Below are 133,944 nucleotides of genomic sequence, written 5' to 3' on the forward strand. Positions count from 1 at the left end.
GGACCCCCAAGCCTCTTGGAAGGGGTGAGGAAAAAAAGCAGTGCTGGAAAGCAATCTATTTTGCTGGTGTTGGGGGTTAATGACTATTGCCAAAGATAAGTGAATTATCACAGCTGTTGCGCCAGTCCCATCTCAAAATCCATTCCGGTGCCGGCCGTCTAATTAAATACGTAAGTATAATAAAATCATATTTTATGACTATTTGAGGGTAATGAGATTAGTCTTTAGAAGCGATCGCCACATATTAAAGATGCCACTGTCTATAGAATGTTAATAACCTTAAATCAAAGTGTATGGAAACTATTCACGATAAATTAAATGAAAATTTCTGTATTCCTAATAAGCCCAGTGCTTTCCACCCACAGCCGACCCAGTGGAAGAGGGAACACTTTCCTCGTGGAGGGACAACGCAAAATAAAGTTAGTCAACGGTGGAGGGTCGGGTTGAGAAATCGCTTTGTCTCTGCGTATTTAGCTGCTTCTGGGGCTCACCGCAAGGCGAGCGGCCAGGCAAGCGTTATTGTCAGATTATGCAAAGTGCCTTTTCGGAAAAGATGAAGTTGGAAAGGGGAAACAATGTTCCCTTTGTAGCACACTTCCTAAAATGCCCAGCCCACGCTGGAGGTACCCCCTTCCTTGCTCTAACGAAAGTATCATGCTTAAAATCATTTACAGTATCTTTAATTCAGATTACACGCGCCAAGGCGATTTAAATCTGATTACCAAATTAGAAGGTTTTAAAACAAATCCTTCTAAATCTGATACTGTTGACTAAAGAGGGAAAAAAAGTTCTATAAGCCCATCACATAAGGTAACGATCCTGCCCCAGAAAGAAAAGGGGTTTTAAACCTTTTTGACAACAAATGCAGCTGCCCCACTATTTTGGATGATATTAAGCGAAAATGAATGCAAATCTGTGTTCAGCAGCCATCTGGCCCGAAATGGGGGAATCAGCTGCTCTCACAACAGGCTCGGAGGCTGAATCCATTTCAGCTCATTTTCTAGATCATCTGGTCCCGCACCCAAAGCGTGGAAAATACGGTCTTTATCATTCACCAACTTTATCTTTTTTGTCACTCCACTGCTGGCTCCGAGCTGCGGGCACAAGGACTCGCCAGCCGGGCAGGGTCTCCACACGGGCCTGCTGGGGAGCGGCCTGGCAGGGCAGCCCCTCAGCCCCCACACCTCACCCCACCCCAGATTTTCCCCTTGACGGGGCGGGAGCGGCAGCGGAGAGGAGCGAGGGGCCCAGCGCCCAGGCCGGGGACGGCGGAGGGGGCCGCAGGTCAATTCCTGGATGTGCAGAGAGATGCTGGGAGCGCATCCCCGCGCCCGCCGCCTCTAGCAGGAGCCCTGCCCCCGCCCCTCTCGCTCTCTGGGGATCTAGGGGAGCCCAGTACCCAGGCGGGGGAAGCCGAGGGGGGGCGCGTGCCGGCTGACTCTTTGGAAGTTGAGCAGGCCCGCCGCGACCGCTGGTCCAGCCTCCGCGCACAGACCGCTCCCAGGGGCCAGACAGACGCCCAGGGGCCGGGCCGGGCGGGGCCTGACCTTCGCTGGAAACCTCGCGGGCCGCGACGGCGGCGACGACAGCTCAGGGCGCCGCGCTCAACGCGATTTGCACGGGTGGCCCTCGCGCCACTGCCTCCTCCTCCTCCCCCTCGGAGGTTGGGAAGTATTCCTTTTGTGCGGATTTACGGGGAGAGGCTTCAATGAGCCCCCTCACATTTGCATTTAAATAGCGGCATCAAGCGCTTCGCGTGCCACACACCAGTGGGCTCCCAGATGTCACGCCGGAGTCAGTCAGATGGCCAGTGCCCAGCTGTCCTCCCCACGTCGTGCCGGAGCAGGCAGTGACCTTAAAGAGACAGCGCCCGCAGCCCCTGGAGCCCCGCTCGGGGAGCGGCGTGCAGGGCGCAGGGCCGCGGCCGCGCTTGGCCACTGACCTGCGGCACCACCCGAGGCTGGGCCGGGCGGTACAAGCGCGCAGCGCCCGCGCCCAGGCCCAGCCCGGCCTTCCTGCCTGCCGCGCAGTGTCCAGGCCGCCGCGCGCACCAAGCCCTCCGCCCGCGCCCACTACCCACCCACGGGAGGAGGGGAGGACTGCTCCGCGCGCGCCAGGCGTTGAACTTCCCCCTCGCGCCTCCCAGTCACGGGTCCTCCACTGCCGCGTGGTGCAAGGCCTGGAGAGCGGGAGTCGGGCTGGTGCCGGCCTCCGAGCCATCCAGAAACTTCGGCCAAGTTGGGGTCCCAGGACGCAAGGCCGGCCGCGGCGTCAGCGCCGGCCCAACGCCCAGAGCACTCTGTGAATGCCCCTTCCTGCTCGCGGCCGAGCCCGGGGAGCCAGCCGCCCTCTCTCCCAGCCTTCCGAAGAGTAATAAACTGCATTTCCGGCGTTGAGAAGCCCGGGCCGGGGGTTCCTGGAAGCCAATCCCCAGGAGGCATCCGGGGTGCGCGAGCGCGGCCGGGTGCGGCTCCGTCGTAGCGCCAGTGTCCTCAGGCCCAGGCTGCGCGGCCATGTCCCTCAGAGCCCTCGGGAAAGGGTGGGAGCCAACGCGCCGAAGGCCAGCGGTTCGCTTTCCCGCCGCCAGTGCTGAGTTGCAGGCACGGCCCGCCCCACGTCCTCCGCGCCCGGGGGTCACGCTCAGACAGCGCCGGTGACCCGGCCTCCAGCCCGGCTCCGGCCCCGAGTCTGGGCCCGGCGCCGCGCACAGGCACGGCTCGGGAAAAGAACCCGAAAGCGGAGGGCCAGACTGACCTTGGGCCCCGGCGAGAAGGAGGTCGCAGGGGCTGGGGGAGCCGGAGAATAGAGTAATCCCGAGAGGGCGCACCTAGAAAGTCCCGTGAACTGCGGGGTGGGGTGGAACAGCCAGGCACTCGCAAACTCTGCCCCTCGGGGGTCAGTGACGCGGCCACTGAGCGCGCCCGGGCTTTGCCTTGCGCCGCGGGGGCACGCTCGCCCGTGGGCCTGGGGAGACCGGGGAAGCCAGGGCTCCGCACTCAGGCCACCCCAACCTGTTAAGCTGCGTACCAAGGGGGCCGGGCCAGAGTCTGGGGAGTTTTCCAGGCCCAGAGAACGCGCCTTCGCCCTCTCAGTACAGAGACGGAAGCTGCGGGGCCCTCAGGAGGCCTGTGGCGACGGAATCCAAGCCGGGACGCGCGTCCCGCCTGCCCTCAGAGGCAATCAACCGGGCATCTCGCCCTGGACACACGGGGCGCTTCTACGGGCTCCTCTCCCCTGCGCTGGAAGGCGGGAGGCCTGGCTGGATTTACAGCTAACAGAGCACCGAAGGGTCTCAGACCCCTGTTCTCTGCACCGCCGCCCCCCGCCCCAACACCGGTCACTCTGTAGGCCCACCCCTGAGTACCGAAAAGAGCTCAATTCTCCAAGTGAGAACGTGCAGGCGCCTCCTGCCAAGGCGGCCAAGTTTGATAAACAGCGCCTCCTGGGGTGAGGAGAGCGGAGTGCCGCAGCGCAGCCGAGAGCCGAGCCGCCCAGGCTCCCACCCACCCCCGGGCAGGTGGCCGCCGCGGCTCCCCGCCCAGCTTCACCAGCTGGGCCGCGGCTTCTGCGCGTCGGGCGCACCTAGGCCTCGCTGACCCCGTGACCTCAGGAGCGCGAAGAAACGTCCACCCGCCGCCCGGTCCTAATTGCCGCTCACGTATGTTTGCAAGAGTCAGGCCGAGCCGGGCACCGGGAACAAGGCCCAGGCGGCGAACACCGCGCTCACGCCCTTGTTGGAGAGAAGCGCGCGCTCCAAGTGCCCGGCCCTGTGGGGGGCAGCGGACGCCACCGGAACGCGCTCGACCGTCTCCTTGGAAAACCTAGCTCCAAGCGGGGCCGAAAATGCCGGGGCGCACCTCGGCTCCTGCAGCGTGCGAAATTAGAAAGGAAACAGTTAATTACTGTCTCCTTGTCCTAACTTTTCTCTGGTCCTTTCAGTTACTTTGTCTAACCCCATATTCTGAGTCAGCCCTGGGAGCTCTTCAGCCAGAGCGAGAATCCAAAATCAAACACTCGCCTTCTGCCAGCCGGGCTTCTCCCAGTGCACCTTGCAACCTTAAAGGTTGCCTCTCCGCAACAAGCTCGGAAGGCGCACCGGTGCTGCGAAAGACAGCTGAAGCGTGGCGGGGTCCCTCGGATCCGAAAAGGCACAGTGGTTTCGCAACGAGCTGGGATTTCCCGAGCTGCGTTCAGCGGCGCCCCAAGGCAGTCGGGCAGGCTGAGCCAGAGCCGGCGCCCCGGACGCGGGTTCCGCGCGCGCACGCCCGCCCCCGCCAGTTTACAAAGCAAACTTTCCCCAGAGTAGCTTCTACATGGAACGGCGCGCGAAGTACGCCAATCAACACCTAATCACACCCAAACTGTAGAAACACGGATCGATCAGATAATTTCAAATATTATAATTGGCTTTAATTAAACACACTGCGTTCTAATTAACTCTGAAATTTTAGCATGCTTTGGGACACTGGTGTCTGATTTGATATTGTCAGTCCAGATGTCCTAATAAAATTCAATCCTCCACTCAAGACTTCAATATTCACTAAGAACAAAATGCAAATTAAATGCAAAACCTAAAGTATCGCCAGAGGTATAATCAAGAAAGGTGTCTCAAAACTTCTCACTTTTTATTACGCAGTAGTTTAAAAATGCAGATTACATCCTAACAAGACCTCTCCAGTACACCATAAATCTTAACTCTTTCCTGGACGGGGATGGAGTGCCCTGCCACTGGCTTAAAGGTAAAGGAGGGGGAGAGCCAGATCCCATGATGGAACTGAACAATCTCCTGTGGAAGCCAACGGAGCGCAAAAGTTTGCCAGTGAGATTCTGGTTTGAAACACGGGTTTGCCAACCCGGGCAAAGGAGTTGGGGTGGTAGAGAGCCAAGGGGTGGAGGTGAACGGGATGGCACGGGACTGACGCCCTCCTCTGCCGCCACCTTCGCCCACTCCTTGGCCACACCTTAACGGAGCGTGTACACATCCCTTCTCCTGCGCAAAGGTGGGGGAGGTGGGTGACCGCGGCCGGGCCCGGTCAGTCCGCTCGCGTAATTATCTCGGCTGCGGGGACCGGGAGGACGAGGCTGGGAGGGAAGGGAGAGCACACTGCCCTTGGACAGAAATGTGTCAAGCCCTCCTCCTTTCCCTCTTGCACAAATCCTTTCGCCACATTCTCCCGACTTCTAAGGGATCCGAGCCAGCGGACGGGGTCCAGCGGCACGCGGCGTCGGGACGGCCTCTCCTGGGAAGCCCGGCGCAGGCCACACCGGGGGTGCGCCTCTGGCGACACGTTTAGCCGCGACTTGATTCTTCACCAATGCGGGGGTCTGCTAAATTTACAGTCCAGAATGAGCCCCGTTAAGAGGAAGCTATTCTCACATTAAAAATGTGTATGTTTTCCATACTAATGGAGTCACTTAAAGCTGCTGCTAATTTAACTTTTTAAAAAGGCCACACTGGAAATTTGCATTTTCTTTAGGATATTGAAATGAAGAGAAAACTGCTGGGCGGCGAGGCTGCCCAGGGCATAGCTGGGGGCCATGCAGAAATAAAAACAGATAAAGGAAAGAAGAAAGAAAGAAACCCGCTTCCCTTCTAGACTATTAATAAGCAATTTGTCCCGCTGAAATTTACATTGCAAAGCGCAGTGCACAGGCAGCCACGGCGGCGGAGCGGGCTCGGGCTCGGGCGGCGCATCCCGCGCGGGGTGCGGGCGGCCTCTGGGCAGTCCGGGCCACCCTCGGGAGTGATCAGTGCGCAGCTTTGAACTTGGTGTCCTTGCCGACGCATGGCCGACCCTCGCCCGCACCCAGGCGTATCTGCACCCCAGTGCCCCGCCTGGGCCGAGCGCCCGGGCAGCCGGCACTGGAGCTGCGCGGTCACCACCAGGGGGCCGCAGCCAGTTGGGGTCTCTCCCGGGGAGCCCCTAGGCTCCCACGGACATCCCAGACTCACGGACCCCCATCCGCCCCGCAACACTGCACTGCCCCGGCCTTAAATTAAAAATGCCAACAATACGCTTAATATTTTTCCCGCTGAGCCGTGCGGCCCTGGTCCAGGCCCACTGCCGGTGCGGAGCCTCGCGCTCGGCGCCCGCCAGCGCCCCCGCCAGCGCCCCCGCCCGCGCGCGGCCCGGCGGAGCGCAGCTCCGGAGCCTAGCGTGGGACCAGGGCGCCATCTACGGGCGCCGCGCGGCTCCGGGCGCCGCCGCCTCCTCCCTCTCCCCTTCCGGAACCCGCTCCTCCTCCCGCAGCCGCCGCCCGCGCTCGCCCCGCGTCCGCACAGCGACGCCTGCCACTTACCACAATTGCAAGGCCCTCCCCATGCCATTTTGCTTATGAAACATTGATTGCTAGATAGTCGAACTTTTAAGCGCTGTATTAAAACTTTCGAAATGAAGGCGCTCTCCTGCTTGCAATTTTGGGGCACACGGTTAAAAGACATGAAATGTAAAAATAATGCAATTTGATTTGTTAGTCCAACTCTGCGATTTGAGACTTGATGTCCCCAAAGACCTGGCGAGCTTTTCGCCTTTATTTATTTTTATTAAAACATCAATCTACGCTGGAGCTGGGTGAACTCGGTTTCACCTGGAGAACATAAAATTCTCCATACCAGAGAAATAAGCACCTTTCATAAATCAGCGGTATTCCTGACACATCGATCAATTTTTGGTTGTTAATCCGAAAGGAGGAGTTTTAATTGCTTCCTGCGTTCTCTACCAGGCATCTCAGCGTTTCGACCCCTCCCTCCTGCCCTCCAGGGATCTCACTTTGTATTGGGGGGAGGGGCGGGGATTGAAAAATCCCGGGTCGTTCCACTAAATCCCAGAACCCCCTATCTCCGCCCGCGCCCGTGCGCGCCTCCTCCGCGCCGAGGGCGCTCTGCACGCGCTCACCTCTCAGCAGCCCAGCCGGGAAGGCCTCGAGGAGAGGCTACCCGGAACCCGCGAGGCCGCCCAGGCGTGCTCGCCAGCCGCCAAGACGCTGCCAGGGCCCGGCGCAAAAGTTCACTGCGAGGCCAGGCCCGAAGTGCCGCCCACGGCCCCGGGCTCCCGCGTTCCCAAGCCCCGCCGCGCTCCTTCGCCGCAGCCCCGACCCGCGCTCCCGCAGGCGAGGAGAGCGCACCCCGGCTCGGGGACCCCTCAGTGCGAGCAGCCCGGCCCCCCCCCACCACTCCGCCCAGCGCCCCACCCGCGACGCGCGAAGTTCAACTTTGAGGGCCCGTGGCCTCCGGTGGGCCGCGGGCCGGGGCGGGGACCACCCCCACGACGGGATCGCGAGCAGCCACCACGCGCTTACCTGCGCCGCTCATTCGACGGGAGTTGCGGGGCGCCCTTGCCGCGAGGTGACAGCGGCGCAGGCTTTGGGCCGGGACGGTGTGCTGCCAGGCGCCTGCCCACCTTCCCACCTCCCGCCCTCCCTGGAGAGCCCACGGGCCGGGCCGCGAGCGCACCAGTGCGCACGCGCCGCGCCGTCTTCCACCGCGGGAGGTGGCGGCGCGGTGGGCGCTGTGGGTGCGGTGGGTGGGCGGGCGAGAAGGTACCCGCGGGCGCCCGGCAGCCTGCCCGCCGCCGTGCCCCGGGGCCGCAGCTGCACCCCGCGCTGACCGCGGGCGGGGGAGGACTTGCGGGACATCCCCTAGCCGGACGCGGGGTTCTCCGTGGGGAGGCCCTTTTGCCAGGACCTGAGCCACGCTCCTTCCTCTGAGGGCCTGAGGGCGTTCGCAACCTGCTTTGGACAAGACAGCGCGCCAGGCCCCGGACGGGACGGCACGGCCAGTACACCTGTCCGGAAGGGGGGTCCCAAGCCCGGGAGGCCTGAAGCCGTCGGTGTGGATGCGTGCACCCTCGCAAGCTGAAGACGCCCCGCGCCTTTTTGGTAATGTTGGGGAGGGGGCCGCTTCCTTGGAGACTAGATGCTACTAAGCTAGTGAGAAACATTCTTCCGCCCGGAGGTCTCAGTGAAATGGGGGAGGGAAGAGATCTCCCACAAACAGGAGAGGGACCAGGATTCTCCCCTGAGAATTTGTTTGCAGGTGGCTTTAGCCACCTGGCCCGCTCCAAGCGGAGCTCTGCGCTCGGGGCGTCGTCAGCTCACGCGCCTCCGTAACTCTTGGAGAACGAGGCCAGGCAGCCCTGACCACGCTACCCCTGCCTTTGGTGTCACCTGGCAAATGACCGGATGTGGAACCTTTGCCATAAGCATCTGGAGCTGCTCTGTAGGAAAGAAAGGGCGTCAGGAGCTCTGGCATCCCGCACCCTCTGACTGACGCTGGGCCTGGCGGGAGCTGACCGGGCCTGCCCTCCCTACCCCCGTCTGCTCAGTTTTCTAATACCTCCCTTTGACGAAAGCCTGGGGCTATCTCCTACCGATTCTTATCTACATGCTTTCTTAAAACCTAAGTGCGATGCAGATACCTAAACAAATACAACTTTCGTATCACCAAGGTTTGTTTCAGAAAGCACCAGTGTGTTGAAATGTGACCCTCACCCTCCACCTTCTCGGTTTTTCTCCCCTGTTTCTGGCTCCTAGACTTGTTTTGTACTCTTTATTTCAGCCTTTTACAGTGAAAGTTGAATGTGCTGAATCATGAAATCTTACCGGAAGGAGAAAGTTATTTTTGGCCATTTATTTAGTAAAAAGCACTCTAGAGAATGCAACCCAGAAATGTACTTTATTATGATAGCTTAATGTAAGAAAAGAACTAAATAACGAGTATTTCCCCCTTGTCATCTTCACTTGGGAATCATTTTTAATGTGAGCCAGCATGAAACTATTTAAGCAGTATGCAATATTTTAGGACATAAAATTACCCATGTTTTTAAAAGCAGCTCACATGTATTGGATGTTATGTGCCAGCACCCCAAGATAGGCACATGCACAGAAAAGACGGAGGACATGTCCTGGTCACACTGCCAGGAGGCTGCGACTCCAGCCCCAGCGCTGGACTCCAGAGCTCTGGTCCTTACAAGGTGCAGCCACGTGTGCCTTCAGAGGCAAAGGGGGAAGCGGGATGGGGGGGGGGGGGGTCAGGGGGTCCAATGTCTTGAAGTCACTTTGCATGCATGGAGCCTTAAAACTGCCTCTGCTCAATCAGTTCGGTCAGGTCGGCTGTGGAATGACGGGGTTGGGGTGCTGACAGGGGGGCGCTGAAGGGAGGGGTTCCATCCTCTAGTGATGGCTTGGTGACCCTTTGTTGTCCAACCTTCCTTCTTGCTGTTTAACCCCAAGTTCCCACACCACGCCCTACAGTCTTGCCTGCTCCCCTGTCCCCCAAAGGCTGCTGTCGCCAGGGCTCCTTCTCCAAATGTGCCCGTGAACCTGTGCCGCCCTGCAGGTGCCTGCCCACTGCTCTGTGGCATCTCTCTTCCTGAGCCGCCACTCGACTAAGGAGCCTGGTCTCACCCTTGGTAGGTCCTCAAGGGAGATATAAATGTGTGTATACATATCTATATATGTATGTACATATATACGAATATATATATACATGAATGAGGAATGGATGGAGAACATTTAGCCACGTAGGTAGTCATTCAGGGGTCAGGGGCCTGGGAGAGGAATGGTGTAGGTCTGGTGGGTGCGTGAGGGAAATGACATGATCTGATGGGGTGCTTGGAGCAAACCTGTCATTTTTATGGGAGAGAAACTCAGAGAGCTCAGCCGTTGAGAGGAGGCCCCCCATGGCCTCATTTTTACACACCAGTATCGGCACAGAGGTATCCTTAAGTAGAAGCCATTGACTTTCTCTGTGCCTCGCTTACTGGATACAGTGACTGCTGCCCCTCCACTGCCCTCCCTTCCCCCCACCCCCGAACATTCATGTAGGCCAGGCTCAGCTGTGTGTGAGGTGTGGTGAGGAAGCCCTGCCCGCGTGCAGCGGGAGACGTAGTGTCACAGCCAGACACGCGAAAGAAACAGGAGACAGCTTGGTGATGTTCGCATTGGGAAAGCCTTCCATGGATCTCACAGGTTAAGCCCAGTTCTCTCAGCCACATAAAAATCAGCGTCCATTTCATCTGTCACGGTCCACATCTGGGTGCTCTCATTGGCCACTGTACCTGGAAACATAAATTCACAAACATCAATATTCAAACCTGTTTCAATATTTACTTTAATCATTTTACCCGGAACAAGCACTGTGCCCAGTGGCCACTACTAAGCAGCTAACATTGCGAGTGTGAGGACTGCAAGGTGGGGACTTAACTGCCCCCAAATAGCACAGGCTAGTCCAGGGTGCTGGAGGCGCAGGGGCCCCGTCCTGGAAACTTGGCCGAGGTGAAACTCGGCCACTGAACCCAGAAGTCAGAACTTGATCGTGGGCATTTTCAGAGCACAAATAGTTTCAAGGATTGTTTGTTTTATTTGCAGGTCTCTCATTCTGGTGTGAAACGTGTCTCTACATGGATTTCTCCTACGAGAAGCTCCTGGAGTCAGGACCGTCCCCGTCATCTGGTTTATTCGTTCTTAGCACAGAGCTGGCACGACGAGGGGGCTCAGCAAATACTTCCTGAATTAATACAGATGTGATTCTGTTTTAGAGACTCTGTATCATGGGAAGATTCAAACACACCCACACCTTGATAGAATGGAAGATGGAAACCGCTCTCCTGCTCAGAACATTTTTGTTTGTCCATCTCTCTTCCCGTCCTGCAGGGGAAAAAAAATGTTAGTTAAAACGGCACCTGACTTGGTCAAATATGCCATGATGCTTGGGGACACCTTTGCTCTTGCCTCCCACTGGAGTAACCCGGGCGAGAGTAACAAAGAAAACAACCCACTGTCCACGTCGGACAGCCAGGAAAAGGGCCCCTTGTGGGAGGCGGGGGCGGGGGAAGTGAGGACCCTCACGGTCGAGTCCCGCCTGGGAAGCAGTGAACACCGCCCACAGGGCTATAAGCCAGGCCAGGGATGACGGGAACCGGCTTCCCAATGCCCTTCCTGCCTGGGATGTTGATTTCACATTGAGACCCACTCCTCCAAATTGTGGAGATGGACTTGGGGCTCTCGGGGCAGAAGACTTGCCCAAGGGACTTGTGAACGGACGCAATCAGATGCCCCTTCCCAAGACATCTCTGCCCCTACCTGGCCCTCCACTGTCTGAGTCTAAAGGAACACGACGGATGCTTCTGTCTTAAAATCATTCCTGGGGAAATCCCAGGGTGGGAAGCCCTCTGGCCAGGAGGCAAAGTTCTCAGTGAAAGGTGTGAGGACGGCAGAGGGTTCCCTCATCAGCTGTCCCCACCCCGCAAGCTCTGGGGCCACCAGAAATGCAGCCGTGGGGTGAGAGGTCGCACTCAGAGATGGAAAGTTGGAGCAAGGAAGTGGCAGCTGCCCTCCCAGGGACTGAGCAGGTCTGAATCACAGAATCCCGTCAAGCCCACAGTAAAGAGCGCCTTTTTGCCTTGTGGTGGAACAAAGGAATCGTGTACAAGTGCGAGGGCACCTGCCCGGTAGCTTGGGGCTGGCAGGGTGTCTCGGCTGGCCTTGGCCATGGGGCGTGGTAATTATAAATTACAAGATATTGAGTAGAGTTCCCTGTGCTGTACAGTGGGTCCTTGTTGCTCATCTATTTTATATATAGTTGTGTGTATCTGCTAATCCCAAACTCCTAATTTATCCCTCCCCCGCTTTCCCCTTTGGTAACCCTAAGTTCATTTTCTATATCTGTGAGCCTGTTTCTGTTTTGTAAATAACTTCATTTGTGTCATTTTTTAGATTCTACACATAAGTGATATCATGTGATATTTGTCTTTATCTGTCTGACTTACTTCACTTGGTATGACAATCTCTAGGTGCATTCATGTTGCTGCAAATTGCATTATTTCACTCTTTCTTTACAGCTGAGTAGTATTCCATAGTGTGTATACGTATGTATATACTATACCTTCTTTATCCATTCATCTGTTGATGGACACTTAGGCTGCTTCCATAACCTGGCTATTGTAAACAGTGCTGCAGTGAACATTGGGGTGCATGTGTCTTTTCGAATTAGAGTTTTCATTTTTTCCAGGAGTGGGATTGCTGGGTCATATGATAATTCTATTTTTAGTTTTTTAAGGAACCTCCATACTGTTCTGCATAGTGGCTGCACCAATTTACATTCCCACCGACGGTGTAAGAAGGTTCCCGTTTCTCCACACCCTCCCCAGCATTTACTAGAGAAGACCTCTTACTAAAATCCAGAGTCTCCACTGTGCATATTCTAGGACAGGGCGACTGCCAAGGAGCAACACACAGGCAAGGAGACCCCTGCATGTGATCACAGCAGACATAAACCTGAGGATATTTTCTATGCATACACTAACTGTTTTGCTTGTCTACTAAGAGTTATCTCCTCAACCTGAAACAAGGTACTTTCGTACCGCAAATTCTACTAAAGAGAAAACAAGCCATTTTTAAAAATGTAAATCATAACAGTTCTTTGCATTCAACTTTCAGAAGAGATTCCTAATGAATTCTTTCCAACCCTGCGTTCTAATCTCTGATCCGGTGCTGACAGGTGTGAGATAATACAGAAGTCCGTTCCTCAGCCAGCTGGCCATGGCATGGCCCTGGTGCAGGGCCGGAATTCTAAAGACGTCCCCGAGATTTCTGTCCTCCGGTTGTTCAATCAAACCATAATCCAGGTACTGCTGGGAAGGAACTTGGCAGATGGAATTAAGGTTACCAATCAGCCGACTTTAAAATTGGGAGATTATCCTGGACTCTCTGGACATGAGCCCTTAAGAGCAGATGAGGAAGGAAGAAGAGTCAGTGAGATGTAGCAGGAAAGGGAGCCAGAGGAGAGGCCAGAGAGAGTCAAAGCATGAGAGAAACTGGGCCTGCCATTGTCGGAGGGGCCACACAGAAAGCACAAGGAGGACACAGGCAGCCGCTATGAACAAAGACTGGACCCAGCTGTCAGCCAGGAAGGAAACAGGACTTCAGTCCTACAACCACAGGAACCGAATTTAGCCAAAGATCAGAATCATCTTGGATGAGGACCCCAAGCTCCCGATGAGAACACAGCCAGGCTGACAGCTTGATTTCAGCCTTGCAAGACCCCCAGCAGAGGACCCAACTGAGACCATCCAGGCAGCTGACCTTCAGAACTATAAGACAGTGAATGGTGCTGTTTTAAGCTACCAAACTGGTGGCAATTTGTTACCCCAACAACAGACAATGAAAACACCCACCTTTGAAGCCTGGAGGCAGATGCTCCTTGCTTACACTGTGTATCAGTCAGTTGTTGCCATGGTAATGCTGCTAACAGACCTTCCCCAATGCAGAGGCTTAAACAACAGCCACGCCCCTCACACATGCCCCTGCAGGGCAGCTGGCACAGCTGTGCTGATCTCGGCCTGGTGGATTGTGTCTGGCCAATGGTGGCTTCACTACACAAGGTGAGAGCTGTGGACTCTCCCAGCAACTCTGCGGACAGGCTGGCTTTTTCCCTGGGGGCCCCTGGCTCCAGGGTGGCCACAGGCTGGAGCAGACCTGTTCTGAGGGGTGGAGGCCAGGTGGGCATCTCCAGTGCCTCGGAAGAAGGCTAACCCAGCCTCTGAGCCATAGAGTGTGGAGAAAATGCACATCGGTCCCATTGGGAAGCTATAGGTGATGGGGAGGAGGGTCAGGAGAAAAGAGCACATGGCACTCACCTCCCATCTGTCCCTCCTGTTGTATGGAGACCAGCTCCAACAGGCCTGTGGGTCTGCCTCCCACCCCCCAGCACCTAGAACAGTGCCGTCAGCCTTCAACCATATACTTTCAATTTACCAGCCCCGGCTTAACATAAAAACCGAAAGCAGAGCCCACATTGGTCTGGGTTGGATCACATACATGATCATCCATAAACCAAGTACGGTGGCCCCAGGAGGATGGGGCCCTTTGATAGGCAAGCATCCATCCCGAAACTGCCTATTGAGGAGTGGTCCCATGTGAAAGAATGCAGGGTGACAAGATGCATCCAACACAGCAACCATAGAAGCCAGAATGAAAATGGCAAAAAATTATTTTTAAGTGTTGAAAGAAAAGAACTGTCCATACAGAATCCTATATTCAGAAAACAATGTCCTTCAGGAATAAAAGGGAGATCAAGCCATTCTCAGATGAAAGACAACTAAGAGACTTTCTTGCTTGTATACCTACCCCCAAAAAATGGCTAAAGGAAGTTCTTTAAACAATAAAGAAACAATAAGAGAAAGAACTTTGGAACATACAAAGAGATAAACATAGAAACACAATAGTTAACTCAAAATGGAATTCTAAAAAAAGTGTTTAAGTCTCAGCAAACGAAAGTCCAAATCCAGACAGCTTCACAGGTGAATTCTACAAAACATTTAAAAAAGAGTTAACACTGATCCTTCTTAAACGATCCCCAAAAAATTGAAGAGGAAGGAATGCTTCTGAACACATTCTACGAGGCCAGCATCACCCTGATACCAAAACCAGACAAAGACACCACAACAAAAGAAAATTACAGGCCAATATCACTGATGAACATAGACACAAAAATCCTCAACAAAATATTAGCAAACTGAATTCAAAAATACATTGAAAGGATCATACCCATGCTCAGGTAGGATTTGTCCTAGAGATGCAAAGATGGTTCAGTATATCCACAAAGCAGTCAACGTGACACACCACATTCACAAGTTGAAGAATAAAATCATCTGATCATCTCAATAGATGCATAAAAAGCTTTAGACACCACAATTCAACATCCACTTATCATAAAAACTCTCAACAAAGTGGACATAGAGGGAACATACCTCAACATAAAAAAGCCCACATATGACAAACCTACAGCCAACATCATACTCAACTGTGAAAATCTGAAAGCATTTCCTCTAAGATCAGAAACAATACAAGTATGCCCACTCTCAACACTTTTATTTGACATAGCGTTGGAATTCCTAGCCACAGTAATCAGGCAAGAAAAGAAATAAAAGAAGTACAAATTTGAAAAAAGAAGTAAAACTGTCACTGTTTGCAGATGACATGATACTATATATAGAAAATTCTAAAGACACTACCAAAAAAATTTAGAATAAATGAATTCAGCAAAGTTGCAGGATACAAAATTAATACACAGAAATTTGTTGCATTTTTATACACTAATAATGAACTATCAGAAAGAGAAATTAAGAAAAATTCTCATTTACATTTTCATCAAAAAGAATAAAATCTGTCAGAGTAAATCTAACCAAAGAGGTAAAGGACTCTGAAAACTATAAGACACTGATGAAAGAAATTGAAGATGACACAAATGGAAAGATATACCATGCTCATGGATTGAAAGAATTAATATTGTTAAAATAACCACATTACCCAAGGCAATCTACAGATTCAAAGCAATCCCTATCAAAATACCAATGGCAATTTTCACAGAACTAGAACAAATAATTCTAAAATTTATATGAAAACACAAAAGACCCCAAATAGCCAAAGCAGTCTTGAGAAAGAAGAACAAAGCTGGAGGTATCATAGTCCCTTCCTGATCTCAAACTATACTACAAAGCTACAGTAATCAAAACCATATAACCGGCACAAAAACAAGCACATAGATCAATGGTACAGAATAGATAGCCCAGAAATAAACCCACGCAATTATGGTCAATTAATCTACAACAAAGGAGGTAAAAATATACAGTGAAGAAAAGATAGTCTCTTCAATAAATGGCACCAGGAAAACCAGATAGCTACATGCAAAAGAATCAAACTGGACTACCTTCTCACACCATATACAAAAATAAACTCAAAATAGATTAAAGACTTAAACGTAAGACCTAAAACCATAAAACTCCTAGAAGAAAACATAGGCAGTATGCTCTTTGACATGGATCTTAGCAATAATTTTTTGGATCTGTCTCTACAGGCAAGGGAACAAAATCAAAAATAAACAAATGAGACTAAACTAAAAAGCTTTTTCACAGGGAAGGAAACAACCAGCAAAACAAAAAGGCAGCCCACTGAATGGGAGAAGATATTTGTAAACAATATATCCAATAAGGGGTTAATGTACAAAATTACAATGAACTCATACAACTAAACATCAAAAAACACAACCTGATTAAAAAATGGGCAGAGGATCTGAATAGACATTTTTCCAAAGAAGACATACAGATGGCCAACCAACACGTGAAAAGATGCTCAACATCTCTAATTATCAGGGAAATGCAAATCAAAACCACATTGCAATACCACCTCATACCTCTCAGAGTGGCTATTGTCAAAAACACAACAAAATGGCAAGTGCTGGAGAGGATGTAGAGAAAAGGGAACACTTGTGCACTGCTGGTGGAAATGTAAATTTGTGCAACCACTAGGGAAAACAGTATGGAGTTTCCTCAAAAAATTAAAACTAGAACTTCCATGTGATCCAGCAATTTTACTACTGGGTATTTACCAGAAGAAAACAAAAACACTAATTCAAAAAGATATATGCACACCAATGTTCACGGCAACATTATTTACAATAGCCAAGACATGAAATCAACATAAGTGTCCTCTGGTAGATGAATGGATAAAGAAGATGTGGGGTGTGTATGTGTGTGTGTGTGTGTGTGTATGTGTGTATACATATATATGTTTACACATACATATATATGTACATACGCACACACAATGGAATATTGCTTGGTCATAAAAAATGAAATCTTGTCATTTGCAGCAAATGGATGGTTTTAGAGGGTATTACGTTAAATGAAATAAGTCAGAGAAAGAAAATTCCATAGGATCTCTTGTGTATGTGGAATCTAAAATACAAAACAAAATTAAAACAGACTCATAGATACAGAGAACAAAAAGGTGGTTGTCAGAGGGGAGAGAAGTGGGGAGGGCAAAATAGGTGAAAGAGGTACAAACTTCCAGTTATAAAATAAATAAGCCACAAGGATGTAATATACAGCATATTACATAAGTAATACGGTCAATAGTACTGTAATATTCTAACAATTTTGTATGAGGACAGTTACTTGAGTTACCATGGTGATCATTTCATGATGTATGCAAATGTCAAATCGCTATGCAGTACACCTGAAACTAACATAATATTGTACATCAACTGTATTTCAATAAAAATAAAAATTAATTAACCTAATAATTAAAAGTGTTTAAGTAACCCACAGAAAGGTAAAATAAAAAGCAGAGGGAATACACTTAAAACAAAAAGGAAATGGCAAACCTAAGCCCTAACATATCAAAAAACTACATTAAATGTAAATAGTCTAAATACTCCATTAAAAAGGCAGAGATTAGAAAACATGATTCAACAATATATTCAATATACTCAACAATATACTCAGTATACTCAACAATATACAGTCTACAGGAAACTCACTTCAAATATAATGCTATAGGCAGGTTGAAAGCAAAGAGATGGAAAAAGATATATTGTGTGAACATTAATCAAAAAGAAAGGAGTACTGCCGGTATTAATATCAGAAAAAGTATACTTTAGAGCAAAGAAAATCACCAGAGACAGAGAATGACATTATATAATGATAAAAGAAGACATAGCAATTGATAAAAGAAAACACAGCAATGCTAAATGTGTTTGTACCACAGAAACAGCTACAAAACATGTGAAGCAAAGACTGATAGAATTGAAAGAAGAAATAGACAAATCTATAATTATACATGGAGTTTCTCTGTGATTGATAGAACACATTTACAAAAAATCAGCAGACATAGAAGAACTCAACCACACCATCAACCAACAACTCAATCCAATTAGGATCTAATTGACATTTATAGAACATGCCTCTCAACAACGGCATTATACACATTCTTTCCAAGTATCCATGAAACATATAACAGTATTGACCATACAACCTAGGACATAAGACAGATCTCAACAAATTTAAAAGAATCAAAATCATACAGAGTGTGTTGTCTGACCACAATAGAATAAAACTAATATTCAGTAAGAAAAAAAATCTTCAAACACTTAGAAACTAAGCAAGGCACTTCTAAATAATCCCATGAGCCAAAGAAGAAGTCCTTAGTGAAATAAAAAAATAAATCCATTGAACTAAATAAAAAGACATATCAAAATGATGGAGCACAGCTAAAGCAGTGCTGAGGGAAAAATGTAGAGCATTAAATGCATTCATTAGAAAAGATGCTGAACCAAGTAGACATTCACCGGCAAACGTGAACCTCCACCAAAGTCTCAAACCTTATACAAAGAGTAATTCAAAATGGATCATGGACTTAAATGAAAAATTACAAAACTTTTTGAAACAAACATGGGAGAAAATCTTGGGAATTTAGGGTAGTAAAATAGTTCTCAGACTTGTAACAAAAACACAAGCCAAAAATAGAAAAGAAAATGGATAAATTGGATTTAATCAAAATATGTTGGGACGAGCCTCTTAGATATCCTCATCTGCCAGAGGGCAGACAGCAGAAGCAAGAAGAACTATAATCCTGCAACCTGTGGAAGGAAAACCACAATCACAGAAAGATAGACAAGATGAAAAGGCAGAGGACTATGTCCCAGATGAAGGAACAAGGTAAAACCCCAAAAAAACAACTAAATGAAGTGGAGATAGGCAACCTTCCAGAAAAAGAATTCAGAATAATGATAGTGAAGATGATCCAGGACCTTGGAAAAAGAACGGAGGCAAAGATCGAGAAGATGCAAGAGATGTTTAACAAAGACCTGGAAGAATTAAAGAACAAACACCTAGAGGAATTAAAGAACAAACAGAGATGAACAATACAATAACTGAAATGAAAAATACACTAGAAGGAATCAATAGTAGAATAACTGAGGCAGGAGAACAGATAAGTGACCTGGAAGACAGAATGGTGGACATCACTGCCACAGAACAGAATAAGGAAAAAAGAATGAAAAGAAATGAAGACAGCCTAAGAGACCTCTGGGACAACATTAAACACACCAACATTCGCATTATAGGGGTCCCAGAAGGAGAAGAGAGAGAGAAAGGACCCAAGGAAATATTTGAAGAGATTATAGTCGAAAATTTCCCTAACATGGGAAAGGAAATAGCCACCCAAGTCCAGGAAGTGCAGAGAGTCCCAGGCAGGATAAACCCAAGGAGAAACACGTCAAGACACACAGTAATCAAACTGACAAAAATTAAAGACAAAGAAAAATTATTGAATGCAACAAGGGGAAAATGACAAATAACATAAAAGGGAACTCCCATAAGGTTAACAGCTGATTTCTCAGCAGAAACTCTACAAGCTACAAGCCAGAAGGGAGTGGCAAAACATATTTAAAGTGATGAAAGGGAAGAACCTACAACCAAGATTACTCTACCCAGCAAGGATCTCATTCATATTTGATGGAGAAATCAACAGCTTTACAAACAAGCAAAAGCTAAGAGAATTCAGCACCACCAAACCAGCTCTACAACAAATGCTAAAGGGACTTCTCTAAGTGGGAAACACAAAAGAAGAAAACAATCTACAAAAACAAACCCCAAACAATTAAGAAAATGGTAATAGGAACATACATATCAATAATTACCTTAAATGTGAATGGATTAAACACTCCAACGAAAAGACACAAACTGGCTGAATGTATACAAAAACAAGATCCATATATATGCTGTCTACAAGAGACCCACTTCAGACCTAGGGACACATACAGATTGAAAGTGAAGGGATGGAAAAAGATATTCCATGCAAATTGAAATCAAAAGAAAGCTGGAGTAGCGATACTCATATCAGATAAAGTAGACTTTAAATTAAAGAATGTTGCAAAAGACAAGGAAGGACACTACATAATGATCAAGGGATCAATCCAAGAAGAAGATATAACAGTTGTAAATATATACACACCCAGCATAGGAGCACCTCAATACATAAGGCAAATGCTAACAGCTATAAAAGAGGAAACTGACAGTAATACAGTAACAGTGAGGGACTTTAACACCTCACTTTCACCAATGGACAGATCATCCAGACAGAAAATTAATAAAGAAACACAAGCTTTAAATGACACAATAGACCAGATAGATTTAATTGATCTTTATAGGACATTCCATCTGAAAACAGCAGATTGTACTTTCTTCTCAAGCACTCATGGAACATTCTCCAGGATAGATCACATCTTGGGTCACAAATCAAGCCTTGGTAAATTTAAGAAACTTGAAATCATATCAAGCATCTTTTATGACCACAATGCTATGAGACTAGAAGTCAATTACAGGAAAAAAATGTAAGAAACACAAATATATGGAGGCTAAACAATGCACTACTAAACAACCAAGAGATCACTGAAGAAATCAAAAAGGAAATCAAAAAATACCTAGAGACAAATGACAATGAAAACACGACAATCCAAAAATTATGGGACACAGCAAAAGCCGTTCTAAGAGGGAAGTTTATAGCAATACAATCCTACCTCAAGAAACAAGAAAAATCTCAAATCAACAATCTAACCTTACACCTAAAGGAAGTAGAGAAAGAAGAACAAACAAAACCCAAAGTTAGTAGAAGGAAAGAAATCATAAAGGTCAGAGCAGAAATAACTGAAATAGAAACAAAGAAAACAATAGCAAAGATAAAACTAAATAAAAATAAAACTAAAAGCTGGTGCTTTGAGAAGATAAACAAGATTGATAAACCTTTAGCCAGACTCATCAAGAAAAAGAGGGAGAGGACTCAAATCAATAAAATTAGAAATGAAAAAGGAGAAGTTTCAATGGACACCACAGAAATACAAAGCATCATAAGAGACTACTATAAGCAACTGTATGCCAATAAAATGGACAACCTGGAAGAAATGGGCCAATTCTTAGAAAGGTATAACGTTCCAGGACTGAACCAGGAAGAAATAGAAATTATGAACAGACCAATCACAAGTAATGAAATTGAAACTGTGATTAAAAACCTTCCAACAAACAAAAGTCCAGAACCAGATGGCTTCACAGATGAATTCTATCAAACATTTAGAGAAGAGCTAACACTCATCCTTCTCAAACTCTTCAAAAAATTGCAGAGGAAGGAACACTCCCAAACCCTTTCTACGAGGCCACCATCACCCTGATACCAAAACCAGAAAAAGATACTACACCAAAAAAAAAGAAAATTAGAGACCAATATCACTGATGAATATAGATTCAAAAATCCTCAACAAAATACTAGAAAACAGAGCCCAACAACACATTAAAAGGATCATACACCATGATGAAGTGTGATTTATCCCAGGGATGCAAGGATTCTTCAATATATGAAAATCAATCAGTGTGATACACCATATTAACAAACTGAAGAATGAAAACCATATGATCATCTCAATAGATGCAGAAAAAGCTTTTGACAAAATTCAATACCCATTTATGATAAAAACTCTCCAGAAAGTGGGCATAGAGGGAACCTACCTCAACATAATAAAGGCCTTATATGACAAACCCACAGCAAATATCATTCTTAATGGTGAAAAACTGAAACCATTTCCTCTAAGATCAGGAAGAGACAAGGATGTCCACTCTCACCACTATTATTCAACATAGTTTTGGAAGTCCTAGCCACAGCAATCAGAGAAGAAAAAGAAATAAAAGGAATACCAATTGGAAAGAAGAAGTACAACTGTCACTGTTCGCAGATGACATGATACTATACATAGAAAATCCTAAAGATGCCACCAGAAAACTACTAGAGCTAATCAATGAGTTTGGTGAAGTTGCAGGATACAAAATTCATGCACAGAAATCTCTTGCATTCCTATATACTAACAACGAAAGATCAGAAAAAGAAATTAAGGAAACAATCCCATTCACCATTGCAACAAAAAGAATAAAATACCTAGGAATAAACCTACCTAAGGAGGTAAAAGACCTGTACTCAGAAAACTCTAATACACTGATGAAAGAAATCAAAGATGACACAAACAGATAAAGAGATATACCATGTTCTTGGATTGGAAAAATCAATATTGTGAAAATGACTATACTACCCAAAGCAATCTACAGATTCAATGCAATCCCTATCAAGCTACCAGTGGCATTTTTTACAGAACTAGAACAAAAAACTTTAAAATTTGTATGGAGACACAAAAGACCCCAAATAGCCAAAGCAATCTTGAGAAAAAAAAAAACTGGAGCTGGAGGAATCAGACTCCCTGACTTCAGACTATACTACAAAGCTACAGTAATCAAGACAATATGGTATTGGCACAAAAACAGAAATATAGATCAATGGAACAGGATAGAAAGCCCAGAGATAACCCCACGCATGTATGGTCAACTAATCTATGACAAGCATATACAATGGAGAAAAGACAGTCTCTTCAATAAGCAGTGCTGGGAAGACTGGACAGCTACTTGTAAAAGAATGAAATTAGAACACTCCCTAACACCATACACAAAAATAAACTCAAAATGAATTAGAGACCTAAATGTAAGACCGGATGCTATAAAACTCTTATAGGAAAACATAGGAAGAACACTCTTTGACATAAATCACAGCAAGATCTTTTTTGACCCACCTCCTAGAGTAATGGAAATAAAAACAAAAATAAACAAATGGGACCTAATGAAACTTAAAAGCTTTTGCACAGCAAAGGAAACTATAAACAAGACAAAAAGACAACCCTCAGAATGAGGGAAAATATTTGCAAACAAATCAATGCACAAAGGATTAATATCCAAAATACATAAACAGCTCATGCAGCTCAATATCAAAAAAACAAACAACCCAATCCAAAAATGGGCAGAAGACCTAAATAGACATTTCTCCAAAGAAGATATACAGATGGCCAACAAACACATGAAAGGATGCTCAACATCACTAATCATTAGAGAAATGCAAATCAAAACTACAATGAGGTATCACCTCACACCAGTCAGAATGGCCATCATCAGAAAATCTACAAACAACAAATGCTGGAGATGGTGTGGAGAAAAGGGAACCCTCTTGCACTGTTGGTAGGAATGTAAATTGATACAGCCACTCTGGAGAACAGTACGGAGGTTCCTTAAAAAACAAAAAATAGATTTACCATATGACCCAGCAATCCCACTACTGGGCATATACCCAGAAAAAACTATAATTCAAAAAGACACATGGGGCTTCCCTGGTGGCACAGTGGTTGAGAGTCCGCCTGCTGATACAGGGGACACAGGTTCGTGCCCTGGTCCGGGAGGATCCCACATGCCATGGAGCGGCTGGTCCTGTGAGCCATGGCTGCTGAACCTGAGTGTCCGGAGCCTGTGCTCCACAATGGGAGAGGCCACAACAGTGAGAGGCCTGTGTACCACAAAAAAAAAAAAAAAAAAAGACACATGTACCACAATGTTCATTGCAGATCTATTTACAACAGCCAGGTCATGGAAGCAACCTAAATGTCCACAGACAGACGAATGGATCAAGAAGATGTGGTACATATATACAATGGAATATTACTCAGCCGTAAAAAGGAATGAAATTGGGTCATTTGTAGAGACATGGATGGACCTAGAGATTTTGTCATACAGAGTGAAGTAAGTCAGAAAGAGAAATACAAATATCGCATATTAATGCATATGTGTGGAATCTAGAAAAATGGTACAGACGAACCAGTTTGCAAGGCAGAAATAAAGACACAGATGTAGAGAACAAACGCGTGGACTCCAAGGGGCAAAAGCAGGGGTGGGGAGTGGAATGAATTGGGAGATTGGGGTTGACATATATACACTAACATGTATAAAATAGATAACTAATAAGAACTTGCTGTACAGCACAGGTAACTCCACTTTGCTGTACAGTAGAAACTAACACAACATTGTAAAACAACTGTACCCCAATGAAAAAATTAATTAATTAAATTAAATTTTAAAATTAATCAATTAATTAAATATGTTGGGAAAGGAAATCTCCCGCTTATAGTCTTTCAATACCCCACTCAGCCGCGTAAGAATGGGCCTTGGGCCTGGACAATTCCTCATCAAGAGATAAAGGGCCCACGCAGCCCTGCTGGACTTGCCAGGCTCAGTGTGTGCTCCTCTGCTCTGCTTAGCTACATGCATCACACAGCACCTGGCCAACCCCTCTGCTGTATCTGTCCCCTGCGGGGGGTGGGGGGGGACAGTGTTCTTCCGATGCAGCACAGGAGGGCTGCGTGCAACCCATGGCCCTGCAGCAGCTGCCGGGAGGAGCCCCCTGGCGCGGAGACCGATGCCCACTCTTGAAGCAGAACCGGCTAAGTCTCTTCTCTGCGTCAGGAGAGACTTGTTCCATGCAGTGCTTGTTTGTGTTGTTTCCCTTGGTACCTCTGAGTGCAAATTGCTTGACACAATTTTTTTTAAACTTCGTTTAAGCACTCACCTATTGAAGTCGGCATCTGGGCTGATTCCTGGTTTAGGCTGTTACGAAGAAAGCAGCTACCAACATTCATGTACAGGGTTTCGTGTGAACATAAGATGTTGCTCTGCAAAACATCCTGGGAAGAAGATGAAAAGACAAGTCACAGACCAGGAGAAAATATTTGTAAATTGAAAATCTGACAAAGGATTAGTATCTAGAACATATAAAGAATTCTCAAAACTCAACAGTAAAAACACAAAAAATCTAATAAGGTAAGTTAAAGACATGAAGAAACATTTCATTAAAGAGGGTCTACAGATGGCAAATCATCACATGAAAAACATGTAAAACACCATTGTCACTAGGGAAATGCAAATTAAAACCAATGAAATACCATAACTTCCTATCAAAATAGCTAAAATGAAAAATAGTAACGCATCAAATCCTGGTGTGGATGTGGGGAAACCGAATCCCTCACACACAGCCAGGGATGGGAAGGTAACACGGTGCAGCCGTTTGGGAAGACAGCTTGGTGGTTTCTTTAGAAACTGAACATGCAACCACTATACAAGCCGGCAACTGCACCCCGGGCCTTATCCCAGGGAAAGGGAAACTGACGTTCGCACAAAAATCTGAACACGAATGTTGGTAGCAGCTCTATTCATAACAGCCAAACCCGGGGAACAGCCCAGATGACCTTAAACCAGCTGCGGCCGTGCACACCACACAAAACTACCCAGCCATGGAAAGGAGAGAAGAACCCAAAGTTCACACACCGTACGATTCCATGTATATGGCATTCTTGATGTGACAAAGTTATAGAATGAGGTGACATGTCAGTGGCTCCCAGGGGTAAGGAGGGGCGGGGGCAGGACAGAAGTGTGGCTCCTTGGGCTGGTGGGAACGCACTGTGCCCGGTCTCCATCGCCACGGGTTTCCTGGCAGTGATGCTCACCACAGTTGTGTAAGACGTCGTCATGAGGAGAGACCAGGTAGAGCGGACACAGGGTCTCTCTGTACTATTCTTTACAACCGCATGTGAACCTACACTGATCTCAACACAGAAAACCAAGTTAAAATTCATAAGGATCAGTAATGTTTTCTGGGCACGTGCTGTGTGCCTTCCGGTCCCCATAGAAGCCCTGCAGGGTGGACGTCCTTGTTGTCCCATTTTAGATGAGGACACTAGGCTGAACAAGGACAGACTGCTCCCCCAGGGTCACCAGCCAGTGGTGTGGAAGCTGGGATTCTGGCACAGGGAGCTGGCCCAGCTCTTTGGACCCGCCCCCCTCCACCACCTCTGCAGGCCCTTCAGTCTGGGCCCCATGAGGGACGTGCCCCCCCTCCCTCCCTGGCCGGGCTCCCGGGCCCTCTTTGTCTGAAAGGGCAGTGTCCACTGCACCCAGTGCCCCATGCCCTCCTCCCACCCGGGCAGAGCCGTTCCTGCCCGTGCACATCTCTCAGCACTGCTGGGCCAGCCCCCCCGGATGACCCCGGCCACAGGCACCACCTGGCCTGCACGTGGGACAGACCAGAGGACCAACTCCCAGGAGGCAGCTTCGGCCAGTGGCAGTCTTCAGGGAGACACCCGCTTCCTGTGCAGCTCTGAGGCCCAGTGGTCACTGCACACTCAGGCCTCCTGTGCTGACGCCCTGCTCTTCCCACCTGGCTTCCCCACTCCCCTATGCTGTATCGCAGGTAGACCCCTGTCCCCATCCATTCTTGGGAGACGCACCCTAAGATGTGCTCCCAGGAGATTCTGTGCCTCATCCACGTCCAGCAGCCCCTAGTCTGGAAGGCTACCGCGTGAGCGTCCTGGGGCGGCTGCCACACATCACCACAAACTGGGTGGCTAAAAACAACAGGAATTTGTTCCCTTACAGTTTGGGAGGCCAGAAGTAGGAAATCAGTACCACCGGGCTGAAGTCAGGTGTCAGCAGGGCCGAGCTCCCTCTGGAATCTCGAGGGGAAAATCCATTATCCGTTCCTCGCTTCTCCCAGCTCCTGGAGGCTGCTGGCTTCGCTGGCTCGTGGCCGCATCCCTCTACATCTCTGCAGGTGCGGTCAGATGGCTTCTCCTGTTCTGTCTGCAAAATAGCTCCTTCCGCCTCCTCCCTATACAGAGATGCGGTTGCAGTTAGGGCTCACCTGGACAATCCAGGCCAAGCTCCCCATTTCCAGATCTTTACTTTAAACCTGTGCAAACACACTTATTCCTTATAAGATACAATTACCGGATCCAGGGGCTGGGACCTGACATCTTTGGAGGAGCCATTAGTCAGCCTGACACACTCCCAATCCATAGCTCTGGCCAGACTCCCCCATCCCCTTTGGACATCTGTTCTGTCTTAATCTGAACTCATCTGTCCCATCCTAAACCGGAACCGCCATAGACATCTTAACCATGGCTGAACCACTGGTTCTGTCCTCCAGGCTAGGAATCGGGCACCATCCTCACCCCACCTCTCCCTCCTCCATCTTCACCCTGACCTAGCCCCCAGGCCCATCCATCCTAGTCCAGAGACCCTGGTGCACTTGTGGGACGTGAGGTCAGTTGAGGTCATGCTTCCCATCTGTTCACTGACCAAAAAATGCCCAGTGCCGCTGTGGGTCACGTGTCCCCTCGGCCTCACTCCCGGGCTCCTTGGCTGCAAGTCCCTTCTCCCCCCAGAAATGCCAGCGGCCCCCATGCCTCCGTCCTTCAATCTCGCCTCACCCGCTTCTGTCCAGACAACTCCAATCATAGCCCCTCAAGGCACTCTCCTGTCCCCCGAGACTAGAACCCTGGTCTGTCGACCACTGCAGCCCCAGGGCCAAATTCTGAATGGACCAGAGGTCTTCCCCCCTGGATGTCCCTTGTCACCTGGGACAAGGTGTTAGGTGTCACCTGCACCTAACACCAAGTCTAACACCTCCATCCTCATCTCAGGCCTGCTTCTCCTTCTATGATTTTAAAGCACCGAAAAACAGCCTCTTGCAGATGACAGCCTGCCAGGCTGTTACAGCTCAGGCCTTTCTCTCCGTTTAGAGTTCGCCTATCTTCTCCACTGGACCATGTCCCACACCCGGCTGGCGGTGACTCTGTGTCTTGGCCACCATGGTTGTCCCCAGTCTAATACGTTGCATGGCATGTAGTAGGCACTCAATAATATCCATGACTGGCTTTTCCATTTAACGTTTTGTGGGCATTTTGGTAATTAACATATCAGTATTTTGATGTTGATCCAATGCTGTGTTACATGGACTTGCCCTGACCCGTATCAACGGATGCACAGACTCTGTACTTATCTGCTCCACACACAAAGCTCCAGGAGCTCTTTGTGTATGAGTCGCTGACTGCATCTCTGCTGGTTTCCATGAGCTTTTCTAGGAATGCAGTTACTGGCCTGAAGCACTTTTGGTTCAAACCAGGAGCAGCTTCTTCACTAGCTCAGCCCAGGGTGGGAAGGGCTGGCCACCTGGTTTAAGCCTCTGACCCATCCACCCTAGGCCTGTCCTTCCTTCCGACCGAGGTGCAGGTCTGTCCCAGCAGGAGGGATGAGGCTCCCAGGGTCCGCACCCTGCTCGGCCTGGGCAGTGCCCTGTACTGCGCCCTCTTGGGGCATGTGTCCAGGGACCCTGCAGCTGGCCCCTGGGCCCTCACGAGGAGCTCAGGCCACTGCTTTGGCGGTGAGCTCAGGCTTCCAGGTGGCCTGCAGGCCTGGACACTGGCTGCCCCCAAGGCTGCAGGACCCAGGTGTGCTGGCCACCTTGGCCCTCTCTGCAGACCACTGCCCCTCCTTCACCCTCACACCCCAGTGTCCAGCAACCCTGAGGCCAGGTCCCTGTGGCCCTGAGACCTGTCCCCAAGCCCACAGCTAGACTATTGGGCTTCTTTATAAATTGAGATAAAACCCACGTAACATAAAATTAACCATTTTAGCCATTTAAAGCACCCAGTTCAGTAGCATTTAGTGCATGTTAGTGCATTCAGAGTTGCGCTCTATCCAGTTCTACAGAATTTTCAAGCCCCCAGAGGAAACCCTGCACCCATTAAGCACTGCTTGCCAGTCCCCTGTGACAGTAATTAAACAAGGAGGTCGTCAGACAGTGGCTCTGATGCCAGGTAGCCACAGAAGCCAGCCGACGCCTAAGTCAAGTCACTGCACTCGAATCTGGGAAGATGAGACCTGAAGACACCGAACACAAACAGCTGTGGGGTCTCTCCAAATACGGCAGCTGCTTAAGCTGTGGCCAAATTTTCCTGCTCTCCGAGTCTTCTCTATAAAAACCCCTCCCCGCTCCTGTCGGGCGGGCCTCCAGTTTCACATCGATGTTTGTTCACATAGACCCTTGGAAACATGCACCGTGCCTCAGTTTACCCAGCTCCCGCCAGGCCCCAGTCCTCGCCGATCTGCTTTCTGCGTCTGTGGGTCTGCCTGCTCTGGGCACTTCATACAAACGAGACCACACGAGACGTGGCCGATGGTGTCTGGCTCCTTTCCCTCTGCATCACGCTTTCGAGGTTCCTCCAGGCTGTGGCAGGATAGGTGTCCCCTCCCTGTGACGGCTGAGGGCTGTTCCAGGGCGTGGACTGCAGCCCTGACCCGTGAGGGCCGTGCCCCGTCCCCCCTCCTGACCGCCCTCAGCTCAGGGGACTCAGCCCAGGCCCCGCGGCCCCCAGGCGGGCGCTGGCCCCAGTGCAGCTCACAGAGGTCTTGGGCGGATACCGGGGAAGCTCATTCCATTCAGACCAAACAGCTGCCCAAGACACCCACGAACATGCACCCACGCAGCACACTGCCCCCAGCCTGTGGAGAAGTGGCAGTTACGGCCATTGTCCCAGAAACCATGAGCCTGGGTGTTTGTCCCCAAAGTGGGTCTGGGTCCCCCCCTGCCAGGGGCCCAGCCTCTCCCTGTGACCCTGAGCAGAGAGGCCGCCTTCACCTAGGCACAGTGGGGGAAAGGACCAGCTTTCCTCAAGAAGTGGAGGCAACAGATCTGGGCCGAGACCCCCCGGCTGCAAGGTGGCATGTCTGTCCTCGGTGGAGAAGACACTGGTGCGGGAGTGGAGGCCAGCTGCCCAGGCCGTCCTGCCGGGCGTGCCAGGCTCTGCCAGCAGTGGGCTGGGGCTCTCTTCCCCAGGCTGGGTTCCGAGGCCAGGGCTGGCCTCCAGACACCTGCGGCAGACACTCCCGAGCCAGTGGGTACAGCTGCCCGCAAAGACAGGGCCTGGCCGTCCACCAAGTGTGCGGGAACTTCCTCTGTCTGCCCTTCAGCCAGGCTGGGCTTCCACGGTGAGGCAAGGTGTGAGCCTGCACCCAGGTCCCAGAGGGCAACCCAGACGGAGGGAGTGACACCGGGAGACGGGGGAGAGCAAAAACGGCATCCAGGTTTTAGTGGCCGGGGTGCCAGGGTCAGTGGAAGGCCCCTCTAGCTGTTCCGGAGAGAGAGCTGTGCTGGTAGCCGACGCCCAGCAGCCCGCCGCAGACTGGGAGCTCCGTGCCCACGGGAGAGGGTGTGCAGAAAAGGGAACCCTCCTACACTGCTGGTGGGAATGTAAATTGGTGCAGTCACTACGGAGAACAGTATGGAGGTTCCTTAAAAAACTAAAAGTGGAGCTACCATTGATCCAGCAATCACACTCCTGGACATATATATGGAGAAAACCATAATTCGAAAAAATACATGCACCCCAATTTCATTGCAGCACTGTTTACAATAGCCAAGACATGGAGGCAACCTAAATGTCCATCAACATTTAGGATGGTGGTACATATATACAATGGAATATTACTCAGACATAAAAAAAGAATGAAATAATGCCATTTGCAGCAACATGGATGGACCTGGAGATTATCATACTAAGTGAAGTAAGTCAGACAGAGAAAGACAGATATCATATGATATCGCTTATATATGGAATCTAAAAAAAAAAAAACAAATGAAATTATTTGTAAAACAGAAACAGACATGCAGACTTAGAGAACAAATTTATGGTTTCCAGGGGGGGAAGGGTAGAGGGGAGGGATAGACTGGGAGGTTGGGATTGACATATACACACTACTATATTTGAAATAGGTAACTGAAAAGGATATATATGTATAGCACAGGGAACTCTGCTCAATATTCTGTAATAACCTAAATGGGAAAAAAACTTAAAAAAGAATAGATACATGTATATGTATAACTGAATCACTTTGCTGTACACCTGAAACTAACACATTGTTAATCAACTGTATTTCAATGTAAAATAAAAATTTTAAAAATAATAAATAAATGAAAAATAAATACCTCCTCCTCACCCCTCCTGGGAGCAGCTGACCTATCAGCCACTCACACCTTAGTACGACTTTGTTCCCACTGCACAGACCCTCTCACAGTGCGGTAGCCACAGCAGCTGCACTCATGTTTCAGGGGCACCCAACCCCTGTGAGATGCTGATTCCTCTACCCGAAAGGAGACTTAGACTCCGTACCAGCCTTGAGGAATTTCAGGATATCAAGGATTAAGGCCAGATCTCTGGAGTATTTAGAGAGGGAAAGGAGAGGTTAACCACAGAGGAATGAGGATCCAATCAGCAACAGGCTTCTCATCAGTCCCAGTGGGTCCCAGAAAACAATGAACTCAACCTTTAAAGTCAGGAGGTGGGTATTTTGAACTCAGAATCTATCCTCAGCCGAACCATCAATTACATTTGAATTTCCAGATATGCAAATTTGGGGGAAGTAATCTGTTAATTCTCCTTTCGTGCCCTTTCTGAGAAAATTTTCTTGAGGATGTACTCCAACAACGCCAACAACGACAAAAGGAATTCAAGAAAAAGAAAGAAATGGAATCCAAGAAAACAGTTGCATTAACCCAAGAGTGAAACATGAAAGTAAATTCTAGTCTGAGAGCCTAGATAACAGCCAGTACAAAAACTAGCGCTCCAGAAGGGAAGCTGGCTGGCCTTCCTGATGCGGAAGCATGCTTGTTCCATCAATATGGAAAAAGAAAGGCCGTTAGCAATGCCAGGATAAAGAGTTACAGATGAGTGTCATGGGCCCAGATGAGGCATCCTGATGCGATTTGGAGCAATTGATAGAATGTAAAAATTATACATCCATTTCAACATGAGACCTGGATCATCCCCTTGCCAGAAGCCAGGCTCAGTGGTATAGGAAAGGAATAATATTTATAAAATCATAATGTATTTTTACTAGCTTTAGAATTATAGACTCAACATAGTGGCAATTATAGGGGAAACACAGTTAACAGATTGAGGACCGAGTAAGTGTTATAAATTCTCCCCTAGCCGTTTGTTAAATTGCAACCCCTCACCTCCCTCCCTCTTCTCCCAGCTTTAGTTTTCTCCACAGCTCTCATCACCACCTGATACCCTCTTGCACTGTTGGTGGGAAAGTAAATTAATATAACCACTATGGAGAACAGTATGAAGGTTCCTTAAAAAGCTAAAAATAGAACTACCATATGACCCAGCAATCCCACTACTGGGCATATACCCTGAGAAAACCATAATTCAAGAAGAGTCATGTACCACAATGTTCATTGCAGCTCTATTTACAATAGCCAGGACACAGAAGCAACCTAAGTGTCCATCATCGGATGAATGGATAAAGAAGATGTGGCAGATATATACGATGGAATATTACTCAGCCATAAAAAGAAACGATATTGAGCTATTTGTAGCGAGGTAGATGGACCTAGAGTCTGTCAGGTAGCGTGAAGTAAGTCAGAAAGAGAAAAACAAATACCACATGCTAACACATATATATGGAATCTAAAAAAAAAAAAAAAAAAGGTTCTGAAGAACCTAGAGGCAGGACAGGAATAAAGACACAGACATAAAGAATGGACTTGAGGACACAGGGAGGGGGAAGGGTACGCTGGGACGAAGTGAGAGAGTGGCATGGATATATAGACACTACCAAAATAGCTAGCTAGTGGGAAGCAGCCGCATAGCACAGGGAGATCAGCTCAGTGCTTTGTGACCACCTAGAGGGGTGGGATAGGGAGGGTGGGAGGGAGATGCAAGAGGGAGGGGATATGGGGATATATGTACACATATAGCTGATTCACTTTGTTATACAGCAGAAAGTAACACAACATTGCAAAGCAATTATACTCCAATGCAAATGACAGGGCATCACTGACACAGTTGGGGGGAACAGTGCAGAGAGAGGATTCCCCACTTCTTCCCCTGACACAGAAGGGAGACAGGAGAGTGTGTCCAAGGCTGGTCGCGGAAGTGGAGGTCCATACATGGGATTCTAAACTATTCATGAAAACACGGAAGGGCTAAAAACAATATACCAAAATTAAGCGGGGAATGGATGAAGTTGAAATGACTTAAGCTTCTCTTTCATACTGAGAAGTCAGATAGAAATTGCTTAAAATGGACAAATGCAGGGACAGAGTGGAAGCATTTTATTTAAAATTATGGCGGTAACAAGATCTGAAAACATAACGGTTAAAATGGTTCTCTCCTTAGAGGGGGAATGGGGTGGGAAATGTTTCTTTTTCATTTCATATCAGTCTACACTGCTTTAATATTTTTACTTTGTGTGTAATACTTTTATAATTTTAAAAATGTGGGGGAAAAGCCATGGACACAGACATCAATGTCCTTGTTTCCTGTAAAAATGTCTCCACTTGTTTATGATTTAGTCTTATCCCCTTGGACTTTATATGTATCTATACTAAAAAAAGTAGCCACCGAAGAGCACATCTGTAGGGTTTGGAAACTGCAATGAAAGACATTCATGTCCATTATGTCACCTCATGTCCCCATACGAGGATTCGTGCCGCACACCTCTCCCAGAATTTCTCACCTGAAGAAAGTTTGCCTCAACCTGGGAAAAATATCTACAACAGATATGGAGGACAGAAGGGTTGACATCCTTAATAAAGAGAAACTTTCTCAAATTAACGAGAAAAATTCCTAAATATCTCAATAGAAAAAAAGGATAAAGGATATAAAGCATCTCACCAAAGGAGAAATGAAAAATTGTCAAATAAAACAGCAAATTAACTTTTTTACCCCTCAGCCTGGCAAAATTGAAAATGGAGGAGGAGGAAGAGAAAGGGAAGGAGGGGAGCAGGGAGCGGGGAGAGCCAGTAATGATGCGGGTGGGAGGTAGGGGGAGCCTGCCCCCTGGGCCCTGCAGCCAGAGGCACCATCTTCTGTGGGCCAATTGGAGGATGTGGCCAAAAGTCCAGCAGTTTTACTTCTAGGAACTGAGACTAAGGAAATAATTGGCTAAGTGTGCAAAGATGTATATCAATCAATGACAGGTGTCAAAGACACCAGGACACACACAAAGGGAGAAAGGAGGCTGGGTGAGGAGAGAGGCAGAGATTGGAGTGATGGAGGAAGCCCAGGGACCACCTAGAACCACCAGCAACTAGGAGGAAGGCAGGAAGGATGCTCTCCTAGAACCTCCAGAGGGAGCCTGGCCCTGCCCACACCTTGATTTTGGACTCCGGCCTCCTGAACTGTGAGATGATAAATGTCTATCATTTTAAGCCGCCAGCCTGTGGTACCTGGTCACATGTCCTGGGAAACTAAGTGTAATTCTTTTTTTTTTTTTGCGGTATGCGGGCCTCTCGCTGTTGCGGCCTCTCCCATCGCGGAACACAGGCTCCGGACGTGCAGGCTCAGAGGCCATGGCTCACGGGCCCAGCTGCTCCACGGCATGTGGGATCCTCCCGGACCGGAGCACGAACCCGTGTCCCCTGCATCAGCAGGCAGATTCTCAACCACTGCGCCACCAGGGAAGCCCCCTAAGTGTAATTCTTAACAGTGTAAGAATTAACGTTGGGCTGACAGTCTCAGGCTGGACAAGGGCGCCCAGCCTAGCAGACTGACTCCCAAGCTGGGCCTCCATCTCTGGTCCACCAACGCCACTGTGTCAGCTGGAACTGACAGAGCTCTATTCCAAAAAGGAAGATGGGAGAAGAATCCAGGGGGTAGTTTGGGTCACTTTCATTGCTCCCCTCACCCGTGCAGCCAACTGAGGCCTGGAAGGTGCATCAGGTGAAACAGATGTGGCTCCAGGTGACCACCTGGTAAGTGGCAGGCAGGTCCTCAAAGGACGGAGGGCTTCCCAGGTGAGCTAGACCCATGAAAGTAGGACAAGCACAGCAGACAGGATGATGTTTAAGCGTTCAGTGTTATCTTAAAACCGTAGGTCCCGTTTCTTCCTTTCTTTAAAAATAGGCTGTATACGGAGCGGCTGGGCCCGTGAGCCATGGCCCCTGAGCCTGCGCGTCCGGAGCCTGTGCTCCGCAACAGGAGGGGCCACAATAGTGAGAGGCCCATGTATCGCAAAAAAAAAAAAAAAAAATAGGCCGTATAGACTGGGAGAAAATATTTGTAAATGATGTGACTGACAAGGGCTTAATTTCCAAAAAATATACACTAAGTCCCCTACATACAAACGAGTTCCATTCCAATAGCACGTTTGTGAGTCCAATTTGTTCATAAGTGCAACAAAGTTAGCCTAGGTACCCAACTAACACAATCGGCTGTATAGTACTGTAATGTAATAGGTTTATAATACTTTTCACACAAATAACACATAAGATATAAACAAACACAACAAATAAAACATTTTTAATCTTACAGTACAGTCCCTTGAAAAGTACAGTAGTGCAGTACAACAGGTGGCATACAGGGGCTGGCATCGAGTGAACAGGCAAGAAGAGTTACTGACTGGAGGAGGGAGAGGAGGTGGGAGACGGTAGAGCTGAAGAGTCGTCAGCAATAGGAGACGGAGGGCGAGCTGCAGTTTCACTCACACCTGACGTTGGTGGCACAGGTTCTGGTTCCTTGCTGGATTCAATTCTATCTACCCTCTTGAAAAAACAATCCAGTGATGTCTGGGTAGTAGCTCTTTGTTCTCGTCATAGATGACACCGTAGCGCTGGATTGCATTCTGAACGGCTGCTGCAACCTTCATCTACTGTTCTTCCTTCGGGTCTGTGCCTCAAAAACTAACAGTGCCTCCCAAATAAAGGAAATCCCCTTACCATTTCCTGTGTCATGAATCTCTCTGGTTCTTCAGTTACTTTTTCTTCCTCTTGTCCTTCTTCATCCTTTCTCTGTGCCTCCAGTTCCATCAGGTCTTCATTAGTAAGCTCCTCGTGTTGTACAGCAAGGAGTTTAATGAAGTCGTCCTCTTGCAGATCTAGCTCCAGCTTCTTGCTGAGGGCCACTAAGTTGCTGAAGACCTCTTTGGACTCCTCATCTACCTCTCAAATCCACGAAAATCATGAACAAACTGTGAAAAAAGGTTCTTCCAAACCCCATTCATGGTGAAGGCCATAACCTCACACACGTTGGCATCTTTCAAAGTTCGCAACTTGAAGTTTCGTGTAAGGGACTTACTGTAAACAGCTCATAAGACTCAACAACAATAAAAACAAAAAAACCATGCAAAAAATGGACAGAAGACCTAAACAGACAATTTGCCAAAGAAGACCTACAGATGGACAACAGGCACAAGAAAAGATGCTCAACATCACTAATTATTAGAGAAATGCAAATCAAAACTACACCAAGGTACCACCTCACACCAGTCAGAATGGCCATCATTTAAAAATCTACAAATAACAAATGCTGGAGAGGGTGTGGAGAAAAGGGAACCCGCCTACATTTTTAGTGGGAAAGTAAATTGGTGCAGCCACTATCGAAAACAGTATGGAGTTTCCTCAAAAAACTAAAAATAGTTGCCATATGAAGAATCAACATTGTGAAAATGACTATACTACCCAAAGCAATCTACAGATTCAATGCAATCCCTATCAAACTACCAAAGGCATTTTTCACAGAACTAGAACAAAAAATTTCACAATTTGTATGGAAACACAAAGACCCCGAATAGCCAAAGCAATCTTGAGAAAGAAAAACAGAGCTGGAGGAATCAGGTTCCTGGACTTCAGACTATACTACAAAGTTACAGTAATCAAGACAGTATGGTACTGGCACAAAAACAGAAAGATAGATCAATGGAACAGGATAGAAAGCCCAGAGATAAACCCATCCACATGTGGTCACCTTATTTTTGATAAAAGAGGCAAGAATATACAATGGAGAAAAGACAGCCTCTTAAATAAGTGTGCTGGGAAAACTGGACAGCTACTTGTAAAAGAATGAAATTAGAACACTCCCTAACACCATACACAAAAATAAGCTCAAAATGGATTAAAGACCTAAATGTAAGGCCAGACACTATAAAACTCTTAGAGGAAAACATAGTCAGAACACTCTATGACGTAAATCATAGCAAGATCCTTTTTGACCCACCTCCTAGAGAAATGGAAATAAAAACAAAAATAAACAAATGGGACCTAATGAAACTTAAGAGCTTTTGAACAGCAAAGGAAAACATAAACAAGACGAAAAGGCAACCTGCAGAATGGGAGAAAATATTTACAAATGAAGCAATTGACAAAGGATTAATCTCCAAAATTTACAAGCAGCTCATGAAGCTCGATATCAAAAAAACAAACAACCCAATCCCAAAATGGGCAGAAGACCTAAACAGACATTTCTCCAAAGAAGATACACAGACTGCCAACAAACACATGAAAAGATACTCAACATCACTAATCATTAGAGAAATGCAAATCAAAACTACAATGAGGTATCACCTCACACCAGTCAGAATGGCCATCATCAGAAAATCTGCAAACAATTAATGCTGGAGAGGGTGTGGAGAAAAGGGAACCCTCTTGCACTGTTGGTGGGAATGTAAATTGATACAGCCACTCTGGAGAACAGTATGGAGGTTCCTTAAAAAACTAAAAATAGAACTACCATATGACCCAGCAATCCCACTACTGGGCATATACCCTGAGAAAACCATAATTCAAAAAGAGTTATGTACCACAATGTTCATTGCAGCTCTGTTTACAATAGCCAGGACATGGAAGCAACCTAAGTGTCCATCGACAGATGAATGGATAAAGAAGACGTGGCACATATATACAATGGAATATTACTCAGCAATAAAAAGAAATGAAATTGAGTTATCTGTAGTGAAGTGGATGGACCTAGAGTCTGTCATACAGAGTGAAGTAAGTCAGAAAGAGAAAAACAAATACCTCATGCTAACACATATATACGGAATCTAAAAAAAAAAAAAAAAAAAGGTTCTGAAGAACCTAGAGGCAGGACAGGAATAAAGATGCAGACATAGAGAATGGACTTGAGGACACGGGGAAGGGGAAGGGTAGGCTGGGACGAAGTGAGAGAGTGGCATGGACATACACACACTATCAAATGTAAAATAGCTAGCTAGTGGGAAGCAGCCGCATAGCACAGGGAGATCAGCTCGGTGCTTTGTGTCCACCTAGAGGGGTGGGATAGGGAGGGTGGGAGGGAGACACAGGATATGGGGATATATGTATACATATAGCTGATTCACTTTGTTATAAAGCAGAAACTAACACAACATTGTAAAGCAATTATACTCCAATAATGACATTAAAAATAAAACAAAAAAAGGCACAGTCCAAACGGAAAGGAAGGGATGGGTAGTATGTCATACGAAGAGGTGTGCTGATATATATGCATGTCTAGGAAAGGAGGAGGCTAACATGTGATATCTGTTTGTTAAGAGTAATAAAAATAGCAAAGTTTACAAAAAAAAAAAAAGTTGCCATATGATCCAGCAGTCCCAATCCTGGGCGTATATCCAGACAAAACATTAATTCAAAGAACTAAATGCACTGCTATGTTCATAGCAGCACTATTCACAATAGTCAAGACATGGAAACAACCTAAATGTCCATTGACAGATGAATGGATAAAGAAGATGTGGTACATATATACAACGGAATACTACTTGGCAAAAAAAAGAATGAAATAATGCCATTTGCAGCAACATGAATGGACCTAAAGAATGGACCTAGAGATTATCATACTAAGTGAAGTAAGTCAGACAAAGACAAATATCATATGATATCACTTACATGTAGAATCTAAAATATGACACAAGTGAACGCATCTACAAAACACAACAGACTCACAGCATAAAGAACAGACTTGTGGTTGCTAAGGGGATGGAGGGGTGGGGGAGGGATGGACCGGGAGTTTGGGATTAGCAGATGCAAACTAGTGTACAAAGGATGGATAAACAACAAGGTCCTACTGTAGAGCACAGGGAACTATATTCAATATCCTATGATAAACCATAATGGAAAAGAATATGAAAAAGAATGTATACATATGTCAAACTGAATCACTTTGCTGTACAGTAGAAAGTAACACAACATTGTAAACCAACTATACTTCAACAAAATAATTATTTTTTAAAGGCCATATAGGAAGTTGATACCATATTTGGAAAGTGATGCATTCCTTCTCAGCTCTGGTAAGAACGGGCTAAAAAATACAACAAACTAGTGAATATAACAGAAAAAAAGCAGACTCACAGGTCTAGAGAACAAACTAGTGGTTACCAGTGGGGGTGGGGCAATAAAGGGGTCGGGGAGGAAGAGGTACAAACTGTGAAGTACAAAATAAACTACAAGGGTATATTGTACAACATGAGGAATATAGCCAATATGTTAAAAAAAACTATAAATGGAGTATAACCTTTAAAAATTATGAATAACTGTATTGTACACCTGTAAGTTAGATAATATTGTATAGCAGCTATACTTCAACTAAAAAAACAAGGAAGGAAAGAAGAAAGAAACGAGAGAGGGAGGGAGGGAGGGAGGGAAGGAGAGAGAGCGAGAGAAAGAGAGAGAGAGAGAGAGAAAAGAAAGAAAGAAAGAAAGAAAGAAAGAAAGAAAGAAAGAAAGAAAGAAAAGGGAAGGGAAGGGAAGGGAAGGGAAGGAAGGAAGGAAGGAAGGAAGAAAGGAAGGAAGGAAGGAAGGAAGGAAGGAAGGAAGAAAGAAAGAAAGAGGCAAAATAGAAGGAACCTGGCTGTGTCTAACCAGAGCCACCAAGCATGCCCAAGCCGGACGTCACCTCGGCCCAGCTGGTACCTGAGGAGTCCCGGGCACCACTTGGCCAACCTTCCAGGCTCAGATGTGGGCACGTCCCTTTGACATTTGCCATGGCCCCCTGAGGGTAAGTCACGTGTCACTTCCTGGAAACGTTTTAAGGGCCACGTTCTAGCATCAGTCAGCATTTGCTTCCCCTTCTGCGTGGCTGAGCAGCCAGTTTAGAAGGAGATGGACCAGCCTGGGACCCTCTCAAGGGTCTGGGCCACCTGGACCCGAGCGTGAGCCAGAGACACCTCGGGTTATTTTAATCCACTATGGTTGGGGAGTCCTTTGTTATTACTTAGCTTATCCTAACAAACAACCTGAACATCTATCGGGAAAGGAGAACTTAAGTCAAGATTGCAACCCGTTCAGAGCCCAGCGCCACGTGGTGAGGGCACGCAGAGGGGCTGCCTCCCTTCCTTATCCAAAAAAGCCAGCTAATCGCCGAGCAGGCAGGGGGATACACACTGGTGGGCCAAACATGGCACATAGGTCACCGGCTGGGACCTCGACTTCAAAGACATGACGGTGAGTACCCAAGGGGAACGCCACACAGCCAGGAGAAACAGTGGGATCCCCAAGCGTGCTGGAGGGCATGGAGTCCGCGGGCGGCAGGAACATAGAATCCTGTTGAAATGTTCATACACAAGAAGAAATGTGGACATTTGCACAGTCACAGATGCACTAACAAAATGTGATATATCCGTACAATGGGATATTATTCAGCCATGATGAGGAATAAAATACTAACACACCCTTCACCGCAGATGAACCCTGGAGACATTATACGGAGTGAGAGAAGCCAGACACAAAGGACGGTGCATCGCGCGACTCCATTTACATGAAACGCGCAGAGCAGGGAGATCCACGGAGACACAGAGTACGCAGAAAACAGGCCGCGCAGGGCTCGCGGCTGTTCAGCTGCTTTCTGAGGTGATGACGAGGCGCTAAAATTGATTGTGGTGATGGGCGCACTTATCTGTGAACACACACTTTAAATGGGTGAGGTGTACGTTATGTGACTTGTATCTCAATAAACTAGTTTTGAAAAAGAAATGTGTGTATCTGTACTTACACAGCCAAGACCTGCCAATGGCATTTGCTCCGGGGATGGGACTAGGGCAGGAAGAGGATGGGAGCTTTTTGCTCTGACCTTTGAACTGTGTCTCTGTTTCATTTCCGAATTGTAGGAAGTTTTGCAATAAGCAGTTACTTTTGCTACTGGGGAGAAAAGGAGGCCCACAGCCCATGTCTGCCAGTCCGATGTCCTGCAGATTCACCAACATCCTCCTCCTGCTTTTTAAGAAGGCCGAGTCCACGTGGGCTTTGCTGCGCCGAACGCCCTCCGTGTGCCCGTCTGGCTGGGAGAGCGCAGTCCTCAGAAGCCCAGCAGGTGCTCGTGAACTTCTGGGAAAACGCACGTACATTCTCCTAAGTGACCTCGGCCGACTCCTCCCTGTTTCTGGATGGCGTTGCAGCCATTTATGGTAAAAGTGAACTGGGTTCCACATCAATCCCTTTCTTGTTGAAAGGTTCTGGTTCTAAACCACATCCTCAGAAGGATAATTAAAAGATGGATTAGACGGGCCATCCTGCTTTCTTGGGGCAGATAACTTGGACGCAGGCCCGCAGCCGGTGAGAGCTCACCCAGCCGGCTCGCCGTGGTCATCGTGACGTGCGGGTCTCGGCTGGTGTCTTAGATAAGATGCACGTGGCAGGGGCGGAAGTTACTATCACTGCACATGTATCCTGCATTGCTCACTTTTGACAAAACAGACTTTTAGTTCCAGAGGGGGCTTGCGTCTAGAATGGTGTTGGATCCTTACGAACGAAGCTTTATTTCCACGAGCTCGCCCTTGACATGGGCTTTGAGAAAAGCGTGCAGACGCTAGCCAGAGGGGTACCGTGGAGGAACAGCGGGACAGCATCCTCGAGCAGGACAAGTCTGGCTCTGCCGTCGGGAGGGGGCCTGCTTGGAGCCAGGCCCGCGTGGAGCCTCTGCCCGTCTGCCATCGCCCGGTCGGCCTCCCACTCCATCTGGCACACGTGTGCGTGTGGCTGCCCTGGGGTCTGGATTCCCATGCTCTGCTTTGTCCCTGCTGTGGAGTTTGGAGGAAAACACCAGCCTGGCATATTTAGCCCTTAAGTCCAGCCAAAGGGGAGGCAGGGCACATTCAGGAGACCCATGGGTCCTGCTTTGCTGCGGCCCCGTGGAGCCTGTCAGGAGACTTGTGGGGTGAGTGGGGACCCAGAGGGCGGAGACAGGCCTAGAAGAGGGAGACCCACACTCTGACCTGTGACATTCTCTCCCGGGCAGCGGCTGCACCTCCCGGTGTCTCAGCGCCCAGCCCTCACGGGATCTGGTGAGCGCACTTGGCCTGCCGCAGACTCCCAGTGCCATGGGGGCCCTGGCGCTGCTCCAGGGTAAGGCCGTGTCGTTGCCGGTTTGATGTGTCTGTCGCCGTGTCGCTGTCGGTTTGATGTGTCTGTCTCCTCAACTGCACAGCCGCACGGGGCACAGAGTGGCACCCGCGAGATGCAGGTCCCAGCACGCAGCAGGTAGTTTAGATGGGGCTCTTCAGGTTGGAAAAAAAAAGATAAATCTACTTTAACTCAAGCACGAAAGGTGTCGTGGTCTCAGCACTGCTCCCAGGTGGAGGTTTGGTTGCCAGACTGACTCTGGCAGGCAAGCTGACAGAGGCCGTTTATTGGTGGGTTGCCAGGAGCTCCCAGAATTGATGGGAGAAGGGGCACCGCAGATGTTCCAGGCATCTCAGGGCAGGAGGCAGACAGTCGTCTGGCTGGTGAGGGCTTGAGGGCTCTCCCATCATGCAAAGCTGGGTCCCGGGTGGTGTTGCTGGGGGTACCACGTAGGCTGTGCTGTGGTCACTGCCCCACGAGGACAGAAGGCTTGGTGGCTGGGGGAGAGCGCCAGGCAGGTGGCATTGAGAGCCTCAGAGGGCAGTGGTGGCAGCTCTCACAGGCTATTGGGGCCCAGGGACAGGAGTGGGACTCCTGTCCCTCCCTCCAGTGCAGAGCTGGGGCTCAGAGCCAGACGGGGAGAGGGGACCGATGTCCCCATGGCTTCACTCCCGGACTGGAGGCAGGTCTCATGCAGGCTGAACAACGGCCACCGTGGTGGCTGACCGGGAATCGGGCAGGATCTCACCCCCTCCTCGCTCTGAGAGCCCCACGCTGATGCTCTAATCACAGTTTCTGTGGATGGGACCTCGCCTGGCAGACAAGTGACTATTACTTTCTGTGACGAAAGATGCCGTTAAGGTTCTTGAGGGGTGTAGCTCATCCTGGGTTATCTGGGTGGCCCGAAATGCCATCAGGTGTCCTCCTAGAGGGACACAGAGGGAGGTTTGGTACAGATGCACAGGGGAGGCCGTGTGAGGATGGACGCAGAGACGGGAGAGAAGCACCACGGCAGCAGGCAGGCTGGAAGAAGTGGGAAGCCACCCCGCAGAGCCTGCAGAGGGAGCGCAGCCCCGCATGACACCTTGATTTTGAACTTCTGGCCTGCAGGACTGTGAGAGAACGCATTTCTGTTGATCTAAAATACGTTGAGATAAAATAAGCTTGCGGTGGCGTGTTAGGCGGCCATGGGAAGCAGAGACAGGTGGGTATGGCTGTGCCCACCCCCGGCGAGGGTGTCCAGGTTCACGGACATCTGGCACCTTGCTGAGGCCACAGAGTGGGGTCTCGGGGCTGGAGGGAGTGCCAGCCCAGGGACACTGGCATGTCGGTGCCCCGGCAGCCAGGGCCGCAAACCTCAGGCTGCTGACCAGCCGCACGGGTGGAAAACAACGGTAATAACAACGGCCGACGCTCACTGCCGCACAGCCAGAGCCAGGCTCTGCCACGTGCCCTGTGGCACCTACGAGGGGCGGGGACCCTAAGCCCAGCCCTGTCCACACCGCAGAGGTGGAGGACAGGGTGTGAGCCGGCCGCCCCGTGCAGGGCCAGGCCGGGACACATCCGAAGGCAAACTGGATGCAGAAGCCACACTCTCAGCCTCCACCCTGCACTGCTTCCCTGAGGAAAGTTCATACCCATCAGAATAAACGGTTCATTCAAAGGCTTATATTTTATACCCAGTTTCATGTTTTCCAGTGATGCGGTGTGTTCTTGGATGTGAAGGAAAGCATCACTTCAGAGGGAAAAAGTATAAGGAAACCTTTTCTGTTTTCCCCTCAAGGGTGCTAATCTCACCCGGCTGCTGAGTTCGGGGCACAGTTCTGGATGGGCCGGGCTTAGGAGGCTGATGGGTCTGGGGGCTGCTCCCCCCGCACAGGCTGTCGCCCCCATCCGTTCCTCCACCACCTGGTGCAGTGGTGGACCCTCCTCTCTGTAGGTGCAATCGTCCCCACTCTGGTGTCCACTTTGAGTCTCTTACACTTGTCGACAGCCAGAGCAGCGCAGGGACCAAAAAGGCAGGAGGCTGTAGCCTTAATGGATCTGAGACTCGGAGGGGCAGGCGTGGGCGTGGAGCCAGGCGCTGTGTCCTGGGATGGCGTCGTGCCCCAGACGGGGTTTGGGAGAGGTCGGCTCCCTTTGGTGAGGAGGGAGCCGTTTGAAACCGTCTGCCCCTTCCCTCTCATCTTTTCTCTTTCTGAAGGGGCTCCGAGTTGGAACTGTGGCTGGTGTCTATAAGATTCATCTGGGGCTTTTCTGGGTGTTTTTGAAAAGGCAGAACAGGAGAGAATTTAGGAACCAGACGGTTCTCGTAAAACAAAATAATGAATTCCTCCCAAGTATGAGATATTGATTTAGCATCACCTAAGAAGTCATCCTAACACTCTGTGAAGAATATGCTTTCAGTTCTAAAATCTTCTAATGGATACGTCAATTTTAACTGATTTTTCCCCATTAGGTCTAAATCTTTCCTTTGGATCGTGCCATGCGGCTGTCATGAGCGCTGATAACATGACAAATGGGGTTAGGACATGCATTTCCATTTTCCAAATGAGCCCTTCCACTGAGGCTGCAGCTGGCCCGCCTCTTTCTAGGCCAATGAGCCCGAAGGCTTAGGCAGTGGGGTCCTCAGTGTGGGGCGTGGCTCCATGCGCCGAGACAGGGCGGGGCCGGCCTCCCCCAGCAGCCTCTAGACCATGTGCTTGCCCCGCAGCCCAGCATCATACTTAATTGCTTGGTGACACTGCTGGTATTATCATCGTTCTTCTTCTTCTTTCGCCCGGAGATGAAATGACTGGTCCTGTGATGAGGCTGGCAGCAGCGGCATATTATCCCATGATGCTTGTTCTGTGCAGGCCCTGCTCTGACTGCTTCTCCACTATTAACCCACTTAGTCCTCACAACAGGTCACTGGGGGTTATCTGAGTTTTACAGATGAGGAAACCGAGGCACAGAGGGTTGGAGAGGCGGCCGAGGCCACACCGCTGGGAAGCGGGCCTCGGGCTCCAGCCTCCAGCGTGAGAAGCGCAGATGGGACCCTTTCCTGGCAGAGGACAGTCTGCCAGCTCCCCGGAGCGGGTCAGGCTGCCCGGCTGGGCTGCGTGAGGCTCGTTACCTACCACCACTCACGGGCCCCACTGAGACCAGCGGCTGCTACCGGGAAGGTGGGGCCTGTCCTGCCGCGGGGCAAGGCCCCCGGCTGCCGTTGGCCTCCCTGGGCTGCTATCAGGGGGCCGGGTGGGAGGGGCCAGGTCTGCGCGGCCCCCGAGCAGACTCAGCAACATCGCAGGGCAGCCCTTCGTGTCCTTCATCGCATGTGCCAAGTGTTCCTTTGCTTCTTTATTGATTTTGCTGCCTTGCTTTGCAAGGTTTTCCCCAGGACTTTACCATAATACTGTTTTCTAGTGAGGCTGATGTCTCCCTTAAGAAGTATTAATATTGGAATAAATTGTTCTTAAGGTGCATCGACTTATGAAATAAACTGTAATAAGCACGCTGCAGTGTTCCACGGAGCACAGTACACATCATAATATATAGAAAACTTTCGGGTATTCATAACTTTGTTTTAACTTCCTGAATCAGTCCACAAGGGATGGGATGCCTTTCTAGAACAATCTCTGTCAGAGAGGAAAGCTCACCCAATGCTTCATCTGAAGGAGGTGGGGTGCTTGGCGGGAGCAGTCTGGGTGGTCACTAGGGATGGAGGAGGCCCCGGGAACCCCTCTGCACAGGAAGAAGGTACAGAGCATCTTCGAGACCTTCGTCCCCCTCTGGCCCATTGGAGATTTCACTGCCTAGACCCCGAAAGCACAGCTTCAGGAGGACTTCACTGCTTTGGAAGCTCTCTTCTTTAATGGTAGGTGTCAAATGCATCGCCATATCTAAATATTCAATTCATTAAGTATTAAACATCCATTCTAAACAGCACTGTGAAATGCAAATGAGAGCAGCTGTGTTATATCTTAATACAAAATTCAATAAATCTGTAGCCCCAAACTTTCCGACCTCATTACAAAGTTGTGTGCTCACCGCTCGCCACCAAAGATGTGTCAGTTCCGTTGCCTCTTCTGGAGCCAAAATGTCCAGGCGGCGGGCACGCAAGAAGGATGCCGGGGGATGGGGTGGGAATTGGCCACTGTCACCCAGGAGACATGGGAAATGAAGCTTTGCTTGTTTTGTGCATCCCCCAGAGAAACTACTGACTCAGTTCAAAGGACCCTCAGGCTTTGCCACCAAAGCAAACCCACATGTGTCCATGCCTGAGACCACAGTAGCTCCCGCAGCACGGGCAGGGCAGGGAGGACCACTGGCCCAGACCTGTGGGCCGCCCATGGGGTTAGCACCCTGCAGGGTCCACTAGCTCTGTGCAGAGGGGACTGGCAGGCAGCAGGGCCCCCACCATCCTGGGCCACCGGGAGATGAGCCCTAGGGGACAACAAAGCAAAGAGGACCCAGGGGCTGGCCAGAGTCTCGGAGCCGTCAATTCCAGTGCACAGACACTCAGAACCATCTCCATGGAACCTCTGCCAACCACGAGGAGCTTGGCATGGGGCAGGGGGCAGCCGGGCACACAGGGCAGCTGACTGGCTGGTTAACTAACTGACCCACTGGGTGTTCTCTCCTCCCTCTTCACAGTGTTGCTTCTGCCTGGGCGTCTCTCTGGAAAGATCTCATCTTGCCGTGCTGCATCTCAAGTGAGGCCACACTCCACCCCCCGCGCCAGCTGCCATGCGGCAGAACTTCGCCTAACTCCTGCTGCACTTTGGGCTTCCCCTTCTCCCCGTCTCGAGGCTGCCCCCTGCTCCTCTGGCGCCAGCTCATACCTTGCATGGGGTACCTGCTCCATAATCCTTCCTGAACTACTGAAAGAACAGATGAGCATCCTGCATGGCCTAGGAGAGAACGCACGCGTGTGGGCCCCACAAGGCCCCGCCCCACCTTCCGCGTTAAACATGAATGGCACCGCTTGACACATTTCCAACACAACCCACAGCAGGAAACGTGGTTTATGCTGGACCAATGCTCACATGTTCATATCTCACGTGTGGTCTATTCTAACCTTTTAGCCTCTCTGAAATGCACTCTGTCTTACACAGACCCCACCTTGCAATGAAACGCTGCCTGGCACCCTCCTCAGCTCACCTGAGTTGCCCATCTTTTTGGTACCACATGGGGTGAACTTCATTTTTGTTAAAATGTCTTCAAAGAGAGTCACTATGATTCAGCATTGAAATGGAAGAATTTTGAGTATGTAGAACGCACCAAAGCAGGGCAGCTGACTCGAATTCAAATCAATATTGAATCAGAATTCAATATTAGGGAAGCTGGGCTTCCCTCGTGGTGCAGTGGTTGAGAAACCGCCTGCCAATGCAGGGGACACGGGTTCGAGCCCTGGTCCGGGAAGATCCCACATGCCGCAGAGCAACTAAGCCCGTGCGCCACAACTACTGAGCCTGCGCTCTAGAGCCCGCGAGCCACAACTACTGAAGCCCGCACGCCTAGAGCCCGTGCTCTGCAATAAGAGAAGCCGCCGCAGTGAGAAGCCCGCGTGCCGCAGCGAAGAGCAGCCCCCGCTCGCCGCAGCTAGAGGAAGCCCGTGCGCAGCAACGAAGACCCAACTCAGCCAAAAATAAATAAATAAATCAATTAATTAAAAAAAAACATTAGGGAAGCAAATACGCATCATTGGGAGGATGACTGGGAGGCCACACAGTTTTCTGCAAAACAACATCCAGTGCTTTATGAACCTGAAGGAAAGAAGAGGCCCATAAGTAGGTGAGGCTGGGTTGTGTTTGGTGACCAAGACACATGCAGAAGGACTGACTATACCACACCCAGCAATGCAGCCCAAGGCAGGATAAATGGCCAAGGCCTACACGGTAGACAAGGAACTCAAAGCACCAAGAAGCTGTTGGGACTGATTCTGGTGTTCCGAATGCCTGTCATTTAATGCGTTTCATCATGGTTTAATTGGCTGTGTGTTTTCTTTCTTAGTTGTTCATAAAATTATAGCACAGTGGGCCCTCCATATCCATGGGGTTGCATCTGTGGTTTCAACCAAATGCAAACAGAATACTCAGCCATTTTATATACGGGCCGTGAGCATCCTCGCGTCTTGGTATCTACAGAGGTTCTGGAGCCAATCCCCAGGTCAGCTGTACCTCTTACAACTTCTAGCACTTAGATCGATGAATTAAAAAATGCTTAACTTAAGAAGGTTTTGCAAATCAGTATCTTTAGTGTGCAATTCACTATAAATATTTTCTCTTTTGTTCTATTTCATTGTTTAAAAATTCTGGCCATGACCTACTAAACGGATTTCCTGGCCACTTGATAGGCTGTGACCTGCAATTTGAAAAGATGATGCCGGCAGCCACCTCCTCTACCACGTGCAGGAACCCCACCCGGGAGGTGGGAGAGAGGCGTGGAGTCTGAACAAGCGCCGTCCAATAAAAATGCAACAGAAGCCACAGACACAGTTGAAAACTCTACACTTTTCACGTAGCCACGTGAAAAGTGTAGAAAGAAGCAGGTGAAATTAATTTTCATACTATATTTCATTTAGCCAAACACATCAAAAGATACCACCTTAACACGCAAACAAATACGCAAAATTTCTTAATGAGCTATTTAATACCCTTTTCTTCCTAGTAAGCCTCTGAAATCTTAGTTTACACTTAAGCCCATCTTAGTTCAGACTAGACAGGTTTCAAGTGTCATAACATTAGAGAGCACAGCTCTAGAGCCAGGGCAAGCAAACCTTTCGTGTAAAGGCCCAGGTAATAAATATCTTAGGCTCTGCCAGACGATGGTCTCCGGCACAACCGCTCAACCCTGCCTTGTTGTGTGAAAGCAGACACAGATATCACTTAAATGCTTGTGCTCGTGTTCCCGTAACAATGCACTTACAAGAAAAGCCGGCAGGACAGATGTGGCCCGAGGGCCAGAGTTTGCCGACCCCTGATGCGGGTCATTCCCCGCCCGAAGCCATCACCGTCTCAGGACTCTCCAGCTCAAGCCAACAAACCCTCTTTTTACCATTTGCTCAAGCGATCATCAAATTCCCAGTTAAGATCTACCGTCTCAAGCTCCCCGCCTGCTGCGGCCGCTGGGCAGCCCTCAGCGGTGCCCTGGGTCAGAGTTTCCTCCCAGCTTTCTGTTCACTGCTCAGCCTTTGCTGCTCCTGCCCCCTTCCATCCACAGTTCTCCTGAAAGCTTGGCATCACCTCTCCTCCCTCCCGCTCTCCCCATCTCCGTTTCTCTTCTAAGAGGCATTGGCTGGGTTCTCCTGCCTTTGAAAAGCAGGGGGGAACGTGAGGTTGACTTCATGAAGGCACACTGTCTCTCATGGACTGGAACCCCCAGCCCAGACCAGAAATAGGGAGGGCTGTCGGGCTGGTTCAGGGAGAGCTGGCCAGCCAGGCAGGAATGGCCCTCCGGCCCTCCAAGTGCACGGCCTGCGTCCGGGTCTACAGGAAAGCTCCCACCGCGTCCCTGGTCCCTGCTGCCTGGAGGCCCCAGCACTGCAGCATCCCTCACGGCTTGGTGTCAGCTAAATGGCGCCAACGTCTGATTTTAGCTCGCTCAGCCCTGCGCAGGAGATGATTTCCAAGTGACAAACATGAGCCTTGTGGCTCCCAAATGCCGGAAACAAGTGATCCCCAAGTGATGGCGGCAGGGAGCAGACCTCCCTAGGTTTCCCTGCCAGGCCCTCGCCTTTCCGTGGGCAATTCCTTGTCCCCACTGGCCTCCGATGCTGCGCGGGGCCGGGAGGGACCTGACCAACGAGTTGCTGCCCTGAGGGTTCTGGACTTGGAGCTCCGTCGGCTGAGGCAGACCCACCTGGGGGCCGTCGGCAGCCACGTGGAGAAAGCTGATGCGCCGCGCACGTGAAGGGAACCAAGTGCGGGGAGCGGGGAGGCAGCTGGAGGGGCCTGGGGGCACTCGTGGCCCGGATGTCACATCCAGCCCTGGTTTGTGCTTGCTTTCCTAGGGGCTGAGTGGCTCTTAGAGACGCCTCCAAGTCCTCTCCACAAGCCCCTGGCTGCCTTGGCCAGCTCCCATTTTGTTCTGACCACTTGCAAACACATGAGTCCTATTAAGTCCTATTAGATAAGTACGATCTAATGCAAGTGGGCAAAGCGCAGTGAACGCACAGAGCGGAGAAAGGGGCAGGGACGGCCTGGGGGCTGCAGCCTGTCCGAGGCCAGAGGCGCGGAGCCTCCCTTCTCACCCGCGGTCCCGCAGTCCTGGGCTCGGTTTAGCCTCCCCTGCCTGGGGAAGGAAGCACCTGCTCGTCTTCCATCCCTGGGGAGAGAAGCAAGAAAGAAGCTTCTCTTCAGAAAACACTTGTGACTCAGCTAATATCACACGCCGCTTTGGGGCATCACAGGGGTGAACTGGGGAGTGAGAAAGTCTCTCCAAGATGGGACAAAGGGGGCTGCTCTTCACAACGTGCTTCCTGCACAGGGATAAATCGTGTCTCCCCAGGTGCACGTCCACCCAGAACCTTGGAAGGTGACAATTGGCAATAGGTCTTTGCAGGTGTCATTGGTTAAAGATAAGGTCATTCTGGATTAGGGTGGGCCCCAAATCCAATGGCTGGCGTCCTTGTAAGGAGAGGAGAGACACACACACAGGAACAGAACACACAGGGACAACGTCCACGTGACGACGGAGGAGCTGCCATCCGAGGAACCCCAGCGAATGCCATAAGCCAGGGAGGCAGGAAGGATGCCCTGCGGCATCCAGAGGGAGGGCACTGCCGCCACCTCGGCTTCTGGCCTCCAGACCGTGAGAGAATAGATTCTGCTGTTTTAAGTTGCCCACTTCGTGGCACTTGGTTACAGCGGCCCCAGGACACTAGTGTGGGGAGCAACTCCTTAGTCAGCCCCCCCGCCAGGGCCCGGCGCCCACCTGGGCATCTGGTTCTGAACTCTTAGCAGCCAGTGGCTCCCCTGACACACAGCCCTCACTCTGCTTCCTGCAGCTCTGCGGACTCCTGGACCTCCTGAAGAATCTGCTCTGTCCTGGGAAGCACCCTGCCCACACCTGGAGACCCCCAGTGCCCCTTTACCTGGCTTCCCTTTGCCCTGTGAAAAAGGCTACTTTGACGGTGACCTCAGAGGATGCCAGTGCCTGTGTCTGCATCCGCCTCCCTCACGTACTGAGCTCCTGGCGGGGACCCCGGCCCTGGCCATCTCCACGCTTGGCCGGAGAAGACGCACTTAAGGAAGCACCAGTTGGGGCTTCGCCGGCAAAGCAGGGATTTGAGAAACAATTGTTCCTGTTCATCACGGGCCTGATGTATCCGTTCCAAACTCTTGTTGCCTGGATGGATTCATTTCTCCTCATGACGTCTGACGGGGGTCATGCTCCAATCCCCATTTGGTGTGTGAGGTGACGGAGGCCTCACATGTCCAAGTGGTCCCGGCACCCCTGCCAGGAGATGGGGCCTTTCAAGAGGTGACTGAGGTTACAGGAGGTCATCAGGTCATCCGCTAGGACTGGTGTTCTTATGAGAAGAAACACTGGATACACGTGACCACAGAGGACAGACACGTGAGGACACAGGGAGGAGGTGGCCGTCTACAAGGCAGGGAGAGAGGCCTCAGGAGAGCCAACCCTGCCCACACCTTGATCTTGGATGTCCAGCCTCCAGGACTGTGGGAAGATAAATTTCATCTTGTTTAAGCCCCCCAGCCTGTGGTACTTTGTTACAGCTGCCCTAGCAGACAAATACAGCAAAGCCTCCTTGATCTTATTTATTTGTCCTTAAAGTTCAATTTTTAAAATCGATTCATTGGTTGATACTCTGCCATATTCCAAGATGGGTGTGAGTGTTTCAAAATCTATGTTGACAGGTCGAGGGTTGCCGTGAACATTGTTGGAAGCTCCCCTGCCCCCCACCCCCAGGGCTGCGAGAATGATGCTCTCACCTTTCCAGGCCCATGGCTCAGGGGCTCACGTTCCACGTGGTGGTTTCACAGGTATCAGTTTGCAGCCCTGATGATGGGTCACCGGTGGGAAGATGCCGTGACAGCACGTGGGCAGGTCACTGGTGTTGCGTCCAAAGCACTGTCAGTGTTTCCTCAGGTTTCACACTGCTTGTATGATACACAGTAGAGGGTGCCGGCCTCTGGGCTCTTCAGATCCTTCTCCCACAAAAGTTAGGAGGCACCCACGTGCCCCTGCAGAGTATTCTCTGTCAGGCGATTTCAAGGGATGCTCACAGAGGAGCTTTTTCCTCTTCTGAAATGCACTTAGAAATGGTGGTGCTGTTGAGGATTCCAAGTGCTCCCAAGTACTGGGATGTTCTCCCTAATTTGAAATGTTTTCCCCTCAAGCTCCCAAGAATTCACGCAAGCGTGCCCAGTGTTCAGGTTTGGATCAGAGCTCCAGCGCTGGCTGCTGCAGCAGGGGGTAGAGAAGTAATTCAGGCGTTCTGGTCGGGTGATGAAAACCGCTGCGTGCACATTGAGACACAGAAAAGGAGCAGCTGAAACCGTTTCCTTGTGGGGTCCCAATGAGAAACAGGCCTGTTAGTCCCATGGATGCACGGGGGGGCCAGGCAGTGACGTGCGTGGCAGGTGAGTGCACTGAGCCAGGGCCAGGCGCTGAGGTCCCCTGCGCTTCTCTCCTCCAGCCGCGCTCCTGAGCGGGGAGGACTTGCCTGGGGACTTCCCCACACCTGTGGCTCGTCGACCATAAAGGAGGTCCTATGAAGCCCCAGACCACCGAGTATAAACAAGTGCCCATGACCTGGACTCCAGGCCCGAGATCTGCCAGGGAGCATGGCCCCGGCCAGTGAGAGACAGGAGTCAGGCTGCGGCGTGACATTGGCCAATGCCACAGGCTGTGCCTCAGAGCAGCAGGACCTGGGTGACACCCAGTGTCCTAATGGCTCACAGGGCTAAAGGGTCCTGAGTGAGGGGACACCCACACACCCTCCACCACGCTCACAGCCCCCAGGATTTTGAGATGAGAGCAGAATGGTGGTCTCAAGGGGCTGCAGGGCAAGGGAGAAACGGGGCATTTATTCATGGGTACAGAGTTTCGGCTTTGCAAGATGAACAGTTCCGGAGACTGACTGCACAACAGTGTGAATATACGTAGCACTACTGATCTATACACTTAAAAATGGTAAATTACACTGAAGACAGGGAATTTTTATGTTCTGTGTATTTTACCACAATGAAAAAGAAATGAGAAAACAGCAAGTCCCAGCTGTAATAGTTAGCTTAAATAGGTTCCTTTAAAATCGTTACTTTAAAATGAAAACTCAGATAGGCTGGGCACAAATAGATGGAAAAAGGCATGCCCTGAAACCAGTAAGCATAAGAAGGCTAGGCTGGCGACATTAACACCAGACAAAACAGAACTCAGATAGCAGTAAAAGAAAGGAGGAGGAACAGCTCATCATGACTAAAACGTCCACTCATTGGGCTCATCAGGCATGTGGACTCAGAGCCAGCACTCCGGTCCCCTGTCCACAGGTAGAGTCCCTGCTCTCTTTCCCTCTCTGGCTCCCCTGCCCCAGGTCAGGCAGAGTGGTAGGCTGTGCCCTGCCATCCCAGGAAGACAATCTCTGGCGAGGGCGGAATTGTCCAGAACTAACCTCTCGCTCGGGCTGCGTGTCCAGGTCAACGGCCTGCCCCTGGGCTCGGCCACCAGCCTGCCTGCACGGGCCCACGGGCCCCACTCACAGACAGCATCGCAGGCTGCAGCCCAGACCAGAGAGGCCAGAGGGGCTGGGCAGCGGCGGCCAGGCTTGCCCAAGGGAGGGTGTTCCTGGGAACTCTGCACTGGAAGGCACAGGGGAGCAGGGCAGAGGGGAGAGCCCCAGTCCTGAATCTGGGGTTTTCCTTCCTGTTTCAGTCAAAGCAGGTACCAGCATGTGAGGAGTAGACACAGCCCTGATGTATCTGGACGTCAGGGCTCTGAGCATGGGGGAGGGTGTGTGGACGCCCCTCAGTACTCGGGGCTGTGACAGAAACATCTTTGCATAATGTCTTCAAGGTTCACCTATGTTGTAGCTTGTGTCAGGATGTCCTTCTTTTTAAGGCTGAATAATACTTCCTTGTATGTATTTACCACATTTTGCTTACCCTTTCACCCATCGATGGACATATAGGTGGCCGCCCACTTTTGGCTACTGTGAATAATGCTGCTATGAACATGGTGTACAAATATCTGTTCAGGTCCTTGCTTTTCGTTCTTTTGGGTATATATGTAGAAGTGGAGTTGTCGGATCATACAGTAATGCTGTTTTTAGTCTTGAGTAATTACCACACTGTTTTACACGGCAGCTGTGCCATTGTACATTCCCACCAATAGTGCACAAGGATGCCCATTCTTCCACATCCTTGCAACCTGTTATTTTCTGGGTTTTTCACTGTCGCATCCTAATGAGTATGAGGTGTGGGTCGTGCTTTTTAAAGTCCATTCTGACACCCTCTGCCTTTTAATTGGCATGCTCAGTTCACTAAAATTTAATGTAATTTTTGATGTGGTTGGATTTAGGCTAATTTACGTATTTGTTTTCTTTTCGTTCCCTCCGTTTTGTGTTCCTCTGTTCCTCATTTTCTGCCTTCTTCTGGATTAGTTGAATATTTTTAAAAAATCCATTTCAATTAACCTACTGTGTTTTAGCTACACCTCTGTACATTACACTATTAGTGGCTGCTTACAGATTAAAGTATACACAATACGCATCCTTGACTTTTCGGTCTAGTTAGAGTTAATACTGTAGCACCATATGTACAATGTAGAAACCTTATAATTGTATAGGTCCATGTGTCCCCCCAGTCCTTTAATCTATAGTTGTCATGGGTATTGTATCCACATACATAATAAACCCCAGAAGAAAATGTTACAGCTTTTTGCTTTAAACAGTCTTATGGGTTTTTTTTTTTGTGGTACGTGGGCCTCTCACTGTTGTGGCCACTCCCATCGCGGAGCACAGGCTCCGGACGCGCAGGCTCAGTGGCCATGGCTCACGGGCCCAGCCGCTCCGCGGCATGTGGGATCCTCCTGGACCGGGGCACAAACCCACGTCCCCCACATCGGCAGGCAGACTCTCAACCACTGCGCCACCAGGGAAGCCCCAGTCTTATGTATTTTAAAGAAATTAAGATTTTAACATTCATTTATATGTACCCACATATTTCCCAGTTTTGATACTCTCCATTACTTCTCTAAAATCTGAATTCCCAACTGGTATCATTTCCCTTCAAAGAACTTCTTTTAGTAGTTCTCATAAATAGCAACAGATTCTCTGTTATTTAATCTGAAAACATTTTCCTTTTTGAAGGATACTGTCCCTGGTTACAGACTCCTAGGTTGATGGGTTTGTCTTTCAGCATCAAACACATCGTTCCACTGCCTTCTGGCCTCCATAGTTTTTGATGAGAAGTCTGCAGTCACTCAGATCGTATCCTTCACGTACAATGTGTATAGTTTTTCTTTGGCTGCTTCAGAGATAGCCTCTTCCTCTGATTTTCAGCAGTTTGATTATGATGCTCAGACATGGTTTTATTTATATTTATCTTGTTTGGGGGCTCACTGAACCTTTTGAAATTCAAATTTAGGTGTTTCACCAAATTTAGGAAATGTCTTGGCCACTATAACTTCGAATACTTTTTTCTCCTACATTCTCTGCTTTCTCTCCTCTTGGGATTCAAATTGCATATGTGTTAGATGTTTTGATACTGTCCCACAGGTTCCCAGGGCTCTCTTCATTATTTTCAACCTGTTTTCTTTCTCTTCTTCAGATTGGATGATTGACATTCATCTATATTGAAGTTCACTGACTCAGATTTTAATCTATTATCTCCGTTCTGGTAATAAGCCAATCCCCTGAATATTTTATTTCAAGTATTTTTCAATTATTTTTTTCAGTTCTAGAATTTCTTTTTGGTTCTGATTTTTATAATTTCTATTTCTTAGCTGAGATTCTTATCTCTTCTTTCACTGCCAGCATATTTTTCCTTACTTAATTGCGTGTAGTTATAATATCTTCTTTAAAGTTGTTGCCTTCTAATTCCAGCACCTTGGGGGTCACCTCAGGATTGTTCTCAGCTGATTGACTTTCCTCTTGAGACTGAGTCACATTTTCCTGTTGTTTTTTTTTTTCATATGTCAAGCAATTTTAGACTGTATGCTGAATGTCATGTATTGGAATGTTATGTTGCAGAGATTCTGGAGTCTATTCTAATCCTCCAGAGAATGTTGACTTTTTTGTTTTGGTAGGCAGTTAACATGACTGGACTTAAATTGCAAACTCTGTCTTTAGTATCAGCCCAAATCACAGCGCAGATCTTTTATTGTAGCTAAACTGCTTTGATTCTACCTACAAGCATGTGTGGTTCAGATATCAGTCAGAGATTTGGGCAGAGTTTTTTCTTTTTGTGCAGAGTTTTTAGTGTTTATATGCAAGAGGGTTAGGTCCAGTAGGAGTTTACTTGGCTATACCCGTATGCTTGTTTCCAATGCACAGGTGTTTTGTTCACCTGTCACAAAGCTGGGAAGCCTCTGAGCAGATGACTCAGTGACAGGTAGAAACAGAAGAGATTAAGGAATAAAAGGTTAACTCTCTCTAGGCTGAGGGCAGAGCCAGCTGTGGGCAAATATGCCTGTATTAGTCTGCTCAGGCTGCTACCACTATGTGGCTCAAACAACAGAAATTCATGTTCTCACGGTCCTAGAGGCTGGAAGTCCAAAAGTAAGGTGTCAGCAGGTTTGGTTTCTTTCTGAGGTCTCTCTCCTCGGCCTGTAGATGGCTGTCTTCTCCCTGTGTGTCTGTCTTTTCCCTCTGTGTGTGTCTGTGTCTTAATCTCCTCTTCCTATGAGGACAACAGTCATATTGGATTGGGACCCACCCTAATAACCTCATTTTAACCTTAAATACCTTTAAAGACTCTTTCTCCAAATAGAGTCACATTCTGAGTTACCGGCAGCTAGGACTTCAATATATGAAGTTTGAGAAGGAAACAATTCATCTCATAACACTGCCCTTCAAAGGCTAAGGACTGCCCTCTCTTAAAAGACTGTAATTAATTCAGTTGATCCACCCAGTGGCACCCATGTTATCCTTATATTATGATGAGGAAACTAAGGCTCTGGAGGACGCAGTCATGGAGCTACTGAGTGGCACATCTGGTGCCCACTTCCCACATCAGCCTGTCTAACTGGGAGCCCATTTTGGGTCTTGGGCTCTGGTCCTCCAAGCCCAGTAGGTCGTGGGCACCACCACACACCTCAGGACCTCCCAACACAGTACCAAAAGTACCAACTGGGGCAGAGCCCATGTTGGACAGAGGGGTCCAGATAGTTCTGTGGGCTCTGTCTGTGGCTCAGAATTGCCTCCTGGCAGCACCAACAGCCTGACCCAGAGGCAGGCAGCTCTCTCCTCAGGCCCCCAGCACCAGGGCCGGAGCATTTCTAAAAGCCCTCACCTGAGAGGAGGGCTCCTCACCCATCGGCAGCTGCCTTCCGGCTGTGTGCTGTTGTGAGCATCCAACGTCTCCACGGTCTGTATCTGACGACCCGAGCGAGAAGTGACGTGGCTCCACATGGGTGTGAATCACTGTACAGTGTCTGAGTTCCCAGAGGACGGCCTGGCTACACGGCCCACCTCAGGGACTGCTGCGGAAATGAAAGCTTCTAGAGATGTGTCCTCTACGCAATGGGGTTGGCTCTTCCGAGGTGTAGCTGGAGGGAAGATGTGACACCTGGAATGAACAGAATTGGAATGTTTTGGAAAACTTGGCTTCAATGTCACGTTAAAGTGCAGATGATATTGAAGAGCACGGCACAGCCCTGAGCCATGGGCCAGCCTGGACCAGCCCTGAGCCACCTGGAAGTCTGGGTGGAGATGGTGGAGGGGAGGGAGGGGACGGACAGGCAGAAAGGCTGCTGGCGTTGCAGTTCTGCACAGCTCCCTTGCTGGCTCATTTTACATGGCAAAGAACATTTTTAACCAAGCACTGCTGCCTTCCCCCAGCTTGACTCATGCAGTCATATTGATGCAGTGTATTCATGCAATTTGCCTCAATTACGCTGCCTGGGGAACAGCTTGGCAACCCATTAATCTGCGGGTAAAGTGCCTGATAAACCAATTCAGAGGAGGATCGCTCACACTCCTGAATTTCACCAGCTCCTTTTTGCACAAGGAGTCTGGGTGCTTGACCTCCCAGGAGGAAGCGATCGGCTCTGTCCTGCGTCCTAAGAGCCTGCCCTCCCCGTGGGGTGGCCGCTGCCAAGTCCCACCCCAGCGAGGAGGTGCCATGCACAGTGCATGTGCACCTGCCATCAGGTAACTCTAGCCCAACATGTTGCCCCGTGTAGGGTCACAACAGGAAGATATGCAATTAAAGGGACAAAAATACCCCAAGGAAATCAACACGGGACTTAGTAATATCAGACACATAGGTGACAACTGTCAGACAATCAGTCAACAAGGGGCCCCGTGTCTGTGTGATCCCGGCTAACCCATTATGATCTTTGTGAAGTGTCCTTCTGGGGGGTCCGGATCTGCAGATAGGAGGGAAAACCCCTTCCCTTTTATTAGCAGCTAAGCTCTTTATACTTCAGCCATATTGCAGCAGGTTAGAAGTCTAAGCTTTATTGTCTTATGTTATTGAAAATCCAGGTTCCGGCGGCCTTCTCCCTCAGGTCACGCTTTGTCTGCGAATACATTCTCATTTTTCCATGTACGGAGAGCGTCTGGAGAGAGGCAGGAAAGATTAGGGCTGTAATATACTTGAATCCAGTTTATTTGCCTAGCCAGAAACTTCCACCCTCCGCAATTGCTTCCCACCCAAGATGTTGTCTTTAATTCTTTCATGACAGGAAGAAACACCGGCGCCGGCTCCCAGCAGGTCCAGGCAGAGAGGAAGGGCCTGGGCCCTGAGGTGTCCCTGCCAGTGGGGAACAGGGGTCCTGTTCCTGCCACAGACTGAAGTTTCTGGTTCTGAACTTCTCATTTGTTTAGGAGGAATGCGTCTTCAGCGGCATGTCATTCATCAGAAGAGAAACACGTTCATTAGAGAACGGCGGGTGCAGAAAAGCCCCCTGGCCCGCGATTCCTGTCGCGGCCGCTCCCTCATGCTTGGTGTCCTCCGGGAGCATCTTGTCCCCTGGCTGCCGGCTCCTGCACAGGTGTCGGCCCCGACCAGGGTGGTCCCCACAGCCGCTGCTAAGGTCCACCTTAGCCTGTGTGACCGCGCCTCCAGACTTTGCCGCTGGACACACACAGGAAGCCTGGGAGGGAAATGATCTGGGGGGATTATTTTGTTAATTAGTTTGCTCAATTTAAACGATGGGACAGCAGGGTCCAGCTGCCTGGACGGTGCCCTCCCCATCCCCAGCCTGGCAGAACAATGCCTGCCTTGGCTTTGGACTGCCCAGCCCCTGAATTTGGGACTGGGCTGTCCCCGATTATTATCTGTACACCCTACCTACAGTCAGTCCAGTGTGGCTCAGAGCACAACTACTGAGCACCGACTGTGTATGCTATTCCATTCCAGGCCTCAACGAAGGGAGGAAGCAGAGACGGCAGCCCAGAAAGAAGTGCTGAACTGGGGGCTCTGAGCTCAGGGCGAGGAGCAGGGCATGGGGACAGGGCCCCCGCTGGCAGGGAGCACCCAGGGAGGCGCTTGGGAGATGTTGCATAGAGTGACCAACTGGGGCTGGTTTCCCTGGAACGTCCCTGTTAACACTGAGAGTCCTGTGTCCCAGGAAACCCTCGGTAGCGGACAAACCAGGACAGTTGGTCACCCTGGCAGCCAGAAACCCAGCTCCGTGCTGCTCTGTCCCATCCGGGTGACCCTGGAAGTCAGCTCGCAACCCGGGCCTGTTTCCTCATCCATACACCGTGGATGATAAGGATGTCTTTCACCTCCAGGAAACCTCGAGGCTTTTCATACAGTTTTGTTTGGGTCCGTGGCCTTCCCCAAGGCACTCTGGATGCCTTTAAGGAAGGCTACCATCAGTTTGCTGTCCCCAGGGAGCCAATGGGCATGATCCATTCAGAGACGCAGCAAGTCGCACGGCATCGATGGTGGAGAGCTTGGGATAAGAAACTGACTCGTATGGGGAAGTGGCTCCACTGTCAGCAGGAGGCCTGGAGGCTCCAATCTCTCAACAACTTAGCCAGTCAGGGTGCTCCAGGATGGGTGCGGGTGACAGTGGACACATCGGTGGGGACACAAGGGGCTGGTGTTCGACCAGTCTGAGTCTGGGGGCCGCCTCTTTAAGGGAATGCCCGGGTCCCTGCACCCCCAGTCCCCAACCCCTTTTGGGCTAAAGGCACCCCTGTGCCAGGTAACCTGTGCCAGGCAGTCCACAAAGAGCTACCATGACTGTGTCATACATCTGCTTGTCCCTGCGGTGCAAGGACCATGTGAGCGTTTGGGTCTCTCCAAGGCGAAGGCCACGTCAAGGCTCCTTTTGCAAAACATCTCAGGAAGTGGGCCGTTTGGTTCATGGATATCAACTCTGTACTGGCCTCAAATTCTTTCCCCTCACTGGAAATAAGGCAGCAACGAGCGTCCTCGGTGATTCTCTCCTGGCCTGGCCCACCCTGCCTGCCTCCCTTGGTAAAGCCCCTTACTCAAAAGGGCAGGAGAAGAAGAGACCACAGGAGTGGAGCTGGAGGCCCAGCGAGAGGGGGCCCTGATGGCCATGGGGGCCTGGGGGAAACTGCACAGCCTCTTTGTCCAAGGCACCACTGCTGGACACAAGCCACCATGCAAGGGGACGCTTGCATCCTGGTCAGGACCCATGCCCCACCCGGACCTCTGTGAGGCCTCCTAGGGTGGATGCGGGGTGCTGCGCCATCCGAAACGCTATCGCCTCCTTCCCGCCACCGGAGGGCAGAGTTGGGGAAATCTGTTCCACTTTGAACGCTGTGTCTGAGACCAGACATCCGGAGTACTGGTGGCTTCAACAAACCTAAATCTCCAGGGGCCCTGACAGGTGTCACCGTCCCCACATAGGACGTTTGACCCCAAAAGGGAAAGAAGACGGTGGTCCCTTCCATAGGCTCAGAACGCAGCGTTGGGCATAAATCTGTGGACAGAATCGATTCTTAGGAGGGTGACGAATTGAGCAAAGAGCAGGGGCATTTGACACGTTAAAAGATTGTGCCAAATGGTCTTCCAAAATGATGGTAACACTTTTGATTGCTACCAACAGTGACTGAGTGCCTATTTTCCAACATCCTCACCAGCACCAAGTGTTATGCTTTTTAAAACTTCTTGCCAAATTGATTGTAAAATATCTAACAGATTTGACTTGCATTTTTTTTTTTGACTTGCATTTTTAAACTTACAAGTTTTAGCATTTTTGGCTGTAGCAAAAATTCAAGAGCAACCCAAGTGTCTATCAAGAGGATACCAGCAACATGAATTATTGTTCATATATTCAATGTAATAACACATGGCTCTTAAAACAACGAGCCAGATCTGTGCTGATGAGTTATATTTACAGGAAGGACGCTCAGGACACAGTGTTAAGTGAAAATGAAAGTTGCAGGAGTTTTGTGTGTAATTTTAATAACCTCCACACACACACGTGCATACACACGCATACACGTACACACACGCCCATGTGTGGACACGCACATTCATACAAACACTTGCACACATATGCCCCAGGAGGAGGCATCAGTGGGCATCAGGGAGGAAGACGTGAGACGGAGCCCGCCCAGCCCATGCTCATCATGTGACTGCCTTCCCAAATCCCGACAATCGGGACTTGCTTCCAGTGAGCCAGGCTGTGCTGCCAGAACATCTGAGAACAGAAAGGGAAATCTACACGTGCCAAGCGTCTGACACTAGTAGGTAAGTAAAGCGGCACGAGCCTGCACCCTGTGCGCCAACGACAGCGACAGCCCTCGTGCCCTCTGACGTGGGACGCAGCACTTCTGCAGCCCTTCGGGCCCGGCACGGCTCACGTAGAAACCACGGCAGAGCATGGCTGCGAGCTGCGTTAAGACCTTTATTCCAGAAACGTTTTTCTTCTGGGGAATGTTCATTTGAAGCAGAGGCTTCAAAAAATGAATGCAGACAAGAAAGTCTGATTAGGCGGCCACGGCATGTCCAGTCACACCCCGCATGCGGCGTGGCTCGTGTCCGTCAGCAGCGGGGATCGCCGAGGCAAACGCCGGCATCTCGTCTGCGAGGTGACCGTCCCCTGAACCTATCCAATGCTCTCCCGTATTCCCAGGCAGGCTGATAAAGTAGTTTGATACCAATCAGTTGTAGATTAGATTCTGCAAAGCACATTTTCCTAGGAAATCCAATTGCACCTGCTTTGGTTTCTGGGGCAGCATCCGTTATTTGGTGATGGTACATGATTGTGCTTTGGCTGATTGAGAAGAGAGGGTGTGATCCTTCATCTGACACGGGCCAGATGAGACTGCACCAGGGGCTTTGGAAGGGGAGGGGCCGGAGTGGGCACCCTTGGGTCCCGTGCTGGCTGGGCAGCCCCGTCTGCCCCTCTGCTTGGCATCTCCCCGACCAGGACCTGCCCCAGGGGCCCAGCCTGCAGGCCGTACATCCGAAGGCAGGCGTTTGGTGGTTTTCACCGCAATTTATTTTAATTACGTGTGACATAAAGATACCACCTACAAATGAGACAATGCTGCCATAAGAGTCTCAAGGTTACTGTAGGGAATACTTCATAACCGAAGTGTGTTTTCCCCAAGGAGTTATACTACCATTTGATTTAATTTTTAATTTTTACATTTTAATCAAAAATAGATCAAATGGTGGTGGTCTCTCTGGGGAAACATACTTCAGATAGGAAGCCGGCCATGCTCCTTTTAAATATGTAAAGCTGCCATCTCCCTATAAGTCACGGACGGCGCCTGCTGCCAGCCGCCCCTGCGATGGCCTGGGCGTGCTTCCCGGGCAGCAAGGCCGCCGGCGGCACCTAAACCTGCTCCAATCCGTCAGGAGCCTTAAACAAAGGATGAGAGGTTCATTTAATCAAAGGTCCTCTGTACCATGTGGGTCATTAGATCTCCCCGGGGTGGGGCCTGTTCTGCCTCCCACGGGGAGTCCCCTTACCTTTCCCTGGTGGGTCGGTGGGCAGTGTGAATCACATCTCAGGGGTGTGTGTGTGTGTGTACACCTGTGCACACTTGCTCTGCATTCTAAACAACAGGCAATAAAACTTTTCAATTGCAAGGAAAGGCATGCACATTCTTATCCAGGTGGGTCTTCCACCTACAAGGGTCACCTGGTTTGTCACATCACCACCTTGAGGGTGACCCGGACTCCCGCTGATATCCAGGTGGGCTCCAAGAGCAGCCACTCAACCCACCATGGACCTCAGATGATACACACGTACCTTCTGTAGCTTCTCTGGACTTGACGTTCTCATCTGTAAAGTGGGGATGGAGCTGGGATGTGCGTCATTGTGGGGACCAAGCGTCCATCAGAGGACACGCTGGAGAAGTACTGGCCACACACCAGAACTGCTCACAAACGTTATCTCGTTAGCGTCTTGCTACTGCCTGGGTGATAAAGGTAATGTGCTCATTCTCTCTCATCCTGAGTGTTGCCACAGGACACTGGAGGCTCTTGTTCAAGGCTGGATGCCTGATGGGGAAACAGCCTGGACAATGCGGGAGACCCGGGGCCTCCAGCAGCGCTGCCCTTCCCGGGGGCTGCCTTAATGCCTCAGCAGCGCCCACAGCTTTGCAGCCGGCAGGGCTTTCTGAAGTGCCCGGATCTCCCTTCGGTGAGTAACCCAGAAACCCACACTCCAGGCTTCCAGCCTCCCCCGTTACAAAGCCAGTGGATCCCAGGAAGCTGGGAGGGGGTGGGGGAGGCATGCGGGGGAGGGGCACCGCCCACTTCCTCCAACTCCTGTCCCTGCCTCAGCTGAGATCGGCAACACCACGGCCACACCAACCTGGCCCCGGAGACACGCTTCCTCACGTTTCCAGATTCAATACATCCCACCGGTGCCCCAACTCAGGGATGTTCCCCTCCGTCCGCCAATGTCATTTACATAAAGATCCACTGGAAGTGTTCCTTCTGAATCAGCTCCAGGGAAGTAACACAGTTTCTCCTAAAGGACAGGTGTGCCTCCTTTCTTTGGGCCAGCAGTCTATACAGCAGACCATCTCCGTGCCCTAGAAGCCCAGAGAAAAAGCTCACGCTCGCATCCGGCAGCCTGGCTCCCGGACAGTGGTCCTCTGCTTTGGTGACGAATCTGTCTTCTACCTCCTTCTCTGTGGCTCATCACAGATGGGCTTGGCACTGGCCTGCCCGGCTCCCTCTAGAAGCTGTGGGACAGCGGGGCAGTAAAGGCTGGTCTGGCTGCATCCTCGCCCCGGTCCTACCCGCTAAGCCTGAGGGTGGAGCCTGGCTCTCTGGGCGCCCCTCCCACTGGCCAGGTGGGCAGGCACCCGCTTTCCCCGCCCGGGTCCAGCACTCCCTGCACCCTCCTCCTCCCCGGTCACCGACGTGGCCCATGGCTTGGCTGGACAGACTAGGTCCCCAGTACCCACTTCTGGGGCCACCATGGGGCTTTGGGACAGCGTTGTGGGCCCCCAACTCAGGACTCAGGGTGAGTGGGTTTGGCTGCTGTTCCAGACCCAGGGGGCCCAGGGGAGGTGAGGCCTGCAGGGACCTCAGTCGGCTTCAGGCCCTGAGGGCCACCCACTACCCCCACAGGTACACAGGTCCCGGCAGTTCAGCGAATTTTCTCACAGACCGTGCACAAGCTGTGCATCACAGAGGAAGCTCATGAATGAAACAGAGAGCTGGGGAGACATGTTCTTAATAGACTTTATTACTACTGCAGAGGCCCTGGAACATACAGTGAGGCCCCTGGAACTGGGGGGCTTCAGCCCTCAGCACTGTCCCAGGTGTGTCCCCGAGGGTGGCCAGGGTGGGTACGAGGTCGGGCTTGGGCTCGCTCACTCATCCTTCACGTGTTTGATCCCAACGCTTGGGGAAATCACGCGGCCGAGGGGATGGGGGATGAGCAGGCGTCCTGGTGCCGGGCAGGGCTTGGACACTCCCACCTCTGAGACTGGGGAGGATGACCATGCCACCTGGCGGGTAGGAGGTCCAGCTCGGGCGGGTCCCCTTTCCTCCGCTGGGCTCGGTCTTCATGTTAGAATCCGAGCTCCACACGGTGCCTTCCCGGGGCACAGTGTGTCATCCGGGCAGGACAGCGACTCTCTAAGACACCGGGCAGGCAGGTCCAGGCCTCTCCACTCGGGGGCTGGGGTGGGTCCTGGGCTGGGAAGCTGCCGAGGCGGCCCGGCTTGCTCGCGGCCACCAAGGTGGTGTCCGACTTTACGGTCATTTTGTTCGTAGGGTTTGCTGCCAAAGTGACAACTCCTCCTGAAGCCACGTGGAGTAAGTGCCGCTTCCACTCCTGGGAGGCTGCGCCTGGGGTTTAGACTTGGAGTTCTTCTCATTTAGAGTTAGAAAGTCGGGGGAAACATTTAAAATGTTAAATGAAAACCTCAAGAAATTCTGTTGCACATTGTTGGGAATCAAAGCAGAGAACGAGGAAATCCTGTCACATTTAGAAAGGGACTATCCCTCGGAGATACACTGAGTGATTTTAACCTCATCGCCACGTGTTCTCTTTTCAGCCTACCTGCGGCGCACACGCGTGGCTTTTCTACCCAGGAGAGAATCACCGGCAACACGGGTGACACTTAGGGCTGAGGGCAGGGTCTGCAGCGGGAGGCAGATGGTGGACGTGGCTGCGAGGTCGGAGCCCTGCAGGATGTGGCAGCAGGACCACGAGCCGAGGGTCCTCGGTGGGCCGCCCCCAGCCCCGCTGGCTGAGCACGCTGCTGGCCTTGTGGTGGCTGGGCTCCTGAAGTTCATTAAAAATTGGTTCCAATCGACTCTGTGAATATTCACGGAACCCCCCTGGGTGCCAGGGAACCCTGCCCAGCTCTGGGGCACCGCCGAGTGAAGCACCGTCCTCGACTCCACTCGGGCCCGAGAAAACCTCGCACCCTTGCCCTCCAAGGCCAGCCTCCCTCAGGGCTCTGGGAGGGGGGCCGGGTAGACAGGGATGGAGGGGCGCCCTGGGCCGGCAGCTGACGGCCGAGCCAGCGTGCCTGGACGGGGGACAATAGCACAGGGACCTGGCATCATCCATGACATATAAGCATCACTAATCCACAAAATCCAGGCAAGCTGGAAGAGAAAATAAGGTGTAATCACAATAAGACTTTAACATGTAAGATTTCTAAAAGAAATGTGAAAATCTACATGACATTTTCTACCTCACATAAGACAGAGTCCTGTGAATTCATTTCATAAAAGCGGCAAAGAAACACCAAATCTGAATGCCACACTGAGGGTACAATGGGCCACCTTACGCATTTATACCAGTTGTGTCAGGACGTCTTTTTTGTTAAGACCCACACTTCCTAAGAGTGACGCGGAGCTCGAGAGGATGTAAGCAAAGCTCAGCTGCCCCAGGACCTCTGTAATCTGCTGGGCCCATCACTGCTGCTCACATGGTTTCTGGGGACAGAGTCAGATCTTCTGGGACAAGCCTCTGTGCCTCTGTGTCTGAGGTGGCGTTTCCCAGAATAGGGCCCAGAGCACGTAGGGCCCTCACTGGACCGCGTCCACCTGTGTCAGGGTGCTGGTATCGAACTTGACAACGGAGGGACAGCTGGCCGGCTGTGGGATACTCTGCAGTCCGGGTGGGCACAGCAGCCAGCGTGGGCTGCTCCAGAGCCTGGACTTGCGGACACGGGGTCTTGAGCGCATCTGTCAATTACCCCGGACGCCAGTGAAACCGCGGCATAAGTGGAACCATCTGGAGGGACAAAGAGGCTTTGTGCAAAGTCTCCTCCTGCTCTGGTCGGAGGAGAAACTGCTGACCACGGGGAGGGGGAGGAGAGGCCCTTCAGCGACGACCCTCTGCGGGGAGGGGCAGCATTCGAACCCAAGTGCAAAGTCCAAGAGTAAGTGCAGCCCTCCCTCCCAAGTGCCACCGCGGTCTTTCTAACTTTACTGTGGTAAGAACACTTAACACAGGATCCAGCCTCTCGGGTTTTCAAGTGTGCAACACACACGGTTTGCTGACACAGGCACTCTGTTGTGAAGCAGAGCACCAGAGCTTAGTTTCCCTGCTCATCTGAAACTCCACCCACCCAGCAACACCCCCCTGTGTGCCCCTCCCCCAGCCTGGCAACTAGGGTTCTGTCCCTTGCTTCTTTGAGTCTGACTCTTTTAGATTCCCCACATAAGTGAAATCATGCAATATTTATTCTTCTCTGAATGGCTTATTTCACTTAGCATAATGTCCTCCAGGTTCATCCATGTTTTCACATAATGTAGGATTTCCTTCTTTTTAAAGGCTGAATAATATTCCATGGTATGCATACACCACATTTTCTTTATCCATTTATCAGTCAACGGCCATTTAGATAGTTTCCGTATCTTGGCTATTGTGAATAGTGCTGCAATGACCATGGGAGTGCTAATATCACTTCAAGATCCTGATTTCGATTCCTTTGACTATATTCCCAGAAGTGGAATTGCTGGATCATCTATCTGGTGGTTCTATTTTTAATTTTCTGATGAACCTCCATGATACTATTTTCCATAACAGCTGTACCACTTTGCATTCCTCCCAAGAGTGGACAAGGGTTCCGACTTCTCCACACCTTCACGAACACTTATCTTTTGCTTTTTTGGCAACAGCCATCCTAACGGGAGCGAGATGCTGTCTCAATGTGGTTTTGATTTGCATCTCTATAATGATTAGGGATGTTGAGCATCTCTTCATATGCCTGTTGAAGGCATCATACGTCCTGATTTCAAAATATACTGTAAAGCTATAGTAATCAAAAAAGTATGTTAACGGTATAAAGATGGACATATAGACCAATGGAACAGAATAAAGGGCTCAGAAGTAAATCCATGCATATATGGTCAAGTGATCTTCAACAAGGGTGCCAAGAATACACAATGAGGAAAAGATAGTCTCTTCCACAGATGGTGCTGGGAAAATTGGATATCCACACACAAAATAATGAAACTGGACCTTTATCTCATACTATACATACAAATCAACTCAAAATGGATTAAAGATCTGAAACTGTAAAACTTCTAGAAGAAAATGTAGAGGAAAAGCTTCATAACGTTGATCTCAGCAATGACATGATGTAACACCAAAAGCATAGGCAACAAAAGCAAAAATAGACAAGCTGGACTACATCGCACTAAAAACCTTCTGCACAGCAAAGGAAACAATCAACAAAGTAAAAAGGCAACCTATGGGATGGAAGAAAACATTTGCAAACCATATATCTGATAAAAGGTTAATTTCTAAAATATGTAAGAAACTCCTATAACTCAATAGCAAGAAACCAAATAACTCATTTTTTAAAGGGACTAAGGACTTGAATAGCCATTTCTCCAAAGATGACACACAAATGGCCACAGGACATTTTTGATGATCGGCAACTTTTAGGGATTGGAAAAAGCATTTATGACCCCTGAGGTTAAATTTCTTCTGCTAATTCAAATTAATTATGAAGCGGCATGTCAAGAATGTTCGGAAAATTTAAGAGATTTAGATCCTCATTCAACTGGCTTTCCTGACACATGAGTAAGTGGGCCTCACCTGAAGACCGACCAAAAAGATCACTTTAAATGTCATATACATTTGTGGTTGACAGTTACATCTTATAATTTTATTCTTAATAAAGGTCATAACTAAACATGATTTAAGTTTGGATTAGTGTAATTATTTTCACCTAAGTAAATTTAGATGTCCGTAAAGGAATATTGTTTTGTCCTGAATTGGGGCTAAAAAGTCATTATGGATTTAGTTAAAGCTCAATTAGCCCTTGCTGACCTGAGCAGGCCACTGGAAGGGCTTGGGCTCTCGTTCCAGAAGGAAGGGCTGCCCCCAGGCCTCCAAAGCCTCTGGCTCTCACCCTTACCATGAGTCAAGAAGTGGGAGTGCTTCTTGCGGACCAAGGAGAGCACCTGGAGAACCACACATGGGTGCAGAAGTAGCAGTTGCCACACGCCGAGCAGTTACCACACTACATGCACACCGGCGTTTCACCTCAGGTGGCCAACAACTGTCACGATGACTCTATAAGGAGATGTAGGCCCCAAAACACAGCATAGGAAAGGGATGGTCAGACAGAAACCCCGGATGAGTCCATGAGAGCCAGGAGACGCAAACCCACATTCTGCATTGTCCCCACCAGTCACCGTGGGAACCAGTTACCGTCACCGGCCATGGGAGGCACACAGCCTCTCTTTACTGGACCACCCAGCCTTCCAACTGCTCGGAGCCGGCCCTGTAGATCAAACTGACATGCCATCCTGGACCCACACCAAGATATTTGCCCTTAGAGCGACTGGAAACTAAGGAACCTGATTTTGAGCCTGACACTGACCTGCCCCCATTGGAAGGTCATCTGGAGGGATTATTGCTGAGTTCTTGAGACAGATGGTTACTTCTACTCCACAGAAGCTGTGGGGTAGGTGGGTCCCAGGTGAAAGATGTCAGGTGGCTGAGCAAGGCTCTGAGCAGAAATTTACTGTACAGCTCAAGCTTCAAACAGAGGAGGATTCTCTCTCCTCATCCTCCTTTCTTTTCTTGCCCAGCTCGGCTGTCCCTGCGTGCAATGGAGGGAAAGGCCACGATCCATGCGGGTGCCGCTGTCTGTGACCCTCCCCTGCAGCACTGACTAAATGACAGTCGCCACATGCGTCACCGTCCACAGCCTCTGCCCTCCAGCAATTACGGCGGGAGGCCCAGCAGCGCCAACAACTCCTCCAGGACACCTGAGCGTGGCCCAGAGGAATGGACTCCATCCAAACGCTTGTCCAGGCTGTGTCCCCAAACTGGGGACTGAAGGGTCATCCCCAGCTCTGCGTGACCATTTTCCCAAAGAATCCAGGGCAGGGGGCCTTGTCTGAGTTCCTGAATTATCCCAGGGTTTCCAGTGACTGGAGGAAGAGGAAGAAGTGGAAAATGAGTGGTTGGATTTGGGTTGTCCACAGCCGGTGACTTACAGGAAGCAAGGAAAAGAAAGGGAAGCGGTGGGACTTCCCTGGCGGTCCAGTGGTTAAGACTTGTGCTTCCACTGCAGGGGGCTTGGGTTTGATCCCTGGTCGGGGAACTAGAATCCCGCGTGCTGCGTGCTGCAGCCAACAAAAAAGAAAGGGAAGGACTGAGTCACTGCAAGTCTTGATTTTTTGTTCTGGTGAAATACACGGCAAAGAACTTACCATTATAACCATTTCTAAGTGTACACTGCATCGGCATTCGGTACATTCATATTGTTGTGTAACCATCACCCCCCATTCATGTCCGGAACTTTTCCGTCCTCCCCAACAGAAGTTCTGTCCCCACTCCCGCTCTGAGCCCTGCTGTTTGCATTAGACAGCCCTGCCTTCCCACCGGGTGCAGAAGTGACAGTGATCATGGGAGGCGGACGCCCAGGAATCCTCACCAAATAAGCACGCATTCTGTAAGTAACTGATGGGCCGGAAGTTCCTAAAGGCTCTCTAAAATAAGCACAAAAATGAAGAATACTATCATGAGCTCCGGGGCCGCGGGCCGTGGTGATGAGGTCTGGGATGGTACTCGCCATGCGGCTCTGATGGCAAGGGAGGGGGCTTCACAACAGGGTCCGTGTCAGGGGCAGAGAGAGCCCGCTTTAACCTCCTCTGTCGAGGCTGCCTGTGACCCTGCACACTGGGCTGGGTGGCTCAAAGGCCCCATGCCAGTGGACCCCGTTCTAGCACCTCAAGTACATCACCGCATCGGCCCCGCTGCAGCTTATTACAAAGGGGGCACCGTGGTTGCTATTTCACAGGCAGGAAACCGAGGCGCTGGGTTGGAGTGAGGAAGCGGCAGGAGCCCCGGGCCCCCGACCCATCAGACGTCACCACTGCAGGTGCTGGACACCGAGACTAGGGACTTCCTAGGCTGTCCAGTTATTCCAGGAAAATGGAAACACCTTCCACACTGGAGCCCGGGGACTGCCTGCACCTCCACGAAGGCCCCATGTCACAGGGTCCTAAGTGACTCGGGGACATGCTGGTTCTCAGAGTGTGGTCAACGGCACCTCCTGGGGCACCTCCTGGGAGCCCCTCCCCCAGACCCGGGGACTCTGCTTTTTAAGCAGCCCCTCCCGCCCCCAGGATCCAGGAGCGCCTTGAGGAGAGCGGGCAGGTCTGGAGGGGCAGATGCTGGGGTCCAAGGAGCCTGGTTTGGACCCGTGGCCTGGCCGTGGATAACTGACCTGGTCTCACTGATCCTCTATCCTTATAAGTACAGTGAGGATAATTCTCCCCCCAAAGGGTTTTTTGAGGGTTAAAATTGATAATTCAGTACAACATCTGACATACAGTGTTGCTCTCTAAAGGGCAGCTTCCTTCCCTTTGCTTTTGGGGAAAAAATGCACCAGAAAACTGTTTGAGTTTTAAGCAGCAAAATTTCGGGAAATGATCTGGTATAACAGTTATAATCAGAAAATGTAATGGAAAAAAGATTATCTAGGACTGAGCTTAAAGTGTAAGACTGATACTAACAAAACAAAAACCAAAAATGAGGGGAAAGAAGGAAACTTAGCTGCACACGGAAGAAGTATTATCAGAGCAAAGTGTGCTGTGTCTCCGGTGACAAGTCACAACAGTGTAAAGTCACCGCTTATCCCACAATTAATCGGTAAATTCAGCACAAATCCAATAAATACTTCATGTGGTTTTTACTTTTGATATTTTGACAAAACGATCCTGAAGTTGATCTGGAAGAACGAGCACGTGAGGAGAACCGGGAGCATCTGACAAATACCAGGGGGAGGTGCCGCATCAGCCGTCCACACAAGCGTGTGCGCTGGGCCTGGACACTCCTTTTCTTCCCTTTTCTGCTCATGTGTTATACTTTAACAAAAAGGCCCCCCCCCACGCACATACACATCCCACACGCACAGGTGGTGTAACAGCCACCAGATGAGAAAGATCAAAGAACAGAAGAGGAAGTACAGAAGCAATCCCACGTATAGAAGTGGGATTTATAATCGGTGCAGAAAGATGTGGTTAGAATAACTGGTTAATATTTGGGGAAAAGAAAAGTTAGATATATCACCCTTTATGTCCCCAAACTTTGTAGCTAAAGCAAAGTTCTATGTGTTCAAAATGAAATCAGAATCATGAAAAATGTCGATGCATAACTTACATATCAGTTCATATAATGTATGTAATCCGGGGGAAAGGAAGGCCTTTCTCGAATGGTTCCAAGAAGAGAAACAGGCTAAAAAGAGGCCAACAGATACGACAGCTAAAAACTTCCAGCAAAGGACTCTGTAGACCTCACTGAAAAGAATGTGAAAAATTGTAAATGGGGAAAAAAATACATGTAACAGATGAGAGGAAAACAGACTTATTATTTAACTCCTAAAAATAAACGACCATGACATGCACCCCAACAGGAAAATGGCCAAAGATGGGACATTCAGAAAGGACACTCACGTGGCCGATGACACGTGTCAGAAACGCAACGCAGGACCCGCGCATTAAGACCACGAACTTGGTGCAAAGGTCAGATTGGCAGGGATCAAAAAGGAACTTTTGCCAAAAAATCAAAATTGAATCTGATTAAGCTTCTGGATCAACATCAATTTATAGGAAGTACAGAGGTCAGAGAAGTAGGTAGAACACGGGAGATGCAATTAGCAACATCTCAGCACAAACTCTACGAATAGTTTCCTGAAAATACACTGCAAGTGGGGACAGGAGGTGGGGGACCCGTGATCAGAGACTCAGGACAGATCAGCCACTCAGGTGCGTGGACCCTGTCTGCGTCCTGCATCCAACTCAAACAAGTCATGAAAAACCAAACAAAATAAAAACAATCACCTGTGAAATCGAAGAGGCATGTAGGAATTTGACCAAAGACTACAGAGAGATTTCATAGTATAAGGAATTATTGTAAATTTTGTTTGAGGGCTGAAAATTGTATTGTGGTTATGCTTTTCACTTTGTCTGTTTGGGAAGACAGACTGAAATAATTATAGTTGAACTAATATTATGTCTGGGATCTGCTTCCAGTACACAGGGAGGGGGAGAGGAGTTGGGCAGGACTGGCCGTGGTGACCCTTGTTGGAGCAGGTCAAAAGCTAAAGGGGGTCCTTGTACTATTTCTTCTGCCTACTTTTGTGTGTGTTTAAGACGTGCTAAGTTAAAAAGAAAAAATAAGAGTGGGTTCTATTCGGTGTTGGTGAAAGGGAAGGGACATGGGACCACCTTTCCAGAGGACAGAAGACCAGTGCACCCACTGACCTAGCAATACAACCTCTAGAATCTTCTCTTATGAATATAATTGAAAAACTTTATAAAAATGTATGTGTAGGACTTCCCTGGTGGTGCAGTGGTTACAAATCCACCTGCCAATGCAGGGGACACGGTTTCGAGCCCTGGTCCAGGAAGATCCCACATGCCACAGAGCAACTAAGCCCGTGCGCCACAACTACTGAGCTTGCGCTCTAGAGCCCGCGAGCCACAACTACTGAGCCCACGTGCCACAACTACTGAGCCTATGTGCCACAACTACTGAAGCCCACGGGCCTAGAGCCCATGCTCTGCAACAAGAGAATCCACCGCAATGAGAAGCCTGTGCACCGCAACAAAGAGTAGCCCCCGCTCGCCGCAACTAGAGAAAAGCCCACGCACAGCAACAAAGACCCAACACAGCCAAAAATAAATTTAAAAAAAAAAGTATATGTAAGAATATTTATCCAGCAATTTTTGTGATAGCAAGTAGATGAAAGAAAGAAAGAATGAATGAATGAATGCAAAGAACCTACATGCACATTAGACAGAAAGTGGGCAAATGCACTGTGTATTTTCAGTCAATGGAATACTATGCAGCCCTCTTTTTTTTTTGGCCATGCCGTGCGGCTTTTAGGATCTCAGTTCCCCCACCAGGGATTGAACCTGGGCCCTCAGCAGTGAAAGTGCTGAATCCTAACCACTAAACCACCAGGGAACTCCTGATGCTGCCCTTTAGAATGACAACCTAATACACACTTGCTGACATGAGAAGATGTACATGATGTTAACATCAAAAGTACAGGCCTACAGATGTGCGTGTCCACACAGAAAAAGATTTATAAGGATACACGCTGAAAAGTAAACATTAGTTACCTTTGCATAGGGATTATAGATGACTTTTTAAAAAAATATTTATTTTATTTGGTTGCACCAGGTCTTAGTTGCGGCAGGCGGGCTCCTTAGTTGCAGCTCCCGGGCTCCTTAGTTTCAGCTCACCAGCTCCTTAGTTGTGGCACGCATGTGGGATCTAGTTCCCCAACCAGGAATTGAACCTGGGCCCCCTGCATTGGGAGCGTGCAGCCTTATCCACTGCGCCACCAGGGAAGTCCCTGACTTTTATTTATTTATTTATAAATTTATTTTATTTATTAATTTTTGGCTGTGTTGGGTCTTTGTCGCTGCGCACGTTTCTCTCTAGTTGCAATGGGCGGGGGCTACTCCTCGTTGCGACACGTGGGCTTCTCATTGTGGTGGCTTCTCTTTGTTTCGGAGCATGGGCTCTAGGCACGTGGGCTTCAGTAGTCGTGGCTCCCGGGCTCAGCAGTTGTGGTGCACGGGCTTAGTTGCTCCACGGCATGTGGGATCTTCCCAGACCAGGGCTTGAACCTGTGTCCCTTGCGTTGGGAGCGCAGATTCTTAACCACTGTGCCACCAGGGAAGCTCCCTGACTTTTATATTTATATTTCATTTCAACTTATCTAAAATTAAAATTTTTCTTTAGTAAGTGTGAATTTGAGGTATCATTTTGAAATGCGTTAAAAACAAATGTGAAAATAAACTATTTTAAAAGCAGGCAAAACAGTTCAAGTGATGTTAATAAGTCTTCGATAACCATTTACCATGCTTTTGAATTTTCTGAGAGTTTTGTAATTTGTTCCAAGGTTTAGAAACCATTATAAACTTATTTGGTAAAATGATAAAACGTATGTGTTGATATTTTTGTCCCTACACAAAAAGCAAACAATGACAGATCATGATTAAGAAGAAATGGAAAATTTAATGGATGGATATTCATGTATATGTATATCTAATACACATACGCAAGTGCCTGGTCTGTTTCCTCAGAGTGTTCCTCCTCTTTTGACAAGAAGAGAAAGACGAAGCACCTTAAAGGGATAATCACATTTCATGCCGTCATGGGTGTGTCAAAACCCCGTTTCGTGGAATCTGTGCAGGTTTTGCGTGTCGCTAGTCTGTTTTCGTACCTGTGGTGTGGACAAATTGGTGTGGCAGGGAGAGGTGGTCCCTGTGCAGGGTCTCCGGGCAGTGGGCCTGCTTCCTGCCTGTCACATCCCCTTACATCCCGGCAGAGACAGACAGGCTCCCTGCAAACTTGCCTACGGACTTTAAAGCCAGCCCTTCCCCACCAAAGGGCACAGCTAGTGTCAGAGCCATCAAAACAATGGCCTGCTTGTCCCCAGGTGGGGTACCGTGCCACCTTTTAAAACGACGTTTTCCTACAATGATGTGGGAGCATGTTCACTACAAAACACTCAGAAGTAAAAAAGAAGTCCACATCCGGAGGGTGGCCCGCCAGCAGGCCAAGGGTGGCAATGCAGGGTGAGGGGTTTTGTTTTCCTTTCTCTATTTTATTCTACATGAACAAGTATTATTTTTATAATCATAAAAAAGCCAATTAAGAAAGTTTTACCAAAACGTCGTCTCCCTCATCCTTTGCAGGCTGCAGGGCCCAAAAGGAGGCGGGTTGGGCGGGACAGAAGGGACGATTCTGGAGCCGGGGTGAAGTCAAAGGCCAGGTGGGCGAGGTGGGCTGCAGGACATGCTGCCAGGCTCTGCAGCGCCAGAGGTCTCTGCTGGGCAAGAGGGCCTGCTGGTGGGCTCCGCGGGGCACAGGGGTGGTTCTGGAAGCCTAGATCCAGCACACTCTACCGCGGGCCTGTTCTACAGGGACAGAGAATGCTGAGGCCACACCTCCCAGGGGCCCCCATGAGCTCTTCCATGCTGCGTTTTCTCTTTACCATTTAGAACTGTAGGAATTTACGATAAAACTGCTGGTTCCCGCACACTGGCCGGCTTCACTTCACCCCTCTTGTCACGTTCACACTGTGAGGACTCCTCATACGGGGCTTTTCCAGAGAAGGTCGCCTGCTCTGGCCTCAGAGGGGCCGTGTGGCAGGGCAGGGGACGGACCCTAAGCAGTGGCCAGGCCTCGGTCTCACTCCTGGGTCTCACACTAATGACAGCCTGTGGGTCACCAGACCCTTTCACAGAGGGACGGCAGCCGAGACACTGGAGGCAGCGCGGGGAGGTGAGCCCTGACTGCACGTCCACCCAACTCTACCCAAGGGCGTCCGTCCTGCGCCACGCAGGGTGCTGCACAGGGGCTCTTCCCCCCCAGGAAAGCTTTCAGTCCATGTAAATGGCTGGGGCCACCGCTGTGCTGCTTCAATTACCAAAACACCTAGTTGTGAATATGTGGTCACCTCCTCGTCCCATGAATTTGGGGGAAAAGGAAGAGCTTATACACAAAACAAAATGTTGTCATCTAAGAATTTTCACGTTTTCCATAAAAATTAAGATGTGTATCTCATTTGGAAAAGACAGAAGCAAATTAAAGCTCTTTAAAGATGTATTTTTAAGGCCACAAATCTCAATACTTTCTCTCGGCCCTGACTGGCGTTTCCTCATCAAGTCCCAGCTCTGCGAGCTTGCTCGGGGTTAAGATGCTGCGGACAGAAAAGTCAGCTTTCTGTCCTGAACCTGGCAGTGCGTCCAGTGACTGGGTAATCCATATCACAGACGGTCGCACTAAGCTCCTTTCTGCCCCGTGTCTTCTTCTGCCCCATCTTTCCAGTATGAGGTGCTTCCGTGACTACACACAAGGGTTTACGGGTCGGGCTCTTCGGGACGCGGATGCTGCAGCCCGTCACTGGCAGAGGACACGGCCACACAGCTAACACAGGGCAACACGGCGAGCACGGGGCTGCGTCCGCCCGGGCAAAGGACCCGAGAGCAAGCCTACGACCCAGTGGTTTCACCGGGACCCGTCTCTAGGTGACAAGGGCATCTCAGGGTGCCTGCAGACCCAGGGGAACAATGCCAGTCTCCACAGTCAGGCCATACACTGAAAACCCAAGAGAAGGTGAGAAATTCCCATTTTAACATAAAGGTGGTCCTGTGCCTGATAAGTTTAGTTGGGGAATCACACAGAACAGACTGGATACTAACATTTACTGAAATTCAGTTTAAGTTTATAGAGCATTTTCAATATAAAAATAAGACTTTTAATTAAAAAAGAGTACATAAGCAGCTCTGGATACATCCACAAAACAACAGAAAAGTATAAAGTGGGGCGACATCTGGATATGGCTCCGTAAGCTACAGGGCTCTCAAACCTCACGGGAAGTTTGATACTGAATTTTTTAAACTTTTAAATAAAGCAATTGATCTTCTTCTCGAGCAAGATGCATTTGAAAGGAGGCTTCATGAGGAGTAACATTTGGAGGCTCTTCTGGCTCTGGAGCGGAGGAGGACGTGGGATTTCCTGACGGGAGGGTACCAGGCGCTATTTGAACAGGTGGGCACACACATCCACCCAGGAGAGGTTTACATTCGCTGGCACATGAGGGTTCAAAACCACAACTGGAATCTTCCTTTTTCAGCTTGCATCTTCTACCAACTCTCCAGATGGTTAAAATGTCCCTACGATGATAAAACACCGTGTCGTGGGAATCAATTTACCTTGGCTTCACATTCACCAACACAAAGCACTGCATTTAAAACGGCTGAGCTAACACTTATTTCCGCGGTAAGTACATATTTATAGAATATATATAAAATACTGTAAGATATTTAAAGCACTTCCTACAGTGCCTGGTACATAGAATGTTCTCAATAAATGTTACTTCTCTTCTCTCCCACAGTTCTATGAGAGGGAAAAAAAATAAAAATCATTTATAAATTCATAAATAGTTTTTAAAAATGATGTCTAAATATGGAATATGATTCAGCACAAAAGCACTGCAGCAGGGGCCAGGGTCTGGAAGTAACCCAGCATCGGGAGGATCTGCACCCGGTCCCCCGCCCTCCCCGCCCCTGGAGCAGACCTCCTGTCTCCTCACCTTCGCCCGCAGAAGTCACTAGGAGCACCGGACAGCTGGGGGCAGACCCGTGGCCAGACACTGTGCCACCATGAAATGAGAGGTCTTGTCCAGCATCCAAAAACCTTTATCACACTTGCCACTGTCCCGGCAAAGAGCAGTGTGGCTCCGTGGCCCCTGGGCAGAGGCTGGCAGGGCACCCCTGCACTCCAAGGCTGCGCCGTTGTGGCAGAAGGCTCGCTGCGCTGGCTGAGGCCAGGAAGGGAGTGGTGGGCCAGGCGGTGGGGGGACAGAGCAGTCCGGTCCACGATGGCATCCTGTTTCCTGGAAGGCGGGTGCTGCCCTGAGCCACGGGGACCCAACAAGAGAGACTGAGGACTTGCGGTCGGCAAGGGAAGCAGCACCCAAGCTCGTGAACACCCGTTTCACACGGATGGCTCACTGGGGTGACTGGAACGGGATGCTGTGGCTGATGAACCTGACGAGGGGTGGGGAAGGCTTCACACACGTGGACCGTGGAGGCAGAGCAGAACCTTACAAGATGGGAGATGGCACCCCAGGCAGTGAGAACGGCAGGTCAGAGTGTTCCAGAACCAGAGCAGCTGCCTGTGTGACCGAAGCCAGGGTTCATGGTGCACAGAGACAGGGATGGGAGATCTGCCTGGAAGGTCAGGGGAGGTCAGGCTGGGCCAGGCTGCAAAAGGTCCTGAAGACCACGATGAATACAGAGGCTGGATTTGTTCAATGGACCTGTGTTTTCCAAAACAGTCTCAGAAGCACATGTATAACAGGCATCCCTTGACAAAAGGACGTTCTAGAAATACTAGGCTGAGCAAAATCAAACCCATCTCTTCACTTGATTCTCGGGACCAACAGTCTAATGTACATCACACCTCCAAAGGTGGGGAAAGGATGCAGCATTTCCCGAACTTCTCTGGCCGGAAACTCTTGTCAGGAGCCCCTGAGCAGCAGGGCCCCCGGTGGGGAGGCGGGGAAGAGGCCAGACAGAGCGTGGAGGCTCTGTGGAGGGGCCGCGGGAGAGGTAGAGGAGGGGACAGGTCAGCAGGCAAGGCTGCAGAGAAGACGGGCCTCTCGGGAGAGACACTGGGACTGGGGGGAGGGGCGGGGAGAAGACGAGCGACGCTTTTTAATTAATTTCATCATCATCGTCGTCAACACCACCACATGGGTCAAAAAAGTTTTTTTTGTTGAAAAGGTCTTCAGTGAGATGCTCATTCCTGCCCCCATCCCCACCCTCCTGCTTGGGTGGGGTGTACGTGAAGCCACGCTGAAGGCAGAACAAATAGGACTTAGGACAATCGGACGCGCGAGGCACAGCAACAAGAGGACTGAGATCTAGAACCTCCCACACAAAGGAACCACTCATTTAAACCTTCCACCCAATCTCTGTTCCCTGACCCGACTTCAGGTTCCCACATCACCATGTTCTTCTCCCCACAGTCCAGTTTGTCAGTGTCCCTCTCAAAGCCCCCCTCAAAGCTCAGACCCCCAGGGGCACCCACAGAGGACCTGTCCTGTCCCTGATACAGATGTGAGGCCTGACGTCCTCAGACTCCAACACACCTGGTGGCAGGGACCAGCCACTGGAGGCACGTCTGATGGGGGATGTCTGGGCACTGAGCCCCTGCTTTGGGTTCATGCTTTAGAGGGACCCCTCTGGCCGTACCTCTCCATGGATGTTCCCACCCAAAGGCCCTGTCCCCTTCCAGAGCCTATCCCCTGGCTAGGCCAGCCTCTCCTGCAGGTGCATTCTCCTGAGATCACAGCACATCACTAGTGTGATTGCTGCAAGCCTGAAAGATGCCCACGGGCCGGGTGCTTGCTGGAGAGGGGTGTGGAGATGTGGGAGCAGGAACGTGGATGGGGTAGACGTGTCCACGTGCACGTCCTCAAGGCCCCTTGTCATGCAGGACAAGGCCTGAGCTGAGGAGGGGGGTGGGCCAGGGGCCAGCTTTCCCTCGTTCCACCATGTCCCGGCGTGGCACTCTGAGAAATTCAAGAATTCTATATTTGAACCTGGCCTTCCACCTTGTTAGGAAGGATTATTTGTCTGTATAAGTCTGAAGTAGTGCTGGAGAGCAGGGCACAAACCAAGGAAAAGAAGACTTGATTCCTGCGGTCACGTTTTACCTCTGTTCCAGATTGTCCCGTAGCTCCCGTGTGCTGGAACGTGTCCTAGCCTAATCCGCTAGGGCCCTTCTAGGAGGCGGGCATGGCCGACGCGAACAAAGCTTAGTACTTATCGGTACCCAACGACAGTGTCTGGTGAGCAGTTCAAACAACGATGAGCACACGATGTTTATAATCAGTCTCCTACTGAATATCTTTAAGGGGATCAAGTTTGGGAAGCAATCCATTTAGACCAAGGAAAGGACAAGTGGGTAGCACTGAAGTCAGGGGAGGTAGCGTGAGATGACACCCCATAACCTTCTCCACTCCTCTGAGGCTGAGTCAGGTGCTCACGCTGGGAAGGAAGACACAGGCCTGAACCCAGGCCCAGGCTTCTGCAGGGCGCAGCTCCACCAGCCACAGCAGTGCGACAGGCAGCGCTCTCACCCCAGATGTACAAGGATCAAGAGCTTTGCAGAGGAGCTGTTGTTGAGCTTGTGAGACAAACAGGCAACTTTAAAAATAGGGTATAGGGGCCCGCACGCCACAACTCCCGAGCCTGTGCTCTAGAGACCGCGAGCCACAACTCCTGAGCCCGCACCCCAGAGCCCACGAGCCACAACTCCTGAGCCTGCGCTCTAGAGCCCGCGAGCCACAACTACTGAGCCTGCGCCCTAGAGACCATGAGCCACAACTCCTGAGCGTGCACCCCAGAGCCCACGAGCCACAACTCCTGAGCCTGCGCTCTAGAGACTGCGAGCCACAACTCCTGAGCCCGCGCCCTGGAGCCCACGCACCACAACTCCTGCGCCCATGCCCTAGAGCCAGCGCACCACAACTACTGAGCCCATGCTCTAGAGACCGCAAGCCACAACTACTGAGCCTGCACTCTAGAGCCCGCGAGCCACAACTACTGAGCCCACAAGCCACAACTACTGAGCCCACGTGCCACAACTACTGAGCCCGCATGCCACAACTACTGAAGCCCACGCACCTGGAGCCTGTACTCCGCAACAAGAGAAGCCACCGCAATGAGAAGCCCACACACCTCAACAAAGAGTAGCCCCCACCCACCACAACTAGAGAACCCTGCGCACAGCAACAAAGACCAAATGCAGCCAAAAATAAAGAAATAGGGTGTAAGGATGAATGTATATATTGTAGGAAAAGTCTTGAGTTTAAGACCAAAAAAAATTGTAGGCACAGCTTTCCTGGACTTCAAAAGCAGGCATTAAGGACAGACTCTCCAAAATACATATAGGCTGTTCTCTTACATAAGTTTGCTTTATCTCAAATTCATTGACATGGGCTCAGGAAGGGACATCCTGGCACCTTGGAGGGGATGCTGACGTCTTAAGAGGCTGCCCTGGAAGGAGCCTCAGGAGCTTAAAGAGCCCACTTACCCAGTGCTGCTGCTGCTTTTAAAAAAGATTTTTGTTGCTGTTTTCTTTTTACCTTTTGACCCCTTCACCAATTTCTCCCCCCCACCACTTCTGGCAACCACCAATCTGTTCTCTGTATCTATGAGCTTTTTTTTTTTTTTTAAGATTCCACATATAAGAGAGATCATACAATATTTGTCTTTTTCTGTTTGACTTGCTTCACTTAGCATAATGCCCCGAAGTCCATCCATGTTGCTGTAAATGGCAGGATTTCCTTCTTTTTTTTTTTTTTTTTTTGTGGTACACGGGCCTCTCACTGTTGCGGCCTCTCCCGTTGCGGAGCACAGGCTCCGGACGCGCAGGCTCAGCGGCCACTGGTCACGGGCCCAGCCGCTCCGTGGCATGTGGGATCTTCCCGGACTGGGGCACGAACCCGCGTCCCCTGCATCGGCAGGCGGACTCTCAACTACTGCGCCACCAGGGAAGCCCCAGGATTTCCTTCTTTTTATGGGTGAATAATATTCCATTGTATGTATAGCACAATTTCTTTAACCACTCATCCGTCCTATTTTTGCACGTTTTTCTTATATTCAACAATCTTGTTGAATATTAGTTCTAGTAGTTGATCTGTAGATTTTCTTGGATTTTCTATGTAGATAATAATATCATCAGGAAATAACAATTTAGCTTTCTTCCTTCCCAATTCTTGTTGCCATTGTTTCTTTTTCCTTGTTTAATTGTCTGAGTTAGAAACCGTGGTAAGCAGAAGAGGTGACAGAAAACAAACTTGTGTTTTTCTCTTCATCAGCAGAAATGCCCACTAGGTGTGAGGATCCTTAAACCTTACCAGGATAAACCCTTCTATTTCTGGTTTTATCATGAGTGTGATTTGGAGTAACTGAACGCTGTTTCTGTCTCTATTAAGATGATCATTTGGTTTTTTTCCTCCTCCTTTGACCAAACAATGTAGTCATTTTTCTAATGCAAGTCATCCATGTGTTCTTCAGGTAGGATTTCTTTAAACCTATAAAGCCATCTGGGATGGTAGCTTTTGAGAACATTCCCAAATTATTCCATTGTGATTGGTCTACATCCTCTCTTCCAGAGTCAGTTTTGGCAAGTGAATTACTATGGGGGGAAGAGAATTCCCACTGCACTGGTCGTTCTAGCTCTGAGCCTAGCACAGCCACGTGTTCACACAGGACAGTCCCCTTAGCATTTCAGAGCGTTATTCCAAGGTCTTTGGTGTCTGTTACTAATGGGGGGTCTGTTGTCACTCAAATCACTGTTTCCTCATGGATACCAGTCCTTTCTCTCTAGCAGCTCTCCAGAATTCTGTCTTTAATGTTCTTCAGTTTCACCATGATGGATGTGCACATACATCACATCCAAGACTCACCAGGACTTCTCAGAAACACAACAAAGTATAGACAGCAATATAACAACCCCCATGATCCATCACATAGCTTAAGAGATAAAATATTACAGATATAACTGGAACACGCACCATATCTGAGCCCTCACTCCCTAGGTAGGCATAACCTTCTCATGCTGAACTCAGTCTATCATTCTCAGGAATGTTTTTATTCTTTTAGTTAATATGTATCGACGTTTTACTTGTTGAAAATTATATCTAAATGGTGTCATTTTCTTCTGTAATTTCCTTTTCTGAGTCCATCCATTCTCACTGCAGTGTGTATTTCACTGAATAAATATAGCCAATTCATTTATCCATTCTCCTATTGATGGACGTCTATGTGGTTTCTGGCTTTCTGCTAAGCAAACAATGCTACAATTATTTTGTACACATTTCCCTGGGCACATCTGAATATGTACCTAGTATTGAAACTTCCAGGCCACAGGGACACCCACCATCACCTTTACTAGACATCTGCTCTCCAAGTCACTATGCCAGGTTATACTGGCTCCACTAAAGTGGACAGACCCTTCAGGTCCACATCCTCACCCACACTTACATCAGCAGACATTTTTATTTTTGCCACTTTGGTGCTTTAATTGCATGCCCTTAATTATTAGGGAGGTTGAATCTCCACTTAGTATTTATTGGCTGACCGGGTTTCCTCTTCTCTGAACTGCCAGTTCATGTACTTCACCCCTTTATCTGCTACTCTCTGTTTTGTGTGTTGCAAATGTGTTCCCTGCTTTATGGTATCTTCTTAAACAGTGAAGGAGGAATTTTGATATGCAACGTCTTATGTGCATAGTCAAATATGTTAGTCCTTTCCCTTTGGGTTTATTAGTTTTTATAAATCTTCCCAACGTCATAAATATATTCTCCTATATTTTCTACTGAAGGTTTTAAAGGTTTCTTTGTTTTGGGGTTTTTTTTCCCCACATTTAGGTTCTTTACCTTTCCCCCACTTCCCAGAATTGATTTTTGTGTAGGGTAGAGATCTAATTTTATTTTTCCTCACATGTGGATAGCCAATTGTCCTAGCACAATTTATAGAGTAACTGGTCATTCCCAGCTGACTTGTAACACATTGTCTGTAATATATCCAGCTGCCATATATGCACTGGAGCTACATTGTTTGGTTAACTGAAGCTCTCAGTTTTATTCACTTGTCTATCTGTCTACCCCTAGGCCAATAACACTGTCTTAATTACTACAGCTTTGTAATATATCTTGACATCTGATTGGTGATCTCCCTCACCTTGTTCTTCTTCAAAACTACTTGGCTACAAATGCCTTTCTTCAATTTTGGGAAATTCTCAGCCATTACTCTTTTCAAATCAGATCTTTTCATTATCTTTTTCTCTCCCATATTCTAAATTCCTTCCTTCTAGATTCCCTAATGAACCTTCTCATTCTTTCCTCTGACTGCTAATCACACTTTTTATCTCTTTATCTCTCTTGCTGTATTTTGGATGATTTCCCCAGATAAATTTCCTAGTTCACTAATTCTGTCTTCAACTGTGTCTAACCTGAGAATTTTTTTTCACTTCAACGACTGTATCATTCATTTTTAGAAGTTGTTTCTTTTTTTTTTTAACCTCCCAATTCCTTTTTCATACCATCCTTTTCTGCATCATGGCTCTATTTCTTTTTAAGTCATTTTAAAAATTCTGAAAATATTTACCTTTATAGTGAACTTCAGGTTCTTCTATTAATTCAGATTCTTACAGGTTTGTATTCTCCTGTTTGTTAAGAGTTCCTGATGCCACTCCCCTACTCCACCCCCCAGCCCCACCACGGTAGATTTGTTTACATAGCTTATATCACTCTATTGTGACCTTACGCACAGTGCCAGCTGTTTCACCTCTGAATCCTGTACGCTCTGGATGGTGGAAGCATCCCTCCAGGCGGATTCTGACTCTGCCACTAACTGAGGCTTTAAGGACTTTAATAGTCCATGTCTATTTTTATGTTCATGCTTTAACTTTTGATTTTTGTAGCACTGAGACAGAATAAACTTGGAGCCCACACCCATGTACGACCGGTACTTTAACTTCTAATCCTCTTTTATGGTATAGGCAGATCTTCAAGGCAGAGAACTTTAGGGAAGGGTCCAAATTCTAGCTCCCACATCTCCACTGGCCAAAGTCTCATCTATCTCTGGACATCAGCATTCTAGCCCCCATGCCCTGGGCCCATTCTAGTACCAAACCCAACAAAGGCCAAGACCTAACAACAGCCACAAAGGAATATGTTTGTATCCACTGCTCTGCTTCTCTCTTCACTTATTATATCATTAACTATGTATCTAATGTTTTTATCTGCAGCAGGAAGGGATACATTTGCATTAGCTTAGTCTAACGTGCTTATAGGAAATCTAAATTGCATTTTTCTTAAAACACTATCTTTTCTGTAAAAATCCATTTCACCGTCTCCTCATAGTATAACATTTTATTCCTAGAGAAAGGTTTAGTTTTGTTCTTCTAGTCACCTGAAGGCTATCTGTTCCTTCAGAGCCTGGAAATGATCTCAACGACACAGTTAAAAATTTTTAAACTCTTTTTCTGGCATCCATATTCAGAGAAAGCATTTACCATCAGAAGTTATATCCAAAGAGTCTGGCAGCAGGTCTATTCAAAGTCGTCCATTTTGGGATTCACGTCTGGCTACGCTGACACAGCCAAACTCCTCTCTTGGCCAGCTTGTTTTTCCACCGTTTGAATAATTCAGCCCTACGTCTCAGCCAGGAAGCTCTCACTGTGTCTGGGAACAACATCCACAAAGACCCACCACCTCACACTGTGCTCCTCAGAGGGGTTGGAGCAGGTCGTCACTGTGCACTGTCCGGGAGTGCTGCTGCCACACGGGCTATGAGCACAGGATCAGCCAGGAGAGCGGGAAGAGGAGAGGGCTGCGGTGTCGGTCCTGGGGCCGCCACCTCCCTATCAGCCATGGTGCACAGTGGGCCAGTCACTTAACCCCTGTGGACCTCATTTTCCTTATCTGTAAGGTGACAGGGTTAGACCGGTGACCTCTGGGGTCCCTGACAGACCTCAGAGAAAATGCACAGAGCGCAAATTTGATTCCTACAGAATGAGCAATGAAATTCCCGTTGATCCCTCTATGACTGTGTTTCCTTCTCTCAGGACGTAAGAGTAAAGGACTCACGAGGAGTAACTGTTGCTGAAACGGGACACGAAGACCAGCCCACTGCACACAGATCTGTCTTCACCTACAGCACAGTGTTACCTTCTCATCCTCGGCCCTTGCTCCTGCCTGACCCCCGGGCCCAGGAGAGAGAGAGAATCCTGTTTACACCAGCTTCCGGGTCCATTCCGTTTCAGTGCAGTATTTACAGATGCTACCGATGTAGGAAGCAGTGGCTAATAAGACAGATAGGTAAATAAAATAAGGCAAATATTTTAAAGGTCACCCATTTGGAGATAAGAAGTAGTACAAGGAAAAAAATGTATCCATTCAGAATCAGAATCATCATCCCTGGGCTCCTCCTGCCGTCCCTACAGGGAAAACGGAGCCCAGACAACAGCTGGGACGTGCCGCCCGCCCCCCCCCGCCAATGTCTACTCTCACGTCCCGCCTCTCTTCTTCCCCTCCCCCAACACCACTGTCCGGCAAAGGATTTCCACGTCAAAAAGTGAGTAACATCGAAGCTTATTAAGGCTGCTCCCTTAGTATTTGCCCTCAACACTAACAAACAGTCTGTTATCCAAAATCAGTCTGTCGGGGATTGGGGGTGGGGGGTGGTCCACAATACCCAAAACATCATGTTTTGCATGTTGGCTTTTATGTGGCAATTCACTACCAGCTTGGGTTAAAAACCCAATAACCTGAGATAAATTGAAGCAAAGGAATACCAGTGATGTGCAATACATAAGGCCTACCTTTTTCAACTTAACGCCCAGGTTCTCCACTCTGTGGGCACTCCTAAATGCTGAGCCTGCTGGGCAACCAAGACCCACAGGCCTACACTTAAAACTGCAAGGCTTTTGTTTTCAGGAGGATTTGTCCACTCCTTAGATGATTAGCCCAGGTGGGGTCCAGTCAGAAAAGGGAAATCAATCTAGGTATTTCATACACAGGGATTCAACTTCACAAGTGATGGAGGAGAAGAGAAGCCACACAGGGGAAGGGAGGCAAATATTCCCCCAGTAGAAGCCCCGCCCTCCTGCAGGCTGGGAGGACAAAGGGAGGAGATGGTGTGACTGCAGAGCCCCAGAGCTGGCCAGGAGCTGGGACCGGAGGGAGGGGCTGAGAGGCTGCCTTGGGCGGGGTAGGGGGAGGGAGCCATGCCCTGGGAGATGCAGGGGAGACGAGCGTGGTGAACGGAGCTGAGAGAAAACAGACAAGTGACCGTCACGCGGACCCAATAAAGTCTGAAGGTGGCCCCTTCCCTGAGGAGCTGTAGAGCATCAGTGGCCAGGTACCATTCAGAAAACGGAGTGCTGTCCCCCCAGCGAACATCTTAACTCTGTTCTTCCTGTAGTTTCCTGCATGATAATGCCCACCGCTTTCACGCATCTTCCTTTCATTATCATGGAGACCTCTCGCAGCCTCACTAGGTTTCATTTAATGGGCAGAATCTCCAAGAAGAGCGTGATTTCCATGGCACACCTGGCTGCCATGGACCCCTGTGCCAGGCGGGCTGAGCTGACCGAGGAAGGAAGCTGGCTGCAAGGCGCAGCCCGGCCTTGGGACCACTCGTGGAAGGAAAGGAGCCTGCTAGAGACGGCGACCATCACCCTGCTCCTGGCCTTGCAGCCTGGACGGTGCACAGCAGTGAGGGCAGCCTGCCCCGGGGTCGGGGGTGGACACCCCAAGTGACATAACACTATGTCCCACCACCACAATTGGGGATGGCTTCACCCCAGTTGTCCGTAACATGAGCAGGGTGACTCAGGGTGAAGAGGAGTTGTTTCTAAATAATAACTTGTACTAGGAGTTGAACCTGAACAGTGATCACCCTAAGAAACTGTCAGCAACGACTGAAACAGTCATCCCCGCTACAGTGAGCTGGAACAGACCAAACAGGAGACTCGTGTGCCCGCCTGGAAAATGAGTTTGAGAAGGTCTACAGAAAAAGTCCTTGCATAGTGAGCAACGACTCATGGTAACAACAAGGAAAAGCTTCGCGGGAGAAAGACAACAGGAACTCAGGCAGCGGGCTTAGACAGCCACGTGAGAATTCAGAGCAGAAGCCATCGATCAGCTGATACCCTGCTGAGGTCAGAAATACCCAGAGAACTGGGATGCAAAGGAGGTTTTCAGGGATAAGCAGCAAACAAGCTGAGAAACACAGGTCTACGTTTTCCGCCAGGGATCCCACACAAACTCCCCAACGTAACCTCTGCTTCTCTTTGAGCCAAGGTCGCCATCCCGGGTCAGCTGTGGGAACTGTGGGCCAGGACAGGGCGGGCTTGTGTGTGAAGTGGGGGCACACTTGTGAATGGAGCCGTGTGTTTAATAAAGTCTTCTGAAATTTGGAATCGCTGCCCATCAGTGCTTTACCGTTAAGCACTTCCCCCTGGGGTCTTGCACTTCTAAAAATACTATTTGCTTTTTATTTAACACTGAGCCTTTTGATGTTCTAGAATACAAAAACAGTGTCTTATTATTTTAAAAGCTTAAGAGAGAAACTAGCCATATTATTAGAAAAAGAAGATATATGCAGCTATAGTCTGTTCAAATATCAAGAGGTGTGCCTTTTCAAATTCACATTTCAATCTTTATTTACATAAGACTTTTAGAAGTAGTGGGTGTAAATATTAAATCACCCAAGCTTGGGTGAAATTTTATTGAGAATAACTACAAATAAAGGGAAACTGATTTTTTAAAGTCACTTTCTGAAATTTAGATGAAAAGAATATCGAGCATTAACAAAAAAATGATATATTTACATATCAATATAGGTTTTCTGTGCGCAGATTCATCTCCTAGGAAACATACAGAGGCAAGCTTGGGGAATTACAAAGGAAGGAAAACCCTAATCAAATAGGTACTGTTGTTCAAACAGAACATTAGCTTAAATGATCCAATCAGCTGCTTGGGCCAAATTTTTTTTTCTTTAAGCCCTACGTGCCAGAAGACGACCTCTCAGAGCATGAAGAACCCACATTACGTTCCAACTGTTTGCCCAGCAGATGGGGGATTTGAAAGATACATTCCATGGAAATGGGATAAGAATAAGGAAGGTCCTGGTTGGTCACCAGCATCAATGCAATCTACCCATAATGGGGTCGCACTGTTTACTCGAAATCCAGGGCATGTTTGGCAGTTACAGTGAATCAACCGAAATACAGTAAGTTCAAGTTGCTGGATCTTTGATTTCACCATTGTTCAGGATTACACCACAAAACGCAATACAACCTGCGGAAAGTTCCCGGAAGATAGAGGACAAAAAGTAGAGAAGCACATTGGGGCAGGTCTGCCACCAACCTTTGTCTTCATATTTGTCTGATGACGTCACAGAGTCAGAGGTTCGCATGGGCGATAACTGACACAGTTCTAGGCCTCAGTTTAAAACAGAGTCATTGCCTCTCACTATAAAACAAGTTGCCTGCAATGCAGCACGTGAAGACTATAGCTTACTGACTCAGTCTTTTGCTTATCAAAAACAGCAATGTGTTTCTCTAAAGATCTTTAGGGGGCAATCCTGAAAATACTCACACAGACACACACACACACACAGACACTCCTGCTTTCTATGTGGAAATTAAACACAATTCTATCTTACTGCAATATGAAGACCGCAAATTTAAAATTAAAAAAACAAAAACAAAAACCAAGAATTACAGCGGTTTCAAACCTATTAACTTGTTTTTAGAACAAGTTCAGAATTAGTAACAAGGGTAACATGATGCTAACGCACACTTTACGATTTTCTGCCCAGCACAGGAGACTGAGAATCTGACTCTGGTCACGTTAAGACCTCCCTTTACTTTGAATTAATGGTGTGAATACTGTGTTTCTCCTTCTGAAATCTGTGGTTTGTGTGAAGTTTATGCAAACATGAAAGAAAAGCTTAAAGAGGGAAAAGAGAAAAAACAACGTTGATTCCTATTTGGATAAGTAAATGAGGTTAGGACTTTTCTCTAAGATGTACTCAAATAACCTCTATTTTAACCATATCCAGAGACCTGTTCCCTTCCCTGAACCCTGTGTTTTAGAAAGAACTTAAAATGTATATTCAATTTCTATTTCCAGTCTGAAGCTGGAAACAAATTAGTTTGCAGCCGGGTAGAATGCTAAGAAAAGCTTATCTGCACCTTTTTATTTACATCCCTCATTCCTTAGAAACGTATCTGCTGTTTTTATGAACTTTGTTTTATGGATCTAATATTTAAGGCCAAGTCTATCTTTTATGTCACAGCAAGAAGGTTAATGTACTTACAGACTCCCCCGCAATGCATCTTGGGCAAGGCTGGGCCCAGCTCTTTCCACCGTCCTGAGGAACCTATTTAACAAATCACAGCGGCAGGTGAATCAGAACGGTGGTTATTTACACTTTTCATTAGACATTTAAAGGCTGGTTTGGTGGGAGCAGAAACCTACCCCCACGCTTGGTCGCCCCTGGCCACCGTCTGGCCTCGGTGCAGGGAGGTGGCCTCTGGGCTGGGCATCTGGTGACTCGGGCTCCTTGCTGCCCCAGGATGTGGGCACGCGCACCTTCACCTGGGGGCAGCCCCACTCCTGCGCCGCTGCTTCTAATCTCCTGCATGCCCGTTTCTGCAACAAACAAAATCTCACTTGAGATGGCCTCGTAAAGCACACGACACTCTAATTGAATTTGCTTTCTGAGAACCTCAGCTGCAAAGACAGACCCCTGTGGAGCTGGGAAAGTTTATAGGACATTTGAGGAGATGACTTTAAACTTTATCTTTCGGGAATAAACACCATCAATTACACTTAACCTCATTATTTCTAGCATTGCCTGATATTTACTTAGCTTTACGGATTTAAAATAGTCATTTTAAACAATTTTGGCTGAAACTCTTGTAATAAACTATTGTGACTGGTTTATTGATATTGAAAATGTACAAAACCTATAAATTTTGTTCAAGAAACTGGCTATATGCTTCAATACATTTTGCCTGGTATCAAGGCAAATACTTTCTTAATACAATATGAATAATTCACATGTGGATAATTCTTTGTCTTACTGACACTGAAGAGTAAACTAATTTTATTTATTTCAAAAGTTGCACACACAGCCCATAACTGATAACCTTTGGGAAAGTCAGCATTTGGCTTTTGCTTCTCCATGAACTAAAGATGAATTACAAAAGCAACCCTCCAATGCTAAAGGAAAACGGTTCACTCTCTAAGTGCGAAGACTGTGTACTTTGCAGGGTAACGATGTTTTCAGTGACACAGAGCTGAGGGTCAGGACGTCCACCCCTTGCCAGTGCCAGCATTCCATCCTGGGTCCCTGGGCCAGAGGGCGGCCCCACTGGTGGACAGCTCCCACCTGAGTCAGAAAGCACCCTAGCACACGGGCGGCCTGCACACCCTCTTCAGTCACTGGCAAACCATCGTCATGACTGGGGCCAAATCTGTTCATTATCTGTCCTATTATTTATTTATGGTTTTCTAAATTGACTTTTTTTTACTTAATGGATTTATCTAATATATTGATAGAAAGCTCCTATCATGGGTTTAGAGTGCCAGGGTTACTCTTCCCTAACATGCCTTAAAACAGATACCTGAGGATGAAAATGGAAAACGTTGACATCTGAGCCCCTTAAACCATTGAGAATAATGTCCTGGGGTAAATAAAGTGTGGAATCCATGCGGCTGAGACAAGGGCAGAGGCAGTCACCCCTCTCCCTACAGTTCTTTCTGAACACCAGGAAATACAGAAAGGTCACAGTCACTTCTGCACTGAACCACACCCTGGGCACAACCTGAAATCAGAGAACACTGACATCTGAGAATACGGCCAGTGAGAAAGAAAAGCCACCAAACCCCAGTGCGGGGTCCCCTCTACTCCAGCCCACACCCCCAGCGTGGCTCCATGCTGAGCAAGGGCAGAAGCTGTGAGCTGGACCGAGCGGGGACGCCAGTGAGGGTGTGAGTGATCTGCCCCCGGAAAGCCCACCCAGACACGGCAGCTCGGGGGGAGCCTGAGCCCTGGAGCACAGACTCCGGGCAGGGCCTCCAAAGTCCACACCGTGGAAACAGACGCCATTTAAAGAGGCTCTCCTCCAAACTCACAGGTCCTGAGAGGGAAACAGGCAAATGAGTTGGGGGAGTGCCCCTTGGGTGCTGGGTGGTGAGAAGGAGAAAGAGGGGAAGTTAGGGTCCTGCAAGCCACGAGGACCATAATACCAGGAGCCTCACACCCTCCCCTGTCCATCACCAAAACAGACAGACAGACACCTGCTATACCTGGACTCAGCCAAATTAACAGAAGAACTGCCATTAGACCAGCAATCTTTACAAAACACGCATTAACATAAAAATCCCTCCTGAAAAACAACCAGGAATCAAAAGAAGATTGTAATTCAAACAGCCTAAAAACATACTTAAACGCTCAAACAAACATTTGAAGATATGAAAAACCACCTTGAATTAGAAATGTAAAAACAGAAAGGGACAAAAGCAGGGAGAAACCAGGAGAGACTTGAATGAGTTCAGGAAAGTAATGGAAGGAAAAAGCACAATTATCTCAGAAATGAGGAATAAATTATAAAATGCAATAAGGAGAATAAATTCAAGTGAAAATAAAGGGCACTAAAGAAGGACAGGAGCACAACCAAGAGAAGGAAAAGAACATAAAGGAAAAAAAAAGGGTAGGAAAGGAAGCAGTGGAAATGGAAGACAAAGAAGGAATAGTGTTCATAAATCAGAGTTCCGAAAAGAGGAAAACAAAATAATGGAGCAAAGCTAATGTTTAAAACTGTAACCTAAGAAAACTTCCCCAAAACAAAAAAAATGACTGAATCTTAAAATGAAAAGGCTCACAGGGCACCTGGGAAAATTAACCCAGAATGATCAACGCTGAGATATATCCTAATAAAACTAGGAGATTTCAAAGATAAAGATAAAATCCTCAAGGCCCCTGGGCATGCAGATCAATGAAAGTGCAAAGGAACTGGACTGGCATCAGGTTTTTCAAAACCAACATACAAGTAAGATGACAATGGAGAAACATTCTTTTCAATCTCAAGGAAAGAAAATATGAAATAAGAATTTTAAATCCAGCAAGCTGTCCTTCAAATATCAAGATTACAGAAAAAGAGTTTCAACATACAAGAATTTAGAGAATACCACACCCATCAGCCCTTCCTGAGGATTCTACCTGAAGGTAAGCTTTATCTCACCAAGCGATGACTGGGAAAATTCCAGCATAAGGATTTTTTGTAAGCATTTGAAAGTATTTAGATGTACATCTAAGACTAAATTTAAAATAAAGGTGGGACTAGGTCGAAAGACTAATGTGCAAATATTAAATACTCTGACAAAGCAGAAATAATTCAACTAAAATATGAGAGACGAAGGGGGAGGGAAAGAGGAAAAATTCTGACTGTGGGGGCTTCCCTGGTGGCTCAGTGGTTGGGAGTCCGCCTGCCGATGCAGGGGACACGGGTTTGTGCCCGGTCTGGGAAGATCCCACATGCCGTGGAGCAGCTGGGCCCATGAGCCATGGCCGCTGAGCCTGCGCGTCCGGAGCCTGTGCTCCGCAACGAGAGAGGCCACAACAGTGAGAGGCCCACATACCACAAAAAAAAAAAAGTCACTACGAGAAATTCTGACTGTGTATAGGCCAATACTGTATAAGTGACAGGAGCATATTAAACAATACTAGGAAAAAATTGATAAATCAGACAGTAAAGAGTTAAATGATAAAACTGATTACTAAGGACATTAAAATAGGTTTAAATATAAAACTAATCACTAGAAAATACAAATCCTCCTAAATTCAAAATAAAAAATCTCAATAAAAAAGCAAAGAATACAGATTGCATAAAGAAATAGCAAATATAAGAAAATATACATAATTATGGAATATTATGATAGAGTTGCACGCAAATAAATCAGTCACGTCAAATGTTAATGAGCTTAACTCACCTATTTTTACAGAAAGGTTTTAAATTTGGTTCACAAAACAAGACCCAATTATATGCTGTATACAAGAGGCACACCTAAAATAAAATGATTTTGAAAGGCTAAAAATAAAAAGAATGGACAAACATATACCAGCAAATGAAAACAGAAAGAAAGAATAGACCAAGTAGATTTCAAGCCACAAAGCATTAAATACAACAGAGGACATATTTAATGCTAAAAGCCATAGTTCACAGTGAAGACTTAATGCTCATGAACATCTATGCACCAAACAATATAACCACCACCTTTACGAAGCAAAGACAATACAGAGATACAAGGAGACAAAATCATGCTAATCATAGGAGACTTAACACACCATCCTCAGTACAAGGCAGAGCAAGGGTTCCAAAAAGTAAGAAGAAGACAGAAGATCTAAATGGCGTTCTCAATCAAGGTAGATCTTACGGCTATGTACTGAACTTCATACCCTGATAACACAGAATCACATTCTTCTCAAGAACCTACAAGGAAAACACTACCTATCAGAATCTATGCAATGGATTTAAAGCAGTTATCAGAGAAAACTTCATTATACTAACATGTTACCAATAAAAATGAAAGAATAAAATTAATAAAACCTCAGCTCATAAAAACTAGGAAAAGAACAACACAGTAACCCAAAAGAAAACACAAGGAAGGAAATAATGGAGGGAAAAGCTGATTAATGAAGTAGAGGGTTTTTTCCCATAGAAAAACAGTAGATGTAAATCCTGGGGAGTTGGGGGTGGGGAGAGAGGAATTAACAAAACAGACAATCCACTGGCTAACTTAACCAAGAAAAAAAGGGGAAAAAGCACAAATACAGAAAATAAGAAATGACACAGGGAAATAAAATGAAACACAAGAAATTTTAAAACTCGTAAGAGACTATTTTGTAGATTTCTATACAAATGAATTTGAAAATGTAGACAAAATGGATAACTTCCTAAGAAAATTCAGATGACAAAACCTGACCCCATCAGAGATAGGAAACTTAAACAGATGACTGCCATAGAGAAAAAACCAGAAAGGGTTATGAGCAAGTACCCCACAAGAAGCACCAGGACCAGCCAGTTCCACAGGGGAATTCCACTAAACTTTCAAAGATCAGATCATTCCAGTGCACTACACAGAAATTATTCCACAGCACCGACAAGGAAGGAAACTTTCCAACTCCTTTTATGAAGCATGTATAACTCTGATAAATCAGATAAACAGAACAAAGAAAGAAAACTGCAGACCAGTATCACTTATGAATTTCAATGCAAAAATATTACATAAAATATTAACAAATAGAATTAAATATCACATTAGGCAATCACATATCATGACCAAGTAGGATATTTTTCTAGAAATGAAAGTTGGGTTCAGTATTAGGAAATCCATTAATATCATTCACTGTATTAATAAAGCTAAGGAAAAAATAATATTATCTCCATGGATGCTGAAAAATCCTTTGACAAAATTAAAACCCATTTATAAAAACTAAAGAAAATAGGAATTGAGTGTTATATTCTTAACATGGAAAAATATACATAGCTTAATCCTAAAGCCAGTATCTTATTTATTGTAAAAAGACTAGCAGCATTTCCACTAAGATGAGGAACAAAGCAAGAATGCCCAGTCTCCACTTCAGTTCACCATTGTCCTAGAGGTATTATGTTACCCAATAGAGTTACAGAATGGCCATCATCAGAAAGTCTACAAATAACAAATGCTGGAGGGGGTGTAGAGAAAAGGAAACCCTTGTACCCTGTTGGTGGGAATGTAAATTGGTACAGCCGCTATGGAAAACATTATGGAGGTACCTTAAAAAAATAAAAGGAGAACTACCATATGACCCAGCAATTCCACTCATGGGTATATATTTGGAAAAAAAGGAAAACTCAAATTCAAAAAGATACACACACCTCAATGTTCACAGCACCACATTTACGATAGCCAAGACATGGAAGGCAACCTAAGTGCCCATCAACAGACGACTGACGTAAGAAGATGTGGTGTATGTGCACAATGGAATATTACTCAGCCATTAAAAATATCAAAATATTGCCATTTGTAGGAGCATGGATGGACCTAGAGAATATTATGCTTAGTAAAGTAAGTCAGACAGAGAAAGACAGATACTGTATGACCTCACTTATATGTGGAATCTAAAAAAATATTACAAATGAATCTATATACAAAACAGAAACAGACCCACCAGATATAGAAAACAAATTACCAAAGGTGGGGGGGAAAGTAGGAGTACTGGATTAACAGAGACACACTACTGTGCTTAAAATAGATAAGCAACAAGGATTTACTGTATAGTACAAGATATTATACCCAATATCTTGTAATAACCTACAAAAGAATACAATCTGAAAAAAAAAATTTCACAAGTACACCTGAAACTAACACAATATTGTAAATCAACTATACTTCAATGAGAAAAAGGAGGGGTAGTACTGGTGATAAACAGACAAACAGACCAATGGGACAGAAGTTCAGAAAGAAACCTGAATGTGTATGAAAATCTGGCATCTCGAGCCAGTGGGATAAAGATGGACTCTTTAATACATGGTGCTGGGACAACCGGGCAGCCATTTGGAAAAAGATAAAATACAATCTGTATCCCATACCACATACAAAAGTAAACCTCAAATGGATTAGGGAGCTAAATGTAAAAGAGAAAAGAAACTATAATTCCTAGAAGAAAATGCGAATAGATGCTTCTTGAACCTTGGTGTAGGGAAACACCTTCTAACTATGACTCAAAATCCAGAGCAACAAAACAAAAATGGATAAATTTGACTATTTAAAAATAAAGATGTCTGCAGGGCAAAACAAAACCAAACCCTAAACAAAGTAAAGAGATAACTACAAGTTGGAGGGAAGTATTTGCAGCATACACCACAAGAGAAGAGCTAATAACCCTAATACATGAAACTCTCATAAAAATTGAGGGACAGGGGGCTTCCCTGGTGGCGCAGTGGTTGGGAGTCCGCCTGCCGATGCAGGGGACACGGGTTTGTGCCCCGGTCTGGGAGGATCCCACATGCCGCGGAGCGGCTGGGCCCGTGAGCCATGGCCGCTGGGCCTGCGCGTCCGGAGCCTGTGCCCCGCAGCGGGCGAGGCCACAACAGTGAGAGGCCCGCATACCACAAAAAAAAAAAAAAAAAAAATTGAGGGACAAAGAACCAGAAACCCAAGAGAAAAATAGGAAAAAAAGACATGAACAGACAAAGTTATAAAAATGGCCTCCAAACACAGGAAAAGCTCAAACTCACTTATATTTACAGAAGTGAAAATTAAGACAATATCAAGATACCACTGTCATCTATCAGGCTGGCAAAATTTTTAAAGTGTGATGCGGCCTCTGTTGGTGAGGCTGTAGGAAACAGGCACATTGCTGATGGGAGTGCAAACTCTGCAGGGAAATTTGGCGGTGTGTAACAAAGCTCACTTTTTAACCCAGAAACTACACCTCTAGGAATCTACCCTCCAGGCACAGCAACAACCGTGTGAAAAGTAAAAACTGCACAGGGTTATTCATAGCAGCACTGGTTAAAGCGCAAGGTATTGGAAACAACCTAGATGGAGAGTGGTCGGACAAACATGGTACTCTCCAGGCAGTGGAGTGCCATGCAGCGGTAAAAAGGAGGAGGGTCCCTGGCTTGCAGTGATTTCCATGATATACCGTGAAGTAAAAAGACAAACTGCAAAAGAATATCTATGATCTGCTATCCTGCATGTAAGAAAGAAGGGGATATAAGACATTATACACCTCTCTGCTCATCTGTGCAAGAGAAATACTGGGAGGATATATCAGAAGCTGAAGACAGTGGGTGGGAAGGGGCTGGCCAGAAGGGGGCTGGCACCAGGGATGAGGCGGGAGCCCCGCCCTGCTGAGCTTGTTCTTGGGTAGTTCTGAGTCTTAGAACCATAGTAACATTTCATGTGCCCAAACAATAAGTTTGAAATTTAAATCAAAAAGCATGTCAGGGAGAGGGTACCCGAATGGAACACAAACAATAACAAACAAACAGAACTGTATTACAAAAGAGTAACATAGCCACTGAAGGACAGAACCATCCTGAGTAAGCCTGGAAAATACTATTCTGACTAGAAACTTAAACGGCTAATGACAGAGCCCATTAGAAATTATGGAAATGAAAAGTAGTTATGGAAAAACTCAGTAGATCACTAAACAGTGAGTCACTGATGAAAAATCACTAATCAACTATGAGAGAGAACCAAAAAAATTACCTGGACCGCAGCGCAGAGTCAGAGACACAAAAAACTATGAAAACCAGTAAAGGAGAAGGAAGGTAGACTGAGAAGATCCAACACTCATACATCCTCCAGATTTGGAGTGTTAAAATAAATAAATGATAGTGAGGCAATATTTGAACTAAAGACAGAATTTTTCAGAACCAAGGCATGAAATGAATTAGATTTGAAAATCCAACCAAACGCCACACAGGATTGACAGAAGAAGAACCCATATCCAGACATATCACAATGTAACTGCAGAACATCAAGGATAAAGAGAAAAGAGAAGAGGCCACCTCTTTAAAAGTACCTCTTTTAAAGTAAAGAGGCTGTATGCAATTACTGACTCTAGTTAGGAAATCTGTTTCTCGCAGGGTTACCAGTTTTGAAGCTTTATTGGCATACTAGGATTGAATAAATAGGTAAATATATTGTCAATAATGAGAGCCAGCTTTCTATTAATGAAGAAAAATTACAAATAAAGAAAGGGAGAAGGCTACAATGAACCCAGGGGTGCTGGATTAGCAATGGAATTATTAGTATGAATGCACAGTTTTTAATACATATCCAGATAGAGATACAGAAATATACATAGATGTGTGTATACATATGTAAATACAAATATATATACATTTACCCACATATATAAAATATGTATTTTATAATGTACACATTATAAATATGTATATAATATATACATTTCCTAGCTATGTCTGCTGAGAACAATGGCACCCTACCAGCAAGACTACACCTAAGCCCCTAGATACTGGTTTCTAAATATCATTCTCCCATTAAAGGAATCTGGGCTCCGTGGAAAGTGGCTGATTCAGGGATGGAGCGAGGAAAATATAAGCTGAGCCTTAAACATTTTCTGGCACCCAAAATAAGAAAGAGTTGTGCTTTTTTTTATAGGACAAGGGCACATCAAAAAAAAAAAATAGCACCAACCTGAAGGAGTTCCTAATGGCCAAAGCTGAAACAGCTCAAGCAATAAAATAAATAACAATAGCAGTGGATTGTAATCCACAGAATAAATACCTGTGAGGCTAACCAAAACAAAAATAATTGAATAATTGGGGGAGAAAGAATAGCTCTTCCCTGCAGATGAATTCTAATTAATAAGTATAAAATGAATGAGGGAAAGACAAAATCATCATTAAGTATATACCACAGTGAAAAATATTTCAGGCAAGATTTACTAATAGATGCTAAATCAGTAGGCAAAGGTTTAAGGAGAAGTAGGATATGGCACAGTCTCAAAGTATCTCCCCCAAGGTATGTATTAATTATGAAGAGAAAACCAGTAACTTTACAGGGGATGAAACCACCTTCATCCAGAGATAGAATGAAGGTTAATATCACCAGTAATGAGACATCCTGACATCATGGACCCCCAATGGGATGCGCTAAGAAAGTGTAACATCACCTCTGTGACATTCGTGCCCGAAAATGCACGGCCTCAACCTCATGACAGAAAATGCTGAACAACCAAAATTGAGTGACGTTCTTCTGCAAAATAACTGACCACTGCTCCTTAAAAGTGCCAAGGTCGGGACTTCCCTGGTGGCGCAGTGGTTAAGAATCCGCCTGCCAATGCAGGGGACATGGGTTCAAGCCCTGGTCCGGGAAGATCCCACATGCTGTGGTGCAACTAAGCCCATGCACCACAACTACTGAGGCTGAGCTCTAGAGCCTGCAAGCCACAACTACTGAGCCCGCGTGCCACAACTACTGAGTCCGCGTACCACAACTACTGAAGCCCATGCGCCTAGAGCCCGTGTCCCACAACAAGAGAAGCCACTGCAATGAGAAGCCCATGCACCACAAGGAAGAGTAGCCCCACTTGCTGCAACTAGAGAAAGGCCGCACGCAGCAACGAAGACCCAACACAGCCAAAAATAAATAAATTTACTAAAAAAAAAAAAAATGTGCCAAGGTCAGGAAAGACTGAGGAAGCCTCATAGACTGGAAAAGTCTAAGCAAACACCAGGACTAAGTGCAATGTGGGGTCCTGGATTAGATCCAGGAACAGAAAAAGGATGTTAGTGGGAAAACAGGTGAAACTTGAATAAGGTCTGTAGTTTGGTTAATCGTCCTGCACCAATGTGAACTTCATGGTTTGCTAACTGCACTACAATTACGTACGCTGTTTAGGTGAAGGGTGTTCATGAATTCTCTATATTTGGGTTTTTGTTTTTTTTCCCCAACATTTCTGTAAGTCTAAAACGATCCGGAAATAAAATTTTAAAAATGAAGGTAAGAAAGTCTCTCGTACCCACTGTGGCATGTATGCCACACTTCTAGAAATACGGATGCAAGCCAAATTGCCTTCCCACAGCCCGCTAATTCTAATTTTTCCCTCTTGAGCAACATAAAGTAAACAGTGACAGGTGTGTAAGATAAAAATCCTTTCCGATGTGTGAAGACAGCTCTCAGGTACTTTTGAGGCTATTCTCTCCAGCCAAACTTTCCTACTGCCTTTCACTATCCCGTATCTGAGGTTTTCCACAGTCTTCCCATCCTAGACACGCTGCCCTGGAGTTCCTAAATCGTCAAAATCCCTCTTAAAACGCACCATGCAAAACACTTGCAATGCCCTGTCGCCAGCCACAGAGGAGAGCCGCGTCCCCACCTCCCCAGCTCGGCCCTGAGCCTGCGGGGAAGAAACCCCTGCCAGCCGAGCGGTCCTGGCGACCACGGCATTGGGTCCACGTGAGGCCAGCGCCCCCAGCTCCGCGTCTCCTCCACAGGAAGCACCGTCCCGTTGCTGGTGCCCACTGACTGTCCTTGTTCTTTAAATTCAACTGCAGGCTCTGCTACGTCCCCTTGTTAAGTGTAATTTGATTTCCATGTTGTTTTCTAGTGTATCAAAGTACTGCCAAATACTGCCGTAATCATGCAGATTGCCTTCGTGATTGGAAATGACGCCGCCTTCTGTGTCCCACCTGAGTCGACCAAAGTGTTGAAGAAGGAAAGACCAAGGACCTAGATCTCCGGTTACTCAGGATCTGCTCAGTCTTTACACTTTAAAAAGAGGCATGACGTGTAAAAGGGGTTTACTGTCAAGCTCCAGTAATCTGGGCAGGGCTTCCCTGGCGGTCCGGTTGTTAAGATGCCGCGCTTGCACTGCAGGGGCGCGGGTTCCATCCCTGGTCAGGGAACCAGGGCACCGCGTGCTGCGCGGGACGGCGGAAAAAACATCGGGGCAAAGGGACGAAGTGGAGATACTAAACGCGCCCGTGCCATGTTACACACAGGCTGCGACTTTCCCGTCAGTAGCGTCACAGGCTGGTATAACTGCGGTATTACTGTCTCCCTCGCTCCTTCCCAACACCACTTGCCAAGAAGGAAAGCAAAGGGCGTGGGTGGGCGACTGCGGCCGCAAGCCATACTTTCTGGATGGAGTCTACACACGCTGGAGCTACACTCGAAACTCTTCCTCTCTGGCGTCTAATAACTTCTGGCACAGTAAGGTCAGCAGACCTGGGACCACAGCCGGTGACAAGATGACACTCCTCGCGGCGCTCAGGTGGCCGCGGCTGGGTCCCCAAATCCCGGGGCAGGGGAGAGGGGAGCCACACTGACACTGGGGTGCTCAGCGAGGGCTGTGCTCCTCTAGGGAATGTGGGGATCACCTGCTTGGTGGCCCTCAGCCAGCTGAGTGGATTAAATTATTCATGTTTTCTGCCATTTACTGTGGATTGTTGAAAGCTGGCCGCATACGATACTGATCCGTATCATTTACTTGGGAAATATTCCAGTTATCATGGATTGGCCTGGACCAGAGGAAGACGAAGGATGCAGAGGCATTTAACTCCGGGATGCTTGTGCTGCATGGCTTGCTCTCTTCCACTCCCTACTAGAGAGGCTCTGTCAGCCTTCATAAAGGCAGATGAAGATTTACCACCCAAATAAAAGACTCTTGCTCTGTATAAACAAAATTAAAATCCTGAGTATACACAAAGACCCCATTACTTAATAATTGAAGATCTACCGAACAGCAACCTCGCCAGAGAGGAGTTGAAACAGGAACATGGTTGAGTAAGAGAAGACACTTGATAAGATGCATAAATTAAAACATAAAAGATGTATCATGTTCCCACAATGATGGGACACACAGCTGGCCTGTCTGGGAAAGATAAGCTCCCCTCCATTGAGAAGGCAGGTCATGCCTTTGCTGCCGGGACTCTTTCCTTTACTGGAAGTGATGGGGCCCCGGCGAGCTTGGTGAGTGGGGTGAACGGGAGGTGGGGTAAAGGTTTCACAAGCTGGCAGAAACGGAGTGCACAGCCCTGGCTAGTAGAAACCAGACGGCGGCTGTTCTCCTGATGCGCCGGGGCACACATGGGTGAGCCAGCAACAGGGAGCACACAGAGCACCATCCAGCCCGGCTCTGTCGAGGGCCAGCTCTGACCTGGACTGAACCCACACATGCGGCCACCTCTGGAAACCCATTTCTCGACTCTGTGCTCGAGAAGGATGTGGAGGATAAAGACGCCAACTTCCTGAACCCTGACAGAAACACAGCGTGTATCCTCTTCAGTCAGCACAGCAACAAAGTGGCACGCTCTTAAAAACCTTAAGTTAAGCATATATAATATGTATGCTAATATATGTCAAGCATATTTAAGTTAGAACACCAGTGTAAATCATTAGAAGTTGGTAATGCAATTAAAGGTAATTCTCTACACACACACACACAATAATCTCAGCTTTCATTTCAAAGGTATTTTAAGGATTTTTATTGACTAATGGAGATTATTCAAAAGATCATTTGTATTATAAATGTGTGATGCTGGTTAACTGAGTTCTAGTTATTAGAAAATTTGCTGAGTGAGTTTTTTATAGGTTACTTTTAACTCTATCGTAGTAAAGAAAGTTTACTTTTTCTGGAATAGGATGCAGACGTCCATCAGCTCTGATACAGAACCCTTAGTGCTTATGAACAGGATTAATAAGGCCTACAGACTGTTGTTGAGAAAGAAAGTGTGTTTCCATCAAGCAGAGATTCCCCCTCAGTGACACTTGGAAACGACCTTGTGCTCTTGGGGAGGGGTTGCTTTCTGCGGCACAGAGCAAACTACAGAAAACACCAGAAGCTAGGGTCCCTACTCTCAACCCCATGTTGTCAGGGCATCCCAGGACTTCAGCCACGTGGACCGTAATATCGAGATGCTGCGCTTCCCTCAGCTGCCCTTTCCAGAAGACTCCTCACCTTACCGGGCACGGGCTTGCATCCACGCCCTGGACCAAGTCTAGCTCAGCAAAGAGAATGCATCACCTCCCGATGAGGAGATGAACGAGGTTAAGCCTCGGGCAGGAGTGAGAGCTGGTTCCCTAGAGGAAGGTAGCAGAGGAGAGTGAAGAAAAATCACTCTTTACTTCCAATTAAAAGACAAATGCACACTCTAGGCTGAGGATTAATTCTGCTTGCATGGTTTACCAAGGACACTATAACCCTAAATTGTAAAAATCTACTCACCACAGGTGGAGCCTAGTAACCGTCCCTGCAATGATAAAAAACTACAGCTTGGAGTGTTTCTGCATGTGTTCTTTCTGTTTTTTTGGGGTTTTTTGGCTGCATTTGGGTCTTCGTTGCTGCGTGTGGGTTTTCTCTAGTTGCGGTAAGCGGGTCTTTGTGGTGCGCGGGCTTCTCATTGCTGTGGCTTCTCTTGTTGCGGAGCACGGGCTCTAGGCGCATGGGCTTCAGCAGTTGTGGCGCACGGGCTTAGTTGCTCCGCGGCAAGTGGGATAGAACCCTGGTCCGGGAAGGGTTCTATCTGCATTGGCAGGCGGATTCTTAACCACTGCGCCACCAGGGAAGTCCGTGCATTTGTTATTTCAATAACAAACAAAAATTCTGCGACGTAGGAAGGATAGGGAATTTTATTTCTATGAAGTCCACAAACCTCAGGTAACTTGCCTGGTGATTTGAGATGGCAGAGCTGGGGCTCAGTGTGCATTCATTCTAACTGGGGAGACAAGACTGAAACATACACTAAAGCAACACTAAAAACTTTACAATAATGTAGGAAAAATATTTCAAAACTTAATATAAAGCTATAGTAATCAAGATAGTGTGGTAATGGCACAGGGATACATATAACAGATCAATGGAATGGAATTGAGAGCCCAGAATAAACCCTTCCATTTATGGTCAGCTAACTTTTGACAAGAGTGCCGAGACAATTCAACAGAGAAAGAAGAGCCTTTATAAGAAATGGTGCTGGTGTAATGCTATATCCATATGCACAAAGAGAAACACAGGGCCCTATCGTTTACCACACACAAAGATGAACTCAAAATGGATCAGAGAGCTAAATGTCAGAACTAAAAGTATTAAATTTTTAGAGGAGAACATAGGAGAATATCTCTGTGATCTTTGGTTAGGCAAAGATTTTTTTAGATATGACAGCAAAAGCATGACTCGTAAAAGAAACAAATTGATAAATTGGATTTGATCAATATCGAAAACTTTGGGGCTCCAAAAGACACCATTAAGAAAGTGAAAAGACAAGGCACATTCTTGGAGAAACTGCTTACACACCATACACACGTTAAAGGACTTGTCTCCAGAATATATAAAGAAGTCTTTCAACTTCACAAGAAGACAACACAATTTTTTAAATGGGCAAAGGATCTGAATAGTAATTCTGCCAACGAATATATACATACGGTCAATAAGTACATGAAAAGATGTTCAACATCATTAGTCATTAGAAAAAGGCAAATCAAAACCACAATGGGGCTTCCCTGGAGGTGCAGTGACTGAGAGTCCGCCTGCCGATGCAGGGGACATGGGTTCGTGCCCCGGTCCAGGAAGGTCCCACAGGCTGAGGAGCGGCTGGGCCCGTGGGCCATGGCCGCTGAGCCTGCACATCCGGAGCCTGTGCTCCGCAATGGGAGAGGCCACAACAGTGAGAGGCCTGCGTACCGCAAAAAAAAAAAAAAAAAACCCACAATGGGATACCGCTTCCCACCCACTTAGAATGGTTATAATCCAAACAAGTGTTGGCAAGGATGTGGAGAAAATGGGACACTCATTTGTTGCTAGTGGGAATTTAAATGGTGCAGCTGCTTTACAAAGCAGTTTGGTGACTCCCCAAAATGTTAAGTGCAGAGTTAGCTGACAACCCAGAATTCCCCAGCTAGGTACGCACCCAAGAGAGATGAAAACATATGTCCACACAAAAACTCGGTCATGAATGTTCACAGCATCATTACTTATAAAATCCCCAAAGTGCAAACAACCTGAATGTCCATCAACTGAGAAATGGTTAAATAAAATGTGGTATTATCTATACAATGCAATGTTATTTAGAAACAAGACGGAATAAAATACTGACATATGCTTCAATATGGATGAACCTTAAAAACATTATTACGCTAAGTGAAAGACGCCAGTCACAAGAGACCAAACGCTGTGTGATTCCATGTGTATGAAGTGGCCAGAGAAGGCAAATCAAGAGACAGAGCTGGGGGAGGGGGAGCTGCTAGTGGGTACCAGGTTTCTTTTGGGGTGATGAAAATGTTCTGAAATTAGATTACGATGATGTCTATACAACCCTGTACGTACACTAAAACCACGGATCCGTGCACTTTAACAGAGTGGACTTACGGTATATAAATTTGCAATACTGTGATTTATAAGAAATATATATATGGTCATTCCGGTGACCAACACATATTTTTCAGATATATGTGGTCTTTGTCCATGGTTCCTGGATCACAGCTCCCAAAACCCTTGGAATTTGCCACGTGATTAGAGCAACGTGAGTGTTCTCTGTCAATAATACGTGGTCTCTAGTCCTCAGTTCCTGAAACCACTTCACAGCCATAAAGGTGAAGTGGGTGTCTCCTTATTCATAACAAGCCCCCTTCCACCCCAACTAGGTTTATGCTAATGAAGTGACTTTTGACAAGCACCTGGGGGGTGGGGGCACTTGCTGCCTGAGGAAAAAGGTAGAAAACTAGATGGATGGAACTTTCAGTCCCACCCCCTGATTTCCGGGGAGGGGAGAGGGGACAGAGTCAGTGTTCAACCATGCGTATATAACAAAGCCACCACAAAGCCCAGAAGGAGGGGGTTCGGAGAGCTTCCAGGATGGGGAACCAGACGCTTCCACAACCAGTGTGCCAGGCCCCAAGCTCCAGGAAGACAGAACCTCCTTTGTTCAGGAACTCATCCTATGTGTTTCTCCATCTGGCTGTTGATTCGTATCCTTCAATGTCCTTTTACAATAAATTGGTAATCTAGTGAGTAAACGGGCTTCCTGAGTTCTGTGAGCTGTTTTAGGAAGTTAATTGAATCTAAGGAGGGGGTCGTGGGACCCTCTGATTTATAGCCAGTTGGTAACAACCTGAGCTTTCAACGGGCATCTGAAGTGCAGGGCAGCCTTGGGGGACTGAGCCCTTTACCTGTGGGGTCTGATACTGTCCCTGGGTAGTTAGTGTCAGGATTGAGCTGAATCCTTGGACATCCTACTGGTGTCCCAGAACTGCTGTGGGCAAGCCTCTCCTCCAACACATACACACATTGGAACTGGGTCCAGGAACCCATTTAAAATGATACATAAATAAAGCTATTTTTTTAATGGGCAAAAAAACTGAATAGACAGTCCACCAAGAAGGATATAAATGATTAATAAATACATAAAAAGATCTTCAACATCGTTCGTCGTTAGGGAAATGCAAATTTATATTGCTGTGAATACCTAACTTCACACCTACGAGGATAACTATAATCAAAACGACAGACACCGTGAGGATGTGGACAAACCAGAATACTCACAGGAGGCCAGTGGAGGTGCAAAATGCTACTGCCACTTTGGGAAACAGTCTGGCAGTTTCTAGGAAGTTAGACATCAATTTACCATTGGAACCAGCCATCCCGGTGAGGGACATCTATCTAGCAGAAATGAAAAGTTATGTCCACACAATGATCTCTATGTGACCCTTGTGAGTTCTCAGCACTATGCATAATAGCCAAAAAGGAAAAACAGCCCCAATGTCCATCCGCTGATGAATAAACAAAATGTGGGCTATCTATACAAGGAATATTATTTAGCAATCACAAAACAGCACACTAATATATGCTTCATCATGGATGAACCTCAAAACACATTATGAGTGAAAGAAGTCAGCTGCAAAACCGCGCGCTGTGTGACTCTGTTTACACGAAGCGTCCAGAAAAGGCAAATCTAGACAAACAGAGAGTAGATCAGCACTTGACTGGAACTGGGGGTGGGAACAGGAGTCACTGCAAACGGGCACAAGAGTGCTTCCTGAGGTGAAGCAGTCTAAAGCTGGGTGGTGATGGTCGCACAACTAAAGTGACGAAAAATCACTTCATTGTACACTTAATATTTTAAAAACCCTAATCAACGTGGTCTTGATGATAAGCGCAAAAGGGAAATCCGAGAAGTCATGGGCCATGGGCATGGTCCCGAAGGGGAACACTGCACTCAGCTGATATATAATTTCCCCTAAATAAATGAAACTTAGAAAATATCAGCAATTTTATGCATCAATGTAATCCTCCCTTCACTTCTTTTCAGTTAAACACACATACACACATGCTCTTCCACGTTAAGCAGTCACGAAGTAGGTGCTGAACACCTACTGGGGGCCTCGCTTGGCTCTGGGCACCTGGTAATTAGAGAAGCAGACGCCAGGTCGTGGTCTTCCATGGGCCACTGCTGAACACAACAGACACCTACAAGGGCCCAAACCATGGAAAACTACCTCCTGACTGACCTAACCTCATTTTGACTTTTCTGTGTCATGTACAAAGAAATCTGCTGAAAACTAGAAATGACTGAGGCTATGTGTAGCTGGCAGTATGAGTATTTGTATTAGAGTTATAACTGAAGGTGAATTATGATGGATAAATTTCCTTTTTCAAGATGGAAGAATGGCTGAATACAATTAAACTGAGTAGACCAGACAATACGAAGTAGCTCAACAGATGATTTCTAAACTAAAAGACAGGTGAGAGAAATAAATAACTTGTTTCTTGAAGAGTGGGTTACAATTACTTAGAATGAAGAGTGGCCACAGAAAGGCAAAACAAAAGGGCTTTGTCAGGGGTCCGCATCATCAGCTACTATACATTAGGTTTTTTGTTTAGTTTTGCTTTTTAATTTATTTTTGGCTGGGTTGGGCCTTCGTTGCTGCACGTGGGCTTTCTCTAGTTGCGGTGAGCGGGGTCTATTCTTCACTACAGTGCAAGGGCTTCTCATTGCAGTGGCTTTCCTTGTTGCAGAGCACGGGCTCTAGGCACATGGGATTCAGTAGTTGTGGTACGTGGGCTCAGTAGTTGTGGTTCGTGGGCTCTAGAGCACAGGCTTAGTAGTTGTGGCGCACGGGCTTAGTTGCTCCGTGGCATGTGGGATGTTCCTGGACCAGGGCTCAAACCCATGTCCCCTGCATTGGCAGGCAGATTCTTAACCACTGCGCCACCAGGGAAGTCCCTGTTCATTAGATTTTCACAGTGGGGATCTCAATTCAGCAGATGAGCCAATAAAACCTACATCCTACAGGACGAAACAAGCAAATTTAACTCTGAATTTTCTCACTTTGTAAGTTCAACCCCATAGGACAACCTGGATGGAGTTAAAGCCATCAATATGTCTAAGTGGTTTTGCCTACAAGGACTACTAGCTTTACTGGATAACTTTTCAAGTGTTAACAAAGGCAGATCTAAAAGTTATCCAGAAAAGAGTGGATATAAAATACCCTCGGCCCTCTAATTTAGGGGCAGCTATTCATAATACCAAGAATTGGTGAAAACGGCAGACTGGAATTTTACAATTTACTCACATCTGAATTTCAACAGCTGCATCCAAAACATTCCAGATTGCAGCTCACAATTACCTGCCCTCTCCCCAAGCTCAAGCCTGCTCATCCCTGGACTGAAGACATGACCTGTGTACAGGTGTGGTGCCCACAAGGAAAAACATGTCTGCCAACAGCATGTGCCCCTGAACACCTTCAACCTGCAGAAGAGCCCACACAGCACAGCTAAATAAAGTCACACCAGGGCTGACAAGCTAAATGCTGTGCAGAAAACATTCACATTGTTAGCGGTTTTAGCTAGCAGTGACTTCGCTGCTGCAGTGCACAACCTACACAAACTTCTAAATATTCTAAGTCAAAACAGATAGAAAGCATTCACAATTGACATTCTTGCACTGTTTAAGGAGTGCCTCAAACTTAACTTTACTGAGTGTATGTGTGTGTGTCGCAACTTCTTTCTATAAGCTTTGAATCAATAATGCAAGTAGCTCTTCAGGCCAAGATGGAGCAACAGGGGCCAGATTCACCCTCCTGCACGAAACAACCAAAAATGGACAAAATAAATGAAACAACAGATTTCAAGACACTGACCAACAAGTAACAAAGAACAGTGACCCCTGAGAGAGGGACACAAACGGGCTGAGCCCTATACCTGCCCTCCCTCACTGCCTTGAGTTTCCAGGCTGCGGCATGGCAAGGGGAACCGAGGCAGAGCCTGGGGGACTCCCTGAGTTCATAGCACATTCCTGAGCATGTTGGGGGCTCACAGGACAGAGCCCTGGAGAAAAGACAGTGGCCTAGAGCGAGAAACAGGATGATGCACACACATACAGCTGAGTGCTGATCAGCATACATGTGTAAAGGAAGTACCCAAGGGCAGGAAAAGAGCCACCCGGAAGGATTAGGAGCAGTAGTGCCTGGTGCTCAGACATGGCTGGGAATACTGTCTGACCCTGCCGCCAAACCTGGAAAACCTCATGACTCATGACGCAGAGGGCAGACTACACAGATCTTGCTTCAGGAGTGGGGACTTATTAGCCCTAGACCAAGCCCTATTCTGGTCTCACCTAACAAATCTTAAAAGCATGATCCAAAGGCTCAAACTTTTTCCAAGTAACTTATCTGTGACCCAGAACAAAGTTCAAGCATGCTTATAGGAATCTAAAAATATCCAGCACCCCATATGGTAAAATTCACAATATCTGAGCAGCAAAGCAGCAGAAAAATATGATGCACAGTGAAGAGAACAACCTACCAAAGCTGGCCCCAAACTGACACAGGTGTAAGAATTAGCAGAGAAGGACATTTAGAAAGTCATTTTGACTGTATTCTATATGTCTGGAATGCTACGCAGAGATATGCAAGATATTTTAAATCCCAATCAAACGTTATAAGTTGAAATCTACAATGTCTGAGATTAAAAAAAAAAAGTAACGGATATAATCAACAGCAGATTAGACACTGAAGAAAAGGTTAGTGGACTTGAAGGCACAGCAATAGAAACTACCTGAAAATAAAAAAAACAGATTTTTAAAAAAGAACAGAGCATCAGTGGTATGACCTCAAGAAGCTTAAATGATGTATAACTGGAGTTTCAGTAGGAGAGAAGAGAGGGGAAACAGAAAAAAATATTTGAAGATATAATGGCTGAAAATGTCCCAAGTTTGAGGAAAACTATAAACCCACAGATCCAAGAATTTCAGTAACACCAAACACACAAAAACATGGAGACAATTATACCAAAGAACACCATGGGCAAATTGCTTGAAGCCACTGATAAAGAGAAAACTAAAAGGACACAGAGACCAAAGATATTACATTCTGAGGAACTGAGATGGGATGACGGCAAATTTCTCATTAGAAACAAACCAATTAGGAAGACAGCGCAGCAACATCTTTAAAGTACTGAAAGAAAAAACTACCAACTTAGAATTCTGTATGTCGTAGAAATATCTTTCAAAAATGAGGGTGAAGTAAAGACATACAAAAGGTCAAAATTTTTATCACCAGTAGGTTTGTCCTATAAGAAATGTTAAAGGAATTCCTTCAGGAAGAAAACCAAAATATAAAACCAGATGGAAATACGAATCTACGAATCTACACAAAAGAATGAAGTGCACTGGAAATGGTAACTCTGTGGGCAAACAGTAAGTTTTTGCTCTTGTTACTGAAACTTCTTTAAAAGATGACTGACTGTTTAAGCAGAAATAGTAATAATATAGTATGGTTTGCAGCATATATCAAGGTAAACTGTAGGACAAGAGCAGAAAAGCAGAGAGGAGAGGGATGGAAGTGTATATTGTAAGGTTCTTACATGTACAGTGGTATGGTACCACCTGATGACAGACTGTACAATTTGAAGATGCATATTCTAAATCATAAAGCAAAAAACAAAGTTACAGTTAAGTCAATGAAGGAAATAACATGAAATCATAAAAAATATCTTACTAAACCAAAAAGAAGTAAATAAAACAAACAAAAAGCAATATGATAGACTTTAATTATATTAACAGTCACATTAAAAGTAAATAGACTAAATACTCTAATGAAAAGGCAGAGATTATCAGACTGAGTAACAAAAAAAACCCCAATTATAGACTGTCTACAAGAAACTCACTTTAATACAAAGATACAAATAGATTAAAAGTAAAAAGGTGAAATAAGATATACAATGCTGACACTAATGCAAAGAAAGCTAAGGTGGCTATACTAATATCAGACAAAATAGATTTCAGAATGGAGAATGTTACCAGGGATATAAAAGGTGATTTCATAATGACAGAGGAGTCATTTAATCAAGACGACATACAATTCATAAATGTATATGCACATAAGAGTTTCACAGTACATGAAACAAAAACTTATAGAAGTTTTTGCAAGGAGTTTTTGCAAGTTGTTTGCAAGGAGAAAAGACAAATCTACAATTATATTCAGAGGTTTCAATACCATCTCACAAAAACCATTACAACATTAAAAATATTATAGGACATGAAAAAAATTGTTAAGGATACAGAAGATATACACCAAACTATCAACCAACCTGACTTAACTGACACTTATAGAACACTTCACTCAACAGCAGAATACACATTTTCCAAGACTAACCATATTTTGAGTCATAAAAGAAGACATCTCATAGGAAAAACAGTATGGAGATTCCTCAAAAAAATTAAAAATACCATATGATCTGGCAACCCTACTTCTGGACATTTATCAAAAAGAATTGAAATCAACATCTCAAAGAGACATTTAGCATGTCCATGTTCACTGCAGCACTATGCACAATGGCCAAGATGTAGAAACAACCTAAATGTCCATTTCAAATGAATGGATAGAGAAAATGTGGTATATTCAAACAATGAATACCATTCAGCCCTTAAAAAATAGGAAATTTCACAATATGCAACAACATGGAGGGGCATTGAGGACATTATGCTAAGCAAAATATGCAAGATAATGAAAGACGAGTACTGCATGACTCCATTTATACGAGGTATCTAAAATAGTCAAATTCACAAAACGAAGACTGGAATGCTAACTCCAGGGGCTGTGGAGAGGAGGAAATGGAGAATTATTCATCAGCAGAGACCCGCTGTACAACACCGTACCTACAGTCAACAATAACTGATTGTACACCTATGATTTGTTAAGAGGACAGATCTCATGTTAAGCATTCTTACTACAATAAAATTTTAAAAATAAATTAAATTAAATTTTAGAAAAAGAAAAAAGTGTCAGTAAACTTCAAAGGATTCAAGTCACACCAAGTATGTTCTTGGACCACAGTGGAATTAAACTAGAAAGCAGTAACAAAGATCTCTAGAAAATCCCCAAATATCTGGAAACTAAATAACACACTTCTAAATAACAAATGCATCCAAGAAAAAATCAACTGGAAAATTATAAAGCATTTTGAACTGAAAAAATAAAAAACAAAACATTACATTCACTAAAGAAGAAATGTATAGCGGTCAGTGCCTACGTTAGAAAACATGAAAGGCCTCCACCTAGTGACCTCAGAATCCACCTTCAGTCACAAGAAACAAAAGAACCAGTGAACCCAACATGAGAAGAAAAAGGGAAATAAAGAAGATGAGAGTGAAAATTATTGACAAAGTAAATAGAAAAGCAATAGAGAAAAATCAGTGAAACTTAGAAAGACATCACATGTACATAGATCAGAGACTTAATATTGTTAAGATATTAAGAGATAATATTCCTCAAATTAATCTATAGATTCAATTCAGAATTCCAGCTGACTTCTTTGCAGAAATTGACAAGCTGATCCTAAAATTCCTATGGAAATTCAAGGAACCCAGAATAGCAAAAACGATGTTGAAAAAGAACAAAGTTGGGGGACTCTCACTTCCAGGTTTCAAAACTTACTATAAAGCTACAGTAATCAAGACAGTATGGTACTGATATAAGGACAGACATACTGATCAATGGAACAGAACTGAGAATCCAGGAAAAAACCCTCACCTTTACAGTGGGTTGGTTTTCAGCAAAGGTGCCAAGACAACTAAATGGGGGGAAAGAATAGTCTTTTCAACAAATGTGCTTGGACAGCTTAATACCTACACGCAAATGAATGAAGTTGGAACCTTACCTCACACCATATATAAAAATTAACTTGAAATGGAATGTAGATCTAAATGTAAAAGCTAAAACTATGACTTTTAGGAAAAATACTGGGGTATGAAATAGAATAATTTTGAAAATCATGTATCCAATAAGGGACTGGTATTAAAATATACAAAGAACTATTACAACTTAATAATAAAAAGACAACAACCCAATTTAAAAATACGCAAAGGATCTGACAGACATTTCTCCAAAGAAGATATACAAATAGCCAAAGAAACACATGAAAAGATGCTCAACATCATTAGTTATCAAGAAAATACAAATCAAAACTACAAAGAGGTATTACTTCATATCCACTTAGAATGGTTACAATTTAGAAAGCAGACTAAGTGTTGGTGATGATGCAGAGAAACCGAAACCCTCATACACTGCCAGTGGGAATGTAAAATGTGGCAGCCACTTTGGAAAACAATTTAGCAGTTCCTCAAATGGTTAGAGAGTTACCATATGACCCAGAAATTCCACCACTAGGTATATACCCAAGAGAAATAAAAATATATGTCTATACAAAAACTTGAACATGTTCATAAAAACATTATTTATAATAGCCAAAAAGCCAAATTGTACACTTTAAGTACTTGTAGTTTGTTATACCCCAATAATGCTGTTAAAAAATAAATAAAAAGAAAGAAAAATTATGGGCAAAAAACCCTGCAATAGCCAATCAATTAATGTATCCTTCTATTTTATTTCTAAAGGACATTGACAAAGAATGGAAAGAAATTACAACACAGGAAATGGCCACTTATCCCTAGGAACCAAAAGCTGGGAAAAGGGATCTTGGATCACCTCAGATTAAACCAGAAAAAAATATCAATTCAACGTGAGCCCAGGTATGCTCTGCCTAGAGAACTTGCTCTTTACAGAGCTTTTATGGAAGGAGAGTCTTCAGGGAGATGAAAGGCTGAGTAGACATGAATCTTCAGGTGTTCTAGGCAGAAACTTCTATTCTTAAAGGAAAGGTGAGTGTGGTGGGCAGGGACTGAAAGGAGCCAGGTACTGGATGCCCCGAGTCACGGGGTCAACCTAGGCAAGGACCTCACGTCTCTTCTTCCAGAGCCTAGAACAGTTCCTGATACACAATAGATGCTCAAAAAACGGCTACCCGACGGAAACGATAATCACTACTGATATTTAACTGCTACACGTGTTACCACATTAGCCAACCTTACCATGATCAGGACACTAACAAGATTACAGGAGAGGCACCTGACTCTGGTTCATGAGACTCACTCATTCCAGAGATGGGTCCTGGTGGCTGTAGCTCCTAACTCCACGGCTGGTTTTAACGCACAGGGTGTAGGGCCACTAGGCTGCCACAGAGATAGGAAAGGAGCTGCACTTCCTGAGTGACCAAATTCTGAAGGGGGGGTGTGTGTGAGAGAGAGAATGGAAAACTTGGGACAAGAGCTTGGCTGCTTAATTGAACTCAATCTGGATTATTAGATCAAAGACTAGGACACAATACAACATAAACAAGAACTTTATCAAATTAGGAGGCAATATACACCACAGCAATAAGATACCACCTCATCCTTCTTTGGTCACAATCAGGAAGTGTTGTAGCCTCAACCTGGGCGTTTAATTTCAGCAATTCCAGTCTGAAAGATCACTCAAGGTCTCTTCCATTAAGCCCTTCCTGTTCTCTCTGATCAATAGTGACCTCCAGCTCCCCACCCCTGACAGCCCACGGCATCACACTTTTCATCATTTTATGGCCAATTTAGGACTTCGTTTTGAAGTCCCATGTTTTAGTTCCACAAGCCCCCCATGGGAAGCTGTATAGCCCAGTGGTTAAGAACACAGGCTCTGGAGGCAGACAGTGGGGTTTAAGACCTACTGCCACCACTTGCTAGCTGTGCACCCTTAGGCCAGTTGATTAACCTCTCTGTACCTGAGTTTCCTCATTGGTAATACGGGTATAATAACGGATTGTTGTGAAACTGATAACCCACATGGTAGCCGCTCAAGCTGGCAGTATCTGCCACATCTCTGCTAAATGTCTCTAAGACACACAACTCAGTGTGGCCTAACAGGAATTCCTCATTTTCTCCTGCAGTCACACGTCAATCTTTCCTCAATGACAGCACCACTGCATATCTGGGTGCTCAAGTCACAACCCTGGGAGTCACCTGGACTCCTCCCTTTATATTTCCTTCCACATCCACTCCACCAGCAAGACCTGACAGTTCTTCCTCCAAAATATACAGCCAAGTCTGTGTACTGTCACCATCTCACTCCCCTCTGTCTGAACCTCTGTCGCCTCTCACGATCTATTTATTCCTGGCCTCCCCTCTGACCACTATCCCTTTCATTTCCCACAAAGCTGCTCTGTGGAAAGAGTTAGCTCTTTAAATGTCAGTATGATCGTGTCATTCTACTATTTACTTCCCACTGTCTGGAGGACAACACCCAGGGAGTGGTGAAGCCACGGACAAAAGGAAACTGAGTCCTTGGATGTCTTTGATCTGGGTACCACCAGTCCCATACTTATATTTAGCGGCTCTGTGTTCCACGGCCCTGGGATCACCTCCATACTGTAATGTATGGGAGAATCAAACTTCCATCCGGTTTGAGCCAATGTGGTTTGAAGTCCCTCTGTTACAGAAGCTTAACCTATGCCCTGTAATATGGCACAAGGGAGTGGGGCGCCACTGTGACAGAACATAAGTGATACTGGATCGTGGTCAGGCAGTGGGTGGTGAGGAGACATGCTGCAGAGTAGAAAGCTCGTCACTCCTGCTATGCTGTGCAAAACATTTGAGAAAAACGTTGCCTGCATTAACTCAGAAGGCACACCCCGTGCTTATGGAGCCCGTAGGTCCAGAAGAAGCAGACAAACAATTAAGAAGCACGGTATGGTAGCAGATCCTTGCTCCTCTTAGAAGGAAATAAACGAGATGAAGTGAGAAACAGCAATTCGCAGGCAGAGGTGTTAGACAAGAGCGCAGCTCAGAGGCCCTGCACTCCTCCTCCAGTCCCACAGGACTTCTTTCAGTTCCCTAAAAGCCTACGCGCTTCCTACCCACACTGTTTCCCCTTCAAGCCTCACACAGACCCGATTACCCTCCCACCCCAGCTTGATTAGGCCCTGGCCCCCCTTACTGATCACCTCTTACCCTGCTCTCTCACAGCAAAGGACTGGCGTGTCTACTCACCTGGCACCCATACCACACCCAGTCCAGCGCCTGCACGTGGAGGCGTGACTTAGGAACAGCGGCGTGCAGAACGCAGGACACCCCCCTGACCTAGACATCGAGACCCTGCAAGGAGCCCCGCGCACATCTGACGGACCCTACGTCTCCAGTGCTCCTGAGCGCCCGGGTTCGCATCTCTGCGCAGGCGCGGTCTGAGGGGCGGCCCCGCCCACTACGCTCCGCCCCAGCAGGTGCGCGTGCCCCGCTCCGGCCGGGCCTCCTCCCAGGCAGGGCGCCAGAAGGCGCGAGGCCCAGTGGGGGCCCGCCGAGAGCCGCCGCCTTCCCGTTCCTAAGGCCCAGGCCCCAGGGGACTCACCGCGTCCCCCGGAACCTGCAGCTCCTCTGGCCTCCGCCGTCGCCACCGGCCCAGCGCCAGGGGTTCCATGCGGGCCCAGGCCCGAGGCCGCGCAGCCTCTCATGCCCACAGGCTGCAAGGTGCCGCCGCCGGCCCACGCCGCCGCGACCACGCCCTCTTCGCCCACGTGCCCGGAGGGAGCCAATGAGGGGCTGGGGGCGGGGCGCCGCAAGGAACCCTTGAGACCCGGCGGGCCCAGGCGACAGGCCGGAGTAGCGGAGGCCAGAGCCTTGAGGAGACGAGGGGACGTTTGCCTCAGGTCATTGATTCGGGAAGAGGGCTGAACGTCACTTCTCCGATCACTGAGTCGGCCGTGGGGCTCCAAAGAACCTACTCTTAGGGTTTCGTCACGATTCGACTACAGACCCTGGACCGGCTGGAGGAGCGCCCGCCTCCTTTCTTGTGATTGGCCTCCGAGCCCAGTCTGCGGCCGTCTTCCTGTGTCTGGTTGGCTGATAGAAGGCGCCGCGGGCCTTATCAGCACGGGAGAATCTCTGGCGTCTCTGGGAGATGTAGTCCCGGGGATGCAGCTTCAACTTCCGGGCGGGAGTGGGACCCCGGTTGCTGCGAGACCGCGCAGTGGCCTCCTGCCGAGTTTGCTCGTTGTACGGTAGCTTCTCGTCTGGAGGCCCCGGGAGCACGCGCTTCTCTGAGGCAGCAGGCCTGAGCTGCCGGGGCCTTTGGGCTGTGCGGAAGGGGAACCCGAGGCTTTGCTGTCCGCGCCGTCGTGGGGTGGGATTCCCTCTGTGAGCAGTCCCCAAACCGTGGGCATCGCACCCCCGACCCAGTGCTGTGCGGAGCTGCACTGCCCTCATCTCAGGGAGCCGAGGGACCTGTCCAGGCTGGAGCGTGCTCAGGCTCGGCCGGCCTCAGTACCCCACCGCAGAGCCGCACCGGCTTCTGCACCAAAGCGCCGAGCCCGAGATCCTTTCTGGTTAACTAAAATTAGTATAAGCCAGTCCTTTGACGGTGATTGGCTAGTGGGTCTGTTAGGGGCATGGCTGGCTCTGGGACAGATGTTCCTTACTGTTTTAAAAAGGGGCTGGATGGTTGGGGGCTTAGTTCTTTCCTGCTGTTGTTGCCAGTGGAAGCTCCCTGGAGCTGCTGCAGCCTTCTTATCACCATGAGGGCAGCTGGTTGGAAACTTAGTGAAAAGTAGGAAGGCAGCCAGGCTCTAACAATGTGAGCTTCTGAACAACCCCAAACCAGCTGACCACCAATCTCCAGACGTCTTGTCTTGTCTCTGTTATTTGAGTCACTGTAAATTTACCATTTTGCTTCAGTTGGAGGCATCTTTTGTCACAAAGACTTGTCCTTACCCGTTGTGGTGAAAAGCATGACTCCCTACTCAGCTGGGCTACTTTCTGCAGGATATTCAGCAAATTAAGTAGCTAATCACATCAGTTTTCTCATTTATAAAAGATGATGACTCTTCTGGTATTGGGAGGATTAAATGTAAAGTGCTTAGAACAATGCCTGACACAAACTAAGTGCTCAATTCTACTACTAGTACTTCTAGGACTACTAGTTAATCCTGTATCAAAAACCTTGGGACCTTCCAGTTACAAGGTGATTAAGTTCTGGGTGTGTAATATACAGCATGGTGATTATAGTTAGCAATCCTGTTTTCTTTATATATTTGAAAGATGATCAGAGAGTAGATTTTAAAAGTTCTCACACAACACACACACACACAAAACGTAACTATGTGATTGATGTGTTAACTTACCTGACTGTAGTAATCATTTTGCAGTATATACATATATCAGATCATTACATTGCACACAGTAAACTTAAATGACAAATGTCAGTTATAGCTCAATAAAGATGGGGGTGGGGGACCTTGGGGCCAGATGTTTTGGAATTCAAAATTTTTTGGATTCTGTGTTAAAGGGCAGTATGCATACTGCATGAAACACCTTCAGCGGGGTCTGGAACGGCATATAATCAAAGACAATATTTCTGCAGCAAAAGTGTGTGAATATTCACAAATATTAACCCGAAGTGGGATATATAAAGGCTATAGTCTTATGTTAGTTCCAATGAGTTTGCTCCAAACTTAGGGGGAAACTTCTAAGTTTTAGAACTTTTTGCATTTCAGAATTGAAAATAAAGTACTACTGTGGACCTGTATTACTACCTCTACTTTAAAAACTTTGCATGTATGTGTCTTGCAGTTGAGATTAAATGACCTGCTTTGTCGTCCAGTTTCAATTTCTCTGTTCTTTGCACCTAGGGCTGCTTTTTCAGATGCTTGAGCCAACCGTTGGGTAATGGGGGTACAAACGCTTAGTCCCTGAAGTAGTGACAGATGGTCTCCTTGACCAAACTACTCAGGTTCCTCTGAAATCTCTTATCAACTAGGCTCTGACCTTTGGGCTCCCGTGTTCATCCCTGCATTTTCCAGTTTCAGCAAGAATCTTGCTAAGGCAACTTAGCCAGAAGCCCCCAGCCTTGGTGTCTGATTGGGCTTCTCATCCTCCAACATCCCCCAGGGGTTGTCTGGTCATGGTGGCCTGCTTTTCAGCAAGAATGCTGCTAGGTTAGTTTAGCTAGAATCTCCTCTTACCCTTGATGTTTCCTCGTAGAAATTTTCCATCCACTGACCCCACTCCCCCACCCCGCCATGCTCCTTGGCTATAAGTTACCACTTTCCCTTGTATTTAGAGTTGAGCCCAATCTCTCCACTCCTGCAAAAGCCCATTTCAGTAGTCACTATACCTGTCACAGTGGGGTCCCCCTGAGTAAAGTCTGCCTTATCATTCTTTAACAAGTGTCATGATTACTTTTTTCTTTAACACAATTGGTATATTTAGAAGGACGCAGTTTAGCTTATCACATTATTTACCAAACATCAGTCATTTGGGTACCAACCGAAAGATGTATACTAAACCTCTCCTATTATTTACCTAGTATATTTAAATTCTTAATATCTTAAAATTTAAGACTTTAAAAATAATACAAAATATCTATAAAGTGATAGTTTAAAGGACTTGTTATTCTAATATGTTAAATACATTAACAGGAGGAAGCTTCATGACATTGGATTCTTGCATATGATGCCAAAAACACAGTCAACAAAAGAAAAATTAGATAAACTGAACTGTATAAAAATGTAAAACCTTTGTGCATCAAAGGACACTATTAACACAGTGAAATGCAACCCAAGAAATGGAGTAAATATTTGTAAATTATATATCTGATAAGGAGTTAACATCCACAACACATAACACCTACAGGGGCTTCCCTGGAGGTGCACTGGATAAGAATTTGCCTGCCAATGCAGGGGACACGGGTTTGATCCCTGATCCGGGAAGATCCCACATGCCGCAGAGCAACTAAGCCCGTGCACCGCAACTACTGATGCCCACATGCCTAGAGCTTGTGTGCTGCAACAAAAGAAGCCACCGCGATGAGAAGCCCACACACTGCAACGAAGAGTAGCCCCTGCTCGCCACAGCTAGAGAAAGCCCGTGTGCAGCAGCGAAGACCCAGCATAGCCAAAATTAGATAAATAAAATTTTAGAAAAAAAATTTAAGAAAAGAACACCTACAACTCAACAACAAAAAACAAACAACTTGTTTAAAAAACAAAGGACTGGAAGAGACGTTTCTCCAAAGATGACATACAAATGGCCATGAAAAGGTGCCCAACATCACTAATCATTAGGGAAATGCAAATCAGAACCAAATGAGAGAGACTTCTCTGGTGGTGCAGCTATTAAGAATCTGCCTGCCAATGCAGGGGACACAGGTTCAAGCCCTGGTCTGGGAAGATCCCACATGCTGCAACTAAGCCTGCGAGCCACAACTACTGAAGCCTGCGTGCCTAGAGCCCGTGCTCTGCAACAAGAGAAGCCAACGAGAGAAGCCATCAAAATGAGAAGACTGTGCACTGCAACAAAGAGTAGCCCCTGCTCACTGCAACTAGAGAAAGCCTGTGTGCAGCAACAAAGACCCAAGGCAGCCAAAAATAAAAATAAACAAATTAATTAATTAAAAAAATTCTTTAAAAACCAAATGAAATGCCTCTTCATATCCATTAGGACAGCGGTCCCCAACTTTTTTGGCACCAGGGACCGGTTTCATGGAACACAATTTTTCCATGGACCAGGGAGGTAGGGGATGGTTTGGGGATCATTCAAGCACATTACATTTATTATGCGCTTTATTTATATTTTCATTACATTGTAATATATAATGAAATAATTATACAACTCACCATAATGCAGAATCAGTGGGAACCCTTAGCTTGTTGTCCTGCAATTAGATGGTCCCATCTGGGGGTGATGGGAGACAGTGACACCCGAAGTGTGTTGCTTATATCCAGTCTACTCTGTAAGATGCGGCTTAATTGTCACTTGCCGCTCACTGATAGGGTTTTGATATGAGTCTGCAAGCAGTTGATTTATTATGGTGTCTGTGCAGTCAAACCTCTCAGCTAATGATAATCTGTACTTGCATCCGCTCCCCAGTGCTAGCATCACCGCCTCAGCTCCACCTCAGATCATCAGGCATTAGATGCTCATGAGGAGTGTGCAACCTAGATGCCTTGCATTTGCAGTTCACAGTAGTGTTTGAGCTCCTACTCCTACGAGAATCTACTGCTGCCGCTGATCTGACAAAAGGTGGAGCTCAGGAGGTAATGCAAGTGATGGGGAGCGGCTGTAAATACAGAGGAAGCTTCGCTCACTTGTCCACCGCTCCCCTCCTGCTGTGTGGCCCGGTTCCTAACAGGCCACGGACCAGCACCGGTCCATGACTTGGGGATTGGGGACCCCTGCATTAGGAGGGCTATTATAACACAAACAAACAAACAAGTGTTGGCTAGGATGTGGGGGAACTGGGACCCCTGTTCGAGGGGAGAAGGCGAGAAGGTAAAATGGTGCAGCCACTATTAAAAACTGTATGTTATTTCCTCAAAAAGTTAAACATAAAATTATGATATGATCCTGCAATTCCACTTTTGAGTATACACACTAAATAATGGAAAGAAGGGATTTGACCACCTATGTTCATAGCAGTACTATTCACAGTGGCCAAAAGGTGGAAACAACCCAAGTGACCATAGATGGGTGAATGGATAAGCAAAATGCAGTCCATCCATACAATGGAATATTATTCAGTCTTTAAAAGAAAGGAAATTCTGACACAGGTTACAACGTGGATGAACCCTGAGGACATTATGTGAAATGAAATAAGTGGGTCACAAAAGGACAGGTACAATACAATTCCACTTCTATTAAATAGCCGAGTAGTCAGACTCACAGACAGCAGCAGGGTGGCTCCTGGGGGCTGGGGGAGGGGACAGAGTAGTCAGACTCACAGACAGGCAGCAGCAGGGGCTGGGGGAGGGGAATGAAGAGTTGGTGTTTAAGCGGGGCAGAGTTTCAATTAGGAAGATGAAAAGAGTTCTGGACACCGGTGGTGGTGATGGTTGCACAGCAATGTGACTGTGCTTAATGCCACTGAACTGTACAGTTAAAAATGATTAAAATGGTCATCTTATGTTCTGTGTATTTTAACACAATAAAAATAAATAAAAGTTAACTATTAAAAGAAAAGTTGTTTCTCTGTGCACCACTTCCAGTCACCTTGCACACCACCTACAGGGAAAGCGGCTCTCAGAGGAAGGTACCTGAGCTCCGATTCCACCTGGCCAATTTCCAGCACCTGGGCAAGCTGCTTTGATTCCTCAGCTTTAAATATATATATATATAAACGGTGCCTCCTACAGTGGAGTGCTCCGAGTTCACAGTGAGACGCCGTCTGTATAGTGCCCAGCGCGGTGCGTGGTACTTGGCAAGCACGCAGTTCACTGTAGCTGGAATGAGGAATCTCTAGTCTTTCCCAGCCGAGCACTGGACCGACCAATCGGAGTCCAGGAAGTTTGTGGAGAGGTTTTGTTTGCTTAACTAGTGAGGTGTGCTGGGGGGAGTGTTCATTCCTGAGCCTCAGTTTCCTCATCTGTAAAATAGGAATAAAGCCTTCCAGGGAAGTCAGAGCTTCATGGAGTAGCTGGGGGTTGTCTTTAATAACATGCTCAGCTCAGCTTCCCTCAGATGGGTTGTGCCCATGCGCACGTGTCTTGCGCGTCTGTGTCTGTGTATGTGTTGTGAGGAGGGGGCCAGAAACAGGTTTTTTTTTTTTTTTTTTGCGGTACGCAGGCCTCTCACTGTTGTGGCCTCTCCCGCTGCGGAGCACAGGCTCCGCATGCGCAGGCTCAGCGGCCATGGCTCACGGGCCCAGCCGCTCCGCGGCATGTGGGATCTTCCCGGACCGGGGCACGAACCCGCGTCCCCTGCATCGGCAGGCGGACTCTCAACCACTGCGCCACCAGGGAAGCCCCCAGAAACAGTTTTGATTCAACTGTTGCAAGGTCATTACTTCTACTCTTCCATTGACTTAACTTTCCTCCTTTAAATCTTTAGTGACCTCTCTAAAAGATGACTACCTCTGCTTATCTTGTTGGCATGTAACAGAGAATATATATAGTGTATCTATACACATGCATATCTCCAGAAACACATAACCTGGCACATAATAAGTGTTTAATAAATGCTCTTTCCCTTCCTTCTTGCCCTCTTATTTTAAAAAAATTCCCAGAACTACTTTGGGCACTAGAATAGGTTATTTTTTTCCTTTGAAATTCACAGTTTCTTTAGACATTATATGACAATGTCGGTTATCGTCTTTGCCTGGAAACACTTCTCCCTAAACTGCAACAGCTCTCCTTGTTTTTCAGAGGCCGAGGGAACCGTCCCTCCGGAGAGAAGCCGAGCCCACCCCGCCCCCACCCCATCTGCCTGATTCCGGTCCCTCAGGGCACTCATGCCTGGATGGTGGGAAGCTTTCTTTTTTTATCCATTGATGTTCCATATCCTCTCCAGGAGGACTGTTCTCCACTGGGCAGATGCAGGCCTGCAGTTGGCACTCAGGAAATAACCATACACTGGGCGTTAACAGACTTTAGTGGTCAATTTTGCAACATTGATCTCACTTCATCCTCCCAGCAACACAGCAGGGCTCGGGCTGTCTTCATGTTCAGATAAAGGAACAGAGAAACATCAGGCTCAGAGATGTTGCCTGCGGTGCCCAGGGCTGCAAAAGGTTGAAGGGCAGACCTGAATTCAGACACAACTCTGTCCGGATTTCTTACCCTTCTGCGCGCCTTGCCTTTGGTTCCGGTGGAAAGCCTCCTTGTTAAGCTGCAAAACCCGTGAGTTTGATCAAACAAACAAACAACAACAGTTCAACAAACAAAACGGCTCTGCTAGTTGCCCCAAGGGCCTTAATTTCACCACACAATTTTCCAGACGCTGCTGGCAGGTACAGAGTCCCAGTCGGCTTCCTCAAGGTGAGCCTCTGCTGCACCCGGACATGAATAATCTTTATTCTGATCACCCACCTTTGCATTCAAAGTGGTTCATGAACGGGAGTGTGTGGCCAAGGGCTTCTCCTCTTGAGAATCTGTGTTCCCAGCGCCCAGCACAGGCGGGACTCAGCATGAGTACTCAGAGCTAGGCCAGTGAATGAATGAGTTCAGCAGAGGTAGCTGTGCGGCATCAGCTCCAGCCACAGCCCAGGGAGGCCTCAAGACAGGTGCCCCTGCCCTCCTGGCCCCTCTGGGCTGTTTTTAGCTAAAGACATCTAACATCGCTGGGATTTTAAATGGGACAAGGAAGAACAGAGTGCACAAGGCGTGCACTAGTCCACCTCTTGTCTCGGTGATTACATCTTATGCTTCTGGGCCACAGTCAAAGTGTTACTGAAGAGTGGCTGGTCAGGACTGCCTGCAGGTCCCCACGCTCTGCCTGCATCTTCTGCCTTGGTCTTCAGCTCAACAGTACACAGGTGACTTGAGGGCCCATGCGCCATGGACAGCTGCTCCATCCCAAGAGGGGTAATCTGAAGGATGCTGTCTCTCCAGAAAGTCAGCGCATGTTCATCTTCCTAAGGGTCATGGTTTTGTTCCCACGTCATTTTAGCTCAGGTTATTACTTTTTTTATGGCAAGACTCAGTTTAAGATTTTTCTAAATGCAATCCTTATAATGATCCAGGAATATTTCATTAAGGCAAATAAGAATAACAATAATAATAACCCATCATTTTCAACTTTCAAAATAACATCTCTACATGGAGACCTTTGTGATCTGAGCCATTTCCCTACATTATTTCCTGACATTGTAAATATGCTCTTCAAGGATGATCGAAAATAGATAATTATTTGAAAGACGTTATGACCAGTGCAAGTCAGAGATTTGTATGATACAGTATAACATATGTGCCCCCGTCCATCCCATAATGGAACTGTAAACACTTGCTTTACGCCGCAGGCCAGGATTTTATAGTCTGCTAAACAGGTGCCGTAGAAAAATTGAAATATTAATAAACCACAAACGCGCCTTCTAAAAGCAATAGCTTTAGGTTCGAACAGAAAGTAGTAACTGTATTTCATTTTAACCTACCCCTGCTTCTAATCGCTGGGTAATGATTGTTAAGTGCCAGACACCAGTGTACTTCCTATGAGACACTATGTTTCCACAATAAGTTAAAATTTTAGCATGATGTTTTATATTTCATCCTAAGATTTTTTTATTTGCAAGTATATGAAGTCACACTGGCTATGTTTGAGAATCCATTTTTGGCATGTATTTTCATGTAAATTATAAGGTGTTTTTGCCCCTCAGCTCTCACAATATAGTAAGGAGAAACCCCCAGGATGTGGAAATATGACTGAGGCCGCGTTAGTATGTGGGTTGGAAATAATGATTATAAATGACTCGGTAGGTAGAGAAAATAAGGGGAGAAGGCTTACTGGGGAGAAGTAAAAAAGCTTGCTCTCTTTATGCATAGCTGGAAGAAAGCACCATGAAAGATATATTACTAGTCACCTTCTTTTTATTTCTAAGGGGCTTTTATTAACCCCTTTTTATCTATCAAAATAAACTGATTGCCAGCAGATGCCATATTTTCTGACTATTTGAAATGATAAAACGAAAGCAAAGGCACACAAACTCACATACTATATCTTCCGGTAAATAAGAGACAAACCCCTCCAAAGAGATTGCTAAATAGTGTTAAAGATTTTTATAGCCATCCCTTAGAACAGAACATTTCATTTAAGGATCGGAGTAGGCCTCGGGATTCCTCAGAATGTGGCTCCCCCCTGCTGGGTTAGTGGACAGGAATTCCAGAACACTGTTATTAATATTTATGTCCCATCATAAAAGGACATATATCTGTAGGGTAAATACAGTTATGCCCGATAATAACTCTGTCCTGGGTAAGGAATGATATAATAACCTGATTCAATGGGAGAAAAAAAAACAGGGCCCAGAATCCATGTGAAGTGTACCCAGTCATTTCTAGCTGTGATGCAGTGACAGAGAACATGCGGAAACCAGAGAAGCAGCATTTCATCCAAGTGGGCGAGAGCATCTTCCTGGTCCTTACCCGTTGGGGAGAAAGGCCTGAGAGTTTGGGACAATAGGAATAAACACAGCAGTTTAGGAGCTGGGGCCTCCCGTGTAGAGGGGCTGGGGGTGTGAGGGTAGCAGGCTGAGACTGAAGACCTACCTGACGCCCCGGGAGCTTTGCCTCTTCCATCTCAGCCCTCAGGGCAGCCGCAGCCTGACTTCTGACGGCTCAGTGCCTGGCAGAGCTGGTGTGTCGTGTCCGTGCAGAATCGGCCAAACGTGCTGCTTTCTCCTTCAGGTCCACGCCATAAAGGGTTAGCCAGTTTAGGGTCCCCCACTTCTGCCTCTTATCATAGGAAGGAGACTTTCCCCCCCTGTATCTCCTGTTATTCATTTCTTAGTTCAACAGATATGAACTGAGAAAAGAATGTATGTCATAGCTGGAAGGTCTAAAGGTCATGTTGGCATCGACATTTTTACATGAGATATTTGTTCTGATTAAAATAATGAAGTGTATTTCATACAAATGAGCAAATAATAGATACTAACTTAAACTTAGGCTAATAATGGAGTCACCACCAAGTTTTTGCTTTACTCTGGTGAAGAGACACAACCATAGAGGTTTAGCTACTTCATCAAGAGAACATGAAAGACTGACCCATTTATTTTATATACGTACTACAGGGCAATAGCGCCTATGCATCATTTAAAAATCAGTGGTTTGCTTTTTTCCTTTCTCGTTTGGTTCTAGAGGAAAGAATTTAAAGTTGGCAAGGAAGGGCCAGCTCTGCTCACGGTGTTTGCTGGACACTCCAGACATCCACTCTGTGACGAGTGCCAAGGTCAGCGGGACAGAGGACCTGTGAACTCAAAAGCCTAGGTGGAAGGATTCTCTTTGAGACGTGACATCTTGGAGCCACACGGCCCAAAGGAGCTTGCCTGGTTAGAACTTCTTAGTTCTCTTAAGAATTCCCTCTCATTTTACAAGTGATCTTGTTTGTGACACCAAGGCAAACTCATTTGTATCCTCAGTTTCTCAAATTTGAAACAAGAATTACAAATACAAGCAGAAAATTGACTCCAAATGGACCTGGAGAATAAATACATAGACACACACGCACACACACACACACACAACGCTGTTTATATGTAAAACGTTTGACTCAAGACAACACACAGCTGCATACAAACATACACAGTGACTATGTACACTCGTGATCAGCGAAGTGCCATGGAATCTTCTTCCGGGTGATCACATGGAAAACTGAAACTTCAGGTAGGCAAAGATGTATGTGGCAGTGTATGTGTAAGTTTTTCCTTCTCTCTCTCTGCACATGACCCTTCCCTCCAACCCCATACTAGCGGCTTTCATATGTACAGCACAGACTTGGTACATCTTATAGGACCTCAAATACACTGCCAATCGAACTGAGAAGGCAGGAGGTGTTAAAAATTGGCAAGTCAGGGCAAAGCACGTTTTTGGTGGATCAGAAGAACCTCTATAGATAGAGCATCAGTTTGTGTTAATTCTGAATTGTGATGTCTCCAGGTTGAATAAAGAAACCACTCAACAAAGGATGCTCCTTCCCCAGCCTGAAGAAGCGGCTGGTGCCACCTACAGCCTGGAAACTGGCTCTACAATCCTCACCTGCCGCCCTGGCTGGTCTTCCGTGGAAGACACATTAGAATTGATGCAGGGGATGGAAAATGGGTAGTCAACTCTCAAGATGAATTTTCCCTGATAAATTGTCAACAACTAGAAACGTGTTTAAAAATTATTTTGACTAAAGAGCTTTTGAAGATTGTAGCAATTAGATCAAGATTTGTGAACTACATTTTCTATAAATATATTTCTTCTAGAGAGCACTTTATGGGATGTGGTCACATTTTTTTTTTTTTTGCCTTATAGCAACCCAAAAACGTTCAACTCAGTGCTAGATTGGGTTAGTGGGTACACGCTTATTCACATTGTCTTATTTTAGGGGAAAAGAGATTACTGTGAAACCATCAGATAACATATACTTCTGAAAAGAAATGAAATGTATCTTTATCGGTGGAGCCAAGATGGAGTACGTCTTGAAATGTGTTTTACACATAAGCTTGCTCATAAATTGTCCATTCACTGCTTCGAAACCTTTTTTCACATTTGAGGAGCTGTCAGAGGTCCCTAACAAACACGAGTCTTATTTAATTTACTGGATATGTAATTCTTCTTTTCTTTGAAAATAATTATTTTTCAAGCAAGTGCAGCAAAAATACAACCAATAAAAATCTCGCTATGGCAGCATAAACAACCTTTATAGCCAGCATATACATAGAGTTCTTCCAATAACAGCAGTTTCTGGTAAGGAAGGGAACAAAAAATTGGCCAGACTTTGCCAAGGTCAAGTGCGGGGCTCCTAAGGGTTGACAGAGGAAACATCACAGCCCATTCCCACTTCCCTATCCCAGACTAGTTCTTGGTTATCAGGGTGATATTTGTAGCACCCCAGTTGCCAGGAAGGCCCTTGGGCCAAGGAGAACAGGGCTGGTCACTTGGTTGGACCCAGTGTCCAGTTTACCTCAACGTGGTTTGCGAGACAACCTTCCCAAGCCCCATTCTTGGGGCCGCCAAAGCTGATGGACAGCGGGGTGAAATTCCCTGGAGGGCTCCCGAGGGGCAGAACACAGACTGTCCACTTCTTAGTTACCCCACTCTCGGTCCAGGCCGGTGGTCCCTCAGCAGGACTGTGCCAGGGTGGGTGGCAGGGCTAGGGTGGGCCGATGGGGGTCGACTTCCGAGAATCTGGTCCAGGGATTCTTCTCTGGGGTTCTGGTCAACCCGTTGGGGCTACCGGGAGGGGCGTTTGCTTCGGCCCTTCCAGACCTGCGCCCAGCCGTGGTCACGTGGCCACGACCCCTGCTCCGGGCCACCCACGTGGATGGAGCCCGCAGCATTGGGACCCGGGGCCACCCCAGCTCCGCGCGGACTCCTCCCCAGGAGCTCCGTGTCGGCAGGTTCTCAGCAGACCTGCGGGTGCTCATTTATGCCATTTATAGTAGCTCGAGAAGATGTTATCGCAGCTTGAGAACGGAAATTAAAATATGTATCCTTCAGGTGCAAATCTACTGTACTTACAGTTTTACTGTTTCTCAGCAGGGGGCTCCATTAATCTTGTAACAGTGAAATTCCTAAGGAAATTAATTCCCTCCAGTTGGGGTTGTTCTCAACCGGCCTTTGGAGGCAGAGCGATTGGGATTTAGGAGTCTCTCTTAAAAGAGAGGGCGCATTGGCCATTTTCCTTGAGTAACAACACTTCTTAATGCCATGCTTTGCCCATTAAAAACCCTGTGTGTCTCTTGGCTCCTCGAGGGAGTGTTTACGAAAACCTAGCCAGGCGGGAATTCAATTCCAAATCCTCCCCTGTAACGACCAGGTGTTTTTCTCCACCTGGGTTATCTGTGCCCACCTAGTACTCAGCACTGTGCCCTGTTGGGGAGTAACACTGGGGCCCAGGAGGGAATGATGTGTCACCAAACGTGGGATGGCTAAAATATTTCCTCACCCATTCAGGAGCGGTGAAATGTTAGCTGTCGTTAAAAATAATTACACCTCAGCCACACAAACACATCCCTTTTGAACTGAGGTCCATTCACAGACACAGGGTGCGGCACCTTTGCCGCCAGGAAGGCCCCCTGCAGCCCTCTCTGAAGCTTGTGCTCTGCCAGGCCAGGACTTCAGCCGCCAGGACCCAGAGCCTCAGCTTCCCGGTCCCCACGGTCCCAGCCCCTGAGGTGCCACACAGCCTTCTCAGCAAAACCTAATTGCCCCATCCTTTGCAGGGCTGTGCTGCTTGGAGAGCTGTCCCTGGTTCCTGACCAAGTGGGCCGGAGAGCCCGGAGAGGCCCCTGCCCAGAGCCACGAAGTGTCACTGGGTTCCCTAGGGGGAGCCCTCTGCCCCAAGAGGGTATAGGATGTAGCTAAATGATGCTTATATATGGGTCAGCAGAATGTCAGTGTCTGGGATTAACCCACACTGGGGACAAAGGCCAAAATCAGCCCCAGCATCTTGCTTTCCTGTGGTTTTGAGTCTTCATGCACTAAGTTCTGTATGATAATGATGAGTTTTCCCCTCTGTGCCTGAACACGCTCAGAGAAACAGAGGACTGGGCTCTCCAAAGTATGAGCAGCGTGCAGGATGGGGTGCAGTGGGGGCAGGACAGGGAAGGCCATGGAATGAGTCCCGGCACTGCCCCTTCCCTGCTGTGGCTTTGGGCAATTTCCTTAGCTATAAAGTGGGGCGGTGTAACTGAACAGGGCCCTATGGGGCCTTCCCAGGACAGAACTGCACCCTGCCTCCCATGTCCTCTGCCTGACTCTCGTCTGCAGAAAAACTTTAGCCTCCTAGGCCTTGCCCGAGTTCCAAAGAATAAATTTAATCAGAGAAGTGAGAAAATGCGGAGAGAAAGGAAAATGGTCAAGCAAGACAAAATAATAGTTTAAACAAAGTCCAGGGCCTTTAGTTCCTCCTCAAGGGCTATAGATAATATTCTGAGCCATGTCTTTGGAGCTGTTTTGCAGATACTGAAGCCCCTACCAGGTGGAAGAAGTTAACTGCATGCTGCCCACAAGCACGCAGAGCCCAGACCAGCTGGAACCAGAAGGTTGATGATGTTGACTCTCGATGACCTCACCACCAAGCAATCAGAAGTATGTCCACGAGCTGATCACGCACCCCACAACCCTCCTCCCTTACCTGTCTTTAAAAACCTTTTCCTGAAAGCCTTCGGGGAGTTTGGGCCTTTTAAGCACTAGCTGCCTGGACTCCTTGCTTGGCTCCTGCAATAAATGCTGCACTTTCCTTCACCACAACCTGGGGTCAGTAGATTGGCTTTACTGTGGGTGGGTGAGAGGACCTAAGTTTGGTTTGGTAACACAGGCAGTGATGTCTTTGCATCATGATCTGGAAGCAGCAAGGACTTTGGAAATCTGAAAAGCACTATATAGCTGTGTACACCCTTATCTACCTGTAACTCAGATGTGACAGCCCCCCAAAATGTGGCTTGGGCTCAGGGCTGAGTGGAATGGTCTTTGTTGTGAAATCAGAGCATTTTAAAGCTCAGAGATTCACTTGCTGAACATTAGGCCTGTTGATATCAATAGTGATAACAGCAAAAAGGGCAGGAGGCAGAACTGGAAAGATTTTTAGGGAGTTTTCCCAACTTCATTTTTAAGGTAGGGAGCATGCTCTCTAGCTGGTATATCCTGCTTTCAGCAAATTCCATTTAAAGAAGGAAAAATCAGGATTTTTAACAGTTACATTAGATGGGTGATTCTTGCATTTTTTGAAAAAGATTCACTATTGCACATTTCCCTAGTGCATTACAATTTCATTATTTTTAAATTACAAAGCCCATCCATGTTCTTTGAAAAAAATGCAAGTGAAATGTTTTTAGTATTGATGTGTAAGCTTCCTTCAAATTAGAGATATAATTCTTGTACAACATTTGGTGCAGATGTGTTTCCAAACATACTAACATTTCAATGAATGACTCCAAAGAAGTTTAAAAAACAAAAAAAGAAAAAGAAAAAATGCAGGTGACACTAGGAAGCATATAATGTAAAAGGTGTAGGTCCTCCCTTTAAAACTTCCCTATTTTCACTCTCTGGGCACAAGTTCTTCTAACACTTTGGAGAACATCCTTCTGAAGACCTTTTGCTATGCTACATTTAGCTATACGGAGTTACGTGTTTTATTTACATATAATTCTGTTTAAAAATGGTCATCAGAGCATACATCTTGTTTTGCAACATGCTGTTTTCTCCCTTCCCAGTGCATTTTTTCATAGTAGTCTCTAGATTTTACTTACGGTTTTTAAAAAAACTAACCTTTTTATTTTAAAATGATTGTAGGGTCACATGCAGTCATAAGAAATAACAGAGAGAGATTCTGCCTATGCTTTTCCCCAAAGATAGCATCTTGAAACACTGTAGTACAATACCACAACTAGGATGATGATATTCATACGATCTGTCCATCTTCTTCCATTTCTCCAGTTTTACTTGTACTCTTTGTGTGTATTTCGTGCGTTTAGGTTTGTGTACCTACCACCAAAGTCAGGATACAAAACAGTTCCTCACCACTCTCTTATTGCATTTTAGATAATGGAATTTACCATCTTCAGGAACACCCACTTCTCAGGATGAGGCACATATGTAACTAAAGACCACTTTCAATCACTGGAGCAGAGTTGCCCAAGAGAAAATACAAAGTGAGCCACAAATGAAAGTCACCTATGTAATTTAAACATTTCTAGTAACCACATTTAAAAGGTAGAAAGAGGTAAATTTAATTTTAATAATGTTTCACAAAACGCAGTATATCAGAAGTAGTATTTCAACATGCAATCAATGTAAACATTATTAATGAAATATATTACATAATTTTTTTTTTTTTTTTTTTGTAATAAGTCTTTGAAACTCCACAATCCCACTTCTCCACCAGCTGCAGGTAGAGAGCATGTACTGAGCACCTGCCACGTTCTTGGCTCTAACTTAGGCACTGGGACAGAGACTCAGTTCCCGCCCTTGATGAGAACCCGGGCTGGTGGAGACTACAGGTGCAGTTCTAACCCGGTGAGATGTGCACGTGGTAGAAGGCACATAGGTGCCCTAACACCCACGGGAGGATCCATGGGGCCTGCCCTCAAACTCAGTGCAGAGCCCGAGGACCCCCAGGAGGAGCCTCACGTGTCTGGGTGGAAGCGATGGCTTCCGTAAGATGGGAGCTCCAGGAGTGGCTCTTTGGAGAGCAGGCGGGGTGCAGTTTGGGGAGAACCAAAAAGACTCCCCCGGCCCCAGGGCAGATGGATGCTGGGCTCCGGAGGCAGGGGAGGGCGCTTGGCTGGCGGCTGAGGTTTCCCTGGTTATTGAGGATACTAGGACCATGGACAATTTTACCCAGGCCGGAGAGTGTGTGGGAGTTATAAGCAGGGGAGGTGGAAGGGTGGTGAGCGGACACTACCTGGGGCGTCAACATTAGGCGATGCCAAGGAGAGCCAGGGAAGACCCGAGGTTAGAGGAGCGTGGGGCCTGCGGGCCTGAGTGAGAGGGTCCTGGGGCTGGGCCCGTGGTGCCGGAGGCGGCCCAGCTGCCCAGGCCGTGCTGCTCGGAGGTCACAGTGGGTGATGGGCTGTGCCCTGGCTGCGCCCAGGGATGGCCCCGCTGGCGGGTAGGTGGCGGGCCACGCGGTGGCGCGGGTTCGGGCTCTTCAGGACCGAGTTCGAAGCCCCTTGTCAGTGTTGAGGTTCGGAGAGGGCGCAACCTCCCTTTCCCTAACCTCCCATTCCATCCCCACCTTTACGTAATTTCCTTTTAGCTTAAAATTTCACTTTGTTAAACATACACTCACATCACACACACACTCACATCACACACACCATTCACCCAGCTGCCGTAG

General features: G+C 47.5%; 1 protein-coding gene across 5 annotated transcripts; it reads right to left on the reverse strand.

The window, feature by feature from the left end:
• Positions 1-8,655: 8,655 nt before the first annotated feature.
• C14H10orf143 (chromosome 14 C10orf143 homolog) lies at positions 8,656-117,385 on the reverse strand. 5 transcript variants are annotated; one of them, XM_033420707.2, is made up of 6 exons: positions 117,047-117,385; positions 90,296-90,469; positions 90,135-90,197; positions 24,262-24,376; positions 10,577-10,647; positions 8,656-10,058 (listed from the first exon to the last, which is right to left on the reverse strand). In XM_033420707.2, the coding sequence occupies exons 1-6, from the start codon at positions 117,113-117,115 to the stop codon at positions 10,020-10,022; spliced, it is 531 nt and encodes a 176-aa protein (XP_033276598.1). In that variant the 5' UTR covers positions 117,116-117,385; the 3' UTR covers positions 8,656-10,019. The 5 variants fall into 5 exon arrangements, with proteins under 5 accessions (XP_033276598.1, XP_033276597.1, XP_033276599.1 ...); XM_033420706.2 differs by lacking the exon at positions 8,656-10,058 and having other exon boundaries at positions 10,128-10,647; XM_033420705.2 differs by lacking the exons at positions 8,656-10,058; positions 10,577-10,647; positions 24,262-24,376 and adding exons at positions 76,959-77,399; positions 77,819-78,121 and having other exon boundaries at positions 117,047-117,214.
• Positions 117,386-133,944: the final 16,559 nt, after the last annotated feature.

This window comes from Orcinus orca, chromosome 14, assembly GCF_937001465.1.
Source record: "Orcinus orca chromosome 14, mOrcOrc1.1, whole genome shotgun sequence".
Lineage (NCBI taxonomy): Eukaryota > Metazoa > Chordata > Mammalia > Artiodactyla > Delphinidae > Orcinus > Orcinus orca.

Excerpts from the sequence above, each read along its gene's own strand:
- C14H10orf143 (XM_033420705.2), bottom strand. The coding sequence starts at position 117,115 with ATGGAACCCCTGGCGCTGGGCCGGTGGCGACGGCGGAGGCCAGAGGAG. Across the intron at positions 90,198-90,295 it reads AGGGGCGACCAAGCGTGGGG|GTTCCTCAGGACGGTGGAAA; the intron begins GTAGGTTTCTGC and ends TTTGTTAAATAG. Across the intron at positions 78,122-90,134 it reads GATGCATTGCGGGGGAGTCT|GAAACAGGATGCCATCGTGG; the intron begins GTAAGTACATTA and ends CCCGCCTTCCAG.